Consider the following 144,179-nt stretch of genomic DNA (forward strand, 5'->3'; position numbering starts at 1 on the left):
ACCAGTGCTGGTTATCCAGGCAATCACTTTCAGGTGATTTTAACCTCTACAGGTGCTTGCATACAGTAAAGGGGCACTTGAAGGTGAAGCAAAAAAGCTAGTTGCTGCTTGCCTTTTGGTGGGTGAACTGTCCTCTTCCCTGACAACACATGAGCTCAAAGACATTTCATGTATCATTGCCACTGTAGCTAGTAGAAAGAAGTATTTCAATAGAGTGGCTGAGCTAACTTGAATTTTGTGTGGACTGGGGAAGGGGGAGTCAGCCTAAAAAGGTTGAGTTTTTTACTTTTACAAGACCCAACACAAAAAAAACCCACAACAAAACCAGTTTAATCTCTTCATTCACCATTCTCTGCCATGCAGTAACTCCATTCATGGCCACCTGGCACAATAGAAGTCTGCTGGTTCATGAAGAATGCCCAGACTCTGACAATACAACTTCATGCATAGATAACAATAAAAAGACCAAGTTGTCCTCCTTTCTTGAAATGTGCAACACACTGCCAGACCATGGGGAGTTCTAGCCATGGGCTCAGTCAGCATTTCTAGTGGATGAACAGTCAAACTCTAACAAAAACGCTAGCTGAAAAAAAAAGTGCAGCTATCTCTGTCAAGGTGAGACGCTTGCAGGAACTGACTACTTCTGCTGGTAGTGTGCAAAATGCTAAGCAGCCAGTGACTTGTCTGGCTAATCCAGAGCAGCTCTATGAGAAGAGAAAGTAATGGATAACAGTAGGCTCTGCTTTTTGGTGGGACAATACCATATAGCAATAAGCAAAGTACATTGGTAGCATAATCCTCCTGAGAGTGACTCAACTTTTGTCCTGTCAAAAAAAAGCTACGATTTTGCAATAAAAAGAAGCAAATGTCTAATGTTCTCATCCTTTATGTGCCAGATTAGCTGTTGGGGGGGGGTGGGGTGGGGGAATCTTCACTGGTTGCAACATGCTTCTCAACATAAGATGGATGACTTGAATTCTAGGATGTTAGGTCTTACTGTGGATTTCAGTCCCTCATTAAGATGAATACAGTCCAGGGCTGAAATCTAGTATTTTTGGAGTGAGTCTGTAGGCCTCAGTTTAGGCATTCTTGCTTTATATCACCTTTGAGTGTAGGTGCATGCATATGCTACTAGGAGTCAAATTGAAAATCTTGCCCATTTGCCCATATGAACAGATCCATTTCTTACTATATACTCCACATTTATTTTATAGAATACAAAGGGTATTATCTGAGGTATGAAATACGGACAGGAAATAAAGTTGCTATGTACCAGAGTCAGAAAGTACATTATCAGCACACTTGGAAATGAAAGCAGCTATATTTGATGGTGATGCACTGTGCCTACGTGACAGGTTTAAATTAGTGAAACAATTGTAATGGCATAACAACGCTGTAAGATTTTCCTACATTCCATCAAATTTCATTGTGGAATACAAAAACACAAACCCAAAAACTTCTGGAAAAGCAGTGCTTCAGCATTATATAACACAGAAGACTCCTTTCTATGGTATATATCCTGCAATTCAGCTCTTCCAGACTTCCTACACTGAGACTGTATCAAGACCTTTGTTTTCAGTAGGAAGGATTTTTGTTTTTAATTGCAAGGACAAGCGTACCCTTCACAAGTCTAGATAATTGCTTTCTTAATCTAATTTGGCTTTTATGGCATCCTGTGGCAAAGAGTTCCACAGTTTATTAATGTTTTTAATGTGGAAAAGTACTTCCATTTGTTTAAGCACTATTAGAATTTTAAGAAATAGAGAATAAGCATTCCCTATTACTTCTTCATACAATTTAAGATTCTACCAAGAGGAATTATGCAGCCTTTAGACCTCTTTTCTAAGCTTATTCTACCTGACCTCTTCTCATATGGAAACCTTTCCAGAAATTGGTTCACTGTTGTTATCTTTTCTAAATCTTGTATGTAGGGTCTTTTTGAGTGGAGGGCAAGAAATACGTATAATCTTCAAGATGTGAAGCTGTTATAGATTCATACTCAGTATTGTCCCAGAATTTTTTGCTAATGTGAATCTTTGTAGGTACACAGAAGTGAAAAAAATCCCTATTTAACTGCTCACCGACTTAATAGCAGTATTCTGTCACGAACAATACATATGCACAAAATCTTCAGAGCATTTCCACCAACTAAAGATTTTGCACCAAACTCATGAGAAAATTCAGCTTGGCAAATATTTTTTCAGATTAGTTTGAATGTTTTCAAAAAGGAAATTATGAAAGTACTAATGTGACTGCATTACTCTAAGGAAGCTGGAATAGCTCAATGACCATTTTAGTAGCCTATTTATATCACTAAGTTTTTACTGTTGCAGGGACAGGAGCTTTAAAAATAATGAATAGTTTAAAATGGTAGTAAAACGTACACAGTGAGTAAATAGGCAGATTGGAAAACTGACATTTTGTACCACAAAGAAACTTTAAATGGTAGTGAAGGGATAAATGCATTGACTGAGATTTCAGACCCTCAGACACTTAAGTTGGTTCCAAGTGCCGAGAACTTAAGCACTTTTTCTGAAAAATAGATAAATACAGAAGTAAAAGGCAAGATTTAAATTTATCCTTAATCTCTTTTCATCTATAAGATTTATCATATTGCTTTATGAGGGGTGTATCAAATATGAGGAACTGACTCAGAGTCCTTGCATTCAGTAAGGAAGCTGCTTTTTAATTACACTGTGCAAAAACATTAGTGATAAAACCCCCTTATAAATGCAAACAGAAAACTAAATCATCGGGTAGGAAGCCATAAGGACTGGAATGCCAAGAGAGAGATTGAAAGAGAGGATAAAACAGTCTAATTTCTGGAGAAAATTCTACTTCAATTTACAGTGATGTAAAGAAGGCTCAGAAATCTTGTTTCCTCCTCATTTAAAACACTGCCAGACAAATGGATTATGTTTTTTCAATCCTTTGTGACATGGGATTCTACAATTAATAGCACAGACACATTTGTCACCATCCTTAATCACAGATATTTGTGCAAAGATTTCAGCAAGATCTATTCTGCTCCAATTTAAACTCATTTAAATCCTGCTCAGCTCTGTGGCAGAATACCTCTCCACATAATTTAAACCTGTGTTTGACCACAATTCTGGGTCCTTATCATATGTGTATTGAGAAGCATCTTCCAAAGCACAAACAGCAATCGCTTAGAACAATTTGAATTCAGCGGCTAGTGTCTGTTCATCCAACCTGAGGAGCTGTAGTACCTTATGTTTCCTTGTCACCGTTTGATCAAAATATTTCTGGAATTCCAGTTAATTAGCACAACAATATTCCAAGTACTGTAAGAAGCTACAACCCACTTTTCAAATGGAATAAGCAGGGATTGCTGCTGCTCCACATGCAATAAAAATCAATTCCCTAACCAAAACCAGTAAAGTCTAAACTGACAGATAACAGAAGATGAAAAGAAAGGAAAAAATATTACTCTCACTTTACAGTTTAGGAAACAAAAGCTGAGAGAGAACAAATGTTTTGCCCAAGATTGCCAAGACTAGGCAAAACAAGGACAAAAATTGAATCCAGATTTCTTCAGACTCATTATGGATCCTGTATCGCAAAATCATTTTGCTCCATGAATGGAGAGTAATCACAGTCTGACCAGCAGCCTACTGAATCCAACAGGAAGAGCTCTTGCTATTTTCAAAGGGGATTTTGATCAGAGTCCATTGGGTTACTTTATGAATGTTAAGTGAAAGAAACCTGCAGCTAGAATAAAGCTGAGGCTATACCAGAGCAGACCAGATATTTTTTTTTTTATGGTATCTCTAATTAAGTGGCTATGAATAATATAATATTCATGGAGTTCTATCTGGTGTTCAGTTCCGTGTATAAAAATACTGTGCATTGTTAGTCCAATAATTCCAACTAAAACTGGTAAAGTGATATACAGGCCCCTGAAAACAGTAGAGGGACAAAAAAATAACAAATTTAATAAAGGAGAAAAAATAAGCGTGCTTTAGTCTGAAGGGAATAAAATTGGAGCCTTTTAACCTCACACATAAGTTCCACACCATTGCTTTTTAAAATCAGTTGAAAATCATTTAAAATCAAATTGATTTTGGCTTTTACATTCAAATGCACTTCAGCTTTTCACTTACTCGCCTATACAAGTAATGTCTTCAGCCAACCTGTGTTTAAAATGGGTTGAAAATCATTTTGTATGTTCACATGCTTATTGGAATTTTCTCATTTCCATTTCACTCAGAGCCAGTCATGATCAGATTAACTTGCTGGGGAATATGTCAAGAGGCTGATTTCATGGGTGTTTTAGCAAAGAAATGGTTCCTAATGTAGTGAAACATTTTTTGCTTATAACATGTTGTCTATTGCCCATTTTGTGTCAATAAATGGGAAGATGGATAATCAGCACTGTTCATATTTATTCTGAAAAGCTCTCTTCTCCATCATGTGTAGACCCATAATCAATCATGAGAGAACTGTAAAATCACAGGAAAATATTTCCTAGTTTACATCTGCTTCTTTCCACTAACAAAATCTGGAATATCTGCAGCCTTCCATGTATGGAGTGGTAGGGTAGGCTCTTGAACTGGACACTCCTCTGTTCACCTGCTGCCATCCAACTGTGGATCATTTGGATTGGATAACTGCTATGTGAACTGACATTTAGTCATCCAGTCTGAAAGCAAGTATGCTGAAATGATGCAACATAACACGCTATCAAGGCTGTAATAGGACATAGAACACCTGCCATTGACTTGGATAGAAAGGATAAAATGCTCTGAATTGCTTTGTTTTCAACATTCTCTTCCACATACTCCTCACATGTCCACTTCTACTTAATTTGTCACTGATGCTTTAAGGAAAGAGGAATGGCATAGCAGGAGAACAAGAAAATGTGAAGCAGATGCCCAAGTTCTATTACTGACTCTGTTGGTGACTGGGTAAGCTGTTTATAGCATTGTATCAAGTTCATTGATTTAGATGGCTCAGTTTTAGGTTTCCAAACTGAGAATAGGTACACGGTCTGCTTTCCACTGTGAGTCAGTACTTCAACACTCATCGTCTTCAAAAAAGAGAATGAGTCTGCAAGTAAGGTGGTAAATGTCTCAAGCTCCACATCTAAAAACTGAATGCTTACAATTAAATGATATCAGGAAAATATTATCTGTAAGCTCACAGTAAGTCAATTTACTTGCCTGTAAAAGAGACATTAAAAATGCATCATGAGGAGAGATGTTGTGGGTTTAAACAATGCTTTAAAGGCCTCTACAAATCTCAAATGAGAAGTCAAAAATCCACGTGCAAATATTACATTGCAGAGATGATGAGTGGGAATGGAGTGGGAGGCTATATAACCTGATAATATCAAGGATCTGAAAGAGATTAAACTATTTAACTATTCAGCAGTGAAAAGAAGTCAAGAAGGATCACTGCAGACAAGGAATGGAAAGACAATATAGAAACTGACTTGTGCAGGCTGACATTCCGCTTCAAAGGGTATTAGCGCTAGAGAGTGGTTACAAAACTATAAGTCTTTAAAAACAAGTCTGATTTAATAAATATTTACTAAATGGTATAAGAATTGCCTGGCATCAAACTATAAATATTAAATTGCAATGTAAATATTAAAAGAATGATGGTTTTTCAAATAATCAATTTAAGATTATAAGAATTTTTGGATTAAACATAAAAAAATAATAAAAAAAATCCCCAAGAGTCAAACAAAAACCCTGACAGTTAGATTCCAAAAGAACAATCCACTCAGAGTTCCTTTCATGTGCCAACAACTATTATTTATATTGTTTATGCACTTTCATCGTGACAGCCCTAACACTGAGCAGAGCAGATAGAGCCTAACAGTTACCACATTAGAAAAAAAGCTCTCAGAAGGTAAATAAAGTGAAGTGAGGCTATATTTTTGGATCTTGGAAGATGTAAGGCCATTCTAATATTCTGTTTATATTGATTATTTTATATTGTTTAATTAATTTCTGTACTGTCTCTACAAAATAAAAGTTGGCTCAATGAATAGAGCCTGCATTTAAAGGAACCACCCTATTAAAACTGGTTTTGTTTGTGCCTGAAGAATCAGAACTGTTCTAGGCAGTTTGTTTCAGATTTTACTTGAAAGCTCCCATTCCATTAGCATGACATTGTTCCCAAGACAAAGCTTAACCATAGTGTCTTTCCCCTTTTAAAGGTAATGACACCATCTAAGCAGAAATATCAGTGGGGAAAAAAAAAAGACCCCCATTATAGCAAACTGAGGTATTAATGAAATTCTGTTTGTATTAAAATTTTCTTTCAACCCTGGTCTTCCTGTTCAGGGGGATAGTGTCAACCTGTCAAACTTTTAATCAAGAGCAGTTCATTGATGCTTCCACTATGTCAAAAAGCGTCACCTAGGTGACTTCAAGGGGAGACAGCAGGTCTGACTTTCTCAACATACAAGGCTATGAATTTTTCATTTCTCACCCCCAACTTTTAATTTCTAGTATATGTATATGAATAGGCACAATGTATTTTTTTATTGCAGCAAATCTATAATTAGCATAGATTTTCAATCAAGTTGTAAAGCCAAGAGAATAAAAAAAGAGGTAAATACATGAAAGACTACTTTCTTAATTTTTATTTTGGTAAAAAGGGGCTAGTTAGAGGGCTGAAATCTATGCATCCAGAAAGCCTTTATACAGCTTTACACAGCCAAAATTTCACAATACAGCATCATGATTCACAATCTAGAATCTCCCTAGAAATGAGATTTCACTGAGCTGTTGCATTTGCAGACATGCTGATATTAATGTCATTATTCAGCCTACTAAAGAATCCTCACTCTATTGCATAGAACTCAAATTTGGGGCCAGATGCTGACCTCCTGCGGTAGCTGCTTTCCAGCAATTGGCAAGAATGAAATGGACAAAAAGTCAGTTTAACCAAATACCCATACCTTCATGTTCTATTGGGAGAATGCTGGATTTGGAAAACAAAAATAAAAAAACACACATAGCAGCTTTACAATGCCTTCCTCTGCAGCATATCACTTACTAATCTGCTACAGGTGAAGTTATAAGGGAACTGTGACTAGGAACATCTCTCTCTCCCTGATCACAAGGAACTGAAAAGATTTCTTGAGGGTGTTAAGGTGACAGTAACTGAGAGCAGCCTTAAGACAGTTCTGATTTCCATCTCAATATTGGCATGGTATATGGTTGACCCAGCGTGAAAGTCGGAAAGATTTTCATACCCTATGCTGCATGCAGAAAACAAGTCCCAAGGAAACATCCAGTGGTCCTAGCTTCTCAATTTAGTCCTGCAAAAGTTTGACTGAATTTCTACAGTAGAATTTCTGCTTCTACAGTTTCTACCATAATCAGGAACAAAGCCGTCTTTTTGTATTCACAGTAATATCCATTATTTATCAATTAGATGTACAGTCAGATTAGTTTTGACTGAAAATAGTGTTACTTCATGATCAGTAAGTCAAGTTAGGGAGAATTATGGTATCCTGAAGGTATGGTTAAAGGAGCCTCTAGATCTTGGGTTTTTAAATAAGTTTGCAAAGGCATATTAATCGGGAGTGTACCACATAATCCATCTAAATAATTTACTCTTCACTATTTTGCCAAAGGAAAGATTCTCATCCAAACAGTTTGGTGGTTTTTGCTGGTTTTTTTTAAACATATCATGTATAATTAGAAAATTACTATACGGGTCATTTATAAAGGCAAACAACAAGACCACAACTCTAGTAACGTGAAATGACCAGCTAATTACAATACTGGTTTAAATTATGTTCCTAGGTATTACTTGTTCTTTCCAAAATGGGCCGGATATCTGTACTATTTATTCAGCCCCTAAGACCAATTTCATTTTTGCAAACATATTGCACATTTAAAATGTAGCAAGGTTTAAATCATCTGAGTTTATTGTTTTAAATTCCAGCATTTCATTATTCTACTTAATGGTTTGCACATTGTTTTACACAAGTACAATATAATTTTATTGTATGATGTCAAAAAAAAAAATCCATGTCCCATTTGCTTCCAAAAGAGATGAGAAGTGATGGGATAGGAGACCTAAACTACAGGGATGTTTTGCCTATAGACAGGAAAAGCACAAGGTTGTTCAACATATGCTTAATTGGGACGATACACACTCAGAGTATTAGCAACATATACACATCTAAATCAGTCCGCCCCTCAAGGTTGGATTGGCAGAAATATAAAGAAACTGGGCCAGCCCAATCTTTCTCCCATTGTAGTCAACTGGAATGTTGACAGCTTTAACTGGGCCAAGAGAAGGCCCTAATTTAGGCCCTGTGAATTCTGCACTGGAGCAGGTTTTGTGGCTGGGGATCACAGCTTTGAGAGACCCATTTGGGGGTAAGTGTGCCAGGCTGTCCCTCAAAACATAGAGGAACTGATGGTAAAGACTGACATCTCTGACACAGCTTCCTTCCCTGCGGAAGGTCAGCTGGCAGCATCTGGGGGTCAAGAACCACACAGGAGTGGTTTATTTCATGATCTGTAGGACTGCAGGTGCCACTGGCTAGAAAGATGGAAACAATAGGTCCCACAATGAGAGGAAAGCATCCTGATGGATTGCCCCTGCAGAGTATAGATATTTGCCTTTAGCATTAGGAGCTCTACTAGGAGTTAAAAAATATATTTCAAATTGTTCTTTTGGGTGCAATACAAAAATTGCTTTTTCACAAAAATATTTCCACAAAGTGTATCCAGTGTAACAGAAGTACTGTATCTGCAAAGCTGTTTAAGGATGGGTACTTCCCAAGTGCCCTCAGTTGCTCCTGTTCTACTTGCCTTGACCTGTTGCATCATGTTATGTGATATCAAACTGCCATCATGTTCCATTTTAGAAGTGATTACGCTTCACTGGTGGGCAAAGTTGCTGCTTGCTAAGTGTTTGTGAGGTTTGATTAATTAGTGCTTATGAAGTGCTTTGAAATTCTTGCACGAATGATGTTACAGAAACACTGAATATTGCTGCTGCTATACAGGCAGGTACATGATTAAAGATTTGATGTTGCAAGGTGTGGCTGGGCCTTACTTTCTCTTTGGGAAAATGTTCTGGTTTCCTCCGAATTCCCTCTGGCAAGCTAGTTCAGTCTTCCAACAAAACCTAACCAAAACACTTCAGTCTTTCTAGGGTAGGGAAAAATAATTAAAAAAAGATCAGATGAAGGGTATTTCTGAGAAGTCATTGCCTGTCTAGTATATTGCACCTCTAGGTGGTCTGATAAACTTCAAGGGCACCTTGGTGAAGTGATTAAGTTCAGTCCCAAACTAACTCCATTTTCCTCAACTTTTTTTGGTTTTTAAGTCAACTAGCTCTTTTAATTGCTTTTTCCTCTGGGTATTTTACATAGACACCTGACTGCCTGTTAAAGCATCTTCCTAAAGCACCTTTATTTGTGATATCCTCTCTTTGGCTAGAGAGACCCAATTGTCCCCTCCGATCTCTCCTGCCCAAAGGGAACTGTTACACACTGTATCCCTTTCCATCATTTCTGACTGTGAACCCGACAGCTCCCATCTGCTCTGGGACTTACAACTCCCCACAGGTGATTAATTCTTGGCCAAAGCAGGAAGCTGCAGGGCTAAGCCCACAGCCAGCCTTAAAAGACCCAAGCTGAAGACAATTATTGCACAGGTTTACCTGTTTAAAGATTTCTCCAACTTGCTCATTGCTGCCATACTTCGCTGTGGCTATTACCACGCTGTTGTGGCCCTTCAAGAGCATGCCGCTTTGTAAAGCGAAGGCCAGGATTCCTCTGTCAAACGCACAGGTGCCCAGTGCCATTTGAGAGGCCCTAAGGCAACCAGGACATCTGCACAGGAATAGCAGATATGACGCAGGACCTAAAGCAGACTGACACTCCACCAGGGTAGCAAATGGATGCCAGGCAGGCTACTCTATAAGAGCTAAAACAACACCAGATGCCAATGATGAAACCACCAAGTTCTCTCCGTACTGTTCAACTTCCCTGTTTCCTGTTACTAATGAGGACACTCAAAAGGGTCATTCATATTGATCCTCTGTGTTGATCACACACTTCACATCCTTTTTTGTCTTGCTTATGTTAGCCTAACAGACTACAATCCCCTGGTGCAAAGGTCCTTCACGCTTGCTTACTTTCCTAAGAACTGTAAAGAAAAAAAAAACAATTGTTTTGGCCCCAGGATTTAGTAGACATGCTTACCTAGACTGCAAGGCCAATGTCTGAGTACAGGTCTCTATTTAAACCATGTGAGCCCTTAGCATTTATGAGGTTCAAAATAGCCAGGCCAAACACCCATATTATCAATCTAGCACTACCATCAGTTTCTTAGCTGCCGTCAAGGCTGATGCCATCTTCCTATTGTTGTGTATTTTAAGGGACAAAAATCTTATGCAGAAGTTTTTAAAGGCATCAAAAAGTTCAAAAGCTTAAATGAAGAGTTATCAGGAACACTCACTTGGTTCCAGTAAATAAGGTACAGCACACGTCAAAATCTGTGCCTTCACTTTTCTGATCATTGTTCTTGCCTGTACACCTTCCAAAAACTGGGTTAATAAGCTACCATGGCCATAAAGTTTCTTTCATAAGAAATTAACAAATCTGTTGTGACCTTTTCCCAGGGCTGGGCTGGGATTTCGTGAGACGTTTCTTGTCAATCACTATATTCTTTGCACAGCTTGCACTGTTCTATGTATGCTTTCAACTAGGTATTCATGCCTGGCCTGTAGATACGTTTCCTGGCTCATCTGAGGCATGTCTCTATCCCCAGGTGTGAAATATGTATCCACTGCATGATCTCAGCTCTTATATCTCCTGGGATTACTGTTCAGTTCCATTTAAAACAAAATCCATGCAGTTCTTCATTCACTTCCTAGTGTGGCTGGGGGTGGGCACAACTTCCTGTGGCGCTTGCTCCTTTCTCACTGGCTGACCATGGATTGAAAATTGCTTTACTGCCTGTCACACACCATGCTGTTCTGTTGGACTGCCTTGAACAGCTCCATTTAAGTCAGTAGTAACTTTTCACCTCATTGTTTCCCCTTTCTGCGTATACCAGGACTCCATCAGTAAATGCTGCAGTCTACACCAGAACTGTTTGACTCCCCTTTCTCAGGCACCCCCCCATTGATGTTTTAGGTGCTCTGCAAGTGTGTAATGCTTTAAGGACTTCTGCTCCACTTTCAATTTTCTTCTCTAAATGCTTGGGGTTTTTCTAATCTTTGAGCATTCTCACAAGATTCCACATTGTTTTCAACGATCAAGAAAAGTCCAATGTGATAGATCCATAGATGGGCTCACTTTCAGTTTTCCTTCATTCGGCCTAGTGTTTTGTCACCAGCACCCATCTAGAAAAGTTATCACAGGTAAATATTATGATCTTCAGCGCTTATTATTTGACATCTCTTTCCTGCAATAAAGGTGTCCTCAGCTACAATGTTGGTGGCTAGAGGCAAAGGCTGTGGGGCAGCGGAATAGCTCTTCCTCTTCAGCATGCCACAGTAACTGATTCCCTGATTTCCTCCTTAAGTCTTTAACCACCTACTCCATCATGACAGGATACATCCACACAGAAAATAATCCACATAAAAAGTATACAGATGGGAGTGGACAGAATGAAGGTGTACACCTGACCCAAGCCAGGTGATTACTCCTACTTTGCCAATTAAAATCACATTGCCATTTTTGCCAGTTTAACAATAAGCATCTATTTTACATTCAACTCTTTGGTTTAGAGCAGATGTGTTCATTCTTACTTTTTAAACTATGTCACCTTCCCTTCAACATGGGCTTAGGTTAATAAACTGTACATCAAGCATTGCTTAAAAGCTGGCTTTGCAGGATAACTGATGAGGGAATTGCTTTTAATTACTGTACAAGTGAGTAGATAAAAACTGCAGTCCTAATAATCAGCTCCAGAAACTGACAGCAGCAAAGTCTCACATTTCAAATGTGGATTATTTTTTCTTTCAGCATTCGGCTACAGAAGGCAAATGTTAGTGGTTGGATCATCTTCTGTAAGCAAGCCAAAGTTGTGTGTAACATTTTTGGATGCTAATAGGACACAGTTCTGGCAGAACAGAAATAAGGGTAATGTTAAAGATTAGAGGAAGCCTGGAAGGGAAGAAAAGTGCTTTTCTCAATCCAGAGTTTCAGAAGACCAATCATCTCACCTACATCTGCTGCTAGAACTTTTAAAGTCCGAGGACAGCAAAAGCAAACAACATACTCGCACAGCTATCAAGAGTCAAGAGAGAGCATGAGGCTTCCCAGATTGCCTTCAAAACCAGCAGCATTTGGCCCATTACCATCCACACCAGGCTAATGTATTTTTAATAGTTAACCTCCTAAAGAGATACTGCAGGCCATGAGATGCAAATTAGCGAGCCAGAATTGAGCAAGTTTGTGCTATGAGAAATTTTAGGGAAGGATGAAATAAATTAAAGTAGGATTACAAACTGGGTTTGGTGCTCTGGTGAGAGGAGAAAAATGTGCTCATGAAGCCCCGTAAAACTTTCTTTTTCTGGTTTATTAGGTGTTTGCAAAAAAGTCTCAGTTGCAAAGTACGACATGTTCTTTTTCTGCAGACTCATCTACAGCACAGAGGCTCTGATAAATCAGCTGCTTTCTTTTCTAGCCAGCTATGCAGCATATGGGAAGCTAAGGCTTGTATTATGGCTTTGTTAAAACATTAGAGGTTGCCTGAAAGCTGCCATGTGAACTCCATTTTGAATGTATTTCAATGCAGGTTTTTACAATAGGAAAAATAAACACTTAGCAGCTCAGGAAACCAGAATCTAAAATACTGTAGACATGAATTTGTTTATTTGTTGCTTTCCTGCTATAGATCAGCCTGTCAGGATACCTCCTTCATGTAAATATTTAAGATCTACAACAAAACAATTCTGACAGAAAAAAATTAAACTCTGAAAAGCAGAGAGGAAAAGGAGGATGCAGAGTTTTGTTTATTTAAAAAAAAATGGATGTGGCTCTCTCTGAATCTATCAAGCATGTTCTTTGATGAAATAGAGAAATATTCTGATTGTAAAGGTGTTATGTGTAGCGGACAGCACTTAGCTCCTTGAAACCACATGTTCTATATATTCAAAGTTACCATATTCCTTTTGGGTTTTTTTTATGGGGCAATAATTTTAGCTCTCAAAAGTCCACATGAAAAACTGAAAATCCAGGATTTGAGTACTAGAGAAATTCAGAATAGTAGTCATCTGGAAGTCTCCTCTTTTCATGTCGGTAAAGTATAATGTTACTTCACGCCATTTGGCTGCAAATGTAAATTACACCTTTTTTCAGTTGTTAGGACAGGATAGAAAACCACATAATTCTAATGAGTCATAAATGTTTCACCATTTTTTTCTTCATTTAATTCATATGGTGCCAACACCTGTGAAAACAATCAGCATCATAGCTGTGTGCTCTACTTAAATTTGCTTTAGGGTATGCTTGAGTAAAAGCTTTTATATCTCATTTCTCTACATTATTAACAACATGATGCCCTGAATCATTCCATAATTTAAGTATGCTCATTTCATTTTCAGCTATTTTATTAGGAGTAAAAAAGATGCTCAAAGACTATGACATTCTTAGACAGACAGACACACACACACTTCTTGATTCTTACTGTAACAAAATATCTATAACAAGATCTCCACATTATTTTTATGTGCTTTAGCAGTTTTGCACCTTGAATTACAAATCTAAACTGTTAGTACAAGAGCCATACTACAAAGCTTTCTCCCCAAAGTCTTTGCAACCATTGCTCTAAGGCGAGTTCATTTCATGAGAGCGGCATCTGCACTGAACTGAATTTTAAGATACTGTCAAAGGAAAACATCTTGTTTTCCAATGGGAAGAGAGCAGTAGTTGGAAGCCTAGTTCTGGAGTCACTAGATGGTGCCAGAGAGGAATACACATTGGTAACACTGCAGCCTTGCTTTAGTTACAGCTGGGCAATGGGGTGGTTATGTTAATCTAAAGCAGAAGAGCACCAGCTAAAGGGTAGGATTTTCAAGAATACTGGGGGTGAGATTTACAAACGCACTTCACTGTCTGAAGGAACAGTGTAGTGACCTGAGGATACAGAAAGGGGCCTAAATTCTCTTGACTTTCAGTGGACATCAGGCCTCTAACCACCTTAGGAACACTCGGTAACTACACCTGGCATCTACATAGTCCTAAATTACTTCAAATGGAAAAAATCTGCAAAGGGCTTTTACCTACAATTTTATAATATAAGGGAAGGAGGTACAGAGCTCTCTCTACATTTCAATGGGATTGTGGCTCAAACTTCCTCTATAAAATTCCCCATCTAAACCCATACAACTTAGTAAATATAGATGAGTGAGCATAATGCATTAATCTGGAAGGTTTAGAGACCATGATATTTCCCAAAGAGATCCTTTCCCAAAATGTGTCCAAAATGTACATTCCAGTATTAAACAGCATATTACAAGTGACCATCCAGGGCCAATTTGTGATCAGGAAGCAGGCCAAAGCTCAGCTGATAAATGCTTCAAGCAAAATGTTTGCAGTTGTGATTCATTCCATTGTAATCCAGAGGTGGGGACATACTCCAAGTAGCTTAAACTGGCTAGCTTAAATACTGAGAGCAGTGCAGGCTTTAGCAGGGTCTTGGGTAAGGACTCAGATTGTCACAGCTGAGCAACTTAAGTCAACGAAGCCAGTTAATTCAAAGCTTCTGAACTTCAGCCTTCTCTCAGCACTGAAGCATAGTCACACCTGCATACATGAGGACAACATGAGGGCTGAGCTGTCTCTTTCCTGTCTACAGAATTTCAACACTGGCTTTGAGGTGCTTAAAAATAAGTAGTCTGATGGTCATTTCAAATGCAGTTATTCCAGTAATCTGCACATATTTACATGGTGTGTCACATTAAAAAAAAAAAAGTCTACCCTCAGTTTCTTAACAGGTAGGAATCTATGCCTGCGATTACACACCAACACCTTTACCGGCAGTTTGCACAAAAGATACCAACAAGCATGAGTTGGAGGATGAACTTTCCTCTTTCTTTGCTTCTCTTCAGACTTCTTCTTATGAGGTCTTCCACACAGACATGGGACTTTGGGGAAGTGGGAGGAAGCATGGAAACAAATCATACTCACAGAACACCTATGGGTATATCTATTAATTTAAAACAGTATGCACCAGACCCAGTGTCATTCAGTACCAGACTGGAACACACAGCAATGTGACTAGATAACACTGAATCTCATCCAATCCTATTTCTATATATTTCAATGCCCTCCGTTTGCTGGGACCAAAAACCCCAACTGCTTCTTCCAATTTCACCTTTCTAACGTTATTCCTCTTGGTCTACCAAATTTCACCTTGAAAGCCTAAGTGAAAATCCTTGTGATTTAGACAGAAACTATCTTCGCCTTTATAGGAAAGAGGTTGTCCTTGTAGAATCCATTCAAAAGGCCACTTGGCATAGCAGGGTTTTGCTTGCTTTACGTTGTTTAATTATCAGTAGTTTACTCAGCTGAGGGTTTGATTTGAAGTGCTGCTAGGATGTTTAGAAAATATGAAAGAATATATTTTAAAAATTCCCTAAAATTATTCTCTATGTTCTTGAAGACATCCAGACTTCCTGACCAATACAGCACCCGTGTGATGCAGCATTTTCCATGGTGCTATACGTGCATTCTTAACTTTGAAATGGAACAACAAGGGAATACTTATACTGGCTATAACTTAATTTAATTAAATGAATTAATTAAAATACAAAAGGTCTCTCAAGCTAGGAAGTCCTGAAGCAAAGAACAGAAGAGAACAAGCTTTACCTTTCTTTCTCAATAAAACCCATCTCTGTTATTGAAATGCTCAACTAAAAATCAGGTTTTTTACTTCTGGGAATACTCATTTTCCTGAGTGTAAGTTGCAATTCTTTCTTAGCTTCTGTTCTTCCACTGTGAAGGCAGCTTCTGTGCTAGGAACTTTAGGAGGACAGTCTTGAAATATTCTTAATGAGAACTTACTGTATACTTCATATTTGATGTAGGTGCACTCTGCCTCCTAATGGAAGTCGCATGTGTTTTTTCCCCCAAGTATGCACTGGTAAGTAATGACCCATCATCAGGCAGTGACTGATGACAATTGATCATATGGCCATCTACAGCAGCAAGAAATTAGAGTAATCTCTCAAGAGAATAATCAGAGAACAATTTTCCAGGGTCACTACTAGCAATGAAGCTTGCTGAAGAAGAAAACAGACTCAGTCTTCGCTCTGGGTTTTCTTTTCTCTCCTGGATTTCATTTTATACACAAGGTTTACATTTGGTTTTAGAAAATTTTTTGAGGCAGACTGAAATGTTAAGGGGATTAAGGAATGGGAGACAGTCTTTCACCTCCAAGACTTCAGTTCAAAACCGGCTTAGGTTAGTAACGAACAAGAAGTATTTAACATCGCTGTTCAGTGTCTATGCAAAAAGGATTGGTGGTTCTGGCTCACTTCCTAGCAATAAACGTGCATGCCACAACTGGCAACTCTGTTACCATTCTTGGCAGATAGAGCCAAGAATTAAATGAAGCAGGGGAAGCAAAGTTACCTCTCCCCCACTACAGACCAGGGTGGAGGCACATTGGCAGAAGCTGCCTCTGCTGCCTGAGCAGGGCTGTGCCATGGTCGAGCACAAAGACGTCAGTATCATGGACTGTAAAACTAGCACCTTTTTTCAGGAAGTGAATTTACTAATTTTCTTAGAAATAAAAAAATTCAGATGCTGTCTAGTGCAGGGCAGATTGGCAACTCAGACTTTATGCTAAAGTATAGATTAACCTGCCGTTATAAAGAGATTGAAACTTGATGTAAATGCAATGGATTCCCGCTACATAAGGCTTCTTTGTCCTGTCAGGGACATGGGGCTAAGACAGAAAAAAACTCAGCACCTTTTTCTTCCCAGCAATCACATGGCAGATCATTTCTCAGTCGAGGAGACTGACTCATTGACACCAGAAGCCACTAGACCAGGAAGTTTGTTTTTCCTTATACCGTAAACTTAGAGTAATTCCACTGAAATAAATGGAGTCAACCACCCACACAGAGCAGCATAAAAGGGAGCAGAACATGCCCCATTCTTTTTCTGGCCAATACTGGAAAGAAAAAGTGACTAACACAAATTATAAAATGCCATCATGCTGCTGTTCTGAGGGCATCAGCACCATCAACAGGAAGGGTACTGAACATCCTTGCATATGATTACAGCAAGAAAAGAATGCAACCTAGGCCTTTAGCCTTGGAGTGATATTACCATTGAACAGTGCTGAATGAAAAATGCACAAAATTTATTCTAAAAATAGCAAGATGGGTCAAGAGAATAATGATCTTAGTCTATGCAGCTAGGTGAATTTATGGTGATGCCATCTTTTATATTTCATAGAATATTCACTATGGAGCCTAAAATTTCCATGGATTTGGACACTTTATTTATCCATATTTTATTACCACTGTAAACATAATTATCACAGCATCTTCATGCTGAAAGTGATTGATAGATTTTGTTACTTGCTTGTCAAGATGCTCATGTTCACTGTATTTGGCACACACCGAATACACCAAGCCAGAGACTGATGACTGTGCTAGCCTATTAATAAAAGTCTATTATAGTACATTGATGCTACTTCTCTCAAACAATATTAATGCAAGCCCTGTGGCAAGAGGCATATTTTTAACTTGCAACAATACAATGAGACCTATTTCATTACAATTATTAACCCTTTTGCATTTTACTCAGACTGTCCATTCTTAAATATAAAGAACAATCACAAAGTCTTCTCACTTGTTATTTTCTATTGTTTTAAAAAGATGTTGTTCACCCAGTCCAAGATTTCAAAAGCAATTGGTGATTTTGAGTACCTATACTTGAGGCTGATGAAACCAAGAGTATAAAAGGGCAGATGATATTATGAAACGCCAAGTAGCTAACTTTCAAAAATAAAAGAATCACAAGATGACAACTCAAACTGAAGGGCTCAAGACCAGTCATTGATTGTGAAGACCTCATCTGTTAGCACTCCACTGGCAGCAGGCAATGCACGAAAGATATTTCTCCAGAATAATATGAGATAGCAAAGCAAAATAATAAAACAAAACAAACCAACCAAACAAAACAACCCTTGAACATGCTCAAAGTGATAAATACAATATGCTGGCAAAAGTGTTTTTTTCTGGTTATCAAGCAGTACAGTGTATTTTTCTATAAATGCTATTCCAGGGTGAACTTGTTGCCTTCTGTCACTGGAGTTTTGGCTTCATTCAGGAGACACTCAAACTGAAATGTGTCAATCCTGCTAAAGAAGCCAAATTACTAACAGTTAAGATACTTTTGGTACTTCAAGATGGGGGAGTGGGGGGCGGGGAGAATCAGCCTGCAAGTGGGGAAAACAACAATGGATAAAAACATACTGATCTTTTAATACCAACCAACTTTTTTATAAGCAGAACTTGAATAAGCCTATAGTACTAGAACTTCCATAATGACTTAATAGTATTTTAAAAAGATAAACCCAGAAAACAATAAATCTTCTGACTCTGTCCAACAAAATGCTTACAAAACATTTAACTTTGGGCATGGGAGCAATACCTTTTAGTTTCTTTGGTGAAGGTACTTATCTCACAGCAGTTAAGCATGTGCTTAACTGTTTCACTGTGTGTCAATAATCTTATAAAAACCTACAAAGTTTTTATATGAAATAACATCAGTTATTTTGTTTGTAAAAACCATGCAATTTCCAGAAAATCTAGGTTCACAATCTGAATTACCACGCTTAGATCCTCAGCCTGAACAAATCACTGGCACTCCACTGCCTTTAACTGAGCCCACAACCCATTGAAGACACAGCCTCAGGACCCCAAACAGTGCTGTTAGTCCTAACAGCTCTCAAAGGCTGAAGACTTGGAACTCAGTCAGAAAGGTTGTGCTGGATTTAGTGGTAATGGCTTAAGAGGTTACCTCTCCCAGCTGTCTGCAGTGGTCCCCCACCAGAAGCTGAAACAGAGCCATCAGAAAGCAACATTGTCCAGCCCTCATCCATACAGCTCACAGCCAGCACATTAATTTTAACTGCCAATGGTCTGCAAACTATGACAGTTGATAAACTGGCACTTGCTTGCATCTGCTGCCTCCACTAGTAGAGTGGAAGACCATAGCAAAGTGGCTGGGTAGACATTAAGGGCAGTAACTCCTTCCTCCACCCCAACAAAATTAACAGCACTTGTTTGCCAGAGCCCTAATCTGCCCAGAGTGGAACGATATGTTGAAAGAAGCAACTCCATTTAACTTCGTTTGGGGGGGGAATGGAAAGAGAGCATTTCCTACATTTTGTGAGGCAGTGAATGGGAAAGAAGTAGTATATATACAGTACCCCTTGTAATTTTAATTCACGTTGCCCCCTCTCAGTGAATAAATCTTGTTAAACCTTATCCTCTCAGAGACCATCTGGATGAAAACTATTCAGGAAACGTCACCATTGGTACAAGAACTTAAATCTCACCATAAATCTCAGCATGTCAAAGCCAAGCATGCATGCCTTAAAGAAACTCTGCAGCTGTGACTTGCTCAGAGTTGCAGACATGTGTGTGCAAATGTTGCCTCCCAAGAAACACACTGCTAACATTTCAGTAACTCTTAAAAACAAATGAAAGCAAACTCGGGGATTTTCTCATTTTCAGATAGCTTTGACCTTTTTTTTATAGAAAAGAAACAAAATACTTCAATAAAAGCTACATAAAATTTACTATCCTATTAGAACAGTACTGGCTCAAATGATCTCCACCCTTGTCTCTATCTTTCCTCTGATTACTTCTCCCTGTCTTCCAAAGTACATGTACTAATGTGGCAAGCTATGCTCAAAATTGGAAATCATGATTACTTTGCTCTGTAATCTGATTGCTTGTATAGTTAGACACCTGCCTTCCTGGCAAATTTCTTTATGGTAACAGAGTATGAGCAGGTTGGCCTTTTAAATGCCAGATATGGTCAAAACAGCTTTGATCTAAGCTCAGTGAGAACACTACCCTTATCCAACAGCAGATATTTTCCCCTCTTTCCACCCCAAACCTAGTATAATTGTTTTCATAAAAAAGGATTTCATATTTAATTCACCAATTTCAAAATATGGCAAAACATAATGCAAAACTTACAAGGCAGTCCATCTAGTAAGTGAAAAAATAGAAAAGTAACTAGGAGAATTAATCTAGGTTCAATGCATTGACCAAAACATTTTTGGGGATGAATGCAGGCTTAGTGAAACATAAAGGTTCTGCAAGTTTGCTTCATTTTCACTCACTCACTTCCATAATGGAGCAAGACTCAAAATATTTGAAAAGGACTGAGATGATTCACATTTGGTAATTTTAAAAAAGATTTCTTAAAAAAATTCAAAAGGCGCTTGTTTGGAAACATTTTTCAAGTAGGAAAAAACTTCTTAAACACAGGTAAATCCAAAGCAGATAATTTTGTTTTCATTTTTATTTAAGCAAAATATTTTACTTGACTGAAATGGAAATTTTTTCAGTTTTCTGAAAAAAAATTCACCTTAGAAGTGCCGGACAACTTAACAATCAGCTACTTTTTCACACTACAAGTATTAGGAGCCTGAGAATGGATTGTTTAGATTTGCTAGATGGAAACAAGTTTCATTAGCCCAAGCAATGAGATATTTCTTATATATATCAACATATTGCAATTGATAAGCAGTTTCCTCCAATAGTTGTGAAGGTTTCCTGATGAGTCAGCTAATATCACTGGATCTTACTCTTGAGTTCAATACAGGCAATCCTCATTTATTTTTGCAAGAAACTTCAGTTCTGTGAAGCTGCATAACACCACTGCAAAGCATCTCAGCTACCATCACAATAGCAGACATGACACTGGTTTGCTAACACAGGTTCTTGCTTGGCTATCTACAAAAAAAGGAGATCAATTATCCTTAGAGGTAATAGGTGCTATCCAGACATTCAAAGACTGCCTTGGTGACTCCCTGCAAAGTAATCCATCCTTTCCTCACAAGTGCAGAGATACTTACTACTAAGAATTATCAACCTCCCACTGGAGAAGCAACGTTGTCTGGGCCTCAGTAAATGAGCTTCAGCATATAGTTGTCTAAAAGCCATAGAATGAACCAGTTGTATCCCCCATAAAGGAAACATTTGCTAGCTCAGCATGAAAGATGGTCAGCAACATTTTCTTGTCATGCAAGGTGTATTGTTTCTTCTTTTTAAAGCTATATCCCATGCTGGGCTCTAATTCCTCCCACATGACTTTCTACAGCAAACTGGGGAGCTAAGTTAGGAAGGGGTACTGTTTTAGTCTGCCTGCATAGTCAACAGATGGTGACACATGGGCTGAATTGCCCTCTGGAGGTGCATATCACTTTCCAGCATCAATGGGGGAGCCTCGGGTGATTAGGTACTAACTTAGGTGCCTCAGTTATATGCTTGAAGTCAGGTGGCTCAAATCCAGGAGCAACTGTGCTGCTTCTCCTGTCCTAAAGTGATGCATGCTGTTGCTACATGTTGCAAACCAAATGGCAAATACTAATAGTTTTGGTAGAAGTGATAACAGTTAGTATAAAAGTTAGTGCTTTGGATCTAAACCTAGGATACTATTATTATTACAGAAATCCAGATTCTTTTGTACATCCTTTAACTTCGCTCCTTCAAGTATGCAGTGCTGCATAACTGGACATATTGCGTGAGATTATTTTCACTTTTCTTGGAAACTTCACCCAGAGCTAGCCACTACTGGAAGCCAGACAGCAAATCTGCCAGGCCATCTTGCCACTGCGGTACAGTAAATCAGTTGTTCCTATGGCAAGTAGTGTATATTTATTTTTTTTTCTTCAGTGCACAGTACAAGGATGACTCAAGCTTCACAGGTGAAGTTCAGATGAGTTCAGGTCTATTCAAGCCCTCTCAGTGTTCCCATATGCTTGACTCAAGTCCAAACATTTAATTGTCAGCTCCAAACAAAAACTTCCAATGAAGAAGCAGAGGAGGGGATTGTGAACTCTGATTTCCAGCACTAAGGACTTGAGCACTATTTTTTTTTTTTAATAATCTGTCATTTGTACTTTTTCATACTAAAGGTGACAGTCTAATTCACATATGACCAACATCCATAAATCATGTTGGGGGGAGGAAATATTCATAAATCCATATCAAACAGCACCCAAATTATGACAAATGACATGGCAGTCATAAAATTGCACAAGCACAACTCACCAAGTCATTAATTTCATGGCCGTGGAAAATAAACAGACACATTTTTTTCGCAGCCCTAATAAATTTTAAAAAACTCAAAGAATGGTCCATCTGCTTCGAATAATTTTTAATTTCCTATTCTGTCTCGTTCCCATTAGCTATTCCACTGAGATATTTGCTAAATTCTTTCATTTGCCTCCTCCCATCTGTATTCAATTACTCTATTCCCAAATAGAGTTAGTTTTTCTTTCTCCTAAGCACAGTACAAAATATCCCCACCTGTACCTTAAAGCAAATGTTATGTGTGTTTTATTATCTGTTAGACTCTATGAGTCATTCTAACTCGATTGCCTGTGCTGAAAGACTTGGAGGGCAATCTCATTTTGATGTTTTCTGGCTTTGGTGAAAAACACCTGCCTGATTCTCATAGCTAATCTATTAACTTGGTAAATGCCTCAACAGATGTTCTAGAATCAGCTAGGGATCAGGGTCTGTCCTCGTGACAGCGTCCGCTTGTAAGCTTGAAATATTTAAATGTTCAGAGATCAGAGGCCAATGATGTGTTTTGGGTACAAGCTTTCACTAAATCATATTTTTTCAGTCACTCCCTGGAGTACAATCCACATACAATAAGTGGCTGGAGCGTTCTGACTGAGCAGGCCAACAATACAGGCCTCCTTGAACTTTGAAGGGACATGAATTTCAAGGCAGGATTGGCTGCTTTTACTGAAAAATGGAACAAATTTTAGACTGTGCTGAAGCTGTTCCCTTTTAAGCTACACGTCTTTTTTCCAGTTCCTTTCCTTTCTTCCTAATGAAACCCATTAAGAAACTATAAGCCTTGGCTTTGAGACCTGCCTTTCTAAGGATAACTTAATGTCTCTGAGGAACCTGTTCTAAGCCGTCATCCTCTGTTTGGGTCAGCACTGCTCTGCATGATTCACTTACTGTGTGCCTGATCCTCCACTTTGTTATGTTGGGTTTAAGCCAGGGTTGCTCCACTGACTCTAAGCCATTCCACTCTATAATAGCCCCCAAGGCTGCACAAACTGGCTGGGATCACCAGAGCAAAGCAATCCCTTGAGAAGGTTTTACTCCTCCCATAGGAAGGGTGGGATAGATGCATGACATCAGTGTCAAGCCCACACGAATTCCCATTTAGCAGGTTAAGGCAGTTTTCTATCCAGCTAGCACCACCAGAGCAACACAAATGAGAAAAGAAAGGCTCACAACACAGAAAACCCGATGGCCACTGCAGCCTCTCCCCCTGCCCTCGTTTTCAGAAATGGCCCCTTGTCAATCAAAGCTGGACCTAAGAGGCTAAAAATGTTTATTACTTTGGTAAGCTTTTATATCATCTTGATTCTTGTAAGAAATGCTCGGGCTTGAGAGAAAACATCCCAAATGATTCAATTTGAAATGGCTGCAAGCTTCACTGCAAAAATTTTCTCAATGAGATCACATGAAATGAAGAATGACTAGAAGTCAGAACGGCTTTTTCTGACCTTCACTCACCACTTGACTCTGGTCACTTCACTTACCCTTTGTTTATCTCCACTTCTTCATCTGCTAAATAGGCTTTATTAATGCAAACTTACTTTGCTGTTTTGAAGCTTAATTAGTTAATGTTTGTAAAGTGTTTTGAGATGCATACAGTATTATTACTAATGTATTCAAAATCTCATCTCTGCTGCTATTTGTTCTTGGAGGCTTGACAGGAAGGCTTTCACTGTTGCACATCTTCAACAATCCTCAGAAGCAGCTCTCATATGAGTGATCAGCAGATGGAGTTGGAGGAGTGAGAAGGGAAATGACTGATTCATACTGTTATCACTGTTGCACATGCTGCTTTCTAGAAGACAAAATAGAAAATATGAAAGGAGGATTGATAACAAATACTTAAGTATTTAAAGGAAGACATTTAAAGTACAGACAACTGCTTATATGTTATCAGAAATTATCACATTTTTCAAAAGCATCCTTTTGGCATAGCCATCTTGTTAGCCGTCAAGCCTGACAAGACCTGGAGAAAGGTTCTAAGTGTGACATGAGGGAGAAGAAAGAATCACTGGAAATGGTGTTCCCATCTGAGGATCTATGGCAAGAAGCTTCATTAAGGTGGAAAAGGAGATTTTCTGCCAGTAAACAAATGTGGAAGAATTGACTATCACTTACCTACTAGGAATAGTTTCTTCCTTCAGTTTTCAGGCTGTATCTCTGCTGAAATCAAATCTACTCCTCTCCTGTCATTGAGAGATTAGAAAAATGGAACTGGTTACTGGAAAGATACAATAACAAAGTTTGATTTTTAAACTATAATCTCTGCAAAATTCTCTTTGTAAATTAGGCAAATATGTATACTTGCTCTTCACTTCTTGTCTATTTTGACACTTTCAGAGTGGTATTTCTTTCAAAAAAAAAAAAGAAGAAACAACAGGCCCTGTCCTGGTCCACTCTTGCTGACATAAGTGATGCCTTGACCTGAAGAACTAGCTAAGGACTGTGCTGGCAAGAAAGATTTTGTGGTTAAGGGAGAGCCAACAAAGCCAATTTTAACCTATGTGCCCCATTCATGTATAAAAATCTGACACCGGAAGTAGAAGTGGTATGATCAGTGCATGTTCCGCTGGGACAAAACATGGCAAATATAAACTTTTTCTCATAGCCTTTGCAACCTAGAGGTGATCTCCAGACTCAAGCACAGTTATATGCCTACACCTCTCTCCTGCAAAGATTAAGATTTTGGTTCAGGATCCTCTCTAATGCAGAACATTTTAAAACCATTTGTCTGTATGCTACGTATCTTTTCTTCAGTAAACATTAGAAAGAAGCTACCTTCCAGTTTAACACAAGAAAGACAATACATTTTTCATACGAGATACATGCAGCTCCATTGACACAGGCTGTGTTGCATTTGTAGACCGTTTGGTACAAAAAGAGATACATAAGTTATAAAAAAAAGAATTAAATACAATGTTATTATACCTGTCCACAGCAGAGGGTGCTAAGATTAAAGACAACTGACCATAGAGTTAGCATCTGGGGCAATGGGAGCAGATTTACAGCAAGCAGGAGATGGAGGTTTGTTGATTAGTGGAGTAATAAAGACATGTGTTGACTCTTCATGAATGCTACCTCTTGTTGATTTTTTCTGAAATTCAGGCTTCTCATAAGAAAGGAGGTACAACATCCAGAGCAGAAAAATGATGCCTGGTTTCTTGCATCAATAATTTTTCTGAGAAATTGAATTTAACACACATACTAATAAAAACAAATCAGATCAAACGAACAAGCAGACAGTGAATGTTCTCCTGTACTCTGCCTTCCCCCCCCCCCCCCCCCCAACCCCCCCCAACCCCCCCGAAGTCTTTTAATCAGTCTCAGGAAGATACATTTATCTCATGCCAAAAGCAGCCTTAAGTAAGTAAGAGTAAAAAATTCAGAAATACTTCTGCCAGTGAAGCTGGCTGTTACTTCAATGAAAATGAGGTATCTGACTGATAGATTAGCTTCTATTGTGTTTCAGTGAAAACACATCCTTGAATTTAGAGCTGTGTAATGACATTATTACATTAAGCTTGTTATTTGAAAACAGACAAACTGCTCCAAAAATATTCTGCTACCAGACACACGTTTAGCTTCATCTCTTCAGAGATGACTGAACATGTCATTAAGTCCCCCCTCCTTATACCTACCTACCCACCAGTTTTCAAAGACTGTTAAGTTTGCTTGTGGGGCAGGGGGAAGCAAAAGGAAGGGAAGAGGCAACAGCTCTGAAGTATGTGCCTGAGGGCCTGGAAAGCTCACAGGTTTGAAAAAGGATTACCAAGTTTTTGGCTAGCGAGTCAAGCTGAACTCAGAGCAGGAGCAAGCTAAAAATTTTACCCTTTGATGAAATGCAGTGTCCTCTGTCAGTAGTTCTCAATCTTCCCCACACAAAGCAAGCCCTCCTGAATTTTCTGCTCCTTCACTCACACCTCTGCAGAAGGCAGGCTTCTCTCCCATTGAGCCCAGGAGCAACAATCGGGATTCTTTCTTTGAAACACCTTGGAAGCCGTCATCCTCAGCATCAGTTCTCTGACCTACAAGACCTGAACAGAAATCAGACAAAGGTCAGAGGAGGGAATAACCTTGTAACTGGAGTTACAGTGACAAACCCAACTAATTTTAAGATGGAGCTGGAATAGTTCACCTGTGACAGCAGACGTGATGTCCATTCCAGATCCACATTCCCGTGTGAAATAAGTAGATTGCTTGTTAACCTGTAATAGTGAAAGGCTAAGAACTGGAAGGCCAAAATACCTTCTCCGTATCTGCCGTGGATGTATCCCTCCAGGTCAGGATCCCACCACACCAGCCCAGCAGTACAGGTAAAACTTTTATAGCTGCCATCTATGCAGTCCCCAAGCTAAGACTTGTCACCAACAGTAAGTGCAATGCAAATATCAAACAAACAACTGTTAGAAGTAGGTTTTTTTATTAAATAAAAACAAAAAAACTTTTAATAGGTATCAGAAATCCAGAGTGGCTTTCTACTTGCTAGCTTTGACATCAGGGGAACTCCTGATTCTCACCGAAGCGAGCAGAAATCAGACTTAGAGAGAGAACAGATGGTTCAACAGCTCCGCTTAAAAGCACAGGATACTCACAAAGGAGAAAGGCAGGAGGGAGAGGGGAGAGCTGAAAGACAGCCTTGCAGAAGAAAGCCCACATATACTATGGCTCGCAATTGGTTGGGAATCCAGGCTTTGACCATCAAAACAACTGAGGCAGCTCCCCACAGACATCTGCTTGTTGCAATGGAAGTTAGGAGGCTGAACGGGCGTTGTGCTTATCAGCTTTTTGGATGATCTGGATTTTATCACTTTGGTATGACCTAACACCTTTGTGCCTAAAGTCCCAGCTTCAAATCTTGTGGCAAGATGAGAGGAATCTAGTTACTGACAATAAGCCAAAACCAAAAGCACAGAAATACTCAAGTATAGCATATACAGAAGTCCTCAAGGCAGAATTCCTGTTATGACTGGCACCATAACACTGAGATTCATTTAGCCACTATTCAATTATATGTTCTTTTTTCGTCTTTTTCCCTCCAAATTACTACTGTCACTAGGCATGAGTACTCACTGAAGAGTGAAGACAAATAGTAAATAAAATGCAATGAAAGTTGTTTTACATCTCTCTTCATCCCCTCTACACAGCTCCCTCAATCTTAAAATTTAGGGAATAAAGACCATGTTTTCTATGCAGACAATGAAAAGTATATGCACTGAATATCAATTCTATAGGAGAGAAAAGAAGACATTGAAAGATAGAAACCCATAAAAGGAAATGCACCACATTCTTCCACCCTCTACCCCAACAAATCCAATTAAACTTGCCAAGACACACACACATGCTGTCAATCATTCCAAATCCTATCCACCCTATCAATACTTCAGCAGCATTTCACTCACTTTCTGGGTCTATGCACACTCCACACAGCATGCACTCATTGTTCCCCATGCTCCTTCCTTGCCCCTTTTAATCAGTCACAACAAGCCACATTCATTTCTTTCCTGTACCTTATGCTACACCAAGCTGACTGGTTAGCTGGTACAGCAGAGCTTCTTTGTGCTCCATTGATAGTTTGTGGCTTGGTTTTTAAATTTTTTTTAAAAAAGGAAAACACAGGATGCAAAATGTGGTTGTTTATGTATGGAAGGACACCAACACAGAGGAATTGTGTTCATGCTTATAAAATAGTTTTGTTTATTGGGAAATACTGCTTTCCTATTGCAGTGGCCTCATTTTAAAAAGCACAAGGAAAATGGATTGAAAACTTTAGAAAATTTCTGGTAATATATGAGATCCAGATGTCCCCCAGGGACCTTATGCACTGGAGCATTCTCAAATGTAAGTACATGACCTTATGTACAAGGGTATTCTCAAAGCCTGCCCTAGACACAATACCATTATCAAAATAACTTCAGTAATTTGGACTTCTGTTCCTATGCAGACTGTATGGTTCCAGCTTCAGAACAGAACTAGATGTCCTTAACAGGAAAGGGAGATGCATGATGGCTTTTTCATTTTGTGTATCTTGTGCAGGACTGAGGGTGCTCTCAGGGCTGCTCTTGAGCCACAGATGTACAAGCTATCTCATTTTCAAAGATGATGCTTATTTTGAGTGCCCTGAAAAGATGACAGCCATATCTTGTGCCAGTATAATCACAGGTCTGTCAGCTTTCTCTTCAAATTCTCTCTTGATGTCACCATGGGAAATGTATAGAAGCCTAATCTGATGGAAGATTTCACTGACTGTTGGGCTGCCTTTACTGACATTACAGGCGGTGACCTAAACTGGCTCCAAAAGAATGGCTGGGCTTTCAAGCAGGCGGTAGCTATTCCAGCTTAGCAATCTGTCAATATGAATTTTGCCCTTTTCCAGCATTCCCATGTCCTGAACTGCTCCAGTGCTGCGTGGATTCCCAACTTGAAGGTGAGATCCTATTCCATCCCTATGACATTTTTCTTTTTTTTCTGAAAGGCCTAAAGAGGTGACATTGCAGCCTAATGTCCCTACAAGGTGAAAGGAGTGCACAGATGAAATGGCACAAAAATACACATGCTGGTGACCACTGTGTGTGCTGGCACAACCACCAGACAATAAAGACCAGTTGTGCAATTTGATATATCCAGTTCTGAACAGATATAACTAGATTCTAGTGATCAGCCTGTACTCTCGCTCAAATCCAAACAGAAACTGGGAAAGGCTAAATCTTTTCTTTTCTCCCTTTTGTAAAGAGGATTTTTATCTCTCTGGAACCACAGCCTCTCACGTGATGAGCTCTAATTTATGGGTCTAGAAGTGCTCTTCAGTCTTCAAAGTCCCACCTTCTGTCTTCAGATATGCTCCTAAAAAGTGTGTTTTGATGTGACCACCCTAACCCCCAACGAAATTTCAAGCTCTCTCTGCACAAAATGTGAATTCTAAGAATATAAAGCTTCTCATCAGTAAAAAAAAAACAAAAAACAGAGATAAGGACTCATGGTTAAATGCATCTTTTAGAATTAATTTAAATATTAACTTTTCAGCTTCAGTTTCATTAAATTATCAGGGAATGCTGAGCTTTCAGTAGCAGGAGAGAGTTCATCTGGATAGCATAACTTCATCTCCCATCATGGTGAGAACCAGTAAGTACACTCCCTTGGAGGATCTTGTTCTGCTTCCTCATGCTGAGACCTATCACACTCTGGGGTCCAGGGGAAAACCTGTTTGATCATGCCTTGAAAGTGCAGGCAAGGCCAACTACACCTAGAGTAATACAGCTCCCTCAGACAACAGACACCCTGCTAATCATTTGAGAGTGAGCTGAGATTAAAAGGACCTGCATAAATAGACAGGCTAGTTATTCAGATAGTTTGCTACCTTTTTTTTAGCAGTCTCACTGGACATCTACACTTTGGAGAATCCCAATCCCTCAATATAAAAGGGGCTTTCTTCCAGCTTAGAGCTTCTTTGAAGCAATGCTTCCCAAAACATGAAGGGAGCTGTGTAAGCTTGAATCCAGGGTAAAAAGGGAAAAACCTCTCTCTGCAAAGTTCTGGCTTTAATATAGATCTCAAGGTTTTGAATACCAACATCCCTGGAGGTGCTGTCCAGAAAATGTTTCTTCCCTGAGCCTTTTAGTATTTTCCACTTTCTTAACTCTATGAGAAACTTTCTTGCACAAGGCAGAAATCCAGACTTTGAAAGGTTAGAGGAAGAAGGGGGGGAAAAAAAGAGGAAAGCAGGTGAGCATTGCTCCCCTGGGCAGTTATCTATCATGTAAATAGTTAGTGTTTACTCCCACTTGTAACAAGGTTATCTGCCAATTACAAATACTGCTTTCTGTGAATAGCCCAGCTATGAAGAACCTAAGCCACAGGGAACTTCTGAATGAGTCACAGCCAGAATTGGCCATAAAGCACCAGTGAAATACTGACTGCAGCGTGACCTGTTTCCTATATTTGGTAAGCAATGTATAATTTCCACATAAATTGGGAAATGACTTTATGACTGAAAAGAAGTCACAGTTGTGCAGGCATGCAGTCTGAGTGGCAGCTCACTTTTCCCTGGTAACAAGAACTCAGCTGACTTGGGGATTGCCTGGAGGCCTCCAGGGCACTAACAAACAGGGCATCAAAGGACTCCAGCACAGCCTTTTCAGAGAAAGAGGTTTGACACGGAATAGTGCCATGAGTCACCTTGTGGATGGGTTTATGTGCAGTGTTTGTGGGCACCAAGTAAAAAAAAAAGATGAAGAGCATTCAAGAGCATAGCTGGCAAGGTACTGACGTGATTCTTATAAGGAAATTACAGTTTTTCTCAGCCATGCTTTTGGGTAAGTAGTCACTTGATGCAATGAGTGGCATTTCTTTAGAGTGCTGAATCTTGTGCACTGTTCTTGGGAACACAATGGGCAAAGCTCCTGGGATATGATTAATTAAAATAGCTACCACATGTTTATCTGTGTGTTTATCTGATGGTAGCTTGCTTTCTACTGCACTAGTGATGTTAAGAGGTAAAAATCACAGCTGAAAGGAATAAACCTTCCTCTGTTTATCCTAGAAGGGAGTGTGAGCACTGAAGCACCCAGCAGGACAGACCTGGCCTTACAAGAATCTTGCATTCTAATATTTGTTATCGTGTCTGCCCATGGTGTGTGGAGAGAGTAAGGCAATAAAAAATGGGTGCTTAAACCAGCACCCTGAACAGGGAGCAAATTGAGCTTGCCAACAGGGAGTTCAGAGGAGACTATGACTTCAGACTTCACAATTTAGAAAGATATCTTCCCAGACCTTGACTTTAGTAGCTGCCATTTAAAACTCACAGCCTTGAGTATGAAGCTTGGAATTACAAACCCATTTTTCAGAAATAAGGGTAGACTGCAGTCTTTTCCAACACATTCCTGAAGAGTATGTGGTTCATTTTAATCTAGCAGCCTAGGTTTTAGGTCCTACCTTGAACCTATCTTCTGAGAAAGCCTATTGGTGTTAGTCCAGTGAAATGGGCACATGAACACTTAATCTGCGAGTCTGGGTGGGCTTCAAAACAAGCGAGGCCCTCAATGGGTCAGCAATCTCAACATCAAGCATCTCTTTTGGTCCTTTGACAACATTAACATCAATGGGTTTTATGTATCTTCAGGGCCGGGTGAGAGCCAAATGGGTTTTTGAGAATCTAAACAGCTTGTCACTTAGACCACTTGGAGGAATTGCCTTGTCCTTCTTTCATTTCACCTTCCGCAGTGAGCTTCAGAACCTACTATCCTTTCCATCACTCTATTATTTCTTTGTGCACTTATCTTGTAACCAGTCTGCTACACTATAGGTGCCATTTTGAAGCTTTGATCTCAACTGGCATTACTACTAGGTACACACTTCACGTGCTCCTAGGTGAAAAGAGGGAAGGACCTCCCACAGATTTATTCTGATTGTTTTGCATGCTCCATCACAACACTCACTACCTGAACCCCCATCCTCATTTATGCAATTTATAGCAGTCAGAATATGCGCAACACCTGCATATGTTATGGGGAAGCAGCCAGCTTCCCTTTACTGCTAATGGACTTTGAATGAATGGAGCAATGTATTCCTCCCCCAATTATTTAATCAAATTGAAACTGATTTCTAACACAGCACCTGGACAAGCTGCCATTCATCAAATGAACAAAAACCCCCAATGAATGAACTATTCTCTCCCTTCCTTCCATTTTCTGACATTGCTGTTGCAAATTAGGTGCAGTTAGCAGAGTGTGCTTCCTGGTAAATCATGATGGCTACTTCATCAGGTTTTGGTTTTGTAAGCCACTTACCCCTGAGCAGAGCAGGAAACTATTCCAAACTTGTGAGCATCAACTGAGGTGTAGGGAAAGACCTTGATGTGTTTCTGAAGCTCAACGATGGAGAACTATACATATTCCCTTGTGCTACAAGGGCTGTCCCTGGCAATGCTGCAGAATCACTGATCTTAGCCTGAGAAGCAACTAGTGCATTTTTATAAGTGAAGTAAACCAGTAAAATTTGCACCCAAAGGTTCTCATTATTAAAAGGTTTGGACACATTTTGTCCATTAGAAAAAAGGAGGCTTGAAAAGATTGCTTAGGTTCGTGGGATGAGGCTTCACAGCCAGACTTTCAAGGCATTCCAGTACCAGGTGTTATAGATGAATTTTCAGAAGCTGGAGATTTTTAGAATCTAGGAGTCATATATGCAAAAGATAATAATTTCAGACTTGAACTTAACTCTGTATTTTTCCTGCAGGAGCACGTGTGGACATGGAGCGGGATTGGCATGGTTCATTCAAAACATGGCAGCCAGATGTAGTCTGTGTCTGACCTTTGCATTAGGTAGGTATTCAGATCAAATGCATAGTTTCAGAGCTGTCTCTGGCTGGCTCCCTTTCCACAGGTTAACTGATTTTTCAACAAGGTGTTCTGGAAAAAGATTAATTTGAATCCACATGTTATTACTACCATGTTATGAAAGACATCTAGAGAAAAGGCCTCCAAATGAGGGACACACAGCCATCAGCCAAGAGGCTGATATGCCTAGATAACAGTCTCTAGCACCATATTTTCTGTCAGCTTCCCAGTTTAACGGTTTGTTTTACTTAAAACCACACATAAAATCCATTGCTGCCACCCGCCACCAATCCAAACACTGAATTATTTGGAAAGACCTAGGCTGGTTCTCTGTCAGGGATGACACCTGCACCCTGAATGTCTACATATAGCAATAAAAATATGTATCTTTTTGAGATAAGACATTTTATTTTAGTTATTTTTAAAAATGCACACACACAGTTTCCTGTGATGAAAGATGGTAAAATAAGATCCAATAAAGGAATCAACACAAACTAGGAAACAGAGATAAACAGAGACTTACCAAACAACTTGATGCAACAGTAAAGCAGCCAACAGCACTGAAGTCACGTTTTCATGCTAAATTTGGACCAAGCGCTCAGGGCATTTGTTCCAATATTTTCATGCAGACCTACTGAACAGACAGCACCAATATTCTTCCATCAGCAAGACAAAAAAGTCCATGTGATGGGAAAACCTTCCCCTCCTAACTGCTTCCCAAAATTTCTATTGACAAGGACAAGACTCTGCTAGTAAACCTCCTGTGGAGCTTGTGGGGCTCCTTGCAAAAGGCTATGGGGTTGTCCTTGATGGAAAGGAGAAGAACCTGATGTTACTTACTCCCCCTAAGAACAAGCTCTCACAGATGAGATTTGAAGGCCAACCGACTAACGGCCCTTGAATGACCCACATTTCAGAATTAGGTTCAGTTTACATGCCAGTAGAGGCTGGGGACTGAATCAGGAACAGCACAGCTGAGAGTTGCCATACAGCCCCTGCAGCCACCCGACAGTTGTGAACGGCAGCAGGGGCTATAAACAAGTGCTCTGCCCCACTAAATCTGTTCCATGAGTGGTTTCTGCCTTACTGGGGGAAGGGATTTCTGTTGTGCTGTGCAGGCACAAACCCTCTGGAGGATGTAGAGACTCTTTTGCAGGCAAGTGGAACATAAGTTTGACTGTTTACTTGTTCATGTTACATCTAGGCAGTCAATAGGGTCCTACCTAGATTGATCTGAGTGGGTTTTTCTTCTTGCCCCTAAGGAATTCATTTTCTTGACCCTAAAATTAAAAAAGTTTAAAAAATCATGCTGATGAGACAAAATCTTGGGATCTGTCTGAATATTACATTTCAGATGACCCAAACTCTATAACCTCTAGCTAGCAAACCAGCTTGGTAGTAGTCATTTGTTTCAGCAGTTACACAATGCCATTCAGGCCATAAGGTGCTGGGTTTTATCACAGAGGAAAAGGTTTAAGGCTTTCCCAAACTAAAAGGAACCAAATATCAGTTTCTGAAACAGTATTGTGTTCCTAGGCTGTAACAATAACAGTTTTTACCACTGGGTGAATCAGACTGTCGGATTTGTAATTTATGATAACAGCAGCATGAAAAGCCAAGCTGTGTGCGAAACAGAATTAAATTTAGATCTGAAACAAAGGGTGCCCCACAGAAAAGAGGGACAGCTGAAACACACAGTGGATGCCTATGGAGAGGTAGAGCAGTCTTTTGATCAGGACAAAGGAGCAGGACTCAGGGGAGCCGGGTTCCAATTCTAGCACATTTCCTATAGGACACTGAACAAATGACCTCCCTTCTTTCTGTCTTCATTTCCCCAGTGGTGTCATAGGATGGCTGTGACAAGACCACTCGGGAAGACATTAAGATCCTGAAATGATGGACAATATATGAAGACCAAGATATTGCTCTTTCAACAGTTGCAGATGAGCCGAACTCTGGATGCTTCTCGCACACAAAATCACACACATGCTGTTTCTTTTCATAAGCAAGATATTTTGAGCCTGTTTTGTCATAGATCAAGAGTGTTAGACCTACTAATGACATTGACACTTTTGCCTGAGTTAAAACATGCTGGAGTTTGGCCTTGTCTCCTGGACGCAGGGAGCAGGTCTCAGAGTTTTCATTTTCACTATACCCCAATGTGAGCTGCTAGTTTAGTTAACACTTCATGCACTATATATGATCAGAAATATTTTAGCTGATAAAGTTACAAATTCCAAATGAAGCTACAAATTTCAGGTATAAATTGTGACTTTTATGGCTTTACATGATACTCAGATGCTAATATTGGGTTTACAGTTTCCTCCTCCTGATTTAAACATGAATCCCTTTACAAAGCTCAGCCTGAGTGAAATGTCTCTTAATGCTCTTTTTTGACTTGTATGAAGTAAAGAAATGGTCAATCACCCATTTCAGAGCCACAGCTGTGCAGTTTTGTGGGTGAGCACAGTGCCCTGTGACCAGCTATGAAAATTGTGCTTAATAATAAAATTTTAGTAAATTAAAACCACTTTTCAACAGTTGCCTAGCAAAGCAGTGGAGGGGAGGGGAAAGGAAGAGTATTCAAACACCAGCTAATCCCTGCCATACTACAACACACAATTTTGTTGTCTCTCCTGAAAGACGCATTAGGAGTGTTCCCGAGTTGCAAATGAAATCACTGTATGAGAAAGTCATAAACATCACACTGAAGTACCTCAGCCTTACAGAATGCTCCAACGCAGAGGATGCTAAAAACACCCATCACATTTCCTAAATATTTAGATCATGTATATTAAAAGAGATGATGGACCCTGGAACCTCACACTTTTCTTAATTATGAAGGAAAAGTTGAAATTTTGTTTAAAAAAAAAAATATCTACTGTTACTTCTCTGCCAAGAGCAAGAATACCTCAAGGCTTTGAAACAACTAACAGCAAATCGGTGCTGAGGTCGGGTGTATTTTGTATTACTTGTTTGTACTCTTAAGAACAACCACACACATATTCATTCTGGGACAAAGGCAGACTCAAACAGCACTTAGGCAATATTCTCTTCTAGAAGTCACTGCAGACATACACAATGCTCAGTTCTTGGGATGTGATTATATCCTTACCAGTAGTCTTCAACAAAGCACTGAACAATTCTTTTTTAACTCCCTTAGGACTTCTACATAATGTGAAGTAACAAATACATGCTTATTTAAAGTTGAACCCCTAACACATTCAGAAAAACAATTTTCAGGCTACAGAAAAAAAATCATCATGTGAAAACACCTGCCACAAACACACCTTTCTTTTGCAAAGTTACAATTATTGTGACATAAGGGTAACATGGGTAGGCCTAACCTATTAATTTGAAAAGGGACTCAAAATGCTAGCAGCAGGAAAGCCATCTTTTTGAGACATGATCTTTAAAACCCAATTAACCCGGCTAAATTCTAACTTTCCATCTACATTGAAGACATTCAGAACATTCAAGATAACATATCATAATGTAAAAACACAACATTAAAACACGCACAAAAAGAAAAAATAATCAGGAGAAAGTCAAGATTTTGACAGCAACATTGACTCTTGACTGTGACATGTCCTGTATATTTTTAGCCAGACAGAGAACAGAAGTCCCACCTGAACAATTTTTTTTAGAACGAGCCTCACCATTCTCCAAATTCTGAAAGAGCTAAATGTCTCATCCTTAAAACTGCTTTATAAAGAAAGGAATGCAGAAGATAATGGTATTGCCAAAAGGCAGCACAAGGGTTAGTTGTTTTGAACATTATGCATGTTTGTAATCAGATACTGCCTATTCACCCCCAGCATGAATTATGTCACCAGGTTTGCGACCTAACATGTGTTGTTGCTAAGCAATACCCAGTCACAAGGTCTCCTGTAATCCATACAATTTGTTATTTTACTACAGATGTGCCATGGTCAGTTTGCTAACATGATAACCACGCTCCAACACTGGGTAATAAAACTCATATTTGTCAGTAGGGATAATGAGTTCAGGTCTTGTAAAATAAATTGTTAGATACCTTTCTCATAAAAAAAAAAAAAAAAAAAGAAAAGAAAAGAAAAAAAGCAAGTTAAAAAGTTCTGCTATTCTGTCTGCAACAGGTCTCAGTATCTTCTGCTCCTTGGCATAAGTCCACCCAGCATTGATGGCATGCACCTGGGCCCTTCGTTATACATGATAGCTTTTCATGCTGTAAAGAATATTATTTTTGAAGGAGGAGGGAAGAAGAAAAACTGATCTTCCTTCTTGCAAAGAAAAGCTTGAAAAGGTAATCAAATCGGTAGGGCTGAGCAGACCAGGCAGAGAGGCTCCTTACATATGTATAAATGCTTGGATTTATTCTTAAGCTTTAACCAATCAGTCCTGTTTGACATACACCTCAGCAGCCAAAAGCCTATGTTCTGATGCAGAATGGAGTGATCATCCTAGACAGAAGTGGGTCATGTCTGAGGAAAAGAATGAAAAATATGATTTCCTGAGTCACTCAGGAATACCCAGATCACCTCTGCAGGCTTGCAGCTGACAGGACACTTGAGCAAGTAAAAAACCCACAGCAAAAGATCTGTTAAAACACCAGGTCTTGATGGGTTTTGTCACAGAACTTGATCCATTTTCCTCTTTGTTCCTTCTCTAACGAATGCTTGGAGCATTGTCTGTCCACAGTCCACTGCTGTAATGCATAGGGCCAGGAGAACAGCCACGCTGAGTCAGACCAAGGCCTGACTTAGCTCCTTATGCAGTCCTCTGACAAGGGACAATACCATATTCCTCGGGAAGAGCACAGTCACAAGACAAGCACAGGCACACACGCATGCACACACATACAAAGAACTGTAAACCATGGTATATTCTCTCAACCTCTAGCACACTGGATTTCAAAGGATTTCTCAAGCCAGAGGAATACTATGGCTTGCACACTTTTGCAGACAGTTCCTTTATGAATTTCTCTTGTGACCATATAGGGCCAGCCAGTCCAGAGGGAATCACAACATCCTGCAGCAGTGAGACCCACAGTGTAACAACACCTGTGAAAAGGAAAGAAGGGCAAGTGTCATGGGAATGAGAGGTTTAGATCTCTTCAAGAATCACTATCAAAGCTATTAGCAAAAATGAATTTTAATGTAAATTTGTAAAAGCGCAACTTAACAAAGTTAAATGGCAAGGTTCACCATATTACTTACTACACGGAAGAAACATACAAAGGAACATCAATTTAGAATCGATTTAGAATGATTTACGCAGAGACTGGAGATGAAGAAGGGAGATACTCCAGCTGAGTCACGAGGTTCAGAGTGGACCCCTTGCTTTCTAAACTCCTTCTCAAAGAGGAGTCTAGGTGCAGCTGGATCCAGAATTAATCCCAGACTTAGTCAACAGTTTATGCCTAATGGAAGGGATACAAAAGGATAAGGAAAACCTCCCACTGAATTGCTAAGCCAATTCATCAGGGAATGAGTGATTATGAATCCTACATGACTATGAGGTAGGAGCAATTTAAGATTACACTATTACAGTAAATCAGAAGATTAGATTATATGATTTTTATCAATATTTAATAATCAGCCAATTATCAGAGTGACTTAATAAAATTTGCTATAATCAACACTACTAAGTTTCTTAAATTGAATCACACACTCACACAGATGTAGAGGTTAACCTATGATCAAGATTTTTCTCTTTGCCAATTGTAGTAAATTATTGGTACCAAATGATCTTTGAAACTTCACAAAATCTAATTTTAGTGAAATACTCACTATTCTCCTTCATCAGCATTTGTCAGCAGACTGTCTTTGACCCCTTCTTTTTCATCAGCATCTATCAGCAAGATGATCTTGGAAATCCTGGCAAAATCTACTCTGAGAAGTATCCCAACTGATGGGGAGATACTGGGTCACAGTCTGCTGCAATGCCGGAGATCTCAGAGGGTCACACTTAGGATCACTATTTATAGGACATTGAGGTGATTGACTTTGGTCAGTATTTTTTCATTCTGGCCACAATTCTTGTCAGGTAATTCTGGCACCTTCCAGCGTGGGCCACAATCCAGGCAGCAGGAGTTTCAGGTACGGTTAGGGAGTGCCTAATTGTCCTAACTCACTGCACTGTAACCAGGACAAGAAAGTACCAGATTGTCCCAACTCACTGTTTTTGCAGCCAAAACAAGAACACAATTTTGGGTGGTCCTGATATCACAACATGGCCCAGGGGGTCTGCACCACCACAGCAAGCTGTTGCCCTAAACAAGGACTGCAAAATCATCAAAACCCATCTGTCTCTATCACTGCCCAATGACTGGTAGAATTTGAAGGACTGCATTCCTGCAGGGAGTTTAGATCTCTGTACACAGCAGAAACTCCCTCCCCACCTCCCTAGCAAGAAAGGTGGGGGGGGAGGGGAAATCCTTCTAGCAACCTGGAAAGGTCTAGCAAGCTCAAAAACCAAAGGAGGTTTCCTTTATATCCATCGTGACAAACTATTGAGAAGTGCAGGTAACTTGGAGGTAGCACCAACAAAAGGTTGAAATCAACTACTCCTGGGGCACCTCACAGAGCTGGTGAACAAGGGCAGTTCTAAACGGTGTAAAGTGGCAGGAGGGACAGAAAGCAGCATGTGGGCACAAAAGATTGTGGAAAACAGATATAGCACTAGAGGGGCACAGATGCTGCTGTCCTGCTCAGGTGCCATCAGAGGACTATGCCAAAGCAAAACAAGCTCCTCTTTCAAAGGCATGTAGTTCATCCGGTGCAAATGTCAAAAGTCAACATCAGAAACCATACTGAGAGACTAAGATTTCATTTTTTTTTCCATCTTAATTATTCTTAATTGCTACTGCTGTTGCAATACCAAAATTCAAGTAGCAACCCCTGGCTACCTGTGCCCTGAGCAGTTCTCAGGAACCAAGTGTGGTGGTTTGTTTTGTGGTTTTGTTTTTTTTTAACATGTAATTTGAAGGTGACAAAATGCCCCAATGATGAAGTGACACATGGTATAGGGATGGCCATTTGAAGCATCAGCTGAAAACAATTCTCACTTGTTTCTGTAACTCTAACATTAAATCACATGATCAGTAAGAGTCTCTATTCACAGAAGAGTCACCCAGTGAGATTAATGCCTGTGCAGGAACCTGACCTGGCTGAATGCCGCTTTCTAGGACTTAAAAATTTGTGATGCACTGTGAAAGATAACACTTAAAGATAATCTTCCTGTCATTTCTATAGGTAGCATGTCAAGTCCTGCCCTTAAATATCTAGTCTATGTGCAGTTCAAGTCAATACAAACTGCAGGTGATCTATCTCTTCCTAACATACTTTCCAAAGAATTTGGTTCATCCCACATAATACACACAGAGGACCAACTTGTTTCACACTTTACAGACCACCTTTTTCTCCTAAAATGAACAAACTACTTTTGCAACACCTGTATCAAATGGTAATGCCCAGTTTCAGACTGCACACCAACAGCGTTTATTTTCATTTCTTTGGGACATAGTATGAGAAGAGCTGTGGGTTTGATAAACTCCTTCAGAACATGTTATGGAATTGCCCCTCTTGATCTAAAATGTGAAAACTGAGCATCAGTCAACATAAAATAAATGTGATATAGCATAGAGCAGAACAATGGTTCTAGCACATATGGTATTTGAGAAATTATTTTCTGTGACAGCCAAGCATGACAATGAACAGAAGACAAATTAATTTCCTGCACTGCAAAGTGACAAGATCACCTGCAATTACCTAATCTGAATGGCATTAAACATGACAGATAAAACATCTGTTTAAAGAAAATAAAATGTACTTATCCATGACTCAGATACTGACCAAACCAAGATCAAATAGTGAGAAACTTTCTTAAAAAAAAAATTTAACAAATCTTGCTAAGAGTTCACAAACAATTTATGGTAGTGCAGAGACACGGACCTCATCACATTTTCTGTTCTACTGATGAGCATGCCACAGTTAATTTAAATGTTCTAGATGTGTGACAGGTAGAGAAAAGATGGTGGGTAATTTTGAAACTAAAATAATCTGGAAGATAAATAGGTGAAATGGGAAGTATCCAGAATAATATCTGTCACGAAAAAGACAACATTGTTGCTCTATCAGAAGGAAAGGTACTTTAAGTGTAATTTTCTTGTTCTCTTTGTCTGAGAACAAAGTTTCTATCAATGGATTTTTAAAATGGCACTTTAAATTTGGAAACAAGTTGTCCTCTGCAAAACCAAACATCATTGATTTCAATACCTGGTGGTTGTAAACAGCAGAAAAATAGCAGGTATATGCATAGGAGAAAATTTGAATTTTGAGTGAGATGAGATGCTCATCAATGAGATTTGACTGAAACATTCATTATTGTCAGTAAATCTTCCCAGACTAACCCAAAACTCATGGATATTCCCAAAATATACAGATTATATCTTGAATCTTCTTTGTTATGGAAGTCTGAGTATCCCCATCTCTTTCAGAATTTGTTGCCTGTATCTTAAAATGTTATAAGAGGCTGCTTCAATTTTCATGAGAGAAAAGCAGAAATTTTTACGCTGTGCATGCAGACAGGAAATTTAGAGGGAAAGGACAGAGCAGTGCATGGGGAACAGGCTGGCTGGAAAGGGTTGAGAGCCGAGATGGAGGATCACTCCGGCAATAAGGGTGGCATGGTAGATGATGCTCCAATTAGGGTGCTGGTGTAAGTTACAGCATCAGGGTGATGAGTGGAAAATGACTTTACAAGAGATGCTTGAAATCAACTGGAAGTCAGAACAATGCTCATTATACAAGTTTTGCAGGCACAGGGACTCTGTTTTTCTAGCTGGATACAGCAGGCACAGCATTCAAGCAGCTGAAACACATCTTCCATAGAAGGATGCATGGGAAGCCAGGGGCCAGCATAGCCACAAGTCACCTGAACCCCCTCCAGCTGCAAGCCCAGGAGTCAGCTGAGATAACCACAAACCACAGTTCTGCCTACTGTGCAGTGGTTGTAGTTTGGGAGGCAGCATGGTTGCAGCGACACTCGGACATCTGCTCCAGTTGCCTCGAAAATCAGCTCTGAGTGATTTAACCAGAATCTGCTAACATGAATCTGGCAGCTCCCTTCTTGTTAAAAATAACAAAACTAGTAATGCCCTCCTCTTACTTAAGGACACATCTTGAAGCTTTTACTCTTGGTGAGTTAGTGCCTTCAGCAGGACTATTAGGTACAACTCAGCTGTCATGCAAATGTCCTTTAGCCAGGACATCCTTCAGGCAGCCAGCCTCCTTTCATCCACAAGCACAGCTACAGCCCCACAGAAACACAGACAAAACACCTCTGTAACTGTGGATCAGTGGCTTCTCATGAGATACAGCTGTTCTAGGGGTTCCTCACTGTGATAGGGCATGGGGACTTTTTGAAAGGCTCATTACCTTACTGCCTAATAGAAGATTTCCAACTAGCAACCCCACTCAACAGAACTCCCTGGGGTTTTTTGGACTACTTACATTTGTTCCCAGAGATATCCCCAGCTAGACCTGGAAAGATGCAGCTAAATCAACTTATGAGAGAGCAAACCTAAAATTACATTGGCTATGCAAAAATTTCCAGGGGAAATGGCACTGTTTTTTTCAATACAGGTTTTACATGCCACCTATAATCAATGGAGGAGACCAGTCTCTGGAGAGGGTGATTTAGAAGAGGAGGATGATTTGGATGTTTTGAATTTCCCCTCTGAAAAACTTCTTACTCTCTCTCCATTGACTGTGTAAGGAGCATGGAGAGTCCAGGGAATGAAAGTGCCACAGCAGGCTCTCTCCTCAGAAAGAGGTATCAGAAAAATCATCATGGGAATTTGTCCAAAAAGAGCAGTCTCAGGAGGCAGACCAAAATCTGAACAATAATCATGCTTAACTTTCTCCAATCATTTCCCTGAAACTTTTTAACAGCAAAAGAAAGTAGACAAATGAGTTTATACATTGAACTTCTCAGTAAATAAACACAGAAAGAGGAGGGAACCTGGATTAAATTATTAGGAACAATGAAAATTCTTTGGGGTAAATCTGAAAGGAAAATGTATGCTCTGTTCCACTCAGGAGGATCTGCTTCTTGTCATGTATGGCATGAGTTTGCCAGGGCACTGCTTTACTTTTATAACAAAATAGCTTTGTGAATATCTTAGTCTCCAAAGGCAGACATGAGGAGGAACTAGGAATCCTTCAGTTCAGAGCTTGACCCATCTGATCAAACCCATACATTTCTCTTTAGCAGGAGAAAAATGTTGTCACTGCATTGTCTCAGGGCCTGTACATCAACCTTAATCTTCCTCCTGTTTCATCTTTCCCTGTATTTTTAGTCTGGACAGATCATTCTGTTGTACTTGAAGATTCACACACTCTCGTACAACTGTTTTATTTCACCCCTCGCTCAGCAAGCCATGCAACAAAAGCCAGAGAAGAGTGAGCTCTGTGTACTGTCAGTGCTACATAGTTCTGACTATTATTTCCGCTTGATAGCTTTGGTTTTATCCAAGGATTATTCTGTTTGGGAATAATGGGAGATTTACATGCTTGCACACAGGTCAAATGACAGTCAGAATGCACATGTGTTGCAATTTCTTCACCTGCAGATCATTCCTGGTGACTGTTATTTTAAAGCTTCCCTAACTGGCAATGGCAGAAATTACTGTTTGAATCCTTCTGTTTGCAGATGGATGCTGATGTCCTCCTGGTGTTCCAGTGGGATATTGTTTTGATATTGAATGATAAATTGTTTCAAATAATATCAGATTAGCTTTTCTAAAGAGCAATTCTTAAGTACACAAAACAGGTCACTCGAACTTGAACTTATTGGAAATTTTTTTCAAGTAGCTATTTCTTAAACCAAGACAGCTACCATGCTATTTTGAGTTTTAGACAAACTCAAGCAAATGAGCATCAACTATAATGCCTTCCCCTCTGACCACACGAACAACTAAAAATGCTTTGCTATTATTCCTGGTATTCCTAAAGGTTTCAGTAATCATTTGGAGATATTAAAAAGGAAATAAACAGAGCTATGCTGATTTTTTCTCCATAAAAAAGCAAAATAAAAACAACATGAATTTCACCACCTGTCCTGCAACAAAGCAGGGAAAGAAATGACAGTTTTGCAGCTTCTGAGGAGTTACTGTGAGTGCCTGAAATACAGCTATGAAGTTCTGGATGTAAATAATAAGACAACATAGGAAAAAAACCACTGCCTTATTGATCAAGTTATTCATTTTTAATGATGATGTACGCACAGGCAAGCTAGGGAAGTTTACTGGCACCTAATTTAATTTTCAAGTTTGTCCGAGTTTCCTAGAACCATATACTACTACCCAGACAAAGATGAAAGTATGCAAAGGTTTCTTCATCACTTTTGGGGGCTTTGGGATTGAGTATCTCCTTAAATATATTCAGTCACATGTGATCAAGCCTAGTGCCCACACCACCAACAAAACTCTCTAGCATGGGCTACACAGGGGTAAAAATGAGTAGAATGGTCTCTTCCACCTCCTTATAACACGTAGCAATGGGTGTGTGGGTGCAGGAAAGAAAATCGGTGATAATCCCAAAATGGGGTTCCTAAATGCACTTACCAGAAACAACAGGATAATAGGCACTCCAGCTCCATCAGCTGCACACCAGGAGGGAGCAACCCCTCAGCTCACTTCAGGATCTCACCACTTTGTCCTTCCTGAGCAAAGCATTTTTATCACAGCATAAAGGTAGGTCTCACCTCTGGAATCCTCCCCACAGCTCTTAACCCTTTCTGAGACTTCCTAGGGATGCAGGACACACGCCAAGGGACAAGTCTTTGGAACAGGAGCTTTAAAAGAGAGGCCTATTCAGTGACCATAATAGATCAGATGGCTTTTTTGTTTACTTGATTTTAACAAAGAAGAGCTCCATCATAAATCTTCTCTTCAAATTTGATTGCTTTAGAATATATCATACTGCAATGTAACTGGCATCTGCACTTGGCTCTTATTAGGTGATGCCATATGGTACAATTAGAAGTGGAGACAGAGTGCCATTTGAGTAAGTTAAACTTAATTCATCTACGATTAAACCATCCTCATTCATCTCTATACGTTCAAGATCCTAATTTAACCTCTGAAGAGATTCCCATTTGATGCTGCGTGTATCTTTTTTATTTTCGAAATTCTAAATCACTAAGTTGGACTTCTAGTACCGTTTGTACAAGTAGTTCCTTTGTTTTCTTACTAACATGGTTTCACAGTCTATCGCAGGGTTAGCTGGATCAGGAAGTTGTGTGCAGTTTCCAATACCTCACGTTCTCAAAGCAAGCAAGGGCTCTTTTACACATTACTTGCCTCCCAGTGGGAGTCTACACAATTGAATTAAACTTTGTCTTGTGATGGTCACATTCTAGCTATGAAACAAAATAAATCTGCAGGTTATCAATAAAGGATTTTTAATTGGCAAGACTGTTTTATTTATTCATGGGAAGATAAGTGAGTCCTAGAATGCCTTCTTTCCCAGAAGGTTAGGGGTTGCACACAACTCACAAATCTTTCTTGATAATCCTTTACTTGAACCAGAAATTATATTATGCTTTTGTTCTTTCATGCCTAAAACTGACCAAGCGGGCAATGATTTATTAAGCTAGAGTCTTGAGTCTCCTGCTGCACAAGCCACTTAGTCACAGTAATGGCTATGAAACAGATCATGCATTCTAAGATAGGCTATAATTTGTGTTAAAGAAACTTGTCTGTTTCAATTACCAAATTTAATTTGCAAAGCCCTATAAAAGGTTATGAAGTAAAAAGAAACAAAGCAGCTAAACTTTAGGTTGTAATGTTATGTGTTACATATACACACAGAGTAGAAGAGAAAATAAGAATTTGGAATGGACCCAAAAGATAGAAACCGAATGCTTTCACGTAACTAAACATTAAGCAGACCCTTGCAAACACACAGCATTCTTGCAGTCTACAGTTTTGCATCCTGTTTTATAAATAATCAGAGGTAAAGGCAATCATATGCTTTTATACACTTTCTCAGTGAAAGACTGAAATTGGAGCCCACTTACAGAAGAATATGCTTTTCTTGAAGGACTGGCTCTGGGTGGTAAATAAAGAACCATGCATTTTTAGATGCTGATTAAGCACATCTTAAATTTGAATTTTAGTCTTGTTGATTTCAACTTACATCCAAGGTTATATGCATTACAGAGTAATTTAAGTGGGTGCTTAAAAACTGGGGTTTTTTGAGAGAATGCACCAGAAAAGAAAGTCTTCACCACATTTTCAAATAAATGTAGTTTCTCCAGCTACTCCAAATTATTTGGAATATATGAATTAATTAAAACTCACCTTAGTGGTGTATCTGGAAAAGTTTAAGGCAACCTTAATGTTACTTTTCATAGGTTAGCAATTCTATCTTTTCCTTTGAAACAATGGATAATAGAAGATGATATCTGTTATGACCATTATAGTAGCTTCCACCAGCTACTTATTGCAGAGATGAAAAAAGGAGACAGGAAGAGGCACTTTTGCAAGTTTCTCCAACATAAAGCTATACATTGACCTCAAGTATCGCAATAGCTTTATGATTTTCTTTTCCTGTGTGAACGTGCAGTTAAGTGGAGGGAATGTTAACTGGGAGGAAACAAATGGAAACGCAGAAAGAGAGTGAAAGAACTGAATGGGTCAAAGTGGAAGATGCAAGGGACAGGCACAGCAGAGACGCAGATGGTGAGGAGAAAGCTCAGTGAGTTCATAGCTAGCAGAGGCTGGCACTGGACAGAAACAGACTTAGAGGTACAGCCCCAGCCAGAAGCCAACATCCTCATGACGAGGGAACGCTTGCCAGGCTAACTTGGCTCATTTTAAGTGTGAAGGGGCCACTTCCTGCCACTGAAATCAATTAAGTTTCATTAAAAGATTTCAATAGCCAGAATCAAGACTTTTCATCCAAGCTTAATCTTATATAACATTTGCATCTTCAGGAGAATGAAAGCCCTAGATTTAAGTCTCAGTCACACACATATCAGGCCAGCAGGTCGGGTGAGAATTTCTTTAATTTGCAACTTTGCAGTTACAGTACCTAAGAAAAGGGAAATGCGGTACATTTCTGCCCATGCCCACAAGCTCCTTTTGTGATAACTCCAAGCAAACCACTTCAATTACCTCTATTCCAGCTTGTTCTGTAAAGCAATTAGAGCAATATTTGCTCACACTGAAAGTATTATGAAGGTACGCTGGACATTGCAATAAAAATTTTGATCCCCGGACTGCAGCTGTTACTTCCTGAAATTATTATTATGCAGCAATTGATTCAGTCCTAGAAGTGTCTATAAGAAAATTGAGAGGCTGCTGAGCCATTTTACTCACCTTTGAAATATTTGTGAGGGATAGATGCAAATCTATTCTAAATGGAGAGAGATAAAGGAAAGGAAGAGGTAGGAGATGAGGCAGCTGTGACCACAGCCAAACACACAGCACTGCATGCTTCACTGACTGGTGTTACTCGTGGGTGACAAAGTCCCACAGGATTATATGCACAAAGACTCAGACTTGAACACAGACATATACACCTGCACCCACTTAACAGCCATACACTTAAAATACTGACATTCTTCTCCTATTTAATCTCCACTGCTCATTCAGCACCCTGAACTGAGATATAGTTTCAATATATTTTCTAGTAGCTACTTTTTAGAAATTGCCCTGCATTCTTCACAACACATTATTTCAAAGCAGCACTCTAAAATGCAGAGATTGCTAGATAACATTAAATGTTTTTGCCGAGATAAAAAAGAAATTACTCAGAATTTTAGACCCAGTAATCTTGTTTCTTTTAATGATTGATAAGAGATCACTATTGAAACCTTCAAGTGAGTCAGCAGCACAGATGAAGTGTTGCAAGTGCAGAAAAACATACACCAGAAAAATGGTCTTGAGATTTCCCATTAAAATATACCCCCTTGCACCTGGAGAGAAGACACACAAAGCAATCACCTGAGGCTTTTCATAAAGTATTTCTATCACAAGAATTACAACAATGAAAAGATGCTGTTATTAAAAGATACAAGCAAAGTAGTAGTAAATTATCATGTCTAATGAAATTAATGCATTAAATCCTCTAGGGTCTCTATGATTTAAAGAAGTCTTTGCATTGTAATAGCACAGATATTACTAACCATCTTCAGCTGGCCAAGATCTGAGGGAAATTCCTGTAATAAATAGGAGCAGTGTGGGAAAGTTTCAGATAAAGATGATGTTACATTATCCAAGGGCTCAACATTGACTGAAGTCTGACCCACACATGCAACTGCCAAGTCAATTCAGGGGGTGTTTGTGCCAGGAACTGCAAGATAGAGTACTATATTTGTAAATATGGGTTTTTTTCTGCAAATATGGTTTTGCAAATGATGCCAACAAGACTATGTAAAAATGGCTGCTCTTCACAGGAACAAAGAAGCCTATATGCAAAAAAAAGGTAAGGGCCTTTACAAGCCATTAGCTTTTACTTTTCTCTTTGTTTCTGTTTATTTTCCTTATAGAAACCATATCAAATAATGGAGAAAAATCCCCATGAATACAATATGAATGTCAGTGGACAAAGAGCTCTTCAAGTTATTTAGACAATATTTTAAAATAATAAAATATTGCAGAAAAGAGAATCCATTTTTAATCATAAAAATCCAGGCTAAGTTTTTTTCACAGGGAATTATTCTGCCATTTTTACAAAGGTCTCTTTCAGTTGGTCAGAACATTTTTTTGATGCTGAAAAGGACATAATTTGTGCTATACAAGTTTTTCCCTGACAACCTCTTGCGTGGCAGGTCAACGAAAGACAAATTGTTTATTTCAAGCTCTACTTGACTTCTGAATGCTGGTCTCGCAGGATCTTGTGGAGGGAAAATGCTCATTTCCCTAAACAGACAAGGCACCCACACAAGTTAGTGTGGGGCCAACTCTCCACTGAAATTGTTCCATGGAAGTTGATGCTATTTAAAGCAACTATTGAGGTGAGAAAATGACTGTTTTTTAGGAATCACTCTAGAGATTTTACAGAAGCATGTTGCAAATCACATTACCCTTAAAATCTACTCACTGTTGTCTTAAGCCAGTACCAAAATATGTTTTAAAAGATGAAGGTCCTGACAGAATGGTTAGAGAATCCCAGGCAAATACATGGTAGGAAATGATGACTGAATACTAGCTGGGACAAATGGGCATGCATGAGTAGAGATGGCAAAGTTAAAGGTGCTCAAAAATGGAAGCAGACCTAAGCAACAGCAAAGGCTGCAGCCCAGACTCTCTATCTGATTGGTCCTACCATTTCCTAGGTGTCTGACAAAGTTGGAAAACCTACATTCATTTACACTTGCTACTGATTTGGCAGCACAGGTTTAAAAAGGGGTTGAATGCATAAGAAAACAGCCATGCAAACATAACCTGTCAGATATTTTGAGCAAGACAGGCTTTCCAGTTGTGCCTTGGAAAAACTAATGTTTCACCTTGCTATAATTCTCCCAGACTGCAAAGGCAAAATAAAGTTTTCAACCACTTGGAATTTGTGCTTTGGACGGTCAAAGAAACTTTCTCAGACATTTGCAGAAGCAGTTAAGAGTGCACATGGAAGACATTATTACACTTGACTAATGGTCCAAGACAGAACACACACACTGGAGAGCCCTTTGGTCCCTGGAACCCAGCACAAATGAACAGCAGAAACAACAGAACCTGAATGGTGCTCATCAGTTCTGATATGTGAAGAGTTCCCAAAGTCAAAGCCAACTTTTTTCCTAATCATTTACTGTTTCGGCAATGCTGGCTAATCCAGAGGAATAGGAAGATCAGGGGTGAAAAGGAGTTGGGTGGTGATGGGGGGAAAAACCCCAGACTACAGAAGATAAGAAAACTGTTTAAAAAAAAAACCCAAAAAAACCAAAAAAACACAACAAAAACACCACCAAAAAACCCAACCCCAAACCACCTGATGTTATTACAAGGAAAAGTAAGCCCAGAGACACTGGAGATTACGAACCACAAAGACCCCTGAGCTAGAGCGGGCTTGGCTCTGGAAGTGTACGTGGTACATACAGCACTCCCCACCTAGCTTCAGAAACAGCACAAAGCATAATCTCTGCACTCACAACAGTTCACCCACAGGCTGGGTAGTCTGGATGTGGCTTAGAGTTATTTGCATGTATAAATTACGAGAAAAATATTTATGGCAGGGAAGTTTATACTGAAGCTTGGACAAGGTCACCTTCACTATAAGATATTGGTTGAAACCCTAGAATATTTGCTTTGCAACCAACACTGAAGTCATCTTTTTAATCTCCACAGTGGCCAGGAAGCCATCCAAATGCCTGGCTTCCTACTCCGGTCTGCATGATGGAGTAGGTTCTCAGCCTTGGCTGTGAACCTTGTGAACCTGCTTTGGCTTATGTTGGCTGAGGGTTCAGTATTTGGGAAGACTAAAATCTTCCCATCAAACTGCTTAAAATGTGCATAGCCCTTAGTTTATATATGGCTTTTTGTGGTGTGCAGCCCAAGCATGCAATTTTTTGCCTTCCTTTCTCTCTCTAAAACCCTAGCCAAGACCCTGCCTCAGACTTCTATGCCACAGGAACAGGGTAACTGTGAGTTAAGTAAAAGAGTCGTCTTCCGACTTTAGCTGATATACACTCCATGCAACTTTAGATATGGCGTGAATAGCACATTTTCACCTCAGGTCTACCTATCCAAGTGCTCCCTACTTACTCCACTAGCCCTCCTCAGACATGCTCCAACAGGCACACAGTAGCCAGTACTGAGCTCGTTTCAATTACGTTTTTTCCAGTCTCTCTGCACACAACTCACTACTCAATTTCTTTAATGTTCATTTGTCAGATATATATGACCCTGCCAAAAAACAATTATACCTCATAGATAGCCCAGAGTGATCAGCAAAATACACAGAAGTGGCAGACTTGTAAAAACTGTCATAGTCAACACCCCTTTACTTCCATATTAAAACCAAGTGGAGAAGTATCCATAAGACAGACATACTTATGCTTATACTTAAGCTGCTGATAATTTTTCTACTTTTGAGATATTTTACTCTTCAGTTTAGATTTTATGCTGCTTCCATGTCACTCCAATTCAGCCACTTCTTCAGCAATTTTCTAACTCTTCCGCTATTCTTTCTGAAATGCAGTATAGCTGTCAGCAATCAGCATAAATAGGTCATGAGCAGAAATGGGATGGCTCTAAATGTCCTACACTGTACAACTCCTGCTGTGGGACTCTGTGGGGTTTTGAGGGGCTTCTTTTGATTTTTTTTGCAGCTCTTAGTGAAAAGCCTGTTTGCTGGAGTTTTATGTGGATCTTTCACCTAGGAAATCTATTCTGTAAAACAGTTCTGAATGTAGATCCACCAATTTTACTCTCATTTGGCTTTTTTTCTAAGCAAGGAGGTGCTTGAGTGTCCTGAACATCAACACTCTTCCACTCTCCTACCACAGAATAAGCGTCCAGGCTCGATTCAGGAAACTGCATCCTGATGTTACTCCGTAACTGGCTGAACAGAGTCAGGTGAAACAGCCATCCAAGTCAACACAACACTGATATCATGGTTTGGGGTTGTTGGGTGGGTTGGGTTTTTTCCAAAACCTTGAACCATAAATCTGGCCTGTTGATAGTTCTGCTTCTGCATCTTCAGTAAGAGCTTAGCCTTCATGAATTCTCACTGTTACAATTTTGCTTGCATTTAGGTGTTTCAAAGGCAAAATACTCAGAATGTAAAGCTTTAGCAATACATTGTTAGCTTTTTGGAAATATAATTACAGGACACAGCATTGGGACTCACAATAGCCACCAGTACCATAGCAATTATCAACAAAGGATCCCAAAGCACACAATAAACCACCATTAGATATCATAGCACCTCTAAGATTTAGGCACAAAGCTGTACGGAGACAACCATTAATAATGTGCAAGAATAATTCAAATAGTTTCAGGATAGGGAAGGATACCTCTGCGTACATCACACCTGTGCTCAGAGTTGAGCTGATTTCACTCTTTTTCCCTTGTTCATCAAGATCCAACAAAAGTGACAAACGAGAGAGGAGATCAGCTCAGAGGATAACAGCAAACCAATACAGATAAGCAGGCTGAATGTTTTAACAGGCAGTTATTCCTGGGATACCCAGAAGCACTTAACATCGTTTTAAGAAACATTTATTTGGCTAAGCCACTCCATAGAAAATACAGAGAAAGTGAAGGTGGTAAGGTACTACAGTGTTTTGAGTAGCATTTTCCAAGCATTTCCTTTAAATACTTTTTAGCATTAAATAATAAAACCACGTAGTTAAAAATATCATGAGCAGAAATGTGATAAATGTAAATCTCCTAGACCATACAGTTTCTACTGTGGGCCTTTTTAAGTACGGAGGGGCTTGGGGGGGCAAAGGGGGTGCTATAACAGCAAAGGAAAAGAAACAGAGAAGTGGGAATAGAGAAAAAAGCTGGAAATTTAGCTACAGTACAGATGAGACAGAAAGAACAAGTCTCTTTGCACTTCACGTAAAGGTCTAGTAACAGCCTTTTCCACACAAGCCTGTTTTAATCTCGTGTACTTCTTAGGAAAGAATCCTTCTGTCTTAGGAAAGAATCCTTCTGGAGGGAAAACATACCAGATCTGTCTCACAGGTCTTCAGAGGTGGGTGCACAGCCAGGCAGACCCGCTCCTCTGGGAAAGGAGTCCCAGGATTGCATGCTCCTGATACTGCCTTGCCCACTGGTGGTCAGCAGGCATGGCTTTCCCTTTTCCTTCCTTTCCTTTTATTTTATTGCTATATTGCCATTTTTTATTGTACTTGCAGAGGAACAAGGAAGACGGAACACTAAATATTCTAATTTTTACCTAGGCTAAGATTATCCCTGGATGACTCCTGCTGTCTCCTTCTCCCAAGACAGGTGCTGGAATTGATACTGAAACTTTTCAAAATTAAAGTTCATTTGTATTAGCTACCTTCAAAATACATCAACAGTAACTCTTACTCCAAATCAAGCTTCAATGTACTATAGATTGCTACATTTGAATTAAACATTCCCCTGTAATACTCTGCTATTGTTTAGGTGAACAATTATGTGCAGATTCATTCCTGCTTCAGTACAGACTCAGTCGTGTACAGACAGCTAACTCTGAATAGGTCTCTGCAAGCATAATTATCTAGTCTGATTAGGATATCGATTATATACTACCATTTTTGGAGTTCTGAAAAAGCAAACTGAAGATTTTAAAGATAAAGGTAATTGACTAAGAGAAGAATGATCACTATACCTTTCAACACCCTCTATATAAAAGAGGCATCATCCCAATATACAAAAGGGGTTTAATTGTACAGTTATTAGACATCACTAGATTTTCAGCCAAATGCTTTTTTAGTGCAACAATGTAAAAGGTTGTATTAGGAAGGGAATGCCCTACAAAAATCTGTGAAAGGATCTGGAGGTTCCAGAAAAGATCCAGAATTACAGAGTCTATAATGCTATTGCATTGTTTGCCATTACTGATGCTATTTGGTTCCCTGCTACCAGCTGGTTTTCTTTCAGGCCTCTCATTCTGACAACACAATACAATTCCTAACTGTTACCCAGCGATGTAACTGATGTTAAATGGTCTGGCTAAACTTTACAAACATGAAGTATAATTTGGGGTGAAAGCAAGTGGTGTCAGAGAGAGACTCCACCGCAAAACTGAAGTGGAATTTCTATAGGAAGAAACACCACAAGAATGTAAGAGGGTCAGTTCTGCAGAATGACTTTATAATCCCCAATTTATATCATGTGTCATGAGGCTTAAGTTTATTGGTGTGTGTAAAGACTTCAGGATGATTTAAAATTAAAGATTACTAAGCAGCAAATGAAGCACAGCTAGCATATCTCTGGGTATGAATTTCTAGAGATGTTCAAGGCTATGCACCTTGCAAAAAGCCAAAGTTCTCAACAGGTATAAATGAAGCCTGAGTTGCTAGGGATACAGCAACCACAGGAGCTACAAATCAGCAACACAAGGAAAAATATCAATTTATGATATTTTTTGGTTTTAACAATAATAGAACACATACTTATTAGTTTACTTATTAGTTTATTGTATAAGTAGTACAGAAGTTGCACCCAAGCTGCCAAATAAGACAAGCATACTGAAAAATAACATCTAATTACAGTAAAATAAAAGTCACATTTCTGTTGCCCTGTACAATCATTTCCATGTTAACAGTTTTAAAACTGTATTTGGATCCAATACTGCTTAACAGTTGGGCATGGGATGCAATCCCAAAGAAGAATCTTACAGAATTCAACGCAAGATAGTCACATTCAGGAAAAAGCACATACCAAAATCCTTCTAAAGTCTACTTCAATATAAAAGGTATTTACTTTTACAATATTTTCAAGTGCAGTTCTACTGTCCAAACTCAGTGCTGGGAATGGAGGATACCAACAGATGTAGAAAATCACTACTGCTTCTATTTTTAATGAGGAATCAATGTAAAAGAGAAATGAAACTGGGCTATTAAAGGGGAGCTTGAAAATGAGACATTTACCACCTGAAACCTCTGTCCCTCTGATGTTTTCTAAGGCCAATGGGGAATGCAAGGCCTGAATCAGTGAGATGCTGAGTGGCCTCAGCTTCTGTAAATACTAGAAGGAATGAAGGATCCTCAGCCTTCAGTTGGAGAACTTCAAAACCTGATGGGACCTAACCCCACCATGCATGTGGTATTCCTGAGCTGTGTCCAGCTGTGGATGTGTTCTGAACAGTGGTCTCATCCCAGCAATAACAGATGTCAGATGTGAGGCAGGATTATACAGCTTCAAAATAGTTGCCCTCCAGAACGTTAGCCACATCTTCGCTTTTTATTCACATAACTGCACAAGTCTCAGTCAAATATGTCTTCTACTTGTATGAGTCTATGAAGAATTTTGCATTAGAGGGCCTGCACACATCCTGGATCACTACAGAAAGTCCATACTAACTACTGCTGACATGGAGTCACTGCAAGTTGTTGTAGAAAGTCAAGGACCCGATTCTGCTCTCAGTTATAAACATCCAAACCCCACTGCCTCTAGAGCAGCGCTTTGCCATAAGGGCACATGTTGATCGGGTGAGCAAAATGTTTAATTCTGTACAGTAAGCAGATCAGAAGGATAAAAGTACAAAGCATGATAAACTTGCTGAGTGCAAGCCTGACTTATTCAATGCCTCTCCTCCAGAAGAATTTCCTCCATACTCAAGCAAAACAAAAACCAGCTGTAGTATTTAAAAGGGAGGGGTGGAGGAGAAGTTTTGCTAGCTGAAGAAGGTATGCCACCTCAAGAAGAGTAACCGCAACAACCAACTGAAGTGATTTCAGAATCTGGTTATTTACGGAGAGCCTCTTCACATGCTGACACTATATTTCCAAGGTGATGAAGAAGAATCCTTACAAGAGTGTTTAGAAAGAGTGTCAAATTGCACATGCTTGGAGTTAGTATCCACAGACTTAATTTATCATGGTATTATAGTAGTTTGGCATAAAATAACACCCAACACTATCATTTGTTTTAATATTTACCCTTCCAGCAGTACCGGAGGAATGAAATTAAACAGTTCCAGTTTTTTTACATTTACAGTACATTTGAAAGCACTGGAGTGCTTTTCACTTTCAAAACAAGTGATGCACACCATTTCTGATGAATGTGAATACGCTGTCACATGGCTGCGGTAGCACAGTGATACATCTGAAATGAAAATTAGAGGCCAGAATGACCGGAGATAGAATATCATTTGGGGGAATTCTTTCATCCACTGCAGTTCTGGCACTTAAAAGAAATTGTTTTGGTAACAAAGGCTTTGGCAATGCCACCTCACTGACAAAAGTCAAATCATCTTATACAATACTTGACCAGGTAATCGATAATCCTAGCCCAAAAGGGTTTGGAATACTACTTCCACTTTGGTCTTGCTTTTATCTTTACTTCTAAAATTGAAATCCAGGAGCTCTTCAGAGAAGATTTCATTCTGACAGATAAAAGGAACATGATGTTTTCCTGTCAGGGTTGGCGGATTAAAGATGGGATAACATTAGGAAGCATCTCTGCACATAGAGCTACCCACCAAGACAGAAATCTGCATCCATACATTGTTGTTAAGGAAAATTATGGCAACACATCACTGAAAAATCAAATATTGATGGAAAAATGCATCTCTTGTCTTCAAAATAAGTCATCTAAAATCAGAGGAGGAAGATGGATTATACTGCTATCTCAAGGCCCAAAGTAGTACACACGTACACATAGTCACATACAGGTACATGTAAGACATAGCTCTCATGCACTTAGCCCTGATGTCTTGTGTAACAAATTTCACCAGAGAAACAGACATATTTTGAAGAAAAAATTGTTTACAATATACCTAACAGGTGAAGCAGTCCCTTGCAAGTCAGTAACAGGTAAAAGACACCATCTTCCATCACAAGAATGTTACATTTTTGTGTAATGATTTACAAGGCATTTCAAAGGTTGACATATTTTAAATTCCAGATTAGGACCTGCTCAAACTTGGTATACAAAGTAGGTCTCTGGTCTCAGAATTACCAATTTGTTTCTTAATACACAGTTGCCCTGACTTCTCCACTGGGATAGCAGGCAGCCAGAAAGCAAGGGTAAGGGTGGGTTTACATTTGTGATGTTACTCTGTTCTTTTACTGGTATGCTTTTAATCTCATGGAGAAGAGACACAAAACACTGTAATTATTAATTAGTGAAGGGGCAGAGTAGCAACATGCTTTTTGAAAGCCCCAAATTTTTTTTACGATACTACATTTGAGGCTTCTTCCCTCTTTTTTTTTCCCCTGCAGTACTATCTGAACCATCACTTCGAAGGCTGTTGTTTAGCTTATATCATAAACACCATTTTCTCCTGCCCTCAGGACACCTTCATTCCGAGGGAAGATACACCAGTGTCCTGTTGTCAGGGACACAGATGGTTGACATCTGCACATCAATTCCACTGAATAGTTTTAAAGTGGGATAAAGTAACCTAGCCCAGAATGAACTACATGCAAATGAGAAACCAAAGAGTAATCCTTTCTGTGCAAATTCAAGTAGCACCTGATATTCAAGGGCAATAATCTTAAGTCACAAGAAACACCTTCCTTCAGTGGATCCATCTGGGATGGGAGCACTCATAAAAAGTATCAGTTCAATGCCATAACTGCAGAAATCTTATGGAGATGCTGTATATGAAAAGCTAAGCAGGGTTTTAGGAGGGCCACAATCCTGCTGTTTGGTCTATGCGATCTATTCTAGCAATGACAATAAGACGCTTGAAAAGAAAATGTGCGGAGCTGGACTTAAGTACAAGCTAAAGTCTACAGCGTCACAGAGGACTGAACTGACACACAACATGCATCTTCATATACCAGCTGCCTCTCCTACAAGAGGGCAGCTTTAAACCCTTCCCTCCTCCTACGCACCACGGTCTTTGTCCTTTTTATGGCATTATTAACCTCACTAAACAGTGTCCTGTCTTTGGTAATTCTGGAATACAAATGAAAGCCAGAGGCAGAAAGATGTAAGAGCCAGGAGAGATATGTAGAGTGAAACCAAGAGGAAGCAGAGAAAAGAGCAGGGGAAGCCAAACGACACAGATGCAGTACTCACCTACAGCAATTGTACAGGCTCATAATTAAACTTTTTAAAAGTCATAAGAGAGATACTGGTAGGAGAGCTAAATGCTGTCAATATAAAAATCTATCTTCAGCACTCAGAAGAATTTAACAGAAAGATGAGGTCAATGTTACAAAGACCCACAAGCATGACCACTACCCACCTTCCTCTGAGGAGACAAAGGAGCACACTGAGATGAAGACAGATTTCCCTGGTAAAGCAAATGCTGTAGTTATTAAGTATAGAAAGGATAGAAAGGCAAGCTGCAGAGGGAATGTGCATGCAAGCACACACCAAGAAGCAACATCAGATTACATTTATGGGGCATGGGAGATGCTAACAGAGGGGACTCTGGAGGGGAAACATGAATGATTTTGATAGCTAAACCTTAATTTAACTCAGTGACTTAATGAGAGGAAGAGAAATGACACAGAAGGGAAAAACAATAGGACAAAAAGGAATGGCTCAAGTCCCTTCTACAGACAGACTATTAACTTAGCAGGAAGCTAAATACCATCCGTGCCGGAGACATAACCTCACTGCTGTTGCTCCTACTTCCAATTATTGTACAAACCCTCTCTTTACATTAGTGGTCCCACAGAAACACCAGCTGACTTGTCATAGATGTGGTACATTCATTTGTTCCACATGAAGTTATAAAGTGAACAAAACTTCTTGGGCCAAGTGGTACCACAAGCAACAGTAGACCACAAACAACAGCAGAGCTGAATAGGAAACATAGAAATATTTATATTGAAAACACAATAATAATGCATTCTATAAAACATACAATGTTGTGACTAGAGACAGGCACACATGTGCATACCTGAAGGGCCAGATCTTCTACTATGGTAAGTTACACTACACCATTTTATACCTAAGGCTATGGCTTTCATATTTAGGAAACTCAAATCACAGCCAGTCAGAGGGGCTCCAGCACCCCCCATGCCAGCAGGACACAGCTGGCCAGCTGCAGTCAGAGAACAAATGCATGGTGCCACAGCTGCACCAGTAGAGCTACGTGCTGAATTGTAAGCATGCCTTCAGGCATGGGATATTTAGGTGCAAACTTCCTTTGCAGGAAAGACAGACTGATTTATGGATGGCAGGGACACAACACAGCCCTATCCTCCCAGAAGCAGGATAGAAACTTTAATACTTTACATAATTTTAAACCATGTACACTTTCCAAGTGCCACAACGTTTGACTTGATGCCATTTTTGCTTTTTGAGTCTTCAGTATTGCCATTCACTCTGTTAAATAATCCAGATATAGGTTTCCAACACCATACAGGCACTTTGTGTACAGATGAGCTGCAAACTTTGGAGCCAGGCTCATCTGGCCACATAAACCCATATCTAAGACCAAGTCTGTGTCCTGCCTCCCTGAGTATCCATGAGGGCATCCCTAATAAAGTGCTTGAAACTCTCCTGGCTTGACTAAAGCCACAATCCAGGCAGATCTTTAGAAAGAGGAATAGCAAAAGGCAAATATTCATCTAAGTTTCTTCTTAAAAAGGTGTGATGTGGCAGGAATGGTCTGAGACTGTAACCACCTAAATCCAGCTAGACACACAATAATAACAACAAGTTTGTCTGGACTATCCATTAATTAAAAGCCCATTAATAATCATGGCCCACCATACTTTCCTGACATTGTACTGCCTTATGCTCCAAGTCACTCATTTAGATCCACATCTGTTGATCTGCTGGTATGCCCTAAATATCAATTTTAAACCATCAGCTCCAGAGCCTCTAGCAATTATGTTCCACCACCATTATAATTAATCTTTCTTAGTTTGAATAGCATCTTTGTAGTAAAATGCTTTCTAGAGAAGAGACTATTCTGGATAGAAAAAGAACTGGCATGCTATCTGTTATTTATAATGAGTAAAAGTTAATATAAATTAAACCCCCCAAAACAAATAAAAACAAAGCCATCTGAAACCACAAAATAGACTAAGAAAATCAAAACCAACTTTACATATGACTTCAGAAAGAATATAATTCAGAAAAAGGTTACAGCAAATAAACAGATGTCTGAGTATACAAAAAAATAGTATTTAGACAATGATGCTTCAGGTTTGTCACATTTTATGTGAGAGCCACTGCACATCTGTAGACAATGTTCCATGTCACGTTTTGTGATACTAAGGCACAGAAAAGTCAAAGGTCAAACATCAAATCTATGGCAGGTTGCTGCTCCATCTCTCATTTTACCCTCCAATCTGTTTAACCAAACCCTGAAATCCTAATATGATATCACATACAAAATTTCAGAGTAAGTTCAGTATCATCTCAGAAAGATTTGAATCCCAAATCAACAAGAATCTTGAAAGGAAACAAGGCAAGTTATAAAGAGAGAACAATTATAAGGCTTTCTGTATGTTCGCATTCTTATGCTGAAACACTCATAATCAATTTCTGTATGAACTGTATGTCAATGTAGAGACTCTCAGCTATTTAGCAAATTATTTTATAGTGACATGAATAGTTTCTCCCATCTATATATTAATTTTGCTATGTAAACTGTGTATACTAGTTGTATATGTGTATACACCAATTGTATACAATGAAATTAGTTTTGGTAGTAGAGTTAGTAACAGAATTGCAGTGCTTGGAAATTGCTTATCAGGCTTGTCAAAATTTGCTGGGAGGTGCTAATGGTCTATTTAATTTTCCAGTTTGCCCTGGGAACTCAGTTATCTGTAAATCAGCACAGCAATTTTGGCTTCCATAGTTCTTGCTGATTTATAGCTGACCCGTTTACGCAACATGAAAAAAACCAAACCCAACCAAAAACCAAAAAAACAAAACCCAGAGCAAGGCACATGAGACCATTACTTAGGTTTCTACATCAGCACTCGGAGACAAGACGCACTGGTTTTACAGCTACTTCTGCAAATTGAATTATGCCATATTGCATGCTCACCCCTACACACTATACAAAGCGGTGTCCTATAGAGGAAAAATGACACTTTATAATTGTAAGCAGATTGTAATGCCTTAATAGCAATAGATGAAAGGAAACAATTAAGAAAAAGGACCCTCTTTCCTCACACAACTCATCTACTTTGTGGTACATGTAGGACAGACTCCAGAAGCTAAGACAACATCCTAACCCTGCAAGAAAAGTTACATACTAAATGCCAGGATCAGTGCAGTCTGCAATTACTGCTGCTGCTCCTAGTGCTGCATGGTGTTGGAGCAGGACCAGGGCTGCAGAAGGCCTGAGTGCAGATGCTGCTTTGACTTTCCCCCAGTTTCGTTCAGAGGTCCACAGCTGAGAGAAGGGGGATACCAATCTTCAAATATTCTTTTTTTAGAAATGGGGAAAAAAAGGAAGCATTTCTCCAGCTAATAAATTTTTTTCCCAATAAATTTCAACTGTTGGCTGCAAAAATTCACACACTAGTGCAAACAACAAAAAAAGCACCAACAAATAAAAGAAAAAACCTTTCTCTTTGGATATAAGCTTGCATTAAGTCCAATATTACACAAATCAGCTGCAGATGTACTTATTCTAGAGCAGTATTTAAAAAACTGAAACATATCAATCCAAACGAGATATTTCACACTGAAGCTCTTGCACATCCAGAATACTTTTTAGATTTCTCTGTTCTACCATGAACCCACAGTCTCTTTAAGCTTACTAGTTCTCACAGTAAAACTTAGTGTAATTTGCGTTGTCACATATTTTTGCAAATATGTAAGTAGCGGTAATTCTTGGTGACATTAAGCAAACTGCATTAGAAACTAAAGAGGAAAATCTGAAAGCTGTAAGTTTTACAACTCAAAACCTGCAGCAGCCAAAGTAGTAACAGTCAAGAGAGCTTTTGTTTTTATTTATGGAGGAGGGAAATTTATTCTTTTGATTTGGAGGTGCTGAAGGGAGAAAATTAGATTCCTTTTTCCTCGAAGCATCTTTGCCACTCCACTGTTTGACAGAAATCTACTGGACATCTACTAGGAAATGTTTAATCTGCTTTTTAGGAAGACAGGCAGATGTGACTGCTGGTAGCAACTCAGACAAATTCTAAACTACTGTAAACCTATACAGCTCCATTGATTTTATTAGAATTATATGTACAGAATAACTCATCCTATACAGTTTCTCAGTAGAGAATCCAGAGTACATACTCTGCTGGAAGTGGTCCATACTAAACACTGACCTCACTAAAAAGCATCAGGATCCCTATATTGTTCCTGAGGGCTAATGGAAACAAGCAACCAGCACTTAATATGCTTCTCATATTTTTGCAGCTAAAATGTCTATTGTGCCCTTTAAATCAGTGAAAAGTAAACTTATTAACCAACCTGAACTGAAATAAATAGTGAAATGATTTACATGAAAGCTGTTCCAGGCACAAATTTGTGAATAAATGTGGGCTGTTTAAAAGAAAAAAAGAAGCCTTCTGTTTTCTTCACTCCTGGCCACATGCTATCAAGATGTGATCAAGGTGCATTGTAGCTGGCTGTCTCCAAGCAAATTACAGTAGGGGCTTTAGGGTCCTACTTACAGCTGACATGTAACTCCATCAATCACATTTGTTTTCATCATAAATTACTGAAATCCCATGACGCTTTATGGTTCACCATACTTCACACATTCCCGCTCCCCTTTTCTAAAATTTCTTCAGTAATAGAATATACACGAGGAATAAAAAAGTTTCATCTATATTGGTTTAAATGCATAGCTTGTCAAAACAAGTTTTTCCTCCAGCTGACATTGAACTTTGTAATTATTCTTGAATGTTGTGTTTCAGAGACCATCTCTGTGCTAGTTTTATGGAGATCATGTTTTCTACATCCTGGGTACATGCCTGCCTCTCGCTAAATAAACAGGAATATTGTGGCTTTTTAAGAGATACATGTCTCCCCCACCTTCACCTTCCTTCCCCCACAGTTTTTGTTCATCTATTTTAGCCATCAGTTTTGTGGAGGCAAACTACCATTTGACCACGCTCTGCAGCTACACTCTAATACGCAGCCCCCATGCAAGTTTGAAGTGAAGCAGGGGTTCCAGTAGAAGGGAAATCTTCCCATCTCTAAAGCTCTTGGGCATCGTTTTCCTTCCACCCCAAGCACAAAGAGCTGAAAGAGCTACTTGGAGGATAGCCCTGTGGATAAAGCACTCACCAAGGAAGTTAGATGCCAGGGTTCAAATCTACACCTTACTCCCAGGAGACTGTTCTGCCTACTAGGCTGTTGAAGTATCTTAAGCAGGGCCATACCTCCTCGTGAAAAATTGTACTACTGTGCACCCAAACACACAGAAGGTGGCAAGACAACAAAGGATGTTATAGGCTAGCGTCCAGGGCACCCACCTGAGTGGGACAGGAGAGGGTGAAGCATGAGTGTCACTTAAAACAACTGACCAAAATTACAAAGATTTAACTCCTGCAAAAAAAACCCCACCTAAATCCTGATGCCGAGTTTATTATGAAGCATGTACCAAGTCTGCTTAAATTCAGTACACACATAACTATACCTAGACTCTAAAAAGTAAAAATTTCAAAATTAATATACCTTTTTTTTTTAAAAGGATCCGAGATGTCTCTGTGATTGAAAAGATATTATGAGTGCGTAATTCAAGCTGAAAGATAGAAGGATAACACTGGGCTGAAAATTATTGAATATGTTGTGAAGGATGCTCTCAGAAAACCCAAATATACCAAGAAATGTATTAGCTCACATATAATCCCCATTAGAAGCCATCATCCCTGTGCTACAGGGCTGCACTGCAGCTCTTGTGATATCCGCGTTAGTCAAGCAGGTGAAAGGTCACCAGTAAGAATGATCCTAGTATAATATTCAGATTTAATATTGCAAAATTAACATCCTTAAAGGCTAAGCAAGATAAGCTGATTACAGTAAATGGCTTTCCCTCTTGCACGTTTGTAGAGAGAATGAAGAGAAGTCACACCAGAAGAGGGAAGAGGTGATTTACAGAAGAGACCACTGGCTGGCTAGAAAGAGCAGAAATATGTGTGAACTATTTTCCGCAATGGCACAGTCTTCTTTCGATTTAAAGCTACCTTTTGTGTCAATCTGGGAAGAAAGGGTCCACAAGGTATCAATATATCAGCATTTCGTAGTCTTCATGACCTTTCAGAGGTGAGCCCATCTACCCAACTAGGCTATTTCCCCTCTCCCCTTTCACTCCCCAAGAGGCAGCTGTTGGAATAATCACCTCCTTCAAGATCCTGGAGACTCAGAAAACACAAATAATGCGCTAGGCCAGCAGTTCAGCACTCTCCTTCAATTACCAATATACGTAAGTCAGAAGAAGCAGGCAATAAAATATCCACTTTAAGGTAGACTTTAAGAGGCAGAAAAAACAAACCCATACATACACCTTCCTCTCCCCCACCACATAAAAGTACAAATTTCTTCTCCCCCCACCTTCCTCAAAACATCATCTAGCAAGGAAAACTTTTTAAAAGGAACAAAACATATATTCCTCCTTAGACTCTCCTGTATCAGAAGGGAAATTTATCATTCTGTTCACCTCAGCAATATTTTCTGCTTCAGCCTCTATGCTTTCAAATTCCCTTCCAAACATAAAAGCAAAGCATCGATGAAAAGAAAATTGATGTCCCAACGAGCAAGAGAGCTCTTGCAGTGATTACAACCAAACAGCAATTGGCATGAACAGAGCCAACATTTAATACCATTTTAAGGTATAATTAAAAAGGAGAGCTGCTCAAAAAGGGCTCTTCACTATAAAATATGGCAGGTACATACTACAAATACACCACCAGCTTCTTCCCATGCAGTGGAAGCCTAAAAACCTTCAGATGAAAATGTATGGTGGGTCTGCAGAAGCCCTTTACAATAACACTTAGGGGCCTTTCAGCACATAATAGACTTTGGCACCCTGCTCTCCCTGTCATTAAGGGTGGCACCAGAAAGATTTAGAGCTGGAGTTTGCCTCCTCCCTATCTCACAGAGCGGGTGCTATAAAAGGTTGGGGTACTTCCACTCCATGTCTGGTCACAGTCTGATTTAGGGGGATTTGATAGGATGACAAATAAAAACAGATTTGTTATTAGATGCCTTGTCTCCTGTTGTAGAGCTTGAGTAATACTGCAGTTTAAAAGGAACTATGGAGTGGATGGGAAAACCAGAGCAGTTTAGCAGCAGAGCACAGTAACTACAGAGATAGGAGCTATTTCACTGAATGAAATAGGAACTTCATTGCCAGGAATTTACCAGTGCAAAGCAGGCAGGTAGTCAGTTGTCTGGGGTTTGGTACAGTTCTTTAGTCACACAAGAGCCAGCTGCAGACGGAACTGGATCCAATTTTCCTTGCAAAGCCTAGGATCTAAGTATAACCTCAATGCATGCGAGTACCTGACTGCACAACTAGTGAAAACACAGGCATCACTGTCAAGAATGAAGGCACATAACAAGATATTGGATAGGAGACTCAGTAAGATGTGCCTGCACAACTGATGACTGGGTCTTAACACTGAACTGACAACCCCCTCAGGCACACCGAGTCCTCTTTTATTCTTTCAGGACAAACATATTAATTTCAAGGTGTGGAAGCCAGGAACAGCTTTTGCAGTGTAAAAAAGCCCTTATACAACGCATCAAGGCCTTTCAGCTTTAGCACCCGGCTCTCCCAGTCATCACGGGCGGCACCCAGGAGATTTAGAATTGCCTCCATCTTTCACAGGGACTGCAGAAAATCTGTAGTTAATTAGTGGCCTTAGTTTCTCAAAACCATTTGCTGCAACTGGCCTGCAAGACAAAAATTTTCCAACTCATCTCTAACCCTTCAAATGCAAATAATGTGGTTTTCTATGCTAGAAGCCCAAGGAATAACTTACCACCAGCAACCATGGTGTTAAGCAAGGCACAAAGCAGGACAGTTGCATCACAGAATTGCTGGAGGATAACCATAAGGTGGAGTTTCAACACCTAAGAAAAAACTAACGTTCTGTGGATCAGCAAATTAAAATGCCACATATTAAAACCATAGATCTCTTTTGGCTAGGGATTGTTCTGCAAGATTACATAGGATTTTTAAAAATGAATTTATTTTGTCTGATGTGCAGTCACGTGCTTTCTGCCCAGTTTCACTGAAGACCTACAGGAAAAGATCCTTTTAGAATCCCTTTTCACTCTTCAGGCTAAGTAACTCTCCTCCCAAGGAACTGACAGCTTTAGTGGCCTCTCAATTTAGAAGTGTTGCAAACCCTTTTTTCTGGAAAGCTCAGAAAGAAGTCTATATACAGCATGCAGGAGCAGAAAGGGCAAACTCTCATACTTTAGTCCCAGCCAGATGTTTAAGAGCCATACTAATGCAGCCATCCTCATACAACAGTGCAATCTCACCAAATTGACACTTCCAAAACTCAGCACTTCCCTCCTCACAAACCACATACAGTAGTGTCCCAGTTTATCCATTCTACTTACTAGCCAGCATTTGAGGTCATCAGATAAAACTGGATCAAGGGAATATTCTAAAAGTAAATACAGTTCTTGCTGGAAAAACAGCAACACATGACTCAATATTTTACTGTTTTAGAGAATGTCAAAATCTAGGCTGTAAACAATAAGATGGGCACTACCATCTGACAGTCTGGTGCACACATCAATTGAAAGCATATGAGAAAAATATCTACAAGAAACAATTAAGTATAAAAACAAATGCTTCAATAATCTCAGCTAAGGAATAAAACCAGTTGTTTCAAAGGATCAGGCCTAAAAATTTATTTAGCCACAAGAGGGAGACAAATACACAGACGGACAATATTTCACACTACATTCCACTTTCACTGGGAGAAAGTTTTAAGGAAAACACGCATGTGGTCAAGAGGCATAAATTTAACTTTGATCTTGTAAATTAATTTCCCAGGCATTATACTTAAAGGATACCAGGATCTAGTGAAATTCAAATCCAAGCCAGCATAGCTGAATTGATGCTTGCAGTAACAACATGACATTTCTTTGTATATGCCAACTCCAGCACAGTAAGAGAATATCAAGACCAGAGAAGAAATTTAATTTTCATTTTAAGCATATTTTCTAGAAGAAAGAAAGATCTTGTTGCAGTGATGAAACAGTTTGGCTATAAAAATCAAACTTTTCTGAAACATCAGGGTTAAACAGAGTTCACAGCATTCTCAGGATACACTTTTATGACATCTATAAGCCTATCATATGTTATAAATTAATGGCAGATACAGCACATTCTAATTATACCACCCATGTCTATATCATTTAAGTAATAGCTCTAAAGGGTGGATTAAAATGATAAAAATCTAAGGAATGGCTGCAGATAATTGTGTGAGGTGCTACACCTCACGATTTACAACCTACTGTACAATATCACCCTCTACTGGGCATCAGAGAGGAGAATTTGCATGGCAGCATCTTAAGAGATTCCCACAATGCACCAGGGGCAGAACAAGAGTGGTGGCGCCTTCTTTGACTGAAGCACATCATCTGATGCACAATTTAAAGAATTTAGGCTGTAAGATTTCATTACAGCTCAGCATAAACTGATCAACTGACTTGATGGAACAAAACAGCAAAAGTACATTCAACGTGTGGTAAATAAAATAATCCAGGCACCTGGTCTTACAAGGCTCTGCTTCCCCCTCACCTGCTACAGCTGACTTTGAAAGCTCAGAGAACCCTATACAGCCAGGATTAGGCCCAAATTGCCTTTTACTTTCAAATCTGAAGGTAAAAAGAAGTTATTTTAAAGAGAGGAACTGTTTGGAAAAGAGCCATTTCACAAACCAATGAAAACAACAGAGAAGTTAATCCTTACTTCATGTAATTCATATAAGCTGCTATTTGCAATATCAGGCTACCCAGCACTACAGTTTGAAGTTGCACATCTGGCATTCAGTCTGTAATACCACTACAGCAATATACCAAAACCCCTAAGAAAATCCAATAATGCAAAAGGGAGGGAATTGAAACTATTACCTTACCCATATTTCACAGGTGGACCAATATTTACATCTAATATTTACATCTAATATTTACAGTAGGTTGTAAATCGTGAGGTGTAGCACCTGTAATATTTACATCTAATATTACAGAACATCACTCCATGGATTAATTCACTTCACATTAAGAGGAGCAAGCACTCATCCCATAAGGTGCAGGAAGCTAAGGAAGGGTGGGCTGCAAATGCCGCGCTGTTGGGACAAGCCGGACCCCAGCTGTGGACAGTGGGAGGGGAGGAGGCAGCTGCCACCTGCCCAGCACCTCACCCAACTGAAGCTGTCCCTAAAGCAAGCTAGAGTCCCCCCAGGCAACATCATGTCTTTAGCTAGTTGCAGTGACTTCCTATGAGACCATTTAGCAGTCTAGAGCAGCTAGAAGGCAGCATGATTCACTCACAGCTCATTCTTCCCATGTCTGTGTGGCCTTTACCCACTGGGGAAATCACCTTTACACCAGGCGCGATTCCACAAGCTCTCCAGCCCCAACATTTCCCTGGAGCCAGGGCACGATTGGAGCCTTTATCTTCATCATTTGTTCATTTTATTTTAAAATTTTGCATTCTGATGCGGGACCAATAACGCCAGAAGCTGCTGTATTTTAGAAAGAATTATACACCCATTATACAATCCTATTCCGAGCAAATCCATACAGGCTGCAATTTTCCCTGATTCCAGTGCACGCTGGAGAGAGCATGCAAAGATGTGCTACAGATTGCTAACGTCTCCAGAAGTCCAAACTGCTGTGGATTTAAGGTACACTGTACAGTGGAAACCAGATGCTGTAATATCCCCAAACTCTTAGATGCCCAAAAGAGATAATGCAACTGATCATCTTTTGTTGTTTCATGTATATGAACAATAAATTTTAAAATTATTTATATTTCATTAAAAGATTAACATGGACTATAAACCATAGCAACGCTTAGAAAGCATGAAATGATGAATGCTGCTAGGAGGAAACACATACACTTTATAGACAAGTCTAGATTTCAAATTTAAGTTCAGGCAATCAAGACTATGTGGATTTTATTTTTTTTAATCCACTGTGAATGGGAGACATACAGGTCAAACATTTTATGAACTTGCTTTCAGATTAAGACCCTATTTACTGATTTGGGCTAAATGAAGATACATCAAGCTTAAATTGAAATCAAAGTGATTATCTCAGTTTGCATCATATGAGTTTAAAAATGCATCTATAAAAAACCAAACACTTGCAAACTCATATATGACTTGATCCAAAGTGTGAGAAAATACACATGCTCTCTTTAAACCTCTTGCAGGCAGCCAAATAGGACAGAACACAATTCATTCCCCAAAGATGTACAAGCACAGTTTTTAGCTAATACTTATTTTCTTTATTCTCAATAAGTCTGTTTAATGTTGGAAAAAAGTGATTCTTTATCACTGCCATATGGATCAGGGTCTAAGAAACTCTGTTTGTCTAACAACAGACTGTAAACAAAATAACCATCCCCCTTATATGACCCTAATTGTGCAAGAAACCTCACTGGTGCTAGAGGGGTGGCTCACATGCACAAGCGTGGCAGCATCAGGACCACACAATTTTCCTGAGGAGCAAGAAGTTATCCCCAGTCTACAGATTTTCCTTCTAGGCTGCAGGGAAGTCAATAACTTCTGTACTGTGAACTGTGGAGTAAACCCCTGTATCAAAGTCTTGTAAGTGAACCCAATTTGCCTGTGTTTGAATTCCCAGTGAACAGTATAACCTATCTCTGCCTAGAAGAAACTAAGCCAACAGCAGCACCAATCTCAATTTTATTCAAAACCACAAGTCATGCCTCAAGGATATAAATTTATCCCCTCCCTTTCCCATCAACACACACGTTTTGCCACTCGCCTTGGGAAGCATGTTATTAAAAAAAATTCATTTCCCCCTTGGATACATTTTTATATTGTATACTAAATTATGCATTTAAAATCAAATAAAAAGAATTTACTGCCTTAAGATTACTGCACACATCAGAAAGCTCTCTGTTTCTAAATTTTGGAAGAATTTTCCACCTTCCCACCCAAGCCAAGCAAACATCCCGTGTTGTTACAGCTGAAGCAGTGGGGGAAAAAAAGACAAAAATATTTTTCACATTAGAAAGCTGTGCTTCAAGTAGTAAGGAGGAAAAGAGCATGTCTCAGAAAAGGTACTTCTCAATGCCTCCAAGAGGCAAAGGGAACTTAATTTTGAGGGCATATCTGAAAAGTTCACAGTTTAGGTCAGTCTTAGATAATAATCCTCTGATCCTCTCCTAAACAATGTGAAACTTAGAGTCTGATTAATTGGCAGCCTAATGCAGAAGTTTATCTTGCAGCATTTCACTCCTTTCGGCCAGGGTTCTCCTTGTTGGCAGGAAACAAAGAAGCTAAACAATACACAGGAACAGTTCAGACATGGCAAATATTATTTTAGGGTTTTGTTTTGAAGAGGGTAGAGGATGGGGGTGAGAGCTGACTTTTTTTCTGGTATTAACACAGACTGAAACCTACACACAACAGCCAAAGTTTGCAAAACCTGAAAACATAAAATATAAGCACCCCAGTTCTTATTTAGAGACTTAAATAAAAATGCCCTGATTTCCTGAGATGATTTCCTGCCCCATCCCCTTCACCTGGTTTTGCAATTGCTCAAATCTTCCAAAAATCAGAAGACTTAGATGCTTAAGTATAATTTTATGAGATTAACTGCAGGTAGACATATTTGGACAAATTTAACTTGAGTTTCTATAAGGAGCAGCTGTAGTCTATGTCAGTCTCTAACACAATGTTTGTTCTTCAACTTACGCAGAAGAAATTGATAAACTAAGATGAATAGGACAATAAGCAGGCAAAGACAGACTTAATTTAACTATAAACTAGATCTTATATTTTTTCCCCCTTCATAAAATACAGTTAAATGAGAAACCTCAGCTGGACAGGAATGGAGACCTACTGTGCAAACACTGCTGAAATTCTCCTATGCAACTCCACCAACTCAAGTAAGACCTGCTGCTCTGCTATTCATGATGCCCCCAAGCTTGTCAGTGGATGGTAGGTACAACCAAAGAGTGGTTATGAACAAGAATAGCAAAGAAATGGGAGACAGGCTCAGCAGCATTCTTGGCTAGAGAGGGCAAAAGACCAAGTCAAAGCAGAGCAGACAGTACACTGAAGAAATGTCAGGTTTAGGACATGGGTGTATACATGTGGATAATGGTGCCTGGCAGAACAGCTGCAAAGAGGCAACATGGTGGGGGGAGAGTAAAGGAGCCAGCATAATATAGACCCAAAGATGGTCTAGGAGCACAGAGATGAACACGGTCCAGGTCAGGAGGCAGAAAAACAAACCTGCCAGTGAAGAGAAGGAAGTTTGGTGCCAGTTAACATATGGAGCCCCAAAAGAGAGAGACTTTCTACTGAGAAAGATGAGGACAGAGCACAGCAAACACCTCAGCCTAATCAGTAACCAATTTTTGGTGTTGTCTTTTTTTTTTTTCTTTTTAATGAGCACGGGAGTGTTATAGAAAAGAGAGTACTGAATGCAGTATCATCCTATTTTTCCTCTATACGCAAAGATCGTACCTCACTTCCCTTCTGCAAATTCTGCAAGCAGACAGATTCAGGTGGCAGGGAAGATGACATTTGGAACAGCAAGAACCCAATGGCAGGCTACAGCATATTTATTGGAAAGCTTTGGTCATACCTGAACCATCAGGAAGGGTTTATCCAAAACCTTCACATAACTGCACTGCTTCCTCACCCTTACCCTTCAACCAGACAGAACATGTGTTGGATACTGTCACTGAATGGGTTTAACATTCCTACAGTCTTCCCCAGCTTTAAACTCCAGGTCTCTGGGTTGCACATAAAGGATACCATCGTAATTTAACTCAGCTCATGGACACTGAAACAGGTCAAACATTTGTCAACTGCCTTTAAATGTCTTTTAAAATATTTCCAGAACCAATAAATAAGCCCCCAGAGAAGCATGAACAAATAGTCAGTCTGCTAAAGAGAAGCGGAAGGATTGCTTTCTCCCAAAAGGGGATAGTCAGGACATCTGTTGAACAGCCCAGGGTTTTTTTTCCTTTCCTAAAGGTAATTGTTGACACAGTCCCATGGTCCCACTTACGCTTTCAACTGGAAAACTAGAATTTGGATAGCATCATAATTCATTGTTGGATCTTTCTACCCCTGAGTTAGATGAGTAATTAACACAGCTCCTGGCACTGTGGTTGGACTCCTTGGCACTGCATGTTTGGTTGAACTGGAAGTCTCTAGCCTGTAGCAAGAAAAGCGATTCCTTTACCAGGCTTGATGTAGCGTGGCTACCAAATACAAGGAAGGCAGTGGATTTGTACTGGTGGTGGTGAGTGGGAAGATGACAGTTCAACAGACCACACAGGTCTCTTCTAAGCAAAAATGAGCTTTACCATGGCTATGTCTGCTACAGCTCCAGATTCTGTGTTCTGGATATGAGGACGACATGGCAGACAGGGGGGTCTACAACAGTGGGGATGTACCACAACAGGTGCCAGAAATCTCAGAACCAACAAAGCTGATCAGGAAGAGTGTGCCTTTTCCCATGTCGCACTTGTGCTGAAAACAACAAATTTAGCATTTCTACCTCAGACAAACTGCTGCCTTCTGTGAAGAGACAGCAGTTGTTGTTTTGCACCCAAGATAAAAACTGTGCATGTTCCCTTCCCCTCTGTGAATTTAATGATAGTAACAGTTGCCACATCAATGAAACAGGAGATGTAAGTTTTCTGCTCCGGCAGAAAAACTTTGCACAACCTTCCCTCCGTGCCTGGCGAAAGAGTAGTTCTCTCTGTAGCACAGCACTTGGCCACACTACAGGACTACACAGAAAAAAAACAGAGAATACAGAAATAATGGTGGAGTTTGGACTTCAGATCTCTGAGGAGTTGATCTGAGCAAATTCCTTTCAGGCAGGCCATGGTACAGGTCCCTCAGTCACATATGAATGACCCTACTAATATTATCCATGTAAAAAAACAGCTCTGCTAACCCAAACAGCTTTGCTAAGAAATGAGGACCTAGGTGATGCAACCTCTGAATTTCAAAGAAACTCATAGACCTCATACAATGGAGCTCACATTCTTGCCCGCTTCCTCCCACTGAAATCAATGGAAGTCCTGCGATTAGCTTCAGCAGGACCAGGATTTGACACTAGCTGAGACACACAGCCCCTTAGTTAGTGGAATTTTATGTAAAACCTGATGCTGAGCATGCAAGTAAAATATCAAACTGCTCAAATATTTGTGAGTGTTTGTGACAACATGTCAGCTTGTCTTCTAGAGATTCTGTCAAGTAAAAATTGCTGCTGCACTCTAGATGGATGAAAAATCTAGCCTCATGCCAATGGGCAACCACCAAAAATCAGTACTTCTAAAGTAAATGCAAAAACTTCCCTGATACGTTCATGGTCAATAAAATAATTAAAAATGTGCTGTAAATTCACATCTTGTAAACTCATTGTACATTCATATAAGAAATCAGGATCTAGCCTTTGCTGCATCCCAGAACAGATCCTGGAGCAAACAAACATGTGCTCAGTCTAACCAGCAAAGACAGTACAGTGAGGACTGTTTTGAAAATACCCTGCTGCTTGGTGAGCTGTCAAATCCAGCTCCAAGCAGAAAATGCATCTTGCATGACTTCTGCTATGTGAAAGTACTTCTGTACACGGTAGGAGATTATCTTTAAAGGCTGTCCAGTTTTGAACTGTGTGACAAAAAACACATTGGTGCTAATTCAAGAGACGGAGCAGACTGTCAGTAAGAAGCAACCAACGTTTCACACTAAATGTATCATATATGCAACACAAATTGATACTTCTGTATTGTTTCTGTCATGGTTCTCTCAATTGCTCCCTAATGACATGTAGTAAAGTGTTATATTTTGATTTGCATGTTTCACATGAATCATTAATGCAACAATACAGAACATAATGTTGTTCCCACCAAAGCCACATTATGTTCCTGGAGATGGAGTGTGCCCATGTAATGCTTATACACGGAAAATCACACAACAAAAGAATGGGCATGTGTGCGTGCTTGCTTGGCTTTCACAAGCTGCTGTGGGCAAAGGCCCCTCTTGCTTGTTTGCATTTACCTATTTTAATTCATTTCTTTTGTTGTTTGGGTTTGGGGGGGGTGGGATGTGTGTTCTTTTTTAGGTTTGGGGGGGGGTGCAACAGCTTGTCTACAGCTACATTTGTTTTGTGTGGGGTTTTTTTTTAAAGAGTTGTGGGACTTTAAATGGACTGGCTTAAAGTAAGCAGAGCTGGTAAATGTTAGGCGATCTCTACAAGATCGTTGCCATGTGGATCACAGACTGTAGGTTTTTGTCTCAAAAGATGTTGACGCATGCTGGCACAACTGAACTAACACTTCACAACATATCCCCAAGCACCAGCTGGTCGTGGCTTTTAAGACAGACCTGCACATATTTTCTACATATCTCATTTCCCAAACTCATTGCTAATGCTACAAATAAGATGACTCCACCAGCCAGGAAGGCCAACCAACTGGTCAAGAAGATAATTTACAGTTAATGTAAACCTACTCAGCAGGATTACCAGCACATTTATACACTTACAAGAATTCATGAGTGGCATATGATGCTAATGGACATTAAAAGGAAGGCTGCATGATGAATGATGGTAATTAATGATTAAAGCATTACACAACACGTTTCTCTGGGAGTGCCATGTTAGTGTCGCTAAGTTAAGATCCATCAACCTGCAGCTTACGAGGTCTCAGGGTTGCAAATCACTCTTAGAAAAATAAAGGTATTTTTACCCTTGCACTTTTAATCTTGTAACCACATGCAGGAATATTAATACAAGAACAAGGACATCTCCAGTTTGATAAACATATATTAAATATGTGCATGGGGGGCATGCATGCACCCCCTTTTCTGAAAGATTTAGCATTTCCTAGCTGCTAACAAATCCTGCCTTCCTCTCTGTCTAAAATGCTCCATTAAGAAGTACCTTACATTAAGGCATTGTTTGCATTAGTAATTTTTCTTAATAACCAAGGTAGTCTAGCTTATCAGGACAGACAGGGTTCCCATTTGCTCTACTCTTGTTACATGGTTATATATCATGGCAGAATTGGGGCGGGGGGTGGGGAAGCCCCAGTCACCATTTTCTGTCAGGAAAGGAAACAATTTTCATGTTGTATGTAGTTTGCACAATCTTTACCTGGGAGGAAGGCAGCAACAGAGCACACTGTAGCCTGGTCACTCTTAAGCCAGTGAGAGGTGTTAATTACAAATACATCAGAGCACTACTAACAGTGAGTGTGACACTGAAGCAGCTGAGGATGATTCCACTTATCCTCTGAGCAGGTCTGGGGGACTGGACACAGTACCAAGGAGGTGGCTGCTGCCTTATGATCTTGGAGTACCCAATGCCAGGACAAGCTGCTGTCACGCACAGCTCTAGCTGCTGCTCACCCAAACATCAGTTGCTCCAGGTTAACACACTGCTGCCCACCCAGCCTGTTACTGGCCCTGAAGGAGAGTCAGCAGAGGAGAGCACATGCCCATGTCTCAGCCAACCCCCTTCAGCATCTGCTATCTTAGCCGAAACACACTGTGATCAGTGCTTGAACTTAGTGGTATCAATTGCCAAGTGGCACAGCTAACACATAGGTACATGCAACAGCCTGTCAAAACTACTGTGGAGGCAAGAACCCTCAAGCAGGGGAACGGGGTGGACAGATGGACACAGTAACACCTTAAACTACAGCAAAAATGAGCTAGAAACCGGTCTGTCAGACTCATTCCTTGACATAAGATCTGGTGGTGACTAATGGCCTCCCTTAAGGGAACTGAGATGAGGGAGTTTTTTGTTATGTGTTTTGTTTGGAGTTGTTTTTTTTTTTTCTTATGCAGGTTCAGTCTCATGACAGCTGTTAGCCTTAACAGACCTATCTCCTGCAATTTTTTAATTTGCATCTATCCAACCTGTTTCTAGGAGGATTAGACAGCACAGTGCTGAAGAAGCAAGCACATGCAAGAGGCAGGTCAGCATTAGAGCTTCCTAATGCAGTAAGGATATGAGCCGGTCTTACAGGAATCGGTTCTTAGCCCGAGAAATCGATTTTCCCAGTCTCCTGCACTAACCGGACAGACCCGCTACATTAACTTAGTATATACAAGAATGATGCTGACTCTGCTAATCTGATTAAAGCTAGCTGTTATAGCAAGAGATGCAGGAACTGGAAGAGTTGCCTTGGCTCTGCAATCAAAGTTATTCCCTGTATTAAGTTTCCTTTAAAAATAATAAAAGTTATTTAAAACTCATACAAATTCATAGAACACCACAGTATGCAGCTGGAAAGCATAAAAGACACATATAAATTTCCCCAGCTATATGGCCAATCAGGTTCATTTCATCAACCGTCTATAGCCTGAACATATTTTTCCATTCTCAGTACAAACACAGCACAACATTTTCAGAGCACAAGAAGCAGCCAGTTAGAAAAGAACGAGAAACTTGAAGTGATCACTTGATCCTCATAAATGCCGCTAAAGCTGATTTCAGAAGTGGGCCTTTGTCTTCCTAATCCCAGTAATTCCTTTAATTGAAACTGCAGAAGTTGTTTTTTTCAGCTAGGAAATGCTAGTTCTTCACTCTTAAAGTGACTGAAAAGGGGCGGGGGGAAGGGGTCAGCCTGGAAGGTAGGTAGGGTTCGCACAGAGCACATTAGCTGAAAGACCAAGAAAGAGCAATGATCAAAGACTTACATGAAATCATCAGAAACTTCATTTTTACATGTTGAAAAGCAGAGAAAATGCTGTGAAGTCTATAAGGAGGGGCTGGGGGAGAGTGGGGATTTCTCCTTCTATATTATTTTCCAGGGAGTTAAACTGGAAAACTAGAGGTGGTGAGTTGTTAGGAGGAAGTGAAGAGGAATTAATGCCCATCAGTTGTGTTCTAGTTAAGAAAAGTAGAGGACAATTAAGAGTCATAGGTTCTGGGTTCCGTTTTATGCTCAGCTAGTGACTTTGAATAAAACACCTGGGGCCTGATGCAAGAGAATAAACCCATATTGGGCCACTGAAGGACACACTTAATGCCAGTGGGACTTCCACATGAGATCCTTAATCATTCTAGGGCCAATTTTAGCAATCCAAGAAGCCATCGTAAATCTGACAGTTTGCAAACACCACACAGAGGTTAAAAAAAAAGTAAATAATAAAATCCACCATTTCCAGATAAAACCTACTCAAGTCCAACAGTAGGAATCCTTATTTCTGATTTCCAAAAGAAACCTAGCACGTGGTGCCTATACACTGTCCCAAAGAACGTCACTTTGTCCTGGACCAGAACAACAAAGGCAGCACTGTCTTTGTGCCAGGACACTAGCCAAAGGGTGACTGTGGGACTGAGATTTTTTTAAAAGATATTTGTAGTGGTGTATTTGAGAGATGGTTCTCTGAAAAGGAAAGGGTTCTCTAAAGAGTCTTTCCAATTATTTCTGCATCCAAAGAATAGCTGGAAAGACACCTGAAGGATGAAAGGGGGCAGACTTCTGCTTCTAAGAAGCCAGGCCACAATCCACCTACTTTAGGGTATTTGATCATGATCTAATTGCAGCCTGGTGCTTGTAGGGTCCAGCTGATGATACCCCACAGACTGTATTTGTTTTACATGAAGAAATGAATTAAGTCTTCAGACACAGAGAAGTCAATGCACGTTCATGGTAATAAGCTTACTAATAGCACTTTTAAAGACACTTTAGAAAGAGAAGTCAGAAAAAGAATGAGCTAGTTTAAAATGAGAATACAGTTGTTTCCATCCACAAAGAGAAGGAGAGACAGATTGCAGATGCTTAAGAAATTACAAGGATACAAATACCAATATATTACATTAAAAGTACCCAGATATCAGCTGTACAACTGAAGATGAGGCTCAGCTTTACAGGTTTCAGTAGCACTACTCTAGATTTCAGCTGGTATAACTGAGACTGGAATCTGGCCTGCTGCCATTAAACTGCACGAAGCAATGCTTGATGACTTTTTTGCAAGTAGAAATACAGAGCCAATAGAATGGTTTCCATGTACATCACTGTAAAGTGAAATATTTTTCATCAAGAAACTTTAGAAAGTTCAGCAAGCACAGTAGTGTGAGCCCAACTTTAAGAACAGAAAAGTCCAGGCATCAAAGTAAGGATGAGAAAAAGGAAACGAGTGATGAGTACTCTATCTCCACATACAAAATTAACAGAGGTGGCAGGACCATAACTCATAAAGCCCTTCTGAAAAGATCTTCCACTATTTAGTGCTCAGGCTCTTTCACTGTGGTCTCTTCTTGCTCAGGTTTCCATCAGCTAGAGTATACATATTTGGTCATGTTAATTGTGTGAATACAAGTGATTGCACCTTTCCAGCCTTTGAGGCACCAACACAAAGTAAACAATGCAGTTCAAATGACTAACTGCTTTTCCATTCCTATGTACTGTGATAAGCATTTAAGTATGTGACCAAGTTGTTATTAAAAGCAATGATTATTTTAGTTGGTATACACACACATTAAACTAAGACTGTCCTCACCTCAGAGCTACTATATGAGACTACCTGCAAATTCTGGCAGGCATGGCACATTAAGCACTATCAGGTCACCCATTCGGTTTCCCTTACAACTTCATAGTTCCAAAAAAAAGTCATCAGTAGCTAAGAAAAGGAAGGTAAAATGTCTAACAAGGTCATTTCTTGGACACCCAGTGCTACACATATGAACCTAGTGCCATTTAGACTTGTCAAAACTGGCTTTATGCAACAAGAGACTCACAGTACACGGCCAACTTCAAGCAGACAGAGGCTCTCTTTACATCTAGAGATGTGAAGTTAGCCACATAGTAACACTCAGTAAATTTTTAACTACTCTGCTGACTACCACTGAACATATTTTTGAGCTTTTTTCCCCTCAAGACATTTGTCTTATTTCACAAGAGCTGAAAATATCCCATTTCTTTTAGTTTTGGATCACTTCATCTCCATACTCAGTATCTAAACAGAAACCTACTCATTTGCACTTGTGCACAACCTACTCTTGTATGAGGAAACCAAGACCTCTTGGAGTATTTACTCATTAAACTCTCATCTAAAAAGAAAAGAGTGCATCTCCTATCACCAGCCCCTAAGCCATCCAGAACTGGGATCAACATAATAATTACCCATGGACAGAATACAAACTGGATGACCAAAACTTTCTATAATGAATTTACAGGCTTCTACAGCCTTTTCTTCTATCAAAGAAAGTTTAAATGCTTCACCTATTCAGTAGCATTTCCAATCCTAATGAAACTAGGAGAACAAAGAAGCCATGACAGACTACTTTCTTCTCTTTTGTCTTTTACCCAGAATACACATATAATCTTGTGCTTTTGGTTGGCAAGATAATTAGCTGAATGCTTGAGACTTGAAAATAATTTGGCAACACCCTGTGAAGAGGAAGGAGTCAGGCACAAGAAACCTGTGCTACCCAGTATTACTGGTAATACACCTTAAACATGATTCTTTTCTTCAGATGCAAGTAGTTTAACTTAATTATAGTAAAAATTAGAGAATAGCATCAATACAAATAGTTTGAGTACTCTTTAAAAAAAACCCCCAACATTAAGAAAAAAGTAGAACAATAATTATACATACATACTTCAAAAGATATTATGTTAATGTCTACCCCATTAACTACCTCCAATTCTTTGTTTTACTTTAGATACATTAATATTATTCCTTTCCTACAGAACAGGGAGGATTGTAAAGTGACAAGACTGCGATTTGAACATCTTGAATGAGTGAACTTGCACTGCATCAATAAGGTCATGATACAGGTCACTAGCAACATCATTTTCACTAGGCTGGCAATAAGATCTCAGATTTGACATATGACTTCACTGTCACAAGATGTTAATTATCCCCACTGAGGTAATACGCAGGCAAGCACAGAGAAGCGCACGTTCTCTTATGATTTATTAGAAACTGTATTAATTTACAAGAATAAACACATGACTCAATAATTTCAAATAATGCAATTTAGCTACACTGAATTACACCTGTTCCTTAGCTCCACCACAGAACAGAAAGGCATCAGGTATAATAAAAACCTGAAAAGGATTAAAATACTGAGTCAGGCCAGGGACTATTGCCTTTATTTAACACAGGCATTGTCTATTACAAGCAATTTTCTGAAGGCTATTGCTCTTGCATAATACGCAGTATGAGCATGCAGAGGGTGGGGTCCCAACAGCCCAATTCTTTTAATTCACTGAAGTGGAAACAGTCAAGAACAAATGGAAAGCAGAGATCAATTGCTCCCACTGGCAATGTCACCAATTATGAATTTTGTGGAATTAAAATGAATTTACCATCTTGGCTGTGTTATTATGGTTACATTGTGTAACATTATGAAAAGCACATTCATCTCATATATAAGATTAGCTGAAATAAATGTATGACTTTTCTCCTTTTGAAATACTGTACGTGGCAACGATACTTGATCTGTTCTAGCAAGATGTCTCAGGCTCACTTTTTAACTAGTCACAAAGCAGCTGCCAGCAGTATCAGGAAGCAAATACAGCAGAAAAGGTAAAATTCATTTAGCCACACATCGACAACATCTGGTACAATCTCTGATAGCCACTGAGGAATCTGACAGCCCCATTCTCCCACACCTCCAAAGGTGAATTGCCTTGCCTTCAGAAAAGTTGTTTCCAATACATAGTAATAGAAGGGACATGAATTTGGTCTTCAACTTCAAAAGCAGGCTACGTAACTCGGTGATCTAAGTACCAAGTAAGCAGCACCACCCTACAGAGAGCAAGTGTCCAAATAGTAAAAGCAAACATTTTGTTACTCTTTATCCAACCAAGTTCATAGCCTAATGTTGTATAGTAACAACCAGACCAGGAGTGACTGCAGCTGAGAGCTAGACACATGGCAATCTCCATTGTATAACAAGGGCTTACAGACTGGGGGTAAGGAATAAGCTTTTTAACCATTCCAAGGAAATTCAACAATACTTATTCATCACAGCTTCTAGACAGCTCCAAAGTAATTTTGTCTTTTGGGTTTGTGGAAAGAAAACTGCTTCTTATAGATAACTGACACTCCAAATTTGCCAAGTTTGTGTTTGGAAAAGAAACAAAGAGAAAGTAAATATTTATTTACATTTAACAAGCCTTGGCAATGGAAGTCAAAAAACATATATGACTATATTGCAAGCTAACTTGGAAAAAAAGCTTACCTGTGTCACTAGCTCCTAGCAGGAAAACGATTGCTATGGCACACTGCAGGCAGTTTAAGTCACAAGGGTGTCTCTCTTACATTATGCTGATGCCAGGCACATACTAGACTTATTAAGAAACAGCATTACAAAGGGAATAGGAACTGGGAGAGACAAAAGGAGGAAATAAAAGCTCTACAAAACTTCAGATTCAAACAGAAACTAAAACTCCTAATAGCATGGGGGAAGGCAAGCAATTTCAACAAATCAGAAGAAAGCTTTGTTAGAAAGTGGAAGGAGGTTGCAGGGGGCAAAACATTGGAGAGGGAACCTACACAATCAGGACAACACTGCACAATGACACTTTGCACAGCCTAAACTGTAAAGAAAAGCACATAGGATTTGGTTAGAAAAATGGCTTTTGTCCAGTCTGCTAAGACAGCACTGACCCACAGCACTTAAATGGAAGCAACTGTACTATGTGTTGAGGTACCAGAGTTAAGTAAATTATTTCAGACAAACTAAATTCATTGATGGGTAACTAGCAGCATTGAAAATCTTCTTCCCATACTGGCATTTCATTCTAACAGGTAAAGTATAGATAGCAGTGCTCAAATACAGTTATAGCTAGTATTTTAGCACAAATGACAGGTGAGCCATGAAAAGGAATGTTTCAGCTTGGATCACATCTACCTCAAGATCTGCATTTTGGTTGGACTCTTTCACTCCACAGTTTAAGGACAGAAGTCTCCTGTGAGCAGACTTTTTTTGCAAGACGGAAGTTCTCCTTTCAACTTTTATTCTTATTATTTATATCGACGTAAGAACCAAGAATCAAACTCTGAAGCACGAGTCCCTGCATGCTGGGACAGCATTCTGGCCAGGAACTGAAAACCTTAATACAGCAATTGCACAAGGAGTGGAAAGAAAAAGGTGATGAAATATATGTCAAGAGATGAAATAACTTGTTCAGGGCCCAGATCAAAAGAACCACCAGGGAAACAATTGTACAGCCTACAAACCACATGTCTGTGCTACCTTCTGCTCCTAAACTGAAGCCAGGAATATCTCTGAAGAAATACAGAACTGTGCAAAGAAGTTACATGAACTTTTCCTAATCTGGATCAACCAGCCATATTGATGATGATGATGATGATAATAATAATAACAATAATATTCTTAAGCAACTGAGAATAATTGTCTGTTGAGTATAAATATGAACTGCCCTCTCCTGGACAGAACTGGAACATTCATATATCTCATTAACCCAATTTCACATCTATACACACTGCAGAAAACATTAACACTATTTTAAACACCTGGAAATTCTTTGGTGGTGGACTCTCAATTCTCCAAATAGCATCTAAAATTACAGGTGTCTCTATGTGAAACCCAATGTCAGGGTTTGTGCTTTCTCTAATCTGATCGAAGACATTTGTCAAGCAATAGCCGTCAGTTCATGGTGATACACAATAAGGGCTTTTGAGCTATAAACTTCAAGTAGGTGATGGACTATAACAGATCCAAGACTTACTGAAGCTTAAAAAGGCAACAACACCCACCCCACCACCACCCCACCCCCCTGAACACAAACCCCAGCCAAACATGCCCACTGCTGCCACTTCTAGCAAAATGAGGGGACAAAAAGTTTGGGAAAACCCTGATACAGAACACCTAACTTTGCCTTTGTTTTCCCAATAGCAGTATTGTACAAAACAAATACGGAGACTACGCAAAGGATATTCAGAAACATCCTGTAACAAGGCCAAATCCAGCAAGCTGCTGAGTAAGTACCTCCCACAAGGTGCCGAGTGGCCCTGACTCCTGCTTGATGTTATATCGCAGAAGCCTTGACACTTTCGGACGCGTGGAGGACATCCATTATTTTAGCCATTTGAAAGGATGGTTGATTGATATAAGACACCCACAGGGGTAGTAGAAGATGGCTGCAGTCTGCACAGTGACATAGGAAGGTCAGAGGGAGGTAGAGGGACTACACTATGTCAGATTTAAAAAATAAATATCCCCTCCCCCTCCTAGAGCTTTGGAAATGTCCTACGTATCATTTTGCTAAATTGTTTCTGTGGTGATATGGGCCAACCCAATAGTTGTGACAGCAGCCCAGAGTGGGACAGGGCAGTGGGGGGGATGCAAATGCCCAACACAGAGAGCCTGCTTCTTCCGATATACAGTTCCTGAGCTTGCAGCAGCCATGTGTCGTACTTCGGACCATAACAGCAGCTTTCTTTTTGCTACATTTTAAAAATATTAAGCAGCTTCCATGATTTAAGTTTTTTGTGTTTTTTTTAACACAAAAGTACCCTGTTAGATCTTATTAGTACTGTATAGTTCACCAAATGTATGGAGTGAAAGAAGCATTGCATTCCAATAGTTAGTAAACATACCTAAAGATATATTTTTCACTGTGGTTTAAGAGGGTGAGAATGGGTAAATTACAGAAACAATCCTATAATATACATTTTCTGCCTAGAAAACCTAGTTTCAGAGTCAGTATTTCTAGAAATGTAAGTACTGAAACTGCACTTTAGTTGTCAGTAAATTCATTATCACATTAACTAGGTCTAAATTATTAAACCTTAATGATGTAGGTTCTCAAAATGTGTTGGGCTTTATTTTCCCACACAGAATCAATGTTAAACATTAGCAGTATAAATTAAGTAATACTTTACCATGGCATGCTACTGCTTTGAATTGAGTTACCCTAGGAAGATGTATATTCATGGCTACAGGCTCTCTTTGGCCTCCTAGCAAGGATGATATAGTTTATTGTAACAAATGAGCAGTCGACCTGTAATGACTTAAATGATGTATACATTTTTGCCAGTGAAAATGTACCAGTAAGGACCTTTCTGCTTAAGGGAACGAGAAGAAAACAGGAGCGTGTACTGTAAACATAATTTCCATGAAAGCCTGGGGGAGCATCTCCCTTTACACAGTTTAGAAGTATGGCGCATATCACAAAACATTTTAGGATAGTTAAATTAATAGAATATAGACTCAGGCAAATTTGAGAAGGATAATTTTTTAAAAACAGTATTTTGGCTTTAATCCTGTGCTGCTTTTTTCTGTGGCCTTCAATCTGAGCTGCGCAAAAGACAAGTTAAGAGAATATACAGTCATTATCTTGATGCAATTTATGGGTCCTTAAAAGACGAAAGTATTTATATTGCAAAGTCATCATAACTATTGTCACATATTATTGCTGGCCTTCAATTTCTTCTGTTGCTATTTCTTTTACTCACCCGGAGGGCTTTAAAATTGCAATGAGCAGTTTATCTGATAGTCTAAAGGTTACAGCAGTCCACATTTTGCAGTGATATTTGAATTAGAGAAAGCAAGGTAAAATATACATCTTACATTGCTTTTCTAGGATGCCTAAAATCAGACTGAATAGCCATGGATGCTGGCTTGTCAAAGTCATCAGCAACTATCACCAACACACACTAACAGGTTGAGAAGAACAAATGAAAGACTGTGATAATCCAGGCCATTTGCTACAGATCCCTTGACTGACCTGCCATACCCAAAGACTCTCTCACCTCATTTGGAAGTGCAAATTGAATAACAATTCTGCCCAGATACAGAATCAGAGAATACTGAACCAAAAAAAAAGGTAAGTGATAAACCTAGAGGTGAGAGACGGCACAGTCAGTGTGACAGAGTGCTGCTTTCTATGCCACTGTTTAAAATACTAGGATGTAAAAGAAATTTCCTCTATCATGAAGTATAAAAGACAAGTTACCAGAGACAGATGACAAAAACTTAGGCCTGACCCAAGAGGTAAAGAGAGGAGAACAGAGGAGACAAACTTACTAACATTAGCAGCGTGGTACAGTCCTATGAATGCCACATGGAGATCCAGATGTCTCCCACCTCCAACAATACCCAAGTGATCCAGCTTTCTCTCACATTTCAGTAATAATTACACAATGACTTCAACAAAATCCTGCTAAGCAGCATCCTTCTATACCAAAAAAGCAGCTTATTTCCTACGTCCCTGTCAGGGTGAAGAATAGATACACAGGCCAAGTTCCATCCCCATTCCATTCGAGGATGGGACCACCAATGCCAGTTGGACCAGTCGGGGCATGATGAGGATCACACCACTACTTTACAATGTGGCATATAGTGCCTTTACACCGTGGCATATAGTGTTCTTTTCTCCTGCCAGGACTGCATGTAGGATGGACCTTTTTACAGAAGACTGCTATTCCTAAGGGCATTCAAGTAGGTCAACTGAAAAGATGAACCCCAGCCTTCCTGGAGAGAAAAACACCGTCAACACAATGCAGCAAGTTAGGCATTCACACAGTGGTTTAAGTCAAAACAACCACACACATTACCCCCCCCCCCCCCCCCCCCAAAAAAAAAAAAAAAAAAAAAAACAACCCACACCACAAAAAAAAACCCGACCTAAAACCCAGCAAAGTCTGGGAGGGCAAAAAGAAGATAAACTGCATTTTCAGCTACTATCTAAAATATTTTTACCTCTTCTGCAAAAGCCTGTATTTGCATTCACATATTCTGAAATTACTTACGGGTAGCCAATATTTCACAAATGTGAATCAATGCCTTTAGTCATTTCACACCTGGTTTCCTTTTTTCTATCCATTGTCAAACCTACAAATGGAACTGATACTTAAAAGTAGCAATATGAGACTTGACCTTAGTTATCATCCATATTAGATAATTGACAACACATTTAAAAAAAAAAAGGAAAATACTTCAGTTTTCCCAACATGCAAAACTTCAGATTCACCTTTGGTTTTATAATAGGTTCATTTTGACTAGAGATCTATTTTCACAAGTTTTATTGCTCTAAAGGTAAGCAGTTCCTAGAAAGCCAACAGTGAAACATAGACTAGTTTCAACAGTCTTATCCTGTCTGCAATTAAAGATTACACTTTATGGTATCCCCAGCTGGCTTCTAAGGACTCAGATTTATGAGCCTCTTTGGAAAGTTTTGTTATAAATTGAGACTACAACGGATCATAATCCAATTGAAAATTTTATTAATTGTAGCAAGTAGAATATGAGCAAAGACAGCGCTGGGCGGCAGGGGAGTCTATGTTCCGCCAACTGCCGCGCCAAACAGTTCTAACAGTCTCCTTTTATCAGTCATCCAGTTCCGCATTCAGGTCTTCACTCTGCGCATGTCCCAGTTGTTGTTGGGGGGTCTTTTTCTGCCTCCTGGTGGTCGTTGAGGCCGAAGGCTTGAAGTCTTCCTCAGTTACCTTTAGATAACTTTTCTCTTCAACTTGCTGTGTGGTATTTCTCAGAACTGTGTTATAAGCTCCTTTAGCAAACACTTCTAAGCAAAACAATAGCTATTTCCCGTATTCTTGCATCTTGTGGTTTGACACTTCTTTAAACAAAGCAATAACTGATTCTCATATTCATACATCCTTATCTTTAGCAATCTCACAAAATAGTTTTGCTTTGACTTATACAAGTGGTATCTAATTAGGCTTATATAAGCAATTATGGCTATCTTTAATTATTTAATCTTTATATTGGGCTTAACATAAATCTTAATAAACAATATTCTAGTCTTTAGTTTCTCACAATCCCCCCTTTTTCTTTTTATCCTATTATTGTTTATTAGACGCTACTTTTATTTTCACTTAAATGGTTCATGTGGGTTTCCTCTTTCTGCCTGGGTTACTATCAATAGCACAATTAACGGTATACCAGGAAAAAGGGTGTTTGTTAATTTTTTTTAATTAATTTTAGTAAACTCTTACCAGTCCTGGGGAAGTTCAGCCATGATTGCCTTTGCATCCCATTTTCCTGATTCATTTCTCCACAGTTGGTTTCTCTTCTGCCTCGCCCGTTGACTCGGTTGCTTCGAGCCACGGGGTGTACCATCTTCTCGGCAGCAAGGGAATTCTTCAGGAGAATAGCTGTTTCGGGTTTTCTGCCTGTGTACATAGGCCTCCCACTTCGCAGCTTTAATTAATCGGGTCAGGCAAGGCACGGTTAGTACTTCCCTCCGACACCGGACAGTTACGATCTCAGTTACAAAGGGGATTCCTTTAGTAAAGATATCCCACCATTGGAGGGATCCCTTTACTATTTCTCGTCTTTGTTCGAATTGTTTCAATTTCCAATCAGTTAATGATCTTTCAAATTTATAGCACTGCTCGCAGACTCCGTTTGGAGGGTATCCTTCATAGCAATGCACCCACCATTTGTCCTGGCATACCTTGCGTTTAAAACATACAAATGGATAACAATCACACTGTTGGTTGTTACACCTTAATTGTAAGTTTTGTATATAGTTGTTCCTTATTCCCATAGAATCTCTATATTCTATATTAGGTTGCATGAGTATTTAACAATTTTTACGACCACACTTAGTATGTTTCCACAAGTAATACACCACTAAAGATCCTATAAAAACAATTATAAAACAAATCACACACTTTACACCAAAGGACAAGGCTTCAAAATAATCAAACCAAGTATATATCATTACTTTATCTTCTTAATATAATCTTGGTGTCACCTGGTGCACTGACCACCTTCCAATGGGGTCTTGTTACCGGGCCTTTAATGCGACTGACATGAGTCCATCCACGCTCAGCAGTCCGGACAGCTGTTTCTGTTGTAAGTCATTAATCGCACGGTCTCAAATTAAAATGTTTGTTTGTGGGCTTTCAATCCAATAGGGCATTCCATACACCATTTCAAATGCTGATATTCCCACATCCGTTTGGGGTCTAGTTCTAAAAATTAATAGTGCCATGGATTGGCACTTAATCCATGATAATTTAGTTTCTATCATTAATTTAGTTAGGATAGTTTTGATTTCCCCATTCATCCTTTCAACTTTTCCCAAACTCTGTGGATGCCATGGTGTATGGTATTTCCACTTAATTCTTAAGTTTCTTGTTAGATCTCTAACAATTTTTGACACAAAGTGTATTTCTCTGTCCAAGTCAATTACTTCAGGTACTCCATATCGAGGTATAATGTTTTCAAGCAACACTTTAGTAACTTGGTTAGCAGTTGCCTTGGAGGTAGGAAAAGCCTCAACATAATGTGTTAAATGATCCACCATCACTAATAAATATTTGTGACGCCCTATCCTGGGTAGTTCAGTAAAATCCACTTGTATGTGTGTTTTTTTTTTTTTGTTTTTTTTTTTTTTTTTTTTTTTTTTTTTTCATAATCCAATTGAAAATTTTATTAATTGTAGCAAGTAGAATATGAGCAAAGACAGCGCTGGGCGGCAGGGGAGTCTATGTTCCGCCAACTGCCGCGCCAAACAGTTCTAACAGTCTCCTTTTATCAGTCATCCAGTTCCGCATTCAGGTCTTCACTCTGCGCATGTCCCAGTTGTTGTTGGGGGGTCTTTTTCTGCCTCCTGGTGGTCGTTGAGGCCGAAGGCTTGAAGTCTTCCTCAGTTACCTTTAGATAACTTTTCTCTTCAACTTGCTGTGTGGTATTTCTCAGAACTGTGTTATAAGCTCCTTTAGCAAACACTTCTAAGCAAAACAATAGCTATTTCCCGTATTCTTGCATCTTGTGGTTTGACACTTCTTTAAACAAAGCAATAACTGATTCTCATATTCATACATCCTTATCTTTAGCAATCTCACAAAATAGTTTTGCTTTGACTTATACAAGTGGTATCTAATTAGGCTTATATAAGCAATTATGGCTATCTTTAATTATTTAATCTTTATATTGGGCTTAACATAAATCTTAATAAACAATATTCTAGTCTTTAGTTTCTCACAGTTTGATTAGGTATGGATGCTGGCTTATAAGAGTGGCATTAACTCTTAAAACGAAGGTATCCACGAACATCTTGGCATAATAGGGTACCAAATATTGCTGATATACATCAAGTATGTTCAGAAATGCTTCCACAATACTGTTTGTTTGTTTATATCTGCACCTCTGCTATGGTATCTCCTAAAAATTACCATTTAATAGTTTCAGTCTGAGCTAAGTGCTTCCTCATTCACATCAGAAACAGTTTGAGTCAAAGGCTGCTTTCAGTAACACTTGCCCTAAAGAAATTGGCTTAACAGAATTATGCATCAATCTACTTCTACATTAAAATACTTATTCAAAAAGAAATGAAAATTGTATGGTGCTTTAAGAGCCTTCTACTAACAACTAATGTATGTTGTACTGAAAACATACTGTTTGAGCTGTAGAAACTACCATAGTAGTAATTGTGGTCAGTAAGACGCAAAATAAAACCAAGTCTGGATTTCCATTTAAACAGTATGTTTACAGCTGGAATTATTTGTATTTATGCATTTCCTCTTGGGTTTCATTCCCGACACAGGGGTTCTTTAGCTCCTATAACCCTACTGCAGCATTTTTATACAACAGCAATTCAGGTACACACTATAGTTGAGAGAACATTTCTTCCCCATGGGAATGAGTTTTCCACTCACGTAACTTTAAGTACATAGAGTGCTATTGCCAGAAAAGTAGTTATAAAGCCCTTCCTTGACTCATTTGGTTCAACTTCTCATTGGGTGAACCACAGCTCTCAAGTCTATCTGTTCCACTTGTTTAGTAAACCCAGAAAATACAGCAAATTACCTCCCCGCTATTTCTATCTGAACATTATTCAGAGGACCTCAGAAAGGGTCTGTTTCCAGTTTCTTATTGAAACTGCTCGATCAGTGCCAGCACCATGACCAGGAACAGCAGAATTAGGTTGTGCATCTCTTGAGTGTTTTTAGGTACCATGGCAACATAACAAGTGTGACTAGGATTGAAGGTGTAATGTTACCATCTATTTACATAACTTCTAATAAACAACAGCTTTGTGTTCCCTGTAAAAAGGAATTAACCTAAAGAATGAAGAAGGGTTTTAATCTATCTGTAAAGAACACCAAAGGCTCCAAAACTTCCTCATGGTGAGGCCACGTCTGGACAGAGAATGCACATGTGCGCCACTGAGAGGGATAAATTCAGAGTAAATAAAAACTAAACACACCAGATGTTAGGCTAATCTCTAACACTACCATTATCCCCATGCCACCTATTCCAGAGAAATTAAACACTAAGTCCAAATTCAAACAATTTACATTTAACAGTATTCTTTACTTCTGAAACAGCCATCTCTCAGGGTCTCCAGCATAAAGCCAGGATCCTTTTATATGCAAACAAAACCAGAAAGAGTGTATTGATATCAATAAATTGACCATTTTACAAAGTTAACAGACACCTCAGGAAACAGTGGGTTCAGAACGAGGTACTCCAGAAACATCAGGGCAACCACAATAATAGGCTGCAGTCGCTGCACACAAACCATCCCACCAGTGGGCATGCCAGGGAATGAGATACTGACAAGAAGACAGTGAAATGTCTGAGATGCTGGAAAATGCAGGAATTGCATTTGGCTGGCTCAGCTCTTACACTGCTCACAGTCTAGATGAATTCATTGTACCTTATGGAAGCTGAACTGCTGTAGTGCAGACTTAAGTGAGAGCAATATAATGCCCAAACATACAAGGTCTCAGAGCTGAACACAGGGGGAGGTTTGGATAGCAGAGCATTTCGGACTAGGCAACATGAATGACGTGATGGGCCAGATAAAAAGACAAACGAATGCAAAGCCTCCAAACCTGTTTGTCATTGCATCATTACATCACAGCATATTTCAGTGTTCCCACTTTCAACCGTCCAAAACCAGATGCCTACAGAAATCACAGTATCAAACTGAAAGTTTCATCCTTATTTAAAATAAGAAAGTTTAATGTTTGGTGTGACTTTGTCTGTCTGCTTTTTTTTTAACTGACATTTCATTATGTGGCTATAGGATAAGTTCAAGACCTTAACATAAGGTGGAGAAGTTATAAACCTATTAACACAGTCAGAACTACTGATTCTTACTCTGAACCCCACCATTACATGCAAGGTGCAGTGCTAAACTGCAGTGGTTTTTTTAGGTTACTCTGAGCCAAGCAGAATCTCATTAGGGACCTCTCAAAGATCAGCTCCTCTGAAAGCAAAATGAAATTATCCTGTACGATTTGGCTACTCGCAGCAGCACCTTTACATTACATATTGTTCTTGATTGCTCTTAGTGTGGGCAAATTGCAGAGCACGCTATTAGGGATTTTCACTTTTATGTGAAGGATGGGAATTTATTGCTGTTTTTATGCTAACACATTGGTGTTCTGAGTATTTATAACATATTGTTGCATTTGTTATTAATAGAGCAGTGTACTGGGGAGGGAGTAAGAATCAATAAAACTCTCTCACATCTGCATTTATAGTATTTAAAAACAAGATAGAACATACATAGTCCACAGGGTTTACCTGTGGAGATGTGTTTCCTGAGCAATTTCATCATCCTACCTTGGGCGGGGAGGTGGATAACTGGTATCATTGGAATGCGATGGTGAAAATAAAATAAATTGAAAAGCAGTATTTTCTACAGGTTGGACAATGCTAAGACTGGGAGCAAAGACCCCACGTTCTGTCCCGCATCACTTATATGCTACATGATAAGTTACAGGCCAATTTTTAAGAGTGTTTAACTGCCTAAGGACAGTACCTTGTGGGATTCCTAAAGGATCCTCACCCTTAACCACCTTGAACTTCTCTCTGCTACAAAATAAAAGTAGCTATACCACAGACTGAAGCCACAAGCAGTATGAGGAGCTCTGAGAGGCAATATGTTTCAAGAAGATCTAATAATAAGAGCTTACGGGGTGCAGAACATGATTCCTAGGCAGCCTGTGTAGGGTGCGTAGCAATGGGAGTGTTTAAGTGGAGAGAGGGATGTCTGAACCCACTGCTCTGACTAGCTCTGAATTTTCCATTTCTATACCAAACTTCCCTTTTGTCACCTGCAAGAATGTCCTGATACCTATGCTCCACCTATTCTGATAAGCCCAGAACTGGCCTCTCCCAAGGTTTGTGTGTACCAGGAACTCTACACCATCAACAGGACAGAGACCACTGCTTGTGCTTCCTGCTGGGCTGCCCATCCTCACATTTCCTACCAAACTGCCACACATCCCTCCTGCATGCAGTGTTCATGCCCACTCTTTCTACATTCTGGTAAGGCAAAGCAGCCACAAGACAGCAGCATTTACTCCATGCTTTTTGCAGGTTTCCAAGTCCTACTGGGAGAGGGACTCAACAAACCTGAGCAACACACAAGTGGCAGAATCTGCCAAAGGATTATTCACAAGTTCACACACCAGAAGCCACCCGGGAGTATGAAGAATTTTTGCATATTCTGCCTAAAGGCATTTTGATAGATGAAAGATGGGTAGGTAGGGCAGAGAGCTAAGGAAAAGAGAAAGAAAAGGCATATCATATTCTGCCTCCACCCAAGTAATAAAATAGGCTGCTGCAATGCCCCTGCAGTTCTATCTGGTTCCTCCCTCATGTCTCAACTTCTTACTCTGTATAAAATCTTATTTCCAGATTCAGTCCTCCCATTTCTCTAATCCCTTGCAAAACACACTTTCCAAAACCCCTACCACTGTTCACTCTCTCCACCCATCCTGCAGCCCTCCAAGTCTTCTTGGCTCTATTTCTAAAAGATGTATATTAACATGTTTTATTTCAGATGCACAGGTCATTTTTAACCATGTGCACCTGCTGTAGTGAACCTAGCCTAAGGACTTCAGTTAGTCTGCAGGACCTAGTGATGCAAATAATAAAATTATTTACTCAGAATTAGCAAAAGGAGAAGAATATGATACGGAGAAAACACACTTGTGCCTACCTGGCTGAACAGGGTCTAATTTATGTGGTGTTAGCTGCTCAGCGGTTGGTAGAAGTCAACAGCTCTGGACCTGAAAACCTGGGAAGATGGGTATATCACAACAACCAGAGAACCAACAATTCAGTCTCTTTAATTAGGCAAATTTGTATTTGTGGGTGTGGTGGCAAACAGAATATATATTACAGTCAACTCCTTGAGCAACATTTCCCTTAGTGCCATTTTTTTGGCACAGAGACATACCACTTCCTGCAGCTGCCAGATTGGTTTCAAGAATTTGTGGATGGAAATCCTAAACTATGCAGATAAATTTCAAAAGATGAATGAGCATCTGCACTCCAATATAATTTATATGCAATAATACATGTTATTTATACACTCTGAAGGCTCTGTGAGCCAAAACATCACCATTTTGTCTATTTTCCAAATGTATAAATAAGACACAGGATTGTAGAGAAATTATATTGGAGTGCAAAGGCTCATTTATCTTTTGAAATTTACTTGCATACCCTTTACACTAGGAAAAATAACACCATCCAGAATTTAAGCAGAAATAAAATCAGTCAGATGAAAGCCTCTAAATAAAGTGTTAATGGCAACACACTTAAATTAGGTAAATTCAGCCTTTTTCAAATTCATTAACCCCCACCACAAACTAAAAACAGTTTAAACTATCCATATGTAGAATACATGATGCAAAGGCAGGTCAAGTTAGCTGAAAACTAAGAACTGTTCTTGCATGGAGGGCCAAATTTTGCTTTCACTCACATCAAGGTAACAGCCATGAATTGAAAGTTATTATTCTAGCTTTACACTGATTGAAGCAACAACATCATTTGCTGTAAGGAAAGAAACACTTGCTCAGGCTCTAAGAATCTTTAAAAACTCTAGCACATGTAAATTGAAACACTGTTCCTAACTCCATAGTGCATCTCCGCTATGCATAACTAACTCCTGCTCAGAAAGAAGCTATGTAATATGCTTGTTTATTACCAGTAATTACAGTCACTCTTAAGTCAACTGATTAGAATTTACAGCATTTGGAAGAAAATATTTCAAACACCTTCCCAGTCTTTTTTTACATCGACATCAATTTTTCTTTAAAATAATAAATTGATGGCAGAAGGTCAGATTCCTCTGTCTATTTCATAATCATAGCTCTGTTCCTTTTTACACAGCCTAGTCTTTTAATGCATCACCCACTATGGTTTCTGTTTCATGTCCAGAGCAGATCCACAGTTTTAATGACTCAGGTAGAGTTTCATACCAGCATTTAGCTGGTATGGGAGTCCACATCAAACCTCTCCTACAGCTATTCCTGTTTCTCCTTTCTGTCTGTTTCTTGTGGATGAAACACACACTGATCTCATAAATTCATACTGAAACATCTTCTAAAGGCTTCCACATCTCTCACTTTTTCACTATAAAAAAAGCATTTAGTACATCCTGTAGGAGAGTCCAGACTCTGTGACAAAACTACCAAAACACACGTTGTCAGAAAACCTAATCCAAAGTCACTGAGGTTAAAGGAGATGTTTCTGTCCAGATATCAACAGAGTGGATAGTTATGCTTCATTCTTCCTGAACTGCGCTCTCTCCTAATACTTTTTAGCCTTCGCTTTGTCACACCTGAACTTAATTGCGCTACTACCTTTAATGCAGAAACAGCACTAGGATTTCTTCCTTTCATCAGCAAGGATTTGCTAAGCTATTTGAAACTGAAAAAATACACTAAATCTCACATGAAAATGATAGGTTTTAGATTACTTTTCTCTATTGGTAAGTTAAAAAAAGGAGAAACCACCCTAGGTGAAAAAAGAACCAAATCAAAAGCACACGAAAGTACTCCTGACCAGGATTCTTCTTGTTATTTCCATTATACAGACATACCTAACTTCTGTGCAAAGCAAAGAATCGGAGAAGGAGAAATCAAAAGAGCTCAAAATTCACTTAGTCAGTCTGGAAAATCCCTTTTTCAACAGAGCCAGTTTTGAAGGAATCAAAACCAGAATCTCGATTTGCTGTTTCTCCAGTCACAAATGTAATTGCTGGCTATACTTTCTTCCATGTGATGCAATCCTTTAGATAGCAGTTCTGGTCTGATTAAATACAGTACAGTATGCTAAAACTCCTGCTACAAAGTGCACAAATAAATAACTGATGTTTAAGTGCACTGTGGGATGAAAGCTTTATAGATCCAGAAACATTTTTCATCTGCTCAGTTTTGCAGCACATACCTGCTTAAGGCCTTCTGGCAACATCACATGCAGCTGCAGTCAGGGAGTTCCCAATCCACCAGCCTACCCCAGTATCTTTCTTTTTCTGCAGATGCTATAATCTTTTTTTTCTCTATGCACATTCGTAGCACCAAACAGCAGAACCAAAACTTGATAAAGTGACAATAGAAGATAAAGCATTTCTTAAAATCTAAACAGCCAGAAGCAAAGGTAATCACAATATTTCTATACCTCTGGTTGGAAAGCAGTACATAAATACAGGAGTACCTCATTTAAACTACTCAATTGAGCTTGGTATCCAGGTCTGGGCAAGCTGTCTTCTGAGGCTGATTTTTTTCAATGCAGAAAAAGAACATCTACAAGTTCACAACTAGCATTTTAAATGTTTCTTTTGCACTAGACAGTTAGAAAAAATAAAAATAAAGCATCTGATGCAGGTAAAAAGTGGTGGCCTGTGTCACGTGGTGCTGTTTCTCCTCTTGGACTGGGTGGTTCCTAACCCAGCTGTGCCAGAACCAGCTCTGCAAACAATTTCAGCAGGTAAATGCATACAGTCCCATGCATGTGCAGCCACTAGCCATGTCCTTTCTCAGCTCACTGACCCTAGGAAACCATACAAGAAGTTTTGACCCTCAGAAAAGAAATATGATAGTAAACACAAGAGGGACAGGAGCTGCAGTACCATGTCTTTTAGAGATTGATAAAATGAGACATGAAGCCAGAGTTACACAGGGTATCAGTAACAGAGTAGAATTAGACTAGAGTCTCCTAGAAAACGTCTCAGTGCCACAAAGAAACAAGCTGCTAAGATGTCTCCTGTAGACGACTGTGAAGCCATACCACACTATCAAGTTCTGCTGGGGATAATCCAGCACTAAAACCTCCTAGAATTAATCAGTCATAAGGAACAAAAGACAAAATAGGTCACAGGAAAATCAGCTTCATAGATATCACCAGAGCAGATTTTAACTCTTAAATATGTCAACTTGAAAAAAAGATGCCCAACTTCCATTCATGAGTGCTGTACTCCCCAGGCTGAAGGAGGGCAGGTAACTCAACACAGTTAGGAGATTCCAGTTGGTACAAATGCATTATCCAGAGTTTCCTAACTAAAGCCCATTCAAGTATACCACAGAAATAGCTTCTTTCTCCCTTCCTCCCTGAGCAGGCAAGCACTTCTTTGGACTAGATATTAACCTAGGTCAAGCAATGAAATTTAAAACAGAACTGCTTCTCTGGGTGCTTGCTGAGACAGATCAGGCAACCTCTTGAACATGTCTTTCTAATACATGTCAAGACTGTAGCACATTGTCCTCACACTCCAACCAGGAATCCATGGTATGGGACAGCCAAGGCTCCTGTGACCACTCAGATGTTCAAACTGGATGGGACACCCCAGGTAAAGGGCACCAGGCCAAATAGGTTTGGTTAGAATCAGAGATGGAAGGAAGGGGAAGTCCTTTTTAGTAAGATGAACACGCAGGACAGCATTTGCACAGATTGCTCATGAAAAGTGAGCACAGCAGAGGTGCAAAAGTCATACCAACATTTACAAAGGCTGTTTTGTGTTAATTATTCTTTTTTACATTTGGGAAGAAGGTGTTGGTTGGGGGGGGGGGGGGGGTGTGTCTGTTTGGTCTTACACCAATGGTCTTACCCATGACAGAAAAGACATGATGGAAAATGTACATAGGTCCTCTTAGAAATACACACGATTGCCAGCCCTGTCAGAAATTCTCTCTATAGTTTTAAAATAGCTATGAAAAGATTACTGCCTGTGTTTCAGTTAGGAAGCTGAAAGCAGCAGCAAGCAAGACTCCAATCCAGCAAAACCATCATTTTTATTATTGTATCATCTAGGGACTTCTAGTGTGGGAACACTAGGAGCGTACAGTCAGTATCGACTATCCCCCTAAGTGCTACCATTTAGATAAGCACATACGTAAAAGATAATACATGCTGAATTGGATCAGTGACTTATTGTCACTCTACTTCAGTCACCCACACATGCCTTTGCCTCTAGTTTCCAAGCCTGGGAAGAAGGATACATGCTTAGCACGGAGACGCAAGTCCTTTCTCTGGAACAGAGCATGCACAACTGAGCACCCAGTGAGGTCACTGCATCATCACAACCTCTGGGCATAGTTACAAGACAGGTATGTCTATGGAAAGCTGAACTTAAACTAATTTAAGAACAGACTTGTTTTAGCAGTGCGGGGGCTAATTTACTCTGGTTTGCAAGCAGGTTTCACATCCAATGCCAAGCTTAGTGCTGCCATGGTTAGATTACAAATGCTTCAGCTAGCTGCTATGAAGCCAGCTAATGCAAGTAGCTCTTCAGCAGCTCTCAGACAGCCCTCCTACTCCAACAGCCACCTCACACCCCCTTGCTTTGACAAGTACTTCACTACAGAGAGGGGACATTGCCCAGGAGCTCCTGGGAGCACACTGAAGGAATGTGCTAATGAAACAACAGCTCAGATAGCCCAGCGGGTGGAAGATGAAGACCCGCTGACCCAGCTTCACCCAGGGAAGGTGCAGACAGAGCGGACAGCAGAGATGACACTTCCAGCAGCCTATGACACCACTGCAGGATGCATTCAGGCAATCCCAGGTTCTTGCCATCCCTGCTCCACACTCAGTCTACCCTTTCTCTGGCCAGAGCATCTTAGGCACAGCCCCAGCCTTGCCCACCATCCTGCAATGCACTGGCACGACCGATCCCCACTGCCCTTTCCTCCCTTCCAAGACACAACCCAGCTGCCAGCCCTCCCCTTTGAGGGTGCTTTCATTTGATTATAAACTCTTTTGGGCAAAGATGATCTTTTATTACATGTTGGTACAGTGCCCAGAAAAATGGGGTTCTGATCTCAAGGTGCTACCATAATATAAATAACAATAATTTGCTACTACTAGCCTTCAGTAACTCCAGGAGTTTCACTGGGAGATGGTGAGTCATGCTAACATGCTTTTCTACAGAACAGAAATAAATCATTTTTGCACATTCCAGTATCTTGAGGAGAAGTAGAGAGGAAATACAAAATTAATCTAAAACACGTTTGATTCTTTAAATTTATAATAAATCCAAATGATTTACCAGTACATAAAATTCTCACATGCAGAGTCAAGGACAATATTCTATTCATGTGCAAGAGTCATTTATTCATTTATAATTAGATAAAGTGAACTGCAATTTTTTAAGAAAAAATTTGCATGTGGCAACAGTAATGTATTACGGAAGGGCGGCACTTTGTTACATCCATTTGTTAGTCAGGACACTGGAGCTGCGATTTAATAGACAAGAAATAAGTACAGTAGAGGAAGGGAAAAAATTAAATTCCGCATGATCAGCAAGGTTTCAAACAATCGCTAGCCAACTGAAGTGGGTGCCATATCTATAAGTCATTTTGTTTTATAGGCCATTAGGATCTCCTGAGAGAGGCTGCATGGAGACCGCTGCTTTTTGTTGAAATTAAAATGTCAGAGAAAAAGAAATAGAACAAAACAGGGAATCTGCAATTAATTACAAGGCCATAAAAATTCAATAATCAGGAGGCAGTGCTGCTGTAGGCACAGCGGTATCTGATTCAGGCTAACAGGAATGGAATACATTAATCTTTTCAAATTAGTTTTTTAATCTGACGGGGATATATAGTGACGTGTTCTTTTACTGTTTGAGCAGAGCTGCTGTCTAATATATAATGCTGAGTGTCTGGAATTAGGACATCTATAGCCATTTTGTGACTACAACATTTTCACGGCATTTACTCAACACTATCTGTACACCTGTCCTACAGTAATCACGCAAAACACGTTCAAAGTTCACATCCTAGATACTGCTTATGAAAAAGAATTAAAATGCAGGGATTAAAATAAAATAGCAGGTCCCCAAACCAGCTTGGCACAAGGCTGCTTAAAATGACAGTCTGCTCTTCAGGATCTATCACTGGGCTTTGAAATTGGGTTCCCATTCCTTCTCTACAGTGAGTTCTCCTCCTCTTCCCGCCCGCCCCCCCCCCCCCCCAAAAGTGACCTGCAACAAGACTGTCTTTGTCCTTCCACATTTTGCATGCTTTTGAGTGAAGCCCTGAGAGTTCCATAGATGAGGGGAATTTCTTACTTTTCGCTTTAAATATCAATAACATCCCTCAGACCTATTCTTCTGTGAATGCTTCACCACTCTTCCTGGTGGCCCTTTTAAGAAGTCCAAATGCACACTACAAATTCTTACATGTTACTTAAATGCTCAGATGGATGAATGTTTACTGGACACCAGTTGGCTAGAACATGTGTTCAGCCTCAGAGTTAGAGGGATGTACAATGACACTGTTCTTTTTTTTAAACAAATGTATTCTTCTCCTTCACTAGGTTTTACCCTCTGATTCTACTGAAATTACATTCAATGCATTTTCACTTTTCACTGGATGTGGCCAGCAAGAGACTTTCCTATTGAATGAAAAAACAGGAGTCTGTTCCTTCTTTCTCCACCTGCCCAAATATCTCTTTCTTTTTAAAATTATGCAAAAAAACCCTGAAAGACTACTTCTAGATCTTCTTTCATTTGATACAGGGGGAAAAAAGGCACACAAACCCCTCTTTTTGACTTGTGCATAGATCACCTTGCATGTTTTATGAGAAGAGTCTTTTTACATAGACTCACTCTAAATTTGCACTACTGAAAACAGCAATATGATTATCAAAGTCTACCAGCTCAAAACTTTATTGTAGGTGGGCAAAATCACTGCCATCCTGTTTGTTCTGCGTGGACTGGGCACACTCATTTTGCTCCATTCAAGGTTTCAATCCTGTAAGCACAAATCCCAAGGAAAAAACTCCCCAGGTGAACATTAAATGTCTAAACTCAGGTTTGAATTAAAATTTTACATCTTTGGCTAATTCCATTTTTAGTTTGGGGGGGGGGGGGGAGGTATTGGTTATTTTGCCTTTTTTTTTTTTTTTTTTTTTTTCCAAATTACAGCACACTCGCTTGAAAAGTCACTTTTCAATTCTTTACAGTGCCTGGATGTAGAGTAATGTCATTTATGCATTCACTGCTTTTTCCTGCAAGGCGGAATAAATGTGCATGGATGTATCCTTTTCATGGATCCTTCAAAAGGATAAATAATATGTTGGTGTGTGGGTAGATGAAAGAAAGAAAGAGGGAGAGAGAGAGCAAGTAAGCAAGACCTAATACTTTGAGACAGGCTTTGCAGGTTAAAAGAAATAGTAGCTCCATTTAGGAAACATATTCTAAGCATGGGAAAGGGTACAAAAAGCTTCCTGCAATAGGCATTCATCATTTTCTATACATCACTTTTCTTTTAAAATCACAATGACTGCAGAACTCTACCTTCTGTGGTAAGTTTATCTAACACCCTTTTCCTATAAGTGTATCCCTTGTACACATGCACACAAGCACACCCATAGACAATGACAACTGAGGGTACAAACTTACCTCCACTGAGGTTATCAACTATTATCAATAACTGTGGCAAGAATCTCCCCCTAAATCTCCATAATGAATTGATCTGTCCTAGCTGTCCACTATCCCTCAGTATTTAAAAACCAAACACACTTTAGTAGTTTTGATGCAAGATAACTACATTCTCTCATCATAATCTTCCATATGAAATTCTTCTCATCAGAATGTGCCCCAAGATGCACTTTACTATGAAAGCCATGTGTAGTGATAATATAACCATGACAATGTTTGAACACAGCACCCATTACACTTAACATCACTTTAGTCCAAAACAACTTGGAGGGGGAAGAGAAGAGCGCTGCACGTGATAGAAGTTTCAGGAGGAATTCAGGCAGATGTAATTTCCTGAGTTGTAGTACAGCCACCACACTGTGGCACTCACCTCTACTACACTTATGTTGTCTCATGGGAGGCATGGCATACTGAACAGGCCAGGGAGAATTAACTCTCATTCTCACATCCTAAATGTGGCCTTATCAGGTAAGAGGTGAAACCAGAGTCCGTAAAGTGTTATGAGCTTATTGAAAAGAAAATTATTTCCATAAATGTTAATGGCTCAAAATTATTTGTAGTATCATCATTGCAAGTTGCCCACCACAAGTGTTGAATACTCAGAACAAGCCAGGTCTCCCCACTCATTCAGTTTACTTTTCAATCGTAACTGGACAAGCATAAACAATTGGAGTGATACCAAAAAAGTAATTTTTGCCAAATTTAAAATGCTTCCATAGATACTACTACTGTTGTTTCAATAAAAACAAAGCATGCACAGAGTTATCACAGCAGGGGCTTGAACACAATAGAAATTAGTATGTTTAAAAATTTGAAAAAGAACTTTAAAAACCCCAAACTTTTTGCATAATTGTCCAGCTCTGCTTGAGACAGCATGACTTTGTCTACACTACACCCTGACAGTTTTGAATACTGTTTCGCATCTGTGCAGCTCTATTTGGAGCCAGCAATGCTAACAGCACGAAAAGTCAGGCTAGTGGCATTTAAACAGCAGAGATACCTAGCCCTAAAGTGAATAAAGCTTAAGAGACAGTAGCTGTAAGCTGTGCCAGTATCCTTACACCTCTGCTACTACTACTGCACCAGCCATAGCAACTGGGAAAAGGTTTTAAAAAAGTCTAGCTTACATACAGCATCCACAGAAAAGCATAGAACAGTTTCCCTGGCTGGTTTTTTTCTACTGTCCAGACTCTGAGGATAAACAGATGTCTCTTGAAACATGTCCTATTGGCAAGAGGCAGCAGCCTTAAATTCATTTAAGACAATGACACATTCTAGGGTAAATATTCATTGCGACTTATGGGGAAATTAACCATGCAGCTCTGATTAGCAATAATAAAGAGACAGAGAGACAATATCTACAACTCACAACAAATATTAAACATACACCTCCTTTCTTGCAGTTCCTGTATTTTAACAGGAAAAAAAAACATCCTAAACACTGCCAAAAAGGGAGAAAATAAGACTTTGCAGTTATGTTGCATTCTGCTCAGCTGAGAAAGAAAACACTAAGCGTTTAAACCTTGCTATATCCATAAAACTTACTATATTCATATACAGATGGTAACCTGAGCCATCTGTTACATCAGAAGAAAAACCTATGAGCTTGCAAGTCTAGACAGTTAGTCTTCCAGTTGTAAGACATATTCCTGGTGTTATCAAGATTGGGGTTTTTGTATAATAACCTTCAAAATAATGCATATGTTCACAATAAGATATAAAAAATTAGGATATTATTACAAGTTGATAAGAAAATAAGGTATTGAAATTATGCTTAACCAACCTGGAAGCCTTCTACAATAGGATGACTAGCTCAGTGGATGCAGGAGAGCACTGAATTTTGTTTCTTGAAATTTGCAAGGCTTCTAACACTGTGAGCCATAACATCCTCATAGACAAGCTGAACAGGGGGTAGATAAATTGACAGTGAGAGAGACTGAAATCCGGCTGAACTGCCAGGCTGAAAGGGTTGTGATCAGTGCATGAAGTCTAGCTGGACACTGATGGTATAACCCCAGAGGTCAATACTGGCACCAGTATTGTCTAACATCTTTATTAATGACCTGGATGACAGGACAAAATGCACTCAGCAAGTTTGCAGATGATAAACTGGGAGGAGTAGTTGACACAGGAGGTCATCATGCTGCCATTCAGAGGGACCTTGACAGGCTGAAGAAATTGGTCAACGAGAATTGCATCAAGTTCAACAAAGGGAGATGGTGAGTCCTGCACCTAGAGAGGAATAACCCCATGCACCATGATGATCTGGGGATTGATTGGCTGGAAAACAGCTTTACAAAAATGTACCCCTAGGTCATCCAGTTGGCAAAAAAGTTGACCATGAGCTAGCAATGTGACCTAGCAGCAAAGGTGGCCAGCGGCACCCCGGGCTGCATTAGGAAGACAGTTACCAGCCGGTCAAGGGAGATGATCATTCCCCTATGCTCAAGACTGGTGAGACATCTGGAGTGCTGTGCCCAGTGTTGAGCTCCCCAAGTGCAGGGGAAGACATTGACAGACTAGAACAAGTCCAGTAAAAGGACACAAAGATAGTTACAGGACTGGAGCACCTGTCATACAAGGAAAAGCTGAGGGAGCTGGGACTGTTCAGCCTAGAGAACAGGAGGCTCAGGGGCATCGTACCCATGTATACAAATACATGACAGAAGTGAGTAAAAAATCACAGAGACAGACTCTGCAGTATTCAGTGAAAGGACAAGAGACAGCAGGCACAGATTGAAACACAGTATATTCCATTTAACCATTTAAAAAAACAAACAAACTTTTACTGTAAGGGTGATTAAACACTGGAAAAGGCTGTGTAAAGAGGTTATGAACTCTTCTTCCTTGGAGTTACTCAAAACCTGACTGGACATGATCCTAGGCAACCTGCGCTAGCTGACGATGGTTTGAGCAGGGAGATCTTTTCAAACCTCAACTACTTTGAGTTTCCATGAATAATTCTCAGTATGCATGTATCATAAGGATGACTATTTGCACCATGATATCCAATACAGGGCCCAGCCATGATTGCAAGATAAACATCAATATGTATATGTTGGGGGGTAGGAGGGGAAAGAGAGCAAAAATAAAAGTCTCTCCAAGACACTGCTCAACTTCTCTTCAAAAAATTATACATTTAATAAATCAGTCCTCTGCTCTAATAGCCTCACAGGAGCATGAATAGGCAACAAATTATCTTTTCTCGGCATCCTTTAGGGTATGAAGATGTACACTTTAGTCTCCAGTCTATTAACAATATGGACTCAATTCCAGCATTCCCCGGACACTCAGGTATGGAAATTGTATTGCATATTCTAGACAGGTATCCTGCTGTGTCAGAAAAGCAGCCCATTCTCACCACATGCCTTCGTCTGTGTAATGCCTCCTACAAAAGTGCTCATTTTTGTATAATAGTAACAAAAATGTGTGTGCTTTTAATATACATAGTCTCACTCATTTGATGTGCCATCATTAATTCTTTCAGTAGGCAAATGGAAGAATGAAGAGTGGATGAGAATGAAAGCTAAGCAGGCCAGAATTCAGGTTTTACAAATCAGTGGGGAAAAGGGAAGGGGAATAGCAGTGAAAACAGAATTCAGACTTGCTGGGATAGGAAGAAACAGTCAGAAAAACAACTGAAAGAGACCCAGCTCACATGAATTATGCAGAAAAAACAACTATATGCATAACATGAGAATATATAAGCCTGGATCTCCCAAAGTGCTGATGTTCTAGGCATCTAATTTCAGGCTGCAGAACTGAAGAACATCAAAAGCCCATGACAGGTAAGGAGGGGGAGGAACAAAACAAAAAAAAAAAAACCAAAAAAAACCAAACAAACAAAAAAACAAAACAAAAAAAACAAAAAAAACCCACACAAAAACCAACCAAACAACCAAAAAACCACTACAGAACAAAGGTTAAGCAAGAAGTAACCAACTAAAGGTGCTGAATGAGAACATAAAATAGGCAAGCTTAGCCACATGAGAAATATAGAATTGAGCTGAGGATAGAAGAATAAAAGGGGAGAGTGCTCCAATACCTGAATGACTCTCAGAAGCCAGCTCTGCTCTGCAAGGCAGTCATTAGGTGTCATTTTGACACTCTGCTCAGATCCAGAAACCTTGTAAAAAGCATTAGCTTCAGCCTACTGAAAATTAATTTAAAACGCAGCCCATGTTTTGGCATATCATATCGACACAGCATGCCCTGTCTATCTGTTTTACTCTCACATGTGCAATAGCAACACCAACCTTTCAACAATACACCAAAATAACAGATGGCACAGAAAAAGGAAGCCAAAAGTGCAACATGGGACCTTACTCTGAGTGGCTTGTGGTGTCAAGAGATGAAGCAGTAAAAGTACATCATTTATGAAAAAAAGATTTGGTTGTGTGAGCCAGGAGACTTGATGATTTAATAGAAATCTTGTGACTAATCTATTGTCCTTTCAGCCTTTTCTAGGCTACCACTAAATCTTCAGAGTTTCAGACTCCTAAAGATTCTCAAGACACCTTGGCTGCCATTCTCCACCCCCCACCACTTCTTAAGCTTGATGTGCAACACCTTTTAGAAAGCTGCAGAGAATTACACCAATCTGCAATAGCATTGTGAGCCCACAACTGCTGGTGATAAAATATTCCCAAATGCAAAGAACTGACAATTGCGTGGGCAGAGTGAAAACTCTGGGTCAGTCTTCTTCTGCATAGGTGTGTCTATGGTTTGCCTGGAAGCAATTGCAAGAGAGTATGAAATAAGCAATACAAATGCTTTAAATTAAAATTTTATGCCTAGAAACTGAACAAGTCCCCTGCATGCTTCATTATTTAGCTATTTATGCCATATCTAACAAAACAAAAAAATCCTTCATGCATTTCATAGCTTCTCTCTTTTGGCTCCAACAGCAAGAGAAGGAAGATGTTTCAACTCAGCAGCCCTGGATCAACAACCCACAGTTTCTGTGCAGCATTACCTTGATGCTATACCTACTAGAACTGCAGGAAAAATCTCATTGATTTCACATGACACAGCATAGTGACTTGCACTCCAACCACAACATACATACTTCCTAGAGGGCAACATAGCATTCAAAAGAATGAATTTAAATGATTTAGAATACAAAGAGGTAGAAAGGATGAAGGCAGTGTTTCTCAATCTTCTCCAACTGGTGAGCCTGCTTTGTCAAGCAAGCCAAAATGTTAAGATTGCCTTAACTCTAATAGTAAAGCTAAGAGTAAAAATCACAGCCATGAAAACACTCCAACACATGCAAAATTTATCCGTATCTTTCAAGAATCTGACAGAATATTTGGCCTTCAGAAGTAATGAGGCAAGAGCAAAATTTTCTTTGTACTAAGCTGAAATCAAATTTTCAATGCTTTAAGAACCTCAAACGTGGTTTGAAACCTACCACTTCACCACCAATAACAGCAAAATGCCAACTGAGAGACAGCATGCTTTGATATAACGCCTCTGAAAATCAAGGGAACTGGGTTCAATTCTCAGTTTAGCCACACATTGCAGCCTTGGCTCTGGGAAAGTCACTTAGTGTATCTGCACTTCAATTCTTCATCCTGAAAAGAAAGATATTGTTTTACTTTGCTGTGTGTGTCAAATGGCTGAACATCCATTGATGACTTTGCCATTTTAAGACCAACATGAGTCATGTACGTATTTAGATACAAGAGGGAAAAGCTTTGACTATATGGATATAATTTCCCTAGGATATTCACACTGAGATTCAATTTACTCCTACATTTTATGTTTATTAATTACCAATATTTATGCCATTGAATTCTACTGGCAGAAATGGTCAGAGAAAATTTCCTATGTAATTCATAGCAGAAGTTCTTTCAGAACCCATAGGAGTTCACAAATTGTATGTTCCTCTATTCAATAACTCTTTTTGCATTTCTGTTCCAGAAGCCAAATATGCATTATTAAAGCAAATATGTTTGAGTAGCAAGTAAACAATGAGGAAATGGCAAAGATCTGCACGTATAGGCTACAAATACAATGAGATGGATTCATATCAAGTTAGTCATTAAGATTCATTTTCACCGTTTCCCACTCCTTCCAGATGATGATCACCACTAAGATAATTTGTTATGTCTCTGATGTAACTACAGCTCACCCGCACTCCTGTGTTAGCATCAGAGTGCCTCATTAATGGAACAATACTGATAAATTGGAGGGAGATCAGGTATGAGCTACAGAAATAACTAAGAGAGTAGAGGGAGTGATTTACAGGGGAAGATTAAGAGACTCCAATACAAACAACTTGGTTTATTGAAGATTAAGGGGCATGAGATGGGAGGCATGAAAGCGATTAGGGTCTACAAATATCTGATGAGTATAAGCATCAGGAAGACAGAAAAATTATTTAGTTCAGTAAAAGGTAGTGTAACAAAAAGCAATGATTAAATTAACAGAGACCATTTAGCACAAGCGTCAGGGAGAAGCTTCCAGGGTGAGAACCGACTAGCTGTTGGAAGGCTATGGTAGGTGCAACCCTTGGTAACTCACACAGCAATGAGGAGGGTGGGCTCAGGGAAGGCTCCATGCCACAGCTGCATATAGACCACTTCCCTTAGTCTGTTCGGGTCTATACTAGGCAAGCTCAAACACTCAACACAGGCACTCACAGCCACTGTTGTAAGAATGCTACAGCACCTTATTTTTTGCCCAGTCATTCCTACATTATTCCCCTGCTAGCTACCCATGGAGAATCAAGCCTCATCATGTGAGATGTTTAGAAATAGATTGGACAACCATTAGAAACTGTACTGCAGAGGACTGGCCCCAGGGGACAGATTAGATGACCTCATGTGATTATTTTTTGCTTCTTCTCCTCTGTAATTTATGCAGTCTGATGAATACTCAGCTCTTACTGAAGGTTCATCAAGGGTGCAATGACTGCAATAATCATGATTTGATACAACAGTTTTCTTCCAAATTAGACAGTTAATACAGTCTTTGTCTCATTCCCGCCTTCCTCCCCCCATCTCTAATTAAGTCCTCTGTGCAGTGGCTCAGGAATGCATGTAATCCCTCCTGGAAGGGTTTTTTCCTAATCTTCCATGACAGGACTCACAGCATGCTGATATGGACTCCAAAGACAGATGACTCAGTGCAACTAGAGAAGCGTGCAGCAGACTTGCTACAAAAACCTACCAGTGGTAGGTGGCTCTATAGTGACTATGCGTTCAGGACCATCATTTTTTGTTGTGGTTTTTTTTGGTTTTTTTTTTTTTGGTTTTTTTTTTGCACTAGCATCCAATTGATTCTGAGTTCACTACAGAAACAGGTCAGGAACAGTCCAATTGTGTAGGATTAACAGCAGGCAGGTGGAGAACATTAAAGGCAGTAACTACTTTATGTTTTAGGGGTCATAATCTGAACTTCCATCCTCCATACACTGAACACCTGAGCCCTGTGAGGAATCCTACTGACTCCAACTACAGCAATCAGGCTTTCAGAAAAGCTGTAGCAATAGCATGAAACAGCATAGAAACTAACCTGAAATCCGGTCTGGTTGCTAACAGCTAAATTCACTCATAACTTTTTCCTGCAATGATTTTGAGAAACAAGAAACTAATTTATGTTAAAACCAAACAGAAATATTCATAATATAGAACCACAAAAGCCTGATAAAGAAAAAAATAAAAATCAGAGTGGAAGGAAACTATCTTCAGACTACAACAGTGTGTCACAGATAGGTGAATCACAGAAAAAAACCAGCTAAATAGAGTATTCAAAGTGACCTTGAATAGTTTAAGCTAAGTCTCTTAGAAAATACCTAAATTATTCAATAAATACAGAATTCAGCATAAAGCAATATATGTACGTATATACACATACATATAAATATTTGGTCAGGTGTATAAAAGGATCAGACTTAAGGAGTTTTTAACATAGTAGATCAGTAAATTTCACTGTCCATTTGTAATGATTTCTTCTTGTTCCTCTGAAACATGCCTTCTTTCCCAGTTTCCAACATGTGATGTAAAAGGAGAAAAGTAGCTAATCAGTTGAGAGAATAATCAATTCTAGAAAAATTATGTCAAGCAACTGTAGAGATGATAAATTGGGGAGCAAACCATTCTTCTGATGTGTGTGTATATATACACAATCTACTTCTAAATACAAATAAATATACTGTATATTCTTCTCATTGATGGCATTTGCTTGCAACCACAAATCCATATAGTTCTATTGCACAATATTTTTCAAAAGTGATGTGTGATTTAAAGTGCCCACCTTTTGGGACCCCCATTCTCTTTTGGGTTCAGACTTTTCAGGACATCATCCATGCACAGTGAAAAATCAGGAAAAATCCTCTTGAGGCATCTTAAGGTAGGCATTGATCAGTTATGTATACCATGCCTTTGGTCTCCATCAACGCAGTATCCAGTTAATTAGCTTTTCCATCAGCAAATTCGTCATGCCTGTACTGCAAAGCAGCACAGATACTCAATATAGCTTTCAGCTTGGACTGGCTACTGGAGTTAGTATAGCCATACCATTGTAGAGCATAAGAACATGTTTATTCTGAATTCCCTGTACCACTTCTGGCAAATGGCTTCTGGTCCACAAGCAAGTCCTGATATGCCCTTACTACACTGCAGCATATTCTATTTAACTCTAGATGAAAGAAGCAGCATGCACAGTGGCTGTTCAGATTTTTTTTTTTTTTTTTTAGCCTAAAGAAACATCCACTACTGTCAAAAGAAAAGCATCAAATCCTGATTTAAGAGTTACTCTATTATTATTAACAAAAGAGCCTGCTTTAAAACAATATGATAAAATAGGTGGAAGAGAGACTTGAAGATGTCTGAAGACGATGTAAAAGTCTAAAAATTTGCATTTTAAACATTAATTAAAAACAAACCACCCAGGGAAATTTTTTCATGAAAAACAAATCCAATAAAAAAAAAGTTCTCAATTAAAGGGGAGTAGGTGATTAGCAAGATGGAGCCCACTGGACCTCAAGCACTAGACTGGGTATCAAAGCATACTGTTAATAAATTAAGACTGCAGGTGAACAAAAAAAAAAAAAAAAACAACAAAAAAACCCAACAAAACAAACCACCATACAGTAAGTTTCAGGAATCAAAAAAACCATTCATTATAAGCAATAAAGGAAATCACATAACATACCTAAACAGATGATGTTGATGTTGAAAAAACAAAAGTAAAAAATAAGAGAGCATATTTCTCTAATTTATTCAAACTATTGACTAACAGTGAGAATCACTGGATCTAGATTTAACATTGTACTATACCTAGAATAATAGTGTTTTAGGGGTTGGGGGTTTTTTGGAGTCTGTTTTGGAAGGGGGGTGTGTGTGTCACATTTTTAAGGTATCTGTTGAACAGTTCTCCAACTGTTCACTATGAGCTACCTCTGAACCATTGTGTCACTATTTAAATAAGAATCATGCAAATTTTAATCTGAAGTTTTGAGTATTCAAGTTATGTCACATTCAGCACTGCTGTCATCCTTATCTACAAGCTGTTAGAAACACCACCCAAGAGTTATAGCAAAGAAGAGTATGTAGCAACATGCTTTCAAATTGGCAGGACTGAATGATCTCAGGAAAGTCAGCTGACTTTCCTTTTTCCTCCCAAGAAAACATTGGATGAAAAGCAAGTCAGCTAAATATACACACACCACACCAAACCAGATTTCCTGACATCAGAGCCAAACATGATGACTGATCTCATTCATCAAAGGATCTGGATTTCATTCACAGTGATTCTCACCACGTCTGAAAGATGATGGCAGTTTCCTAGGAGGTGCTCAAAGACTTCAGTGTAAAAGGCAGACAGGCAGTAATAAGAGACTTCAGCATGCAGGAGGAAACTGGTACAACCTGACTGGTTTTGGTCTGGTATGAAAGGAGCATTATTTTCATATAGAATTTCACAATTCAATTCATATCTGCCCATTAGAAGATTTAACAAAGCAATTTTGATCCATTATACAGATACAAGAAAGAGAGTCAAGGTAACTATTAAAAAAAAAAAAAAATGTTGAACTACTATAGATAAATTTAATATATTGTCATTGTTTAACCCCAGCCAGCAACTAACCACCACACAGCCACTCACTCATTTCCCCCTCCCAGTGGTATGGAAGAGAGAATCAGAAAAAAAAAATTAAACTTGTGAGTTGACATAAAAACAGTTTAATAGGACAGAAAATGAAGAAAATAATAACTGTAATAATAAAAATGATAATAATAAAATAATTAGAATATACAAAACAAGTGATGCACAATGCAATTGCTTACCACTCACCAACTGATGCCCAGTCAGTTCCCAAGCAGGGGTCCCCGGCCAGCTTTCCCCCCAGTTTAGATACTGGGCATGACATCACGTGGTATGGAATACCTCTTTGGCCAGTTTGGGTCAGCTGTCCGGGTTGTGTCCCCTCCCAACTTCTTGCACCCCTCCAGCCTTCTCAGTGGCTGGGCATGAGAAGCTGAAAAGTCCTTGGCTTAGTATAAAACACAACTCAGTAACAACTGAAAATAATGTTCTTCTCATACTAAATCCAAAACACAGCACTATACCAGCTACTAGAAAGAAAATTAATTCTATCCCAGCGAAAACCAGGACATATATAAATATAAAATATATAAATATATAATATATAAATATAGCTGCCAATGAAAACAACCATTCTCATCTATACTCTTCTGCCGCTTATTGCAAAAGCAAAATTTCTCCAGAAGGTGATGCTGCGCTGTATCATCAGTGGTTCAAAGGAGGGTCTGACTTCCAGGATCGAAAAAACAAAGTTTGATTATGAGTTTCATTTATGAAAAGGATATGGATTTCATGAGCACGACAATTAATATTTCTTATTTTTCCATTTGCCTAGTTATCCACACCTTCTACTCCATCTGAGGAAACAAAAACTGTAAAAGGAAGATGACTGGTATAAGCATGTCAGCTTCACATGTTTTAGCATAAGAAATAGTGAAACCATTACAGATGGCTGAAGAATGTAAGAAAACAAATTAATTCCACTAAATCTCCCAAAATAACTTTTCTTAAAGATTACAGATAAAGATGACAACAGGACTAAGTAAGACACATTCTACTTGGATAGTCAAAAAAAATCTCCAGATCTCATAAGAGCTCATCACAAGAAGCCAGCAAAAAGATAAACAAACCATAAAGCCACATAAGAGAGACATTCTAAGTGATAGAAGTGTAGGGAGAAAGAGAAGAGTACAGTAGTTCAGTAAATAAAAATATGTCTAAACTATTGGGATTTTTAAAATTTTTTCTTTCTTCTTTATTCTTATTTAAGTGACCCAGATGGGTCACTTAGACAAGTGAGAGTAGAATGCATCACATGGGACTAAGGAAGAGTAACCATATGCTGTACAGCAACTAAAATTCTTTTTTAAAAATAAACACCACACCTAAACCCCCACCTAAACCCCCACTTTTACAGGATGAGAAGTCAGAGAGAGAAATTAAACTGTCAGACAGTTTAAGACTGTAAATTAAGATTATCCTAATCAATTTAATACCTGGGACTAAAGAATGTGAAAGAAAGCAGCCATTAAATTCTTTTTCAAAAGGTCTATAACAACATAAGTGTATGATTTAGAAGTCAGATAAAGATATAATAGCTATCTCAAGGACAGGGAATGAAATCCAGTGACTCCAGAGTTACTCTGGATTTGCAGTAGCAAAGCTTAGATTAGAATCCACCCGCAGTATATTGGCTGTTCAGGCATAAATCTACCTGAACAGAAAAATATTTATCTTCACAAAACCATGGAGCAGTCCTTAGAACCATGGGTGTATTTTTAAAGTTCTATGCAGGATATGAGCAACACTGCTTCCTTTAACAATTTGCCCTGCCAGTCTGCTCTGCAAAGTTACTATAAAATGCCATTGTGAGGTTCCATGTTTCATCTCTTTCAGTAATTTTAGATCGAATGTAACAAATTTACAAAGACAAGAAAAATATTTTTTTTCTCCCAGTCATCAGCTCTGAAAACTCACCCCAAGCTGAGTTTGCTTCCCCCACTCCAACTCCTCGTTACTAATTAAGGTCCCACAGAGCAAGGCAGGTCTCTCCAGTAAAACTCCAGTACATTCTCATTGTCCCCTCTGGGTTTACACAGGTGAAAAAGATCCATGACAGGAACATACTAAGCTATTCAGAAGCACGTGGGGAAACCCAGTCTAGCTACCACCTCTCCCCCACCCCATTAGCTTGTATTCCAAAATACTTCAATATATGTCACTGAGAAACAATTGCTTTACTTGCCAGTTGCAGTAGAAAACCAGACTAACTTTCCGAAGTAGTTTTTGGTATATTTTGATGACACTGAAATTGAGTAGAGGAGAATGTTTTAGTGAGTTTGCAGATAAAAGAACTTAGAGAGGAAGGTATTTTTTGCTGCTAGCAAATTGTATATTCCTACAAGAACCCAGACAAAGCAATATTTCTGCAACTATCTTCATTTGTTTCTGTGGTACATGAACTGTCCTGAGATAAAATTTTCTTGAGCAGTACAATTTATAACACACAGAGAACTCCCAGGAAATCGGGGGGGGGGGGGGAATGCCTCCCTTAATTCTAAATAAAATATCATCCAGTGATGATGCTGTTGAGGGCAGTCTGTTATGAATGTATTTGACTTATTACTTGTGTTATAAGATAAAGAGTTATTAATCAGAAGATGAGCTGCAGGGTGTAAAAAAAATCTGGAAGTGATTGCTTAGTTTGACACAGTACTACCTGTATCTTAAAATATGTAGAATTCCCTGGGTTCCTGTAAAGGAAATCTCTTAAAGGATTAAGAAGTAGTGTCAGAGACAACACTGTTTGTTCAAATTTATTTTCTTTTTAACTTATTTAGCCATTCAGGTTTAACATCTCAAAAAATAACTCATTACTCTTGCAAAGTACTGTCAATATGATAAATGAGAACAGAAAGATGAGAGCATGGAAAACTAGTATGAAAGAACATAGCTTATATAACACAGGCTTTATCAGTAGTGAGAGAAAATTTTCATGAATCAAAAGTTACTTGAAACTTTCCTGCTAACTCTGTGACTTTATAATCCTCCTCAGTATGGCAATTTATTTATAGGAAGAGTCAGAGGGCCTTGTCTCATAGCTCTGTCCAATTAGATCCATCTTCTAGTTTCTCAGTAGTGTGATATTACAGCCAGCATTAATGAGGGAACTAAATACTTTCAAACGTAAGGAAGACCTTCAGTCACATAGGTCTTTGCTTGCATGATATAAACATGAACAGTTGAGCGATGAAGCATACAGTATAATTTGTGCCAATGTGAATGACACAGTATCAGAGTTAGTTAGATATGTCAGTGAGAAGCTTTAAATAAGAAAGGAAAAGGTGGCTCTCTAGTTTATGAGAGTAAATATTTTTCAGCAGCCAAACATTGCTGTTTCTCATCCAAAATATTTGGAAATGAGATACAGCAATTGAACACTAAGCACAGACTCCCCAGACTAATTATCCCAGACAACCTGACATCCAACCAGACTATGAATTTTACTGCAACAGGGACTGATACGGAATTTAACAATAAAACTAATTGTTCTTTCACAGACACTAATGTAGGTCTTACAAGAGTATCTAAGGTAGTATTTAAGATGTGCAGACAGTTGTGTGTCATTACACTAGATAGTTTAGTAAGATGTTCATTAATAATGGGTTGTCATTCATTTTATTAAGGCAAGAAACCAATATTGCTCAGTGTTCCTGGGAGGCTGACGTATTGCTTTCATTAAACAATGCATGCTGGTGTAAAGCTGTAAAATAGATGGTGACTGACCTAAGACTACAGGACAAGGTAGTGCAAACAAATTTTGGTATTCTTGCCAAGCATAAATATTTTTATTATTGGGGTTGACTTTGTACAGAATGCTGGTCCTATAATAAATTCAAGTTTAGAACATTACTATTTGAATGAAACCCAAATCTACTGTTTGCATTGGAAGATTGTAATAAGACCAGTCATCTAAATGGATATGATTCAGAACTGAGACCCAGAAAAAACATTACTTTTGGTTAAAAGCCATGTCGTCACTGGGAGTTCCAACCAAATCAACCAAAAACTAGTTGAAAGAAAGATACCTTGCACTATCCAGTGAACTGAAAAGTATCAAAATAATCAGCTACACCAGAATGACTGGAACGTTGACAGTGGTTTCTGTGATCTAGTGTAACATCCATCAGCTCACACGTAGGCAAGCAAAATGTTCTGGTAAGTGTCACTAGTATTATTTTTGCAACAGCTATTAAAAAAAACCACCTCACATAGGGAACCAAATAGTCACCTACTGAATGGTCTATTTGACTTCAGTGGAAACTGGGCCTGAGTAAAGACTGCAGGAAGAAATGCACAATGTTACAGTGAAGGGAATGAGCAGAGAAAACAAAGGAAAATTTCAAAGAATACTGGCAGAGGGTTTCCAAAGTATAAGAGGGAGTTGGAAGCTGGATGTGCAAGTCCCCTTTACTGACTTTGAAATGTTATCCCTTAAGCAAACAATGACCTCGATAGGACTCCAAACATAACACACATTAATACTGGAGAAACTCAGGAGCTCACAGTCCACGCTAGATGGAAAAGTAACTTTGATTTGACAACTTTTGTGAAGGCTAGCTAAACAGTGACAAAGAAGTCAAGATCTTTTTCATGTGACAAAGAACGGATGTTTTCCAAGGTGCCAAATTCCTGAGTAATCTGTTCATCAGAAAATATTTTGAGAAAACACTAGCAGACCCTGGTACTATTTTTATATTACATTCCCACTCACAGGTACTTGGAGTTTTAAACATTAACATTGCACTTCTGGGACCCTTAGAAACTGGCGAGAATTTCTCAAACATGAAAAAAGTAGGGAGTGGAGAAATAAGCAGTGCAAAAGATTCCTCTCCCGTTTTGCTCATCTGATCTTCCAAGTTCTCAATGTCATTTAACTGATTGTTTTTAAGCTGAGTAAAGTAGGACTCACTCAAATAAATGGAAGCAATCTGCAATATTAACTGTTAGTGAACAGGTCGTCTGGCTCCATGTAAACCTCAGAGTTGCACCAATTCTTAACAGTAACTGTCCTTTATTAAAATTCTGGTGCATTTATGGTTTACAAAGTAATTTGAACTTTGAAGCACCTGAAATTAAAGTTACTCATAATATTTCAGAACAACTTAGGTAATTCCCTACAGAAAGAAATTGATGCATTATGCTTTTTAATCAAGAACAAAAGAATCTTAAGTTCCCACTAGTAGGGCCTTTTGTACAATAACAGGAACATAAAGAAGCCCTTAAACTTGTGCACAGGGAACAAAGTACAAAGGAGACCAGCTCACAGACAAGCTTGCCTGAAGACGCTAGCTGGCAGACCTCAGTCTTGTGCTGCAATTCTGTGACTTGTTGTTTCTTGTCTGCCAAGCAGGGGAACTTCTGCCTCTTCCACTGTTGTGGTTTGAACACTGCCTAAACAAATCCATAAAACATGAAACAATTCTATTCTCATTAATTATAGCCTGAAAAAGTTTATACTTATTTGTCCTAGCAAAAAATATATCATGATCCAGAGAATATTTAAGTTAGAAATTTGATGCTGGGTACAAAGTAATTCTCTTCTAAATCAGTATTTCAAATCAAATTCAATACATTACTGATGAAGATTCATCCTCATCATCTAGTGGTTTTTCAGGGCTTTTCTTGAATTGCATTCATAGTCTTGAACACAAAATTCAGCAATTCACAATTAGACCCAGTTAAAAGAAGATTTCAGCTAGAGGAGTAAAAAGATTTTCAGATAGCAAATATAATTTTGTCAACAACACAACCTTCTAAAATATTGATTTTGATGATGCACTATTTAAAGAGAATATTTAACTTCTTGGTTTTGGCTGTCAGACTGTTTCTCATTCGACTTTTAATTTTGTATTGCCTTTTATTAAAATATTGGCATACATAATTTTATGTGATGGAGTGTTCCAAGATAAAAGTGTTCTGACATCTCTAAAATGAAGTATTTCTGACTTTTCATGCCATGTTTAATTTTACACCCAACAAGGGGAAAAAAAGATAATTTTTTTATTATTATTTTTTTTTCCAAAACATCACAGCTACCTTCAGGGACAGCAAATTTATTCTTCATGGATGTATCTGGCTGAGAAATAGTTTGACTACATTAGCTTGCTAGTTCCTGATGCACAGGCATCCACAGAACAAACATACCACTATCTCCATGCCCTAGTAACAAAATCCGGAATTAGGGACCTGGAAATGAAATTACATTCTACTTCTTTCCAGTGATGGTCTGAAGTATTATGAAGTAATTGGGTCATTTTGGATCTGTTGTGACTAGAGACGATTTCAGTCTTGAGCACCTTTCTCCAACAGCAAAATTTGTTTTAAGATCATAAGGTAAGACATGGCCTCGCAGGCAGCACATGTTGGGAGCCAACACTTTAAACAGCACATTACAATTTTGTCAGCTGAGGAAATTAAAGACCTTCTCTATGCTTGTGTTGAAACCAGTGCCCAGCATACATCTTCAAGCCTTCAGTGAAGGTAGCCTTTGATGTGATAACACAACTGTTCCGTTAGGGCTCACAAATGCATTTCAAGAATACATTTGAATGAGGTGCAATGGTACATGTGGTGACTACCATTTGTCAAGCAACTGAAATTAGAGAGCACCAGGAGAAGCGCCACACAGAAAAACCCAGAACTGTGTGAACCTCATGAAGTTCAACAAGGCCAAGTGCAAGGTCCTGCACACGGCTTGGGGCAATCCCAAGCACAAATACAAGCTGGGCAATGAGTGGATTGAGAGCAGCCCTGTGGAGAAGGATTTGGGGGTACTAGTGGATGAAAAACTGAGTATGAGCAAGCAATGTGCACTCGCACAATTGACCAGAAAGCCAATTGCATTCTGGGCTGCACCAAAAGAATTATGGCCAGCAGGTTGGGGGAGGTGATTTTCCCCCTCTGCTCCACTCTCATAAGACCCTGCCTGGAGTACTGTGTTCAGCACTGGGGCACCCAACATAAAGACATCGACCTCCTTAATGGGTCCAGAGGACCATAAAGATGATCAGGGGCCTGGAGCACCTCCCCTACAAGGACAGGCTGAGAGAGTTGAGGTTGTTTAGCCTGGAGAAGAGAAGGTTCCGGGGAGACCATATAGCAGCCTTCCAGTACTTAAAGGGGGCCTACAGGAAAGATGGGGAAGGACTCTTTATCAGGGAATATAGTGATAGGATGAGGGGTAACGGTTTTAAACTGAAAGAGGGTAGATTTAGATTAGATATTAGGAAAAAATTCTTTACTGTGAGGGTGGTGAGACACTAGAACAGGTTGCCCAGAAAATTTGTGGATGCCCCCTCCCTGGAAGTGTTGAAGGCCAGGTTGGATGGGGCTTTGAGCAACCTGGTCTAGTGGAAGGTGTCCCTGCCCATGGCAGGGGGGGTTGGAACTACATGATCTTTAAGGTCCACTTCCAACCCAAATCATTCTATGATTCTGTAATTCATAGCCTTATGAAGCCAAGATTCTTCAAAGGAAATACTCAAGTAACACACCCTCATGAGCAGGCTGATAAATTACTGTTTCAGATGACTGAACTCCCCAAAATTACTGGCATGTTCAATTTCAAAGTCAAGACAAAATGAGCTTTTTCCAAAACTGTTATTGAGAGGCTCCTGCCTGGAAATGTATATTCAGACATTGTTGCAGACTACTCTCATAGAAAGGAAACAACATTGTCCAGTTGCCAGCTAAAGTATGTTTTATGAAAATAGAAATTCAATTTCAATGCTGTCAGCTACAGTATATTGATGGCATTGATGATACTTCCCTTGATCCACAAGGCTGTGAATCACCTTCCTGGGGACACAGTGGCATAGGCTGTGAAAGACAGTAGGAGTGTCACTGTCTGTCTACTGAAGGAACCCCCTTAGATTCATGATCAGTCAGCTAACCAACCAAGCTGTCTTAAGGATAAACAAATCATTTCTCCAAAGTCCCACACCGTACATCTTCGTGTGGATGCTGCCCTTGATTAATACGCACCTTCATTTGGCAGCCACAGCTTTGCAAGGAAGCTTTCAACAGCTGTTGACCTAATAAAATGGCCACCTTTTTGACACAGGGCTCTTTACAAAGCAAGAGAAGGATCCAAAGGATAAGTCACCTACCTACAGTAACAAGTCAAAGAGAAGCACCTGAAAAACTACAAGCAACTAAAACAGCTATCTTAACCTAAAAGTACGTTATTTTTTATTTACAAGTTGCTTGTGTTAAACAGCAAATTACTGCTGCTTCTCCTTAAGCTAACACGTGATTACTGATGAAACACTATTTTCCTTTTACCCCAAATTCTGTCATGCGCAGAGGAAATATTTTCCCCAACCCACTTTGCACCATGCTGCTACTTACTCTTTCAGACAAGCACATTAGGCACCAATGATGTTACCTTAAGCCAACAACTCTGAAGTGCAGTCAACAGCTTTTCTTTATTATTATTATTTGGATAATTAAAAAATCCATCTCATTGCCATTCCATGAACTAGCAGATGGTTGAAGGCAACTGCAAGTTTAAGACCCCGTGAAGAGTTAGAGGAAACTATTCCACTTGGTGGCAGCAGTGGTCTAAAATACAACGAAGTTCCATGTTCCAAAATATCAAGTCACACCTTCTTCTAATTCATCATATAGAAAGAAAAGTCTTCCTTTCCTGGATAACCTCCCATACTTTAGTTTATCTTTTAAACATTAATAAAGTTGATATCTCTCTGCCTTCCCCCTCCACCCCTCACCCCCTCCCCGTGATTCTGAACTTCATTACCGGATTAGAAACAACTTCCAAGAAAAAAAAGTCAAAGCAGCTTCCTTTTTCAGCAAGGTTGGCATAAACATAAAAAAATATGCTAAACAGTATTCTCTCTGAGAGGAAATGACTCTGTTATCCAGTATATCCACTGCATTGCTCCATCAAACTTTTACAAGGAGAGGAATATGGAAAAAAATATCACCTTCTGTGGTGAGTTGATGCTGGCTGGATGCCAGGTGCCCACTAAAGCCATTCTATCACTACCCTCCTCAGCAGGACAGGGGAGAGAAAACATAACAAAAAGTTCCTGGGTCAAGATAAGGACAGGGAGAGATCACTCCCAAGTACTGTCACAGGCAAAACAGACTCAAACTAGGGAAATTAGTTTAATTTATTACCAATCAAATCAGAGTAGGATAATGAGAAATAAAACCAAATCTTAAAAACACCTTCCCCCCACCACTCCCTTCTTCCTCGGCTTAACTTTACTCCTGGTTTTCTCTATCTCCTCCCACCGCAGTAGCACAGGGGGATGGGGAAATGGAGATTGCAGTCAGTTCATCACACGTTGTTTCTGCCACTCCTTCCTCCTCAGGGGCAGGACTCCTCACACTCTTCCCCTGGTCCAGCATGGGGTCCCTCCCACAGAAGACAGTCCTCCAAGAACTTCTCCAACATGAATCCTTCCCATGGGCTGCAGTTCTTCGCAGACTGCTCCAGTGTGGGTCCCCTGCTGGGTCACAAGTCCTGCCAGAAAACCTGCTTCAGCATGGGCTCCTCTCTCCACAGGTCCGCAGGTCCTGCCAGGAGCCTGCTCCAGCACGAGCTTCCCACAGGGTCACAGCCTCCTTCAGGCATCCACCTGCTCCAGCATGGGGTGTCCCCCCCCAGGCTGCAGGTGGATATCTGCTCCACTGTGGACCTCCATGGGCTGCAGGGGGACAGCCTGCTTCACCATGGTCTTCACCAGGGGCTGCAGAGGAATCTCTGCTCCAACCCCTGGAGCACCTCCTCCTCCTCCTTCACTGACTTGGGGATCTGCAGGGTTGTTTCCCTCACATATTCTCACTCCTCTCTCTGGCTGCAGTTGCTGTTGTACAGTAACTTTTTTCCATTCTTAAATCTGTTATCCCAGAGGCGCTACCACCATTGCTGATGGGTTCAGCCTTGGCCAGCAGCGGGTGTGTCTTGGAGCCAGCTGGTATTGACTCTATCGGACATGGGGGAAGCTTCTAGCAGCTTCTCACAGAAGCCATCCCTGTAGTTCCCCCGCTACCAAAACCTTGCCACACAAACCCAATACACCTTCTCACAGTGTTCAGTGGATTAGTGTTCTGGCAAGAGAGGCGACACTGACCTTGGGCTGTATCATCATATGGCTTTTGATGCCAGTTCCTGGATAAGCAATGTTACAGACAAAATTCTTGTCCCTAGAGCAAAACCTGGGTATAAATACCATGCCCAGGGATTCCTCCCTATAATCAAGAAAAATATACTGCCAGATGTCATACTAACAAAACCGCTCCATGACAGCCATAGCAGTTCTCCATAGCATTCTCTGTTCCCTCCAAGATATGCATCACTTTTAACAGTAATTTACACAGCTGCAGACTAGTTCAGCACCTTGATTTCTCCCCACAAAAGACAGACAAATTATTCCATGCACAGAGCCTATACACAAGTAATCTGCCTTTCTCATTGTGGTTGCCTCTTTGCTTTACCAGAGATTTTTTGACATTAAGTTCCTATGCTGAAAACTGCATATAGAAACTAAATACTCTGTTGGCTTCTTTTTAACTGTATCTCTTGTAGGTGAGCTGGCTCTAGGAATTTGCTGCCCTAAGCAAACTAGGAAATGAGTAGCATTCCCAACTCAGCTGCTTGCACACTACAGTCTCTGAACATTTCTCTGCTCTAGGCAATCACCTGCTCCGAATGCATGCCAGTGCCATTTGCCCCTTGAATGAGAAAATACATGTCCCTTGCAAGAACCTCTGGCAACTTACACCAGAGAACTATTACCTATGGTCTCATCAGTCATGAGACAGGATGAGGAAGGGGCAACAACTTATTAGAGCAGGAAATTATTGATATTCAGCTATTACATAAGAAATTCCCCCCCCCCCCCCCCCCAACTCCTCTCCAGTCTTAAGTCACTGTCGTGGTTTAACCCCAGCCAGCAAGCCACTCACTCACTCCCCCCCCCCATCCAGTGGGATGGGGGAGAAAATCGGGAAAAGAAGTAAAACTCATGGGTTGAGATAAGAACGGCTTAATAGAACAGAAAAGAAGAAACTAATAATGATAATGATAACACTAATAAAGTGACAACAGTAGTAATGAAAGGATTGGAATATACAAACAATGCGCAGGGCAATTGCTCACCACCCACTGACCAACACCCAGCTAGTCCCCGAGCAGTGATCACTTGCCCCCACTTGCCCCAGTTTATACACTAGATGTGGCATCACACGGTATGGAATACACCGTTGGCCAGTTTGGGTCAGCTGCCCTGGCTCTGTCCTGTGCCAATTTCTTGTGCCCCTCCAGCTGTCTCGCTGGCTGGACATGAGAAGCTGAAAAATCCTTGACTTTAGTCTAAACACAACTTAGCAACAACTGAAAACATCAGTGTTATCAACATTTTTCACACACTGAACTCAAAACATAGCACTGTACCAGCTACTAGGAAGACAGTTAACTCTATCCCAGCTGAAACCAGGACAGTCACTCAAAGTAATCAAATTGCATAAGTAAGGCTTTCCTACACAGACTCGAAGCATGAGACAAAGGAGGGGGACAGCTAGAGAAAAGGCACTTAAACCCAGTCAGAGTTAGCCTTGGCAATTGCATACTTTTACAACCGTGGCCCTTGCACTTACCTTCCCTTGGGCACCTTCCAGCTGCTCTTTGTCAAACTTGCTTCTTGTATTTTAACTTCAGTTAAGTCATCTTGACCTTCTGAAAAACTTTATTAACAAATAACATAAGTCAGCTACCTTGAATTGAAACAGAGCCCTTTGCTCCTGAAAATACAAGCACCTACAGCTTGACCTGAAGAGCAAGGCTTTCTGACCTGATGGTTGCTGGCACCTTTGTGGATAAACATAGAGGAGGAGCCATAACATCTAAACACCAGAGGACAGGTGCAAATGAACACAGCAAGATGCTACATACATATGCAAGTGGTAAAACCATTGATGAAGGAGCACTGATTTTCTATGCACCTGTGAAGACCTCTGGACCAACAGGATCTTCATCATGTCCTCCTGGAATTGCTGCAACAGCTGCTACACAATTACTAAGAGGCTTCAAAAGTAGGACTTTTCCCTAGTTTATAATGCAAGAACATCCCTATTCTCAATTACACACCTGTATTTAGTTTGCCTACAGAAGGCTTTTTTTTGTTTGTTTGGGCGGGTTTGTTTAGAACATGCAAATCTGGTAAAAAATTCAGTTGTATTGATTACTTTTCAGTTCAGGGGTGGGGAAAAAGAGATCTTTTAAAATTTTCTTAAGTAGTTTAAAGCTCATTTTCCCTTTTCCCTTCATACTGGTTTGTTTAAAAAAGCAAAATCCATTTGTTACCCCCCAATTTATCATCACAACAAGCCTGACATTAATTGCATTCTGTTATTACAAGCAGAGGTCATATGTGCTTTTCTTAATAGAGTTTGCAGCCCTTACTTTTATAGATATTCCATGTGGGCTAAATAACATTAAGAAAGCTAAGGTCAAGCCCAGCCATTTCAAAGGAATAAAGGGGAAGATTTACAAGACATCTGGTGAGAACAGTTTACAAGGGGAAGCAAGGCTTTTCTACTGAGATTACACCATTTGAAACCTAAATTGGGGAAGAAATCCCAAAGGGAGACACACTCCACTTGGTAAATCAATACTGCTCAGAGATGCAACTGATTTGATCCTGAATTTTATATGGCTGACAGCATCTCACAGTCCAGGAAGCTTCCCTACAAACATTAAGTTTTGATTTCCATAAAGCACTTTTGGGATTCACACCCCCCAAGCTTTGCAACAAAGCAGTCAGACATCCTGTTCAGGGGTTACCACTTTTAAGTGACCTCACCTGTGTGTCACCAACCCATACCTGCCCTCACAGATATGTTTTCTCAGGTCTGCTGGCATAATTGCTCATGAAATCATTTCCTAAACCACTTTAAAAAAAAAATTATTTGCCTCAGTTAAACTCCCCCCTCCCACCCATCCCACACCCAAGCTGACTCATTTTAACCACATTAAATTACATGAGCAATAATGCCAGTTGACCAGAGTGGGTCCCCATGGTAAGCAGCCAGGGACAAGGATGTCCACAGGACAGTAACCTGTCAACCTAGTATAGCTAAGGCCATAAGAGGGCTGACCAAAGCCTGATATTGCTGTAGCAACATCTATTTTTACTACCATAAAGCAAACAAACATTTTTTTTTAAATAATTCTTACCATCATTAAAAATGGTTTTCTTGCTTTTAGTGCTTGTTGTATACTACCCAGGTTTTGCTCACACAAACTAATCATTGATTGCCTGCCTGTCTGCCCATACTGTGCAGGTATTGGCTTGAATTAAGGCAAGCACTTAGCACATCACCTAACCTCAGATCCAGAGTGGCGTTAATGAAACCTAATCTGTGGTTTCACCTTACAAAGAGGTTTTGGGCGGTTTTGTTTCTGTAAAGGCAGAGCGGCCCACTCAGCCAGCTCACAGCACTTACCTCTCAAGCAACTGAGCTAGCCAAGGAGTGGCTCCACCTCATTTTTTTGTAGCAGCAGCCCTGGCTCAAGCAACTTGCCCTCACATCTGCTCCACATTTGCACTGCATTAGCAGGACTGCTCGGTCCATTCAGCAGCCTGGAAAGAGAGCTGATCCAGCTCAACCACCATATGTGCCCTGGGGTCAGGGTAGGTGTTTCTCAGCTGGATCTATTAACCCAGCTCAAGTGGCCCTGCTGCTGAACATGAAACTACTGCTGAGGCAGCACTGAACCATGGGTGCAGCAGAGTAAGTGACATGGGGCTGAAAATGCAATAAACCAGCATCGCCTCTAAACTTTGTATTTTGTAACTACAACCTGGACATACAGAGAAGCCTTTTATGAAATACTTTTATGAGTCGTTGCGTCTGCCCATATTTATTTCCTTGGGCAATGCACACAGTTGGATAAGCATTACTCTACAAGTGCAAAAAAAGCCATTGTAAAAAGCATTTCTCCTGAGCATTCCCCAGGCGATCTGCACCTCTGAAGTAAGTTTATGCAATCCTACACCCACCTTGGGCAGCAAGATCACAATGAGAGAGATCACGTTGTCAATCTCCTCGTACTCACCCCAACCCTCCAAATGCCAAAAGGTAGTAGTAGATTTAACACTGTAGAAATCTGTGCCAGAGATACCAAGCTTTCACAGTGAAACAGTGTCATGGTTTAACCCCAGCCAGCAACTAAGCACCACACAGCTGCTCACTCACTCCCTGCCCCAGTGGGATTGTTACCGATTTGTTATTAGTTAGAATTAATCATATTCAATTTTAATAGGAATGTAGAATTATAAGAAATATTTTAGCAAAAACTATACATATCTATTGCATTCTACATTTAACCAACAGTTTGATTAAAAAGTAGAAAATTGTGAAGCATAGGTATGGGAGTGTTAAGTTTGAAATATACAGTCATAGGAACTTAGGAACTTTAGAAAATGTACTATGTGTAACCATAAGAATTCAAGTATTGTCTAAAATCATTTAAACACAGAAACTTTGACAAAGATTTGTTGATCAGTAGTGTTTTGTTTTAAGAAACTAAGGAAACCGTTATGGACACCAGTTTGCTGCTTGGAAACCCCTTACCCTTCCCACCTCAATCTAATTATCGAGGATTTCAATCAGTACAGTTAAGTGAGATTAACCAATGATTGTTTTAACATAAGAATATTAATGAGATGGGGTGACGGAAGGACCAATCATTAGAAAGGTTATATTTAAGAATAGACATAGTATGCATCTTTATGTAAATTAATATAGATGATGGTGAGAATCATACTGCGCAGAATCACCTGAGAGGTCAGGAAGCGGACAAGTGAGGAAGACTATGAAAGATCACCAGAGGACTCTAGAGGACCACCAGAGACCTTCACTGCGCCTGCGTAAAGGGCATTTGTATATGCTAATAACTTCCCAGAAATCTAATGAATATGCATAACCTTTCTCGGAAACCTAATGAATATGACTGAATAAATTCAATATAAGGTGTATGATTTTGGTGTTCAGGTGTGCGTGGTTTTTTGAGAGGACTCACCAGCCCACCCGGCCATCAATAAAGAAGCGTCTGCTTATCTACACTAAATTGGTGTTGGTAAGTTCTTTATTCCGAGTTTTTCGGCAACAGGATGGGGGAGAAAATCGGGAAAAGAAGTAAAACTCATGGGTTGAGATAAGAACGGCTTAATAGAACAGAAAAGAAGAAACTAATAATGATAATGATAACACTAATAAAGTGACAACAGTAGTAATGAAAGGATTGGAATATACAAACAATGCGCAGGGCAATTGCTCACCACCCACTGACCAACACCCAGCTAGTCCCCGAGCAGTGATCACCTGCCCCCACTCCCCCCATTTTCTATACTAGATGTGACGTCCCATGGTATGGAATACACCATTGGCCAGTTTGGGTCAGCTGCCCTGGCTCTGTCCTGTGCCAACTTCTTGTGCCCCTCCAGCCGTCTCGCTGGCTTGGCATCAGAAGCTGAAAAATCCTTGACTTAGACTAAACACAACTTAGCAACAACTGAAAACATCAGTGTTATCAACATTTTTCGCATACTGAACTCAAAACATAGCACTGTACCAGCTACTAGGAAGACAATTAATTCTGCCCCAGCTGAAACCCAGGACAAACAGTCATCAAGAGGTGACAAGTTTCCATGACTGCTAAATCTGAGCTTAATTTAAATTTGTGCACTGATCTGGAGATGCTTAGGTCTATCCAGCTACTATTTGCTTTCTTTGCTACCCAAAATTTCATACTGACCACCAAATCCCCCTATGTGGGGGAGGTAGTATGGCTGGCTGGGGCCCTAACCCATCCAAAGACAGGCACCAGCACTCAGTCTCTCACCTCAGTGTGCTTCACCCCACGAGCTCTATTACTGCCTGCAAATGCATTAGCAATACCCTCTTCTACACATTACATGGCAGGAGATATGTTAGGTGTCAGGATGATTAATGCCTTTAGTTTGGCAATCCTAGGATACAGGGAGAGTGAGCTAGAGATGAGGGCAGTATATAGCAAACTATACAGCCCAGACAACAACAAAAAAACTAGTCTGTAAACAGGAAGTTCCAAACTTTGCACTAATTCTTATTAATATGTTAAGAAAAAAACAACTATCTGAACCACAGAAGTCTATTTACAATTGCTCAAAAGCCTGCAAAATAAAGGTACAAGTCTCTCAATTCGTTGAAATGCTTTGCGGCAGTTATATACATTGGCTGAAGGGAATTTAGTGTTTTTCAAAAAACATTCCATTACTTTGCTTATGTGAGAGATATAACATTAAGGCGCTCTCTAATCAGACCTTTGCCCCTTAGCTAACTTAGGGTCCTCTTACATCACAGTTCTCTATTAAAAGATGTCATACCATCTTCATGTTCTTCTCATAAGTGACACTATAGACATGGGAAAAGAAAAACAAGAACAAACCAAAAGCAAAGCCAATCCCAGTCTTCATGTCAGAGAAGGAAAAAGAAAAGCCAAGGTATTCTAATCTGCTAGCTTTTTCCTTTTGTCTTCCTCTTTCCATTTGCTTTTAAAGCTTAATCAGTTGGTCCCTCTTCTCACTCTCATATCCAACAACTCTTCTTTAGTTCCGGGGGAGAATTTTGCTGAGAATTCTGCTGAAAGTTCACTTTAGACAAGGCTAAAACCTGTTCATATTAGTCATTCTCAATGACTGCAAGATCTGGTTTCAACAGCATCCATACATCAAACCTGCATCATCTGCTTTAATTGCCATACATTTTGATCAGTCTCTTTCTATTGCTCTACCCCCTGTAATACTATTTCCTTTGCTATGGAATCCAAGACCATTTCTTGTGCATCATCCGTAACTTTGCAATTAAGTAGTCTGGGCACAGCATCTTGCATTGTATAAACTATGTTGTTCCACTGGCTTCATATACATACAGATGCTAAAGATATAGTGGACAACCCCTTTTTCCTCCTCTCAGTGACCTATTCAACTATTATGAATATAATGCATTGCCTGGATCTTTTTCTTTTAGAACTTATTTCAGCCCTGTCCCCAAATATCTATTTAAAAGCTATGACCTATTATTCTGCATGGCTTCAAGTTAGCACTGAAACCGTACATGGCCCGCTGAAATATCTGTAGCCTGTAGTTTGCCTCAGGCTAAACCAACTCCTGTACTAGCAGTCAAAGCAACTACCTTCTCATTTATTAAAGATATGTTGCATTCACTTATCTCTGGCAGCTGCTGTGGCTATCTGCATAAAAGATAAACTACAGTCCAGTTTGAATGAGGTTCACATGAGACTTTTAGCTCCCATCTCAAAAAACAGGTTAGAGAGAAACCTGAGTTTAGATATTATTTTTTTTGATCTGACCATCTGGAATTACTTCGAAACATCAGCTAGAAATCTGGACCTTGAAAAGCAGGGATTTTAAGATAATACAAACAGTCCGAAGTTCACAGATCTTTGGGACAGAGATCTCAGTCCAATCCTGTATCTAAAACCAGAGTATAATCAGAACAAATACAGTAAGGTCATGATAAAAGCTTAGCCTTTAGACCAGTATATTTAATTTAGCCATTTGGATTTAAAGATTACTGTGGATATGGCGAGGTCCTTTCCACAACTATAGGGATTACCATATTCAGCATGTAAGAAGACATCATGTCGTATTTCAGTTACCCACGTACTACTGCTCAGCGCATTGATATTCCTCAACAGAACTGTTACAGTACTGAAACAACACACCAGATTTGTAAGCAAACAGTTAGGACGTTTGTCTCATTTCAGAAAGGACACCACTAACCATACGGCTTTACCACAGCATTATCCTATGGATTTCAAGAGAGCTACTCACAGGCTGAAAGTCAGATGGATGCAGGCCTGAACCTGCAAAAGCTCCACAGCCCTCTTTCTGAAGGTGGTGTGCTAGAAGCCAACATTGACTGAAGACATAGCTAGTTTTTTCCCCCCACTTGGTGCCTTTCAAATGGTTTCTCGCTTACACAGAGCCAGTGTTTTAATATTCCTCCTGCTATGACTGGATAGTAAAAATATATTTAGCTTCCTCCTCTGAATTTATTCCTAATGCCCTCATATCTGCTACAGTGTTTCTCATGTTAAATCTTTAGGAACAGATAGAGATTTTCCTTCCTTGCCATGAGGCTACTCTCTCTAGGACTATATGTTCTGACCATAAGGCCCTAAATTGTTCTTAGAACCTTCTCCAAAACACGTCAACTTTATAAAGCATGCAAGGGCAGAAGTCAACCAGCTCTAAATTGCATAGGTTTGGAGAGACAATCATTACATTAACAGTCTGAACAGTCTCAGGCAAAAGCATTGGGAATGACCTCCGGATGCTCCCAGAGCACAGCATTTATGCTTACACACCTTCTTGTCACAGGGTCTTGGTTTTGTGTAAGAAACTGTTCTTAAAGGAAAAAAAAAACAAACCACCAAACAAACCACAAAACGACAGCATCAACAAAAAAACCCATACAACCCTCCATTTGCAGAATTTCTACAGACTTCCCGAGTAATCCATTTCAGCATTCAGCTATCCTCAGCTAGGAAGTTCTCTTGGCACCTCAGCTAATTTTTAAGAGAACACCATTATTTTTATTTACCTGATCAGGAAGGTTGGTAACATGACATTGGAAAAAGCCTCAAACTTAACATTTCAGCTCAACATTTCCAAAATAAGTAGTTATCTGAAGATGCTGAAGTGCGCATTTTGTAGAATAGACACCCAGAGTTCTTACAGGAAAAAGAGCTGCTTGCAGGAGCCAAGGATCTGTTCCTTAGCTCGGGGGGGGGGGGGGTGTTAAAAAATTAAATTCTTAGTGTTAATTCAAGTATAGTTTGTAATGAATAAGATACAGAGAGACCAGTGATACCCCTGCAAGAAAAACAAAAGGCAAAGATAAAGCTTGATGGAAAATTATCTGATTAATCTCAAAGCAGAACATATTTATCTTCTAATAGTTCTGCAATAGTAACTTTTCCCCTATTGTCCAGAATGACTAATATACTATAGATACTATATTTTATGTGACACATACAGACTCAGTACAGTCAGTGAGACCTACTCATCGCAGTATTATTGAAGAGGTGCATGCTGATAAGCCTTGGATGGTCTTGTTCTGAAGCTCAGGCAAATCAGAAATCAGCTTGCTTATAAAAAGGCAGCTCTTAAATAATTGCATACAGAAATCTTATGCATAACTAGTTTGTGATAAGCTGAAATTTTACCAATATACTTGCTGACACAATCTGGTTTCATGTCATGCAAGTTAGAGTCAGAATTAGAACAATGACTTTGATATGTCAAGAAACTATAGTTGCATTATGTCATTTTCTTTAGCTGTGTCTGTACTTAAAATTTTTGATCTCAAGGACAGTATTCAGAAGTGGGTTTCTGCCCTTTTATCTTCTTCAGCCTATGTAATTTTCCTTCAAAAGAACAATTTTATGGCCAAGATCCTAGGCTAGAACCTGGATTCGTTTCTCAGCTCTGCAGTAGAATTCCTGGGGGGGCATTTGACAGTCATTTAACCTTTTTTAAGCTGGGGTCTCAATTACTTCTGTATCTGTCAACTCAATTTCTCCATCTCTGAAGACCAGTACTTATCACATCTTGCTTTTTCTTGCCTCACCAGATAGCAAACTTTTTGAGCAAGGACTGATTCTTAACATATGTCAGTACAGCACCTAGCACACTGAGGTCCTGGGTAGGTGGCTAAATTAAACAAAACACCCCAACCTCCTTCCCACCCACAATAAAAGAAAACACCCAAAACATTACTTGATTAGGTATTATGATTTATTTTTTCAGCCCCATTTTTTTCCTCTAATATCTTCCAAGATCATTTTATGTGAAAGAAGGTAGTAAATCCTATAGGAAAACAGCGGGAAGGCTTCATGCATGAAGCACCAAACTCCAGTCCACCTCCATGCAGGATCTGCAAACCAGGGTGTTGTGTGGATCCAGTGAAGGAAACCCCACTCAGCAGAACAGAGTCAACATCCACATTCCAGAATAATCAAGTGCAGCAATAGCTGTTGCACCAAAGCAAGCTCAGGGCCACCAGTTTTGAGGGATTTTAAAAGATGACCCACCTGGGTCTTCTGCACAAAAGCAGAAGATATTTTCTAACTGTGGTGCAGCAGATATGACAACCCAGAAGGTGATCAAGGTATGCCAGAGGTGGAAGACCCTCTACTTAATCATATCCTTCCCTCGCTACTGGCCACCATGGCAGAACTGTACATTACGCTTCAGTCAGCAAAAGGTACTCTATTCCATGCAGTAACAGCCCGGGATGCACAAGAGGTAAGACAAGATGACCTAAGCGTCCCTTCTGGCCTTACTCCCCAGCTTAGATCACAAAAGAAATAGGCTAATGATATTTAGTCTAATATCAGCTTCTGGCTACTGAAAGACACAGAGCTTTCTACAGATGCTGCTCCCCTCCACCAGGCAGCAGTGGAGTTAACATAGCTCTGGCTTGTTACAGACTATTCCTGACAAAGCAGCTTGATTTGAGGGCTCAGGCATACCTGAGATATCCCACTAAATACCCATTTAACCAACAGTTTCTGAAGACAACTACACATCTGCTTTACTCAAACCTTCCTAAGAGGATCTACACGTTTCATCTCCAGTTGTTACTGTTCCTTGGACCCACAGTTTTTCAGAACAAGCTCTTGGCCTTTCAGCACTATGATTACATCATCTGACTACAAAAAGGCTAAAAAAAAAAGTGAATTATATGAAACTGTGGCCTCTTTTCCAAGTGAGACACCTGACTCCTTTCACCAAATTCATAAAAATCCAGTTACTTGAATTTTGAATGCCTAATTTCCATATTGATCTGACAAGTGTACAGAGACACAGGACAGGTGGCTGTCTAAAGTCTTCTGAAAACAAGTCCCTAATTTTCATTCAAATACTAGCTTTCAAACAAATACTGCACTATATCAACACTAGAAATCAAAGTTAACATCCACTTTCAATGGATATTCCACTGTTAAGACATGAAATTCTTATTTAGCAAAAATATGCCCTGCTAAACGCACAAAGAAATAAAAATGTCTTTCCAAAGATCCTACCAAGGCATGACAGGAATCAGACACAAAAGCCTTATTCAGGCACACAAATTCTAAGAATGAGCCAAAATACCTGTTAAATTTTACAATCTAATATTGCAAGGATTAGTAAAAAATATATTAAAAGTTACCATGTAGTTTTGCCAAGATCATTTTCTGTGAACTTCTGCTTTTTCCTCATGCAAGAACCTCTGCAGTTATTTTTAATATTTTTTTTTACTTTTATCAGAAATTAATATGGCTATCAGAGCAGCTTTAGTGTGATGGTTCTGTGTTAAGATAATACACCATGTATAATAATTTACATTAAATCTTTTTGCTAAATACATATTGTTCCCATCAGTGAACAAACAGCCTATCCAAATGTCCAGATAATTTGTTTTAACAACATGTTACTGTTCTTGGGTAATGCAACAAAGCAGGCAATCACAGATGAGCGAGCAATATGCCAATAAAGTTGAAAGAAATAAATTACTATCATGGTAACACATGTGTCTTCACAATTAATAAATTCCACTCCATCAGTCTGTGATTTAATTATGCATTATGTATAGGGCTACCATGAATCATTCATGTACTCTGTTAACTAAATGGCTAGATACAAAACTTATGATGAGAATATTTACATGAAAACGTAAGTGTTCATGAAGAACAGGACACAAAATGATCCTAAATTAATTTTTAGTTTGTAGGAGGTTTTTTTAGGAGGATAAGGATTTTGTTTGGTTGGTTTTTTTGAGAAAAGTTGCTGTGTTTGGAGTTTCTTGGGTGGTTTGGGGTTTTTTTTATTATTTAAAAGGATTCATATTCTGGCCAGATGAAATAGCTTTCTGTGCACTTCAGCTGTAACAAAGTGAGTTTTTACTGCAATAGTCCACAGGTAAGGGAACTAAGCAACTCCTTAACATGGTCCTTTTCAGGAAATCCAGCCTTGCCCATTGTCTGCCAACAGAGCCCCAGATGAGGTTGCTCAAAGTAGGATCTGTCCCTGTGGTCTCCTCATTCTCCTCATACTCTATAGCTCCTTTCTGTCAAGAACCAGCTCTATTATGACTTCCCGTCTCCTGATGGACCGATAGGGCTACAGATTAAGACATAATGCTTGCCACAGAGGAGAAAGGCACATATAACAGAAACAGAACACCACATAGTAAGTCAGGACTATACAACTTGTACTTATTGCAGCGTAAAAGACTAATACTCAGTCATTCTCTGTTTGGAGGAATTATTCACTCCCTTACTCTCAGGACTAACAAAGATGACACTTATCTTTTCACAACATCTGCTTTAAAGATCACTGATGCTAAGAGTATTCTGATTAACTTTAGTGAATTATAGATGAAACTCAGCAACAAACACTGAGACAGGGAGGCATGACTATTAGGGGTTTGCTACCTGCCACTAAGACGAAAGGTATCTGAAACCACAGCAAAATTAAACAAAATCAGGCATTATGAGAGGCAAGAAATTCTTGGCAAGGCAAAATAGAAGCAGAGGATCCCCTTCCATATATCCCTTATGGTAGATTTTGACCTAGTTCTATTAAGCTAAAACTTCAGAACAATTGTATGAAGACCTAAGATGATCTTGTTCCAGAAGCTACTTAGTACAGTTCTAATAACACCCTTTAACACATATTTTAGGAATACTGCATGGACAAAGGGTTCTGAGATTTCAGTCATATGATAAAGAGCTGGATATTTCCAGATGCTTTTTGAAAGTTTATCCAGATTTATCATCTCATTTCCAAGTGAGTTTTCCTGAATCTTACAAGAAAGTGCCGTGACTCCATCACTTCTTGGCTGAGGTTGATAGAATAAGAAGCTTTAGGGCCCTTTATGTTAAACTTGGCACTAAAATGCCCTGAGTGACCATTACTGCTGTTTTTAAGCAGGAACCAAGGAGACAACTTGGCTGTAGCTAAATTTGGATTTGTTGACCTCTATATGTCTAGAAATACTAAAAACATATTACCAAACACATCCTGCCCTGAGTTGCAAAGTGGAAATATATAGTCTGCTCTGACTCTCTGCTCAAGCAGTTTTATCTGAAACAGCCTGTTTTAAAAGAACATGCCAGATCTTTATACAGCACATTGCATCTGACATAAGCAATTTGCAGCATGTCCTAACACAGAACTCTGCCATCTTTAAGGCTGCAGTACTGCTTGCAAGGTAAACACTTTCCCGCAAGTCTCTAGTGAGGTGGTAGCAGGGGACCGTTTCCCCTCCCACCACAGAAGCAGCTTCTCTTTCCTGATATTCCCAAAGCTCTCCACCTTCCTGTGCAGACCTCTGCTGCTGCAGGCAGCAGAGGAACCAAACATCCCTCACTCTTCCACTGCTGGTTTCCTCACTATGCACACTGCTGGCAAGAGCTTGGTAGACTTGCTCCAGTTACAGACAGCCAACTAGTAACAGATGGCTCCTGAACCTACAGAAGTGCTACAGAAGATAAAGCAGAAGACCATTCACCAGTTACTGTTCTTCTGTTTTCTCTCCCCAAGTTGGTTGAAATTGTGTGGGCATTCCTCCAGCTGAAGGGAGTTCTTGGGTAACCATCCTCCATTGCCACCCACAACATTATCAGCAGCAGATAGCATTGCAGTCACTTTGCAAAGCTTTCTGCATAACACAATAAACTAAACACATCAAAAGGGCATACATGTTCACATCTAGAGTATAGGCTCTGGCTCACTGCTAGTTTAAAGAGGGGAGAAAAAAACCTACGTGTGTTTTTTTTAAAGTTGCAGAGCTCGTCCCAGATGATAGTAATAATGTCAACTGTGTAACTGCTGCAAAGAGCCTGGAGAATCAGAAGCAATTTTATACTCCTAGAAAGAAGCAATTACTTTGAGGGATGGAGTGAAGAGTGTAGCTGTTATCAACAGCATACATATTTGGGGATTTAGGCATTATCTAGTGCCTGGTTCTAGGAAACCCTAAGGTTAAATCCAGTTTGAGCTCTTCAGAGTTTGAGGAATGCAAGTAGCATCTTTCCTTCAACAGCCTGGTCCTTGAAGGGACAAAGCCTGAGCTCACCACCAGAAGGTTCCTGCTGGTACCTCTGGAAACACACAAGCCATCAGACCCAACACAGGACTGTGACTTAAAAGAATTTTGGAATACCTGGAATTGATTAAAAAAGCAGCCTGTGTGCTACAGGGACGTAATAACTAGAAGCAGGGGAAGTGCTGGAGTGATAGCAATTGCAGGGCTCAGTTTGTGTTAACAGCAGTTCTGAAAGTGCCTGAGTTAGGAAGAACTTGTTTAGCTGACAAGGAAATTCAAAGGTGAGGTCAGTTCATAGGAACATAAGGGTATTTTATTTTCGGTCTAATTCTCTCTGCTTGTAGTGTTTATCTGGGATAAATAGATCCACGTGTTTTCAGCAAGCTACTTCTGCCCCAGCCTTTTGAAAGCCTGGATCATGGAATCCTTTCTGGAATTATAAAAGGGGTCAAATCTGCCTGGGCCTGCAGGAGGCAGCATCTCCTTACCAAACAGAGATGCTGAGTACTGAAGCATACATCACAAAAACAGACTGAAAACTGCAGCCTAACACCTCTAAGGTGGAATTGGAAAAAGCAAAGTTTTCTCCCAGAAGAAAGAGAGCATCTGGACCACATACACATCCAAACCAATAAGACAGGTTGCAATTGGGGAACATCCAACTCCTTTCAATCAGTTCCTGTTGTTCTGTTAAAAAGGCAAAGAACCTAGCAACATTTTTACAGGATGCAATAGAAAACCTTGTTTGGTTTTATAGACAATCAATGGGAAATCCTCATGGAGCAGAAGAAACAGAATGAACCACCCGTTGCAAAGTCAACCAGCTTTCTTCACATTTCCATAGCCGTCATGGATGTTAACTTACCCTTCAGCCCCATGTGCCATACTCATTCCTGGATGAAGAGGGGATGAGAGGAGACAGCAGTAAAGAACATTTTAAGCCTATGCCCTCCTTGTTCTAATTTTGCTCTTCATCACCACTTCCATTTAAACAAATCTTTTCAGGTTGTTTTAATTGTGTTGCAATAGTGTTACCATTTATGATTTCACCTACCCACAGTGGAAAGCTGCAGTCAGTCTCTTGCTAGAAGGGATGCTGTACTTCATACAGTGTAAAGAATTTGTAACATATGCTGACATGCAATACAAGTGTCAGGGGAGGGTATAAAAAAAATGAGATATCTGGACTTTTTTGGGCAGCAGAGTAAAGTACAGATGAACAGACCAACTGATCCAGGCTTTCCACTTCATCTAGACCCACAAAGCTTTGTGTGTTTTTTGAACATTGCCATTCTGCAGCCCATATACAAGAAGATCAGATTTTCATCGCCCATTTTAAGGTGTTGACGTATTTAACTTTAGTTACGGTGAGTAAAGAATGAGACAACAACTTTTCAGATCATGAAGTATAATCTCAGCAGTCCCTAGGTTCAAGCAGGAAGAAAATGGCATCACCTGGGTTACGAGGAAGCTGAAAAGCCAGTGACGGTGTCAAAGTGCACACAAGACAGAGCTCTTACCACACACCTAAAAGGTCTCATTACTGAGAAAGAATAAGCATCATTTGTGCCCAGCAGCTACAAAAACTTAGGAAAATTGTCTTAAAAGGGAAGATAGAACAGACATATTCCACAGAAAATGGTTTATGTAACCTCCTGTGGGGAATAAAAGTTGCCTGCTGTGTGCTCATGCTCTGTACTAGATCATTGTACAATTTCAGTCTTAACCAAATATTTAAATAAAATGTTTTAATACATAGATATTTCTAAACAGCTTTGGACAATTTCCCTTCTGTGCACTAAAGCACAGGAAAATTTTTTTCTAGACCAGCTGAAAGACTCGATAGATAAATCCTAGGGAAAAATGTCTGTAGTTGTACCAGTTCAGAAGCATGGGATCTCCAGCTTCCTGGGATGCCTTGAAGCATAAGAGCAATATGTCTGAGCTTATTAAAGAAGTGAAAACAGAGGAAGAGGCTTGACAGTTTTCTGGCTGGACCTAGCCTCTGTGTATTATGCCAAGTCTGTTCTAGAAAATCACTTTAGTAAAAAGCTTCTTTATATTTCTGAACTAGTTTTGTTCCATGAAATATTAAAGACCAGCCGTCAAAAGAGAACATGTCAGTATGAACGTTCCTCTCCCATACAGAAACATCCCATAGTTAAGTGACATGACATTAATGTCACATTCTTACCCTATTCCTTTCCCATGGCTGCCTGGATCTTTGGATAAGTCACAGCCTGGTTTGGGGGGTCCATTTTTTCCTGGACCTTTGCCTAACATGGAAGAGAAGTGGATGAGGAGTAGGTCAAGTTCTCCCACAAGAGTAAATTGTTTCAGCTGTTGAGAGCTATGAAATCGGAAACACTCCAGTCATCCTGAAACATGTTGGGGGACAGAGCAACACACTAGCAGATGAAATTTAACTTGCATAAATTTAAACTAATGTACACTGGCAAAACAATTTTAACTTCTCATGTACACTGATGAGTTGCAAATATGGAGGCGTCTCAGAGGAATAAAGGCAGAGGAGTCAACCTGAAAAATCACAGTAAAGTTGCCTGTCCTCTTCCCACCCAGAAGAGCTACTAAAGCAGACAGCTTCACTCTTTCTTGGCTCTGTTTAGCAAAACTTAGAAAATATCCACAAACAGATAGAAGACTTCTAAATCAAACTGTCATCTGAAATACCTAGCTCAATCTTTTCTCTGGAAACATAGGGAAGAAACCAAGACAATTGAAAGCAGATCTGTGAAGATGAGCGGAATCAAAAAGAGGCTGCACAGAAACTAGAAACATTATCTGCTGTAGAGCAGTCTGTGCTCTCTGCCACCACACAAGGACACATACAGGGGCTCAAACAATATCCTTTACTTCCAGTGCATTTTTCATGCATTGATTGAACGAGTCACCTCCTTTACACAGGCTGTTAGCACAAGCATTGCTCCCTTTTAGCACCACAGCTATTCTTGTTACTGTAGGCAGGGTTAAAGAGTACAGACGAGATGATCCTCCTCTCACGCTTGCTGAAGTAGCAAGCAACAAAACATTTCTTGAACAATCGAGAGGCGGGGGGGCGGGGGGGGGGAAGCATGTCACACACAACTAGATAAAACTTAGTGTTTTCTGAAGTTGGGGGGGGGGGGGGGAGGGGGGGGTGTGGAATTCAAGCAGCAGACCCTATGTGGGAGGGTCAGGAAGCAAAAGACCATAGGAAGCACTGGTCAAGGGACAGTCAGATGGCACGTTCGCTATTCAGACACCCTGTCCACACAGCAGGACCTCACTTTGCTACTCTGTCTCCACACTTCCCATTTCTCTGTACATGTTCTCTCCTCCCAGGTTAGAAATTCTCTGTTATTGTGTGTTTGTATAGCATCTTGTACAACAGCCTAATCTCCCACAAACATTGTCCAGCAATTGCTGAAGGGAAATATGTATCAAGCACCTCAGCCAAATATTTAACAATTCCACAAGTGTTATATCCATTACATGTTCAGTGGGAAATAGGAAGAAGGGCCAACTTCCCTTCTTTGTAAGCAGCTACGGCCTGGAAAATTTGAGCTACCCTCTGCAAAGCTCTTCTATCTAAGCTGAGTAACTTACAGCAGGAAAGGTTCACTAATGAAGTTAATGACAGGTAATACAATGATGATTACACTGACACATTCTTTTGAATTAGAGCAAACTACAGGACTAGAAGCAAATTTCAGAGACGTAAATCAATTTGGCATTACAGACCTCCAGTGTATTAAGAAACTAAAATCTATTAAAAATCTATTAAAAATAATTCAAATACAGCACACAGGGGATTTGTCATTTTAAAAGGACAGTTTCCACAAAGCAGCATTCATACAAACCGCATTATCACACACACACAAAACAGAAGCCAGCATCTTCCTCTCATGATTAGAGGTCACCAGCACCTACTACATCTAGAAGTGGCTGTCAGTTTTATAATTAATCTGTGCTGATGGATCCATTAATTGGAGCAGATCACAGCGCTCAAGCAATGTAGGTCACAATGCTTTAACAATACCAATACAGAGCAGTCAATGTTTCAAATGACCTCATGCCACAGCAATTTCTTTTGGAAAAAAGGCCTCCACAAAGTTAAATCCTTGCACCTTTCTGCCTTTCCTTTCATTGCAGTCTCCTATCATAAGGAAAGATCAAGCTGAGGGTGGATGTGGGGAAAAGTCATTTGCTATGCTGGTAAATGTTAAAGGCAAACGCTGTACTGTCAGTTGCAATTTGATCTTACAAATTGTTTCATTGGAAGGTTTATGTATAGCAATAAGATTTCCCCGCTACACCAAAAATAAATCTGTCCATCCAATTACCAGCAAATTATCAACCATTAACTTCATTAGTTAACAGTAATTTTTTCCTATCCCACAGGGGGAAAGGAAGATAGAAAAATCCTGCCCCTGCCTAACTTCAGTGCAGTTACAGGACAGTTGTTTTCAATTCATGACACTTAACGTGCCCAGAGTGAGTTCCCTGGTCACCACATTGGAGTGGCTTTGGAAGTAACACAAAGTTGTGGAAACCGGCAATGGCAAAACAAGCTCTGCAAGGAGTAAGCCTACTTGAGTATATATACCTACAGCTTCTCTTTTGGCTGCACTGATGCAGGTTCTTTATGTCACCCTTCAGAGACATCATTTCTGCATCAGATATAGCTGGCCTGAGAACATGGCTCCCCTGCAATACAAGGGGATGCTCTGACTCCCAACATACACTTGGACTGCTCTCAACAGCTCAAAAAGTGGAAAGGTTAGTTGGAGCAAGCTTGTAGCTTTAATTCCAAATGTTTTACCTTCAAGGGCTTTATGAACAGCTAACCCCATCTGTTCCTTGGGGAAAGCAGATATTAACTACAGACTAAGCAGAGAGATTGAAGCCAACCTTTGCACAAGTTTCCATTAATTCCAGGCACTCCGGTTTTACATACCTGTTAAGAGCTGTTGTTTTGTCATATACAAGCAGCCTTTTGGTCATACAAAAGGCAGAGGCACCAGCCTGCATATTCTTGATTGCCACCTACTGGCATTCTACATATTAGAGCAAGGCTTACAAATATGCACATAATAGAAACTAGAGAGCTTTAGGAAATCTTTGCCTAAGTGCCCAGGGTAAATCATTTTCTAAGTCCTAGATTCTCTTAAGTGCTGTGCAACAGCAACAAAGAAAGAAGAAACAGCCTCACAAAGCCACTACTCGATGACTGATCTAAAAGATTATAAAATCAGAAACTTGGCTTTAGAAAGGATATAGATACCCCTATGGATTTTGTTTTTCTACCAATGATTAACAAAAAGTTATTAACATTAACTCATTAACAAAAAGTCCATCTTCTTGCTCTACTGCGTTAGAAATTTGAAACTATCAGGCTTTAATCTGACTTGAAACTCACTTAATGATCTGCAACACAAAGAGGCAGAATAAAGAGCACCTACGACTTTCTGTTGTACTTTTCACCAGTAAATCAGAGTACCAGGACAAGTCTTCTCCTGCACAGGGAATGCTCCTTAAGAAGGATTTGTATACAGATATTTTGCTTTGGATCTTAAAGGAAACCAGAATCCTCAACCCCACTCACCAGACACAGAACTGGACACAAGAAACGAAAACAGTTTACCCCAGGCTACCTGGCAAACCAGAGAAATGACCAGGACAGAATGTAGGCCATCTCTAATCACTCAACCACAGGACATGTCCCAAAACAGAACCCAAGCTATCTTCCCAGCAGAATGACTTCACCAGTGATGGAGCCAGCCTTGAAGGACCTCTGGAAGTAACTGTCCTCTGTTAGAACACAACATTGCAAGACTGTCACTACAGTCAGCTTTAAGAAGTCAAGTTTTTCAGAGTCCAAACTTGACTGTTCACAGTCCTGCACATTACATTTATTCAGACAGCTGGTCCCACCTTTCATTCCACTGCAGCAGTGCTGAATGCCAACAAGGCAATACATAAAGCTGCTCAAAACATAAGGAACAAAATAAGATTCTCCAGGTTTTGCAGTCCATTAAAACCATGCTTTCTGAAGAGGTCTTCATCCTGGCTTAACCCCAGCTAGCAACTAAGTACCACACAGCTGCTTGCTCACTCCCCCTGTGTTGGGATGGGGGAGGGAATCAGAAAAGTGAAAGTGAGAAAGCTCGTGGAGTGAGATAAAGACAGTTTAATAAGTAAAGCAAAAGCTGCGCACATGAGCAAAGCAAAACAAGGAATTCATTCACCACTTCCCATTGGCAGGCAGGTGTTCAGCCATCTCCAGGAAAGCAGGGTTCCATCACGCATACAGTGACTTGGGAAGGCAAATGCCATCACTCCAAAGATCCCCCCCTTCCTTCTTCTTACCCCAGCTTTATATGCCAAGTATGACATCATATGGTATGGAATATTCCTCTGGTCAGTTGGGGTCAGCTGTCCCAGCTGTGTCCCCTCCCAACTCCTTGTGTGTCCCCCAGCCTGCTCGCTGGTGGGGTGGGGTGAGGAGCAGAAAAAGCCTTGGCCCTGTGTAAGCGCTGCTCAGCAGTAACTAAAACATCCTTCTGTGTTATCAACACTGCTTCCAGCACAAATCCAAAACATAGCCCCATACTAGCTACTATGAAGAAAATTAACTCTAGCCCAGCCAAAACCAGAACAGTCTTTTACGCAATGGTGGAGGGACAAATAAGAGTGCATTAAAACCATACCAGGTTCATATTCATAGTTTTGCTACAAAACCACAAGAAACTAGAAAATACATTCAGGTCAAAAGTCACTGAAAACAAAACTCAGTCAAAAGAGTGCAGATACAAGATGAAAACTAATTTTTTTTCTTTCTTTTAATGAATCAAGACAGTGAAAGTTTCAGACAGTAAGAAGAAAAAGAAATCAGCCTCTATATTGAGCCATTCATCAAAAAAACTTCAACATGGCCTATGAACTAAAGTCCCAATTAGTAGTTCCTCCTAACATTACTCTACTGTTCAGCTTCAGCACTCAGATTCAGGTACTGCTACTTACACACCTCAATACAAACTAAGGACTTAAATAGCAGTGTATGACATTCATAGCTCCACATCCTTGCAGAAGCCACCAGGATTTGCAAGTTTGAAACCAAGATCACACAGTAATTCCTTTCAAAATGAAGCGTGGTCCTTTGCAGAAAAGAACATACTTAAAGGTTCATGTAACCTTAAGTATCCAGTTCTCCCAGTACCATTTTGAATTGATACAGGTTTTAGTACATATGCCATTTTTTTCATGTCTAGCATACGTAAGGATTTCTTTGCCCTTTTTTTTTTTTTTTAAGTCAATTATTTGCTGGTAACAAGTAGCAATGCCTGGCGGAATTCCTAGGAAAAACAAATCTTTTAATTTGTTTATTTTTAAATGAGCTAAGTAAATCAAGAATCAATACTTCAAAAACATTTTTCACACTTGAAAACTACAAATTCTCTTCAGTAAAAGCCCTGACATATGAGACAATAGTTTCCTGAACACTGCATCCAGACCAAAACCAGAAATACTAAACCATTAGACACACCCCCTTACAAACTACCTCAAACACACAAACCAGCATTTCATTCTGCCAAAGGGAGAAACTGAAAGTATTCTCTCTGTATTTATTTTTCTCCAAACCTCTGCTTTCTACCTGAAAGATTTCTTTTATTATTATTTGAGGGGAAACAACAAGAAAGAACAAAAGTTCCATGGCAGCACAGTACTTCTTTACATTGTGATCAAACTACACTTTGAATGACAGCAGCCTGCAAAAGAAAGGTGCTTAAAAGCAATAGGCCACATTACAAAATTCTAGTAGCTACCCTAACTGCTGCTTACTGATGACATTTGCATCACCTACCAGAGAGAACACAGATCAGCACCTTTACAAAGTCACTGGGCTGAAAGCAAGCTTATCATAGATAGGATTAAGACATGGACATTACATTCAGATCCAGACTTGCCAAACTTGAGAGCAATTTCATCCAGGCTTTGCAATCAGTTCACTTCTACTTCAGAAGAAGGAAAATAAATCATTACTTATTTTCTCCACTTCTATTATTTTCCTGCCAACTTCTCTGTAATCTCACCAGACTCCCTGCATTATGTAACTGTCCGAGCCATTCTTCCTTGTCTGTCTTACCCCAGCAATCAGGTAAACTGATGGATCAAACTTCAAAGGTCAAATTTATCTTTGGTACTCAATATTAGCTAACTTATTTTCAAAGACTGAAGGTTGCAGCATATGCTTACATGCATTCTATATTAAAAAAACTACAGTTGATGTCAGGAGGACAAGTTCCATTAAATGCTTTCCTAGTAGGACTGAGGAACAGACTTCAATGTCACACTCACCCCACACAACACTTCTTTAGATACAGTTAAATAACAACACGGGGAGGTTAGCCATACACATTTAGGCTAAAATTGGGAGTTAGTCAAGCAAGAAAAAAAATTTCTACTTATTCAACTGTTCTGAAAAGAGAAACACAGGAGCCTCCTGTGAGCCACAAGAGACAGTATTTACAAACAACTGTCTTAACTGCAACATTTTTGAACTTTCACTAACAGAGGAAACCATGAAGCCAGACACAGTCAAGGATTCAAAGCTATGACTCACTTTTACCTGATTAGATCCCCAATAAAGACTTTAAGAGACAACAGAATATAACCACTTTAATCAGACAGCAGCTGATTCCCCACCTACCTCCTTATTTCATATTCAGACAGGGGGTCTCCACTTTACAGAGACAGCCTGGATCATGGCAAAAGACAGAGCCAGAGAATAAGGAATGTACTCCCAGGTGACACTGGGGAAACTAACAGTGAAGACATTAAAAGGCCTCAATTTCTTTTAGCTACTAAGTTAAAAATCTGTCATTCCAGACTGGAGGCATGCAGCTTTCACCTAAAGAAGTGTCATAAAGCCAGAGTTAGAAGTTAAAGGTGTCAGGATCAGATCATCTCATGACCACACTGGCTTTAGTCATATCAGAGATAAGTATGGCCCAGCTTAACACCTGGCTATTTCAGAATAAGGCTTCATGAAAACCAAGCAGAGATACAGCTCCACTTGCACAAGCGCCAGATGTATTCCTCCAGTACTACTCTTGACTACTCTATGACTATTCATAGGAGCTTCCTCCTCCACAAATACTTCCCTTTGTCTAGACTACCGTTCAGTTACTCCAGAAACACAGATCTATGTAGAATCTGATAAAAAAAATTATAATGAAGATGCAGACAACTGGAAAAGTATTATACATAACTGCATTCTCCTGTGTATCCACGTATCCGTTGATCTAAACATCAGCCATCCTATTACCTGATCACAGCGCAAAGTCAAACCCGTGCTGCTAGAGGGGTGAGGGGTTTCACAAGGGGCCCAGGCTCCAGAAAGCCCTTCTGAGGTTCCTGTATATACATGTTACACAAACACGCTCACTCAACCCGGCCTCCAGGCAGCTCTAAAAGTACCCAGACCCCAAATGTGTTCATTAGCCAATTACAGGATGCTCTGTGAACTGGCAAGCAGAGAGGACAAGCTTCTCAAGTCCTTCTCCTGTGCTGTACATAGAGACCCTCAGGAAAAGCCAAGAAAAACTTCCCTACCTCAAAGTCCTTAAACTTATCAAGGCAAGACAAACAAAAGGTTAAAGGGAAACCAGTAGTACTATTCACATTCCTGAGTACAGGAAACTGAGACACAAAAGAAAAGTTTACAGTGGCACCAGACTCCTTGGGCAGCCTGAACAGATGATGACAGGTCTCCCAAGTCCTAGAGCAGTGCTCCTCGTCCAAGAGATAAAGTCAGGCAAGCAACTGAACCACGCCAAGCTCCAAACTACACAGCTAATGTCATAAACAACAACAAAATCTGAACTCAGACACAAGCTGTTTCCTCCCTTTA

General features: G+C 39.7%; 1 protein-coding gene across 1 annotated transcript; it reads right to left on the reverse strand.

The window, feature by feature from the left end:
* Positions 1-85,551: 85,551 nt before the first annotated feature.
* On the reverse strand, positions 85,552-87,687 carry LOC126043156 (uncharacterized). The gene is made up of 2 exons (XM_049811160.1): positions 86,313-87,687; positions 85,552-85,849 (listed from the first exon to the last, which is right to left on the reverse strand). The coding sequence occupies exons 1-2, from the start codon at positions 86,894-86,896 to the stop codon at positions 85,822-85,824; spliced, it is 612 nt and encodes a 203-aa protein (XP_049667117.1). The 5' UTR covers positions 86,897-87,687; the 3' UTR covers positions 85,552-85,821.
* Positions 87,688-144,179: the final 56,492 nt, after the last annotated feature.

The sequence above is a fragment of the Accipiter gentilis genome, chromosome 9 (genome assembly GCF_929443795.1).
Source record: "Accipiter gentilis chromosome 9, bAccGen1.1, whole genome shotgun sequence".
Lineage (NCBI taxonomy): Eukaryota > Metazoa > Chordata > Aves > Accipitriformes > Accipitridae > Astur > Astur gentilis.

What these genes read in the sequence shown, in the direction of transcription:
- LOC126043156 (XM_049811160.1), bottom strand. Translation starts at nt 86,896, where the DNA reads ATGCAACCTAATATAGAATATAGAGATTCTATGGGAATAAGGAACAAC. An exon ending in GCTGAACTTCCCCAGGACTG is followed by an intron (nt 85,850 to 86,312) that starts GTAAGAGTTTAC and finishes CTTATAACACAG; the next exon opens with TTCTGAGAAATACCACACAG.